Source organism: Brachypodium distachyon, chromosome 3 (genome assembly GCF_000005505.3).
Source record: "Brachypodium distachyon strain Bd21 chromosome 3, Brachypodium_distachyon_v3.0, whole genome shotgun sequence".
Lineage (NCBI taxonomy): Eukaryota > Viridiplantae > Streptophyta > Magnoliopsida > Poales > Poaceae > Brachypodium > Brachypodium distachyon.
Window position 1 is genome coordinate 37,510,564 of NC_016133.3, and position 128,885 is coordinate 37,639,448.

Consider the following 128,885-nt stretch of genomic DNA (forward strand, 5'->3'; position numbering starts at 1 on the left):
CTTTGCTTTGTAGTTTGTACACTATTGTCACTTGTCAGTTAAAAGTTTGAGTTGGACACTATTTCGATGTAGCACCGTATTCAAACTGGATTGATGGTGCCTCACCTTTTTTTTAGTGGTGGTTCATAGTTCCCATACATACGAATACCAGGATTGGCTCATTGTGTCAAACAAATATTTATTTGGACTGAACTATAGCGGGCACGTGCCCATGGTAGCTTTACCGTGCGGCTCTGCGCAACGCAGCCAATTTACGCTAATATAGAACCAAGATATTTCATGTATTTTAATAATTTATAATCTTTTAACTCCTCAATCGTGAACACGATTGAAATCCGTTTTCACCGTATTCAGTCGTGGCGGGATCTACAAAATTAGATCCCGTATTGATATGTTTGGATGAAATTTGTTTTTCATCACAATTACAAGATTATGGCCACTTATTTACTAGATTATGTCGACGTGGTTACCATGTTAAAACTTGATTATCAGGTTATAGTCACTTGTTTACCAGGTTAATATCGGTTGTTACCAGTTTACCGATCAAGAATGTGCATCTATGTAAAGACTTAGATCATTATATTTTTATGATGTGATGGCACTTACTTGTTGAAACAGTTTAGCTAGTACTCCCTCTCTAAGCTTGCATAGCATTGCGATGTCTAAATAACTACTCCATTTCTTTACTTAATTGGTAATAACGAAGTGATTATTAATGTGGTAACCATTCACAACTAACATGATAGCCATGATAATTTAATCTGGTAACCGGTATCGTCGAAAAATATTGTCAAAACATACTAAAATGTGGTCTTGTTTTGAAGGCCGCATCTAGACTCAACCGTGAAAACGGTTGTTCAATCGGATTAGCAGTTTTAGAAGATAAATCATTTTGAAATTTCCAAATCTAACAATTAAGCTAGTGCATGCATGCATCCCTCCCTCTATAGACCCATTAGAAAAGGTATACAGTTCAAGGGGATGGTACTCCATCACTGATTGGCGTATTTATAATACTAGCACAATACCCTACGGACTAAAAATATACTACATATTTAAAGGGAATGCTGTACTATCATCTTATCTTAAATCATAATCCATATTTGTTCTCGTTGATTTGTGTCAAATCAACAAGTGATGCAGTATGAAGGTGTGACGGACCACCGCCACCAATTGAGTCTTTTATAGGAGCAAAGAGTAGTAAAAGATGAAAATAAAGAAGTACTACGCAACATGTCACCCTCACCTACCACTCCTTGTCAACCGTTTTGTTAATCACCGTTCCCATATTTATACACAGAGTAGCTCTTTGCCCTTGCCGAACATTTCACCATGCTACCTATTCAGGAGCTTCTTCTGTGTTCCTTTTGTTGCACTGCAGTATTGTGGCTGTTTCTCTAAGAATGAGGGGCATCCGGAAAGGATTAGTGACCAGCGTTGTGAATGTAACGATGAACAAAACAGCTTAGATGGTCTAACACTAGTTAGCACGAAGCAAGAGATTACACTCTCGCAAAAACGGCAGAATGTTAACTCGGCACAAAGGTTACCTGAGTGGCCTGCGAGATCTCTCTAGATGGCGAGGGGACCGTACTGTCACCTGATTTTTCACCGACATATATTCGTGTGACGTCGTCGTTAAGCAAGCAGAACCAGCGTAAATTTCAGTCTGTCGGTCGGTCGGACTGTTTGCCGTTAATAATCCATGCAGGCTGATAGCAATGTTTTAGTTCGTCTGCATGTGCGGCTTTGCTTTGTACACTATTCGTCAGTTAAAAATCTGGCTCGGACACTATTTGTTTGTAGCACTGTATACGTACAACAATCTTGTATAGGGCTGTATATGTACTGCAGAATACGTAGAGAAATTTGGCTCGGACGCTCTTTCTATATAGCACCGTATTCAAACAAATTGGTGCCTCACCATCTGACCATCATGCCGAAGTGGTGGTTCATCCACCAGGTGATGCATACGAATTCCAGGATAGATAGTTCATTCTGTCAAACAAGATACAGTTAATATTTATCTTTTAGGGATAAATATCTATTTATCTTTTTTAGTTACACGAACAACCCATTCAATTTAAGCACATGTATCCGTCAGCGTTAGCTGCATTTCTTTTACTTTTTCAGCAGTCCAGAAATTATTAGCCCCAACTACACCTCCCAGCTGGTGTTGCCACGTCTCCTTTCCTAGTTTTACTATTCTAACTTACATAACCTCTCTGCCCGTTGCACTACACCCATCTATTTTCGTAGCATCTCTTGTATCCAGGGTGTACATGTATATATATGTCCTAAATCATATGGAAAGAGAACTATACAAAAAATGAGTTGGAAGGATGAGCTGATTGGTTTCACTATATAAGTCTCGTTCTCCGGTTCTCCCCTCCTCATTCTCCTCAGGAGTCAGAACCGGAAAACTTTGTTTTCCATCATGTATGATAGTGGAACTTGACTTTATTGGTTGGAATTTGGAAATGGGTGGCACCAGGAAACCAGAAAACGAAGAACAGAAACGACCGAGCAGGGATGGATGATATGTAACACTGGGACGAGAAACCGCCTCTGGATGATCTGCCGCCGGACGATCCATTTATTCAATTCACTTCGCATGACAAAAGCTTTTTGTCACCAGAGAATTCTTTGGGCTGTTGCAGTGGATGTTTACAAGTAGCTAGAGCTACGCATCTGGAACATACCGTCAGTTTGTAACAGCTAGTATTTTGCTTGAAAGGAGAGGTGCCAACACAACTCTAGTAAAAAGAGTGAAACAAGCACAGGAAAGTCCATGCTCAGACCGATGTAGAAAACTCCTCCCCAACAAACGCAAGAAGCATCTGGATGAGGTGATCGCAAGAATTCATCCGATGCTGGGGACTTGGGCAAGACAATCAGTTAGTGTTGGGGTAGCCTAATCTAGAACTCGTTTAGCTGCTCTTTGCTGTTCCTCAGGGAATGTTGTATACCTGTTCCCTACTTTTAATCTTTTGCTTCGGTTTGTGGTGGATGTTTACATGTATTGCTGGTAACCCCAGCTGAACCTCTGTGGCTTTCAATAAAGCTGGGCCAAAAAGCCTTTCCTCCAAAAAAACGACCGACGCAGAAAATTAAAGTGGTAGCACTGATGCGTATCAACCGTACGATCAGATTATCGTTTCGCATATACCATGTGTTCAAAAATATCATACAGAAGTGCATGGCTTGTGGGTATCAATCGCTCCCGGTGTGGTACAATAGGCAAATATAAAGGCACACACTAATTGTCACAGACTGGTCGCTAGTAAAAATGAAGCACTTGATTCTATTTATTTATTTTTGACTGGAAACTGGAAGGGAAAACCCCTCCGGCAGATTTCTTAAAAAAGGACAAACAACTGTACAAAGCAAAGCAAGAAAACTCTACCTAGCTTACCTACAGAAAAATACAAGTTATCTATGAATGTACAACAAGGAGTCGAGCCAAGCAATAAGCAACTGGACCACACCGGGCTTAACTCTATGCACCAAGAGAGACATGTCATGGAAGAAAGAAGCCCTCCAAGCAGTTTGCGGCATTCCGTCAAACGGATTTTGGATGGGACGAGTGTCGACGTATCCGTATGTGCATAGGAAGCGGCATCCGGGAATACGCGCATGAGGAGGAGACGCCGCGAGAGGAGGAGGAGCCAGGGCATGTCGGAGGCCAAGAAGAAGTGGAGGAATGCTGGCCAAGGAGATCGAGCACGGTGGCGCCTCACCGGCCATAGGAAGAGGACCACCAAATCATCATCCTGTTCGCAGAAGCAAAGCACATCTAACGGCGTTCTCTATCACCTCCTTAGCGCCAGCACGTCGCTCCTCACGTTCCGCCTCATCCAAAGCGGTTTGTTCGTCCCCAACCCTCCCCAATTACATCCGCGGCCATGGGATGCGGTTCCTCGTCATCACGGCCAACTTGTCCTCTGAGTTGTGAGACCTTACACGTGAGCTTGGCCACATTGGTTTGAGCCTCACCACCGAAGAATCTTGCCGGCTGTGCCATGAATCGACCATTCAGTCACCGTCTTCCCCGAGTCCGTTGAGGCATGGTTGTGATGTTTGATCTCCTTGGCCGACGAACCTTCCTCCACTCGTATTGGCCTTACAGCTCGTTGGCAGCTGACATGGCAAGTGGGTCATTATTTCTTGACACGTATGCACTAAAAAGGTGAGTAAGAATGGCGGTGGAATGCACGAAACTAAAAGAACTTGGTTTTTGTAAGAACTTAACCAAAAGATATATGTTTTGAAGATAAAATAACTCAAGTGTGGTTCTGTGAAACCTTATATCCAATAAGTGCAGTTTTGTGATATTTGCTCGAAGAAAATTGTTGATTCATCGATGCCTATCTTATCGTGTATGAACTGATTGCAATCGGTGATCTGTTATGCAGTGACCAGAGGGCACGTATGAAAGCGGTGGATGTCAAGTTGGATGTGTACTAATATCTCCGTAACTTGAACTTTGTGATAAACGGTGGTTGTGCGCATCGTCGCTTGCAAAACTTTTTGTTATATTACACATAAAGAATACAAACTACCCATTCAAGCAGGTGGATGATTTAAGTGTCGCCGCAGAGTTGGCAGCCTCTTTTACTTGGAGCAATTCAGAAATATTTACCCCAACTACACATATCTGGTTCATATCTCCTTTTTAAATCACTATTTTCAGCACACTCCATTGACTCAGATATACCCTACCTCACATGCAAAAGATACGAAGAATGAATTCAAGGACTCGGAGATGAGCGGTATCACTATAAAGTGTAGTTCTTGTTCTAATTCTCTTGTGAAAATGAAACTAGAAGGCTGCTTGTTTCCACGTCCACGGAGGTCGAGCAGCAGTTCACAGTCTGGAAATGAGTGGCACCAGAAAAAGAGAAAATTGATCCAAGCAGCGAGGAAGTACATTATACTGTCAAACACGGCGTGTCAAGCATGGTGATGGACCCAGAGAAAGCATCAGGAGGGAATATGTCTTCCACTGTGTTGTGGTGTTCCACGTTGTAACCTTGCTGTCGTGAGTCAGCTGTGGCCGTTGCGTGTGTCAGTGCTTTATAATCAAAGGGGTGAGTTGTATTGAAGGATAAGAAAGAAGAGGAAAAGAAGAACAGAACGAAACCCAATTCCCCATGCAGTCCCCTTCGTCTCTTCCCAGTCTCTAAACCTCTGCCTGGTTCGTTGTTCTCTGGTTTGGTGATCCTCGATCGTACACCGCACACAACATAGAAGTCGGGCATTACCTATATGCCATTAGCTTAGTGTAGACAATTTTAGCAGCATGCTGGTAGATTGCAACAGTACCAAATACTGAGAACGGGGCGAAGCTAGCAGCTTCGCATGCACAGAAGAGTTGACAGATACAGGCAAGGTGGTAACATCAAATGCAAATAAACCTTTCATCATAACAAGTTTTCTCTAACTTCATGTAGAGACTGTCTTATGGGCATCCATTGCATCGAGTCTGGTAAAGCAAATACTCCCTCCGTCCAACAAAGGATGTCTCAAGTTTGACCAAATTTAAATGCATCTATACACTAAGTCATATCTAAATACATCCAAATTTTAACAAACTTGAGACATCTTTTGTTGGACGGAGGGAGTATTAAAAACACAATATCTACTTATTACAGACTAGGTACTAGTAAGAATGAAGTAACAAATGACTTCAGTACATTATCAAACTATCACCACAACAGCTTACGTAAGAACAGGTTATGTCATCATTCTCAGCATCATATAACAGTTATAGTTTCAATCAGGCCAATTAAATAACCCATGCATACACAGTCATTGACACTTTCCGCAGATAGAAAATATACGGAAAGGAAAGGCGATGGTGCTAAGCACCGGGTGATGGAAAACTAAAGTTGGAGCACAGTATTTACGAAGTTTTCTCCATAAGCTGGATCGGTGCCAATATGTTCTGTTTACTTGTCTCCACGATGCAACCGTTCATCACCATCTCTTCAAGCATGAAGTGCACTTTTTCCAGGTGGAACATGATGTCGAGCTCACACTGGCATGAAGAGAGCAGCATTAGATCCAGTTATGTGACTATCGCAATGATAAATCCTTAGGATTATGTAGGCTTACCACGTTGCCAAAGTGGCGGTCCATAGTTTCCACAAGAAGATGTATGAATTCAAGGATAGCTAACTCATTCTGTCAAAAGACAAATCAGCAGGCTCAAGCTAACATATACTGAGATAAATTGGCAAGGTTGTCCTAGTGCAGTAGTACTATCAAGAGCAACATAAATTATCACAAATAATGATACTTCCTCTAGATGTTATTTGTTCATTTCAGTCCACATTAAACGAAAGTCTACCAAACTGCGCCTTCAAAGGGTAATTCAATAGCAATACCATGATCTCCGCACCAACATGAAAATCTCACCACTGACAGGTCTACATTGATTTGCAGTTAAATGATAACAAGGGTAAGGATGTCTAGCTGTTCAGGACTAACAGAGAGGAGAGTTCATAGTAAAATCTTTATGATACTTTGCAGTTTGCACACACAGCGTACCATTTTGATGCAGCAGTATTAGCTAGACAATACTTAGGAACACGAGAAAAGATCAGAGGACGCCAAGCTAGTTGGTTAACCAATATTGCAATGGTCCATAAATTCAATTGCGTCGTGAATCAGATCTGAGACGGGAAATGTATTAATATGAAAGAATATACAACTTACGATATATTTAGTTCCGTTACCTTTGTTACATTTCAGCATCCACTAGTTTTTGTCTAAAGGCAGCAAGGCCACAGTTTTCATTTTACTTTTTTTTTTATGTTGCAATCGGGTCTGGTCATGTTTCCCTTTTTGTCCTGTTGGTTTTGGGTTCTAGCGGCACATTAAGATCCAATTAAGTTCTACAGGAGCCTATGCATACATGCCATGAGTTCAGTTGTAAGGTATCGAATTTTGATTTAATATTAGCTACTTTTTCTCTAGGTAATTCAGAAATCCTAGACTGAATCTTCAACTTTGGTGATCGTTTCAGTTTTTATCTCGTCCTGGTGACTTGGTTTCCACAATTCTTCGGCACCTAACCCACAGCATCACATTTCCTCGTAGATTTATCATTTATGCACAAAGTAATACTACCCTTTAAGATTTAAAATGTTGTAGGTTTGGTGCTGAAGAAGGATAAATTAAAGAGAAAGATATTCTGGAAAAGAGATGATGGCAAGGTCCAACTAAGTGTCAAATTTGTAGTAGAGATGAGTCTATTCTATTAATCCTACTTCTTTTGTCGCCCTGGGCTTCTGGGCTCTGGCCAAATGCATCTGATCATCTGGAGTGTGTTATCACCTGCTTTTGGATTGCATATGATCCCAGTAGATGTCCACTAATAACATTGCATTCGATAGATTTCCAATACCAGGAAGCCAGAAAGCTCCTGTTTTCACAATGGGAAAAACTAAATGGCTGAAATGTGCTATCAGTGATCTACAAACATGATATTGGTTTGGCTTATCAAGTTATCATCGCAAGCTCTCGCAGAAAAAAGGTGTGCAAACTGTGCTGCGGGAGCAACTCCAGCAGGTTGCAATAACGAGCACAGCCACGGGCACCGTTCTGAAAGGCACCGACTAGGATCATAATCTTCAGGACCACCGGTTTTCTTAACTTTATCTTTAGCCCATTTCTTTGCTTTTTTGTAGCCATCAGCCTTTTTCATCAATTTATTGTACCTAGTGGTAGCCCACCTGACTTCACATGAATTAGGCCCAGTACATATCCCCTGACTACACAGTTTCATTTGCATTAGCAAAGATTGCTGAGCCAATAGAACCTATCAAACTAATCTGAAATTCTGAACAGAACGTAAGAATATGAGTAAATAAAGGTCGAACTACGGAATGTACAGTTCAAATGCGGCGCAGTGCTATCAAAGCATAAGTAAAGTAAGGCCAACGCTTTGAAAGCTCTGCACAGTTTAGACCACACAATGAGCAAATCCACCCCTACTAGACCCGATCCTCTGCACATTACTTGTCCCTAAGCAAAGCCAGATGATTACAGCCCACTGCACAGCCTAACAGAGTGTATTCCCATGAATCGACTGCATCTAGATACTAGGACCTTCCACTTTGCGTGACGATGTTATAAATTCATGAAAACAGGGGACAGGAGCAGGCGGAAAATTGCACACCTCATCATTGTCGACGCCGACGAGGAAGAACAGGGAGGCGTAGCGCCGGTACACGACCTTGTAGTTCCGATGCTCCACGAAAGAACACTGCGTTCGCACACGGTTCCATCATAAACACATGAAATCCGAGGTTAATAAATCATCTTGATCCAGATCCAAAACAGAGCCTTTTCGATTCTGGGACAAGACTAGGGTTCTTGGATCCAGGAAAAGGAGGAGGAAGCGAAGTGATATAGGGGTTGAATTGGCGGGGGTGGGGAGACGAGAGGGGGAGAGCAGCACCTGCTGGTCGGTGCGGGCGAGGCACTTGCGGACGATCTCGCCCTCGAGGGCGCGGCGCTCGTCGAGGGAGAGGTGCTCGTAGTACTGCGCCAGCCGCGTCTGCCCCTGCTTGTTCACCAACAGCACGAACCGGATCCCCATCTTGCTCTCTCTCTCCCTCTCCCTCGCTCGCTCTCTCTTCCCAGGATTCTTCTAGCTCTTCGCCTGTTGTTTCCTGTTCGGGTTTCCTTTCTGTTCTTCTACCGGGCCGACACCGGTTTGGATACTGACCCTGTCTTCTGTATTACGTTTTGACCATTGATCGGTGATTAATCCCTCCGTTTTGGGTATAGTTTAAATTTGTATTAAAAACACGACAAGAATTTAGAAATAGAGGGAGTACCAATATACCATGAAGATGGAGTCAATTTGACATACACGCGAGGCTAGAGCAATTCAGGAATACACTGACATGGTGTTAACTTCATCCTCTAATTCGCATAACCATAAAATTACTGAAAGAACATCAATACTTCCGTGTTAGGCCAGTCTCTCGCAGGGCCTTGCTCGACCTGCTTAAGACTTCGGATTACTCGGAGAGCATTCGATTTGGTTGTGCCTTGTGCATGTCATTAGGCAACCTTTTTTTTAATTTAGTTTGATGTTTTTGTTACATGCATAAAATTCTGTAAAAGATCATCAGCATAAGGACAAAGGTAGATTAAAATTTTCTGACTTCATTAGATTGTGACCGATCTTGAATCTAAATTCACACGGTTCAGCAATGAACTACACTTTTTTGTGTTAGATTATTATATTCTTTGAAAAAACTGGAATAAATAAAAAATCAAAATAATTTCATAAAAGAAAACCCGGCACAAAGACTATTAAAATGTTTTGAAATTTGAAATGAATAAATCATCAATCTAAATTCAACTGGCACGTATTTTGACAGGAGGCGTTGAGGCATCCAGTATTTATTTTTTTGAGACAAAACCTATTAAAAGCGTTCAGAAAATTAAAAATAAATAAATCGTCAAACTAAATTCGTAAAAACAATCTGGCAAAAAGTTGGTTGGCTGCGGTGAGCGTGGATCGAACACGCGACCTTCAGATCTTCAGTCTGACGCTCTCCCAACTGAGCTATCCCCGCTTTGCGTAATTTCCGAAGAAGAATATATTTATTCGTTAAGGCTTCGTTACATTTTCGGAATATTTTTTTCCGTTTTCTCTCGCTCGCATTCTTGGCGCCCGACCAGAATTTCGAGGCAGCACCATGCGCCAATCAGTGACAGGCAAAAAAAAGTCCTATACGACCCAAAGCTGGACCCGTGCGTTGATGATTGCATACTTGGATCGCGTGATCTCCTCCCGATGCGCGGCGAGCAGCAGCATGCCAAGCCGCCTTTGCATCGTGAACTCGTAATGGTTATCTTCCATCTCCCTCTAGCAGCGCTGGTGCTACGCTGTACGCCTGTACAACGTAGTCGACAACTTGGATGGTCAGTATTCAGTAACTCAACATGTAGCCCCATCACGCATCTCTTCGTGCACAGTTTTCATGCATAGTCTTCGACCGGGGCGGTGGTCTGCATGCGTCTCAGCTACTTCTCCGTTTCATAAAAAATGACATAACTTTGAATCGTTTTAGTTCAAAATTATGTGTTTTTAAACAGAGAGAGTAATAATCTCTACAGAGTAGAAATCTGATTAACAGATACCTAGATTGTGTACTTTCTTCAACACATCATTTATCATTTGCAAAGACAGGGAGATGATGACAAAGAGCAGGACAGATCGATCGATTTGGACTGTGAATAATGTGGACATCTACGAGTTGCATGGCTTGTAACACCAGTAACAACAGACCAAATCTATATAACGTATAAAATTGATCCCACTAGCTGCAATGAATGTTTGCAAGCTTGACATGCAAGGTGTCCACATCATGCACATCATGAGCATTCAAGACTCCACATCATGTGTTGTTGTACACTAGAAATCCATTTTGGTGGTTCATTCAAATTTAATATTTTGATGCTTAAAATTCTTCATCGTATGTAAATATTTCACCAAACACATATTTTCATGATATTTATGTCAATTTTTCTAAAATCTGCAAATATTCAGGTTGACGAAGCTTCACTTTTCGTTTTTTTTCAAAATTGTTAATGTTCATGCACATCAAAATTACATATATTGTTTTGTTGCATAGGTGTTATGAATGATAAAATTGTTTATCCTACAATATTCATATTTATTTTACATTAAATCATATTATTATCATTTGTTTCTAAAATCATATTCAGACTGCATATAGAATTTTCCGCGGGGAATCACCTGGTAGGAGTAGCTCTTCATCGCCAGTGGAGTAGAATCCTGACCCAGGGTCAGCAAACAATATCCCAACTGCTAGCAATCGCTAACTGAAAACAGTATATATATAGACGTCAAATTCAAACTATTTCTGTCCAACGGAGACGGGATATGATGAAAGCTCACACGACCCGCGCGGCGCGGCGCTAATTAGCAGGCTCGGTATTGCGCAGAAAGTTCTCACGTGCTTCTAGCGACAGATGTGCGCGCGGGAGCCGGGAACAAATCGTCGCATTGCAGGTCAAGGTCTCCGTGGATATACATACATGATACATACGGCCGACCACGGTTAGTAATCAAGGCGCAAAAATGAGCTCCTGGCTACTTGGTCGTCGTCGATCACAAGTAACACACGCAACAGATCGACGACCCGCATATGTCTACCTTCGTCGCGCAAGACCAGAACAAATTAAGGTTTCCTCCCTTCGCTTGTGCAAACGTTGCACGCCACACCAGTTAATCACCCCATGCATAGCAGCACACTTCTGTCTGTTACAGTCAAGAGCTAAGTCATCCCGCGCTTACTTGTCCAAGAGAGTGACAGCCAGCTCCGTTAACTAGCGCAACTTAGGCCCTAAGTACTTCGGCGAAAGTACGGTGGACGGTGGGTTATAGCAGTATATACGTGCTCATCCCACGGCGAAACAGAAGAGCTCTAGTTACGCGGTGCGTGAACACCGACCAGGCCCGCCCCAGCCTCGATATGGCACAGTTTGATTTCAACGACTACCGTGTTGCCGAAATTCACCGGAAATTTACTTCAAAAACGGAGCTACTCTTTCCGTTTCTTAAAAATTGGCATATTAGGTTTCATTAAAACAAGACTTTCGCAGAGAAAGATGTTGGACAGCAGATAGACTGGAGCGAAGGGGCCTGGATCATCCTGAGCATTGTCCTTTCTGCGATCAAGAACCGGAGACAATCTCGCATATTCTGCTCGGATGTGTTCTAGCGAGGCAAGTCTGGTGGCAAATTCTTAATGAAAGTTAACATACCAATCTTTAAGGAACGGAGGGAATATGTACACTTCTCAAATTATACTGTGCTTAGCCAGATACATGCATGTCATAACTGCGTAGACCAACTGAAGTCTATTGTATCTTTCCCTCGAAGGAACATACGCTGGCGTGTTTAATTAGCGCGTACAATATGCCTATAAATACACCAGCACTAGCTAGGCCCTTAATTGGCAATCAGTTGACAGTTCCTCAAAAGTTGTTGCTTGGTTTCTTCTTGTAAAGAATCGAGATTCGAGAGGCAGAGAGCAGGTCAACCATGACAAGGCTGTTCGAGGATCCACCGGCGGCGATCTCCCACCCCGCCCACCCGGAGCACGACCTGAACCTGGTGACTACCAGTACCGGGGCCGGCGCGGGGCCTTTCCGGTGCGACGGGTGCATGCAGCCGGGCGAGGGGCCGAGCTGGTACAGGTGCGAGCCATGCAACTACGACCTCCACACCTGCTGCGCGCTCCCGTCGCCCACCCTGGAGCACGCCATGTTCAAGGGCCGCACCTTCGTCTTCCACCACGAGCACCCGTCCCCGGCGTGCGGCCGGTTCTGCGACGCGTGCGGCGACGACGTCGTGGCCGGCGGTTTCGCGTACCACTGCCGCGACCGCGACCTGGACCTGCACCCGTGCTGCGCGCTCCTGGAGCCCAGCTTCGTCCATGACGGCCGCGCCTTCGAGCTCCGCAGGGATGCGTCCGGCCGGTGCGGCATGTGCAGCAGGGCCGACGGACGCCGCCGCCGCAAGTTCTGGTCCTACGTCGTGTACGAGGACGGCAAGGCTGTGTACCTGCACGTGGCGTGCCTCAAGGACGCACACGCCCGCCGCGGCAGGAGCATAGGCGGCGGGAGGCAGATCCTCGTGGAGGCTAATAACTCGCCGATAACGGAGGGCGTGCTGCAGAGCTTGCCCCGGAGCACGCGGAGGAGCGGCGGGTTCGACAAGTTCCGCAGGATCGTCGGCGTCGTCGTGAGTGTCATCATCGCGGTCATCTTTGGGAACCCCTTGGCCCTCGTGTCCGCGGTTGCAGGCCCCGGTGGACTTCTCCGGGGGTAGCTAGTACAAATACTTGGGACGAGTAATTGTTTTGTTTTCTCTTGTTTGTTCATCTATAAGTTCCTTTCCTTGGGCCACCTTTTTCCAAGATGCTCTCGGGCAACCATAAAACTGTACTCGTACCTTTTTCATGTTTCGATGTTGATTGCTGATCACTCGGTTCTTAAATGATACTAACTCCGTTCCGTAATTCTTGTCTCAAATTTGCGCAAAAATAAATGTATCCATTTTTAAAAGGCGTCTAGATAAATGTAACAAGAATTATGGAACGGAGAGTATTTTTTTTATAGCTTTGTGCTATAAACTCTAAATTTTCATTGCACGGTCTTGTATGTCTAAGTTGTCTGATTTTTCATTAGGGATAAATTGATTGGTCGACCATTGGATTCAGTGTGTGCTCTAAGATACAAAACAAACGATAGAGAGGAGAGAGTAGGCATTACGTATAGATACTAATCCGACGTACATAGAGTCGACCGAGATTTCAATCTTTTGCTTAAACATCAGGAGCACTTGAGAAATAGCCACACTTTACTAATCCGACGGTATGTACTTGTTGCATATTCGGTTTTTTTTAGATAACAGGCTTTACGCCCCGTTCCATTTCATCAGAAACGAAACAACATTGTCAGTTAAGCTCCGAATAGAAGCACAAAAGTGCTGAATTTAAAGCAAGCTCTAAAGAGCAGGGTCCAAAGATATCCCAGGGTACCAACAGATTACCCAGGGCGAACTGCAGCGATCTTTCCATCGAGCATTTTTCGCACGCAGAGGCTTGAGTTTGCTGCTTCAGGGCAATCTTGGGTTCCAGCAGAATAGGCGTCCCAGGGCCAGCGACAGACGTTCGGCGTTTCTTGATCAGGGCAGACGGGGAGCCTCCATTGCTTTGTGCTCCAGCAGGAGCAGGCAACTGTGTTGCATATTTGTTTCCATAGTGACGTCTGGTATATTGGACCCAACATTTGTTAGCCCAAATAGAAATGCGTCCTTCACTACTGCTGGCAACGAATAAACAGCCCGTCCGTTTACACACACAAAAAGCAACCCATTCTTTACACACACAAAAAACAGCCCATCACGAGGCCCACGATCCTTGTAACAAGTCGGAAGCAAATCACTATTTTTTTTTCTGTTTTGGAGCTAGGGACTGCTGCAGCACAAGACAAAAATTGTCATATCTCTGTCTTCTAGGTATTTTTCGTCCCATATTCGCATGAACACAAGATATAAATGCCGTCCTTCCTTTTCCGACATCCATCCAACGATCCTCCGTTCCTGTCCTGATGCCCTCCTTCCCCATGTCCGTCTATCTTTCGAAATCTTGTCGAAATCTTGTACGCACAACGGACCACCAGTTCTGCAAACATCATTACCTCGCCGCTCTCACTTGGTCAACTACAAACAAAACGACTAGAATAAAGAAGGAGAGAGAGAGCAAGCAAACGACCAGAATCTGGTCCTTGATTTGGCGGCATGTCAGGTTTCTGGATTGTACTCCTTCCGATCTTAAATTGTTGTCGAAATATTACATGTATCTAGACGTTTTTTAAATATACATACATCCATATTTGAGCAAATTTGAATCAACAATTTAGAATCAGAGAAAGTACAGATTATGCTGCTGGTGCTGCCTGGCTGCCACGAACTTGTAACGGGCCAATAGAAATAGAAACGTCGCGTTCCCCTGAATCACGTACCCATGCTCTCACGTTCCGCGTGGTTAGCTACTCTTTCAAACAAAAAGATGTAACTCCGTACTAAAATAAACAGCGACCTACCCCAGCATGTAGGAGCTCAGGGAGGCGCAGCCGTCTGCAGTACTGAATTTTAAAACCCGCGAGGTCTGCCCGAGCTGTGTGACAAGTGCGCGCGCTCGCAAATTGCCATTCCATTTTGCTCGGAGCCAGCTGAGGTTGCAGAATGCGCGTAGTGCCTAGATTAACGAGACCGACTTGGTTAACCGGGGTCAGAATGACGAGAGAGAGAGAGGGGCACGCCAACGCCCAGTTACCTGGATCCGTCCATCGGTCGATCTACCGAGGAATGTACTGAGATATTAATTGCCTGCCCCGAACGAGCCTCGATCAGGTTGATGCATGAGAGCAGATGTAATTATGGTGCTGTCTAGCTAGACGGCCTGCACGGCCAGTTGCTGCAAGCCAGCTGCAACACCTTGGCCGATCAAACAGGGGATCCGTGGAGTTGTCATCCTAATAACATATTCGATCTCAGGTGTCACGTGTGCTCCATCCGATTCTTGTTGAAATATTACATGTATTTAAACGTTTTTTAGTCATAAATACTTGTCGAAATATTACATGTATTTAAACGTTTTTTAGTCATAAATACAGTTATATTTAGGCAATTTTGAGACAATTAATATGGATCGGATCGATTACGTGTTATTAGCGGGTGCACTGGCTGTTTCCAAATCTAAAAATATCAGTCGATCAGACAGGCTGATCGCGATTGGAGCTTTTCCTTGTTGGCCTCTGCGCATGTGTCATGCACGCAGGCGATTCATGCAGCTGGCGCACACGTTGTGCCGGGGTCAGTCCAGGGAGTGGTGCGAGTGCCGCTGAAAAGTAAAAGGGTCGAATCGATCGGCGTGCACCATATCGAGTCCCCCCCGGCCGGCCGGCCGGGGCCAGAGCTGCATGCAGCATGCCCGGCGCACGCGCACACCCCGAGGTTGGCTGCCCGACTGATCCGTACAGATGCGTGCATGCATGCATGGGACGACTAGTTAGCAGTAGTGGTTGCATGCACAACTGCGCCTACACGCATCGTGGGGGGTCCACGTCACCATGCATGCACGCGCGCAAACTCCCCGCTAGCTAGCTCGATCAAAAAGTGCATACGACAAATGGAAAACGAGAAAGGAACCTATGTTCATATTGGATAACACGAGCAAAAGTATACTAAAAGGGACGTGGTAACGGTAGTTGGGTACACGCAAAACCAACATCGTTACTCTTTGTTTTAGGTCTGGATGATGACTATATAGATATCGGTCAGAAGAAAGCACACTGTCGACCATATCCTGCGCTATGTTACACGCATGCATGCAACAAAGGGGTCTGGTCCTGATGGGTACTGACATTTCTTAGTCTTCCACACGAGGTTGTCTGGGAACAAAAACTCAATAAACAAAAGGAGGTACAACCCTGCAAGAAGCTCTCCGTACCACTCGAAAAAATGGAGAAAAACTAAAAACAAAATTTAAAAAATCGAGAAAATGTTTTCACTCTGAAGCTGTAGCAAGTACTACAGCCACGTACGTACTACATCCCGATCGGCTGGGCAATATTTTAATAAGCACACTTTTGTTGGATCTTTGGATCCCATGACTTTTGAGCTGTCTTTCTCTTTACATCAGTCTTTTTAGAGGCTTTTTGTAGTACTCGATGGCTCCTTGATTTAAAGCGGTAACCTTTTCAGGCCACTTTGAGAATGGATACTCGTCTCATTATAAAAACAAGAGATGCCCGTTTTTGTCAGTATAAAACAAAACAATGAAGTTTTTTTGTCCTATTTATATTTATACTCTTGTGAAACTTAACCACTTCAGTGAAAACACATCGAGAATTCGATGTTCAAATTAAGTTTCAAAATGATAACTACAAAGCACTCGCGGGCGACATCTACTTGGCATGGCAGGTAGAATTTAATTAGAAAGGTCCCCAGACATGCATGCATATAAGAATCTTGAACGTGTACGTAATAGTCGCGTTTCAACTTCAAATCAGGTGAGAGATCAATCGATATGCCGGGCCATGTAATCATTCAGACCTTTTCTATGCCAGCTGGGGACCTTTGCATACACATGCGCGCATGTGTCCAAAGTGAACCTATTATATTCAGAAGAACACATGAACTTGCTAAAAAGGCAAAAACAAGGAACCAGATCTAGCCTGAAATGTGTAGGCAGCTAGCACAACTAGTACTACGATGAGACAACAAAAAGTCTTATCTCCGGCCCGGCGGCCCGTCCCGCCTATTGGTAACTGAACAACTTGCTGTTTGAGTTCTTAAGCATATCGTTTTTCATTATTGTCGGTACTCTATCTTCCGAGTGGACAGAAGCTATCAATTAACGAAAGAGGCAAGCTTTTTTTTTTTGAGAAAGAGGCAAAGCTAGCTCCAAGGCCTGACGAATCTGCTCGATCGGCCCAAAGGGCGGCTTCCGCTTTAATGATGTTAACCACTTCTGATCAGGGTATGGTTTGTGTTGGAAAATACTTTTCTTTCGTTCCTTCCAGTAGACTAACGATTCATATTTTGTTGATCATATGATAACTCTGATTATGCGTGCGTAACTTATGGAACAAAAAGGAGGAAATATAGTAAACCAAGTTTCTAAAGAGTATACTTTGTGTAGCATACAATGCATATTCTGTTGATAATATCGATAACTCTAATTATGCGTGCGTGACTTATAGAACGAAAAGGAGGTAATATATATGTTCCCGAACTACTTGACGGTAGCTCCCTCCGATCCATAATAAGCTTCGAGGATTTAGTACAAATTTGTACTAAACTAATTTTGCACTAAATCCCAACACTCATTGTGGACCGGAGGAATACATGGAAGACAGTCGTCCCATCACCACCTCATATCATCCATCTCTACGACGCTTCGTCGATCGTCTCTCCTTAAACCCTAGATCAAACCAGTTAGGCCCTGTTTGATACTAAAGTTTTTGGGGTGTTTTCTAGGATATAAACCACTCCAAATTAAAAAAACACTACAAACGTCAAATGGTTGTTTGGTAGGAAGTGTTTAGAGGGAATTATCCCTAATTTCCCCAACAAAACACTCCAGTTTTTTACCAAATTAAAACACTTCTCAAATTAGTGTTTTTAAGAAAAAACACTAGTGTTTTGGGTTTTTGAGTGTTTGAGATGAACACCCAAAACCCTCATGTACCAAAACACTATTGACTAAAAAAATACACTAACATCAAACAAGGCCTTAGTAGGTCTCAACTCTCAAGCTAGGTAGCTAGAGCTAGATCGTGGTCACACTCACAGTGCTCAAGATCTACGACGTACGTACGACTGTGGATCGAGAGTACTCCGTACTGCAGCCGGCCGGCCTGGGGCCAGTTAAAGAAATCTAGCCAAACAGTTTGCGAGTTAATGCGTTGCCGAGGACGAACGAAAACGAGCTCGATCGCGCCATCAGTTCTCGTGGGCCGCCGGCCGTCAACCTCCATGCATGAGCTAGATCGATACACCGTGCATGCATGCAGATGCAGTGCAGACGCAGCACAGAGTGTGAGACTGTGAGGTGACTGATAGGCATATCGATGGCGTCGTCATACACGCATTACCACATATGCATGGCAATTGGCGAGCGGGTCGTACGTACTCCTACGTAGGAGCAGCAATCTCCTTGCCTGCCTGCCTGCATGCATGCACATGCACGTATTAACGTATCCACACAGGCACACCCGGCCGGCCATCCTTTTCAACTGTGCATACGTGCTCTCTCGATCCTATGGGGCTATATGGCTGGCTAGCTTGTTGCATGCACCGAACTTTAACCGAAACGCATTGAATCGACGCGCTACCGCTATAGCTGCTGGCCGCGGGCCGGGATTGAATGCTGCTGCTGTTGCTCCCTGCAGCTGATCCTTCCTTCTCTTTCTGGCCCTGTGGTGTGGTGTCTCCATCATCCCTCAACTAGCTAGCTCTCGTCGTTGAAACATGCATTGCAATTCAAGTTTTTGCAATTTGCAAAGCAGATTGGCCATGCATGCATGCAGCAGGCTGGCTGAGTGGCTGGCCATGGCTATACTCTCTCCGGTCTTAAATTTTTGTCTCAAATTTATCCAAATATGAATGTATTTACTTTTAAAATACGTTTAGATACATGTAATATTTTCACGACAATTTAGGATTGGAGGAAGTACTTATTACGTACGTCCCGTCGGGCGTCCGCGGTAAGATTTACACGGCTGTGAACGGCAACTTTGACGTCGCCGGCAGCTACGTACACGGTGCAGAGTCACAGAGAACGTCCTTCTAATACGCAGTACGCGCGGGTGGCTTCGTACATGCATGCATGCATGCATGAGACGTCGTGGTCAAGGTACTTTGCATGCATGCAGGGCATTGCGCAGTTTTATTTCGGCCCTTTACTACTCCACTACTCCGGCCCGCCGTATTTTACCACCCCACTTCGGTCTTCTTTTTCTTTTTCGAAAAGGAGGACAACCACCACTTCGGTCTGTGTTATAGATTTTGAATGGTTAACTAGTGTTGACGGCAAGGCCTTGCACACATCTCTTGTGAGAACATCCGTAATTTATTTAATGGTAGTAATGAAAACATGCGTAATTTTTAACTGTCCAATTTCTGTTCACGAAAGACAATAAGATAAAAGCAAAGGCCCTTTTACGATTATAAATTGTATACGCACCCCACCTGTCGGCTACCTAACTCTTGCGGTTGATCAACACATAATTTATCTTAAATTTTGTACCTCCCCCGTCCAACAAAAGATGTCTCAAATTGTCAAAATTTGGATGTATCTAGACATGACTTAGTGTATAAATACATTCAAATTTGGTCAAAATTGAGACATCCTTTGTTGGATGAAGGAAGTATTTGTATTTCCAACTGTATCCTCCGTGCGTCCGATCAGCGCAAATGAAAGCATGGAGACAAATAAAATCTTCACTTAAATAAGAAAATCTCCAGCGAAATCCAGGTCCATGAAAATAACTTCGAACATCCACATATAAAATGGAGCAAAATCATAGAGAAAACAAGAGTTAAACTTGGCCACACACATAGATCAGTCAGCATTCCCTTGTCGACCATTTCATGTCTCTGTATATATCTTAAGAAAATAAAGTGAAACTGGTTTTTTTAGCATGGTTAAATAGTTTTAACAACATTGCATGTAACGCTCTTGTGAAAACCTTCTTTTATATTTTTTCCTTCGATAGGCGCAATCTGCCATCTTTAACTGCCCAATTTCCGCTTAAAAAGAGTATTATAGTTTTTTATTTTGAATTTTGCACATTCAATCTATCCGCTACACAAATCTCTTACGCTTGACACGTCACTTTCTAGATCAAAATGAGTTTCCGTATATCAAAAACACAAAGAAAACCTCAGTTAACCTTATATGTCCTCATATGTCAAAATTCGCATGTCGACCATACATGTGAGTGTATATCTTTTAAAATAGTACAACGACCCAAAGGTTTTTTATGATTAAGTAGTTTTAGCAATAAGACCTGACCGCTCTTGTGAGAGCATGCATTTTTTTTTCCTTTGACATGCACAATCTTTCGTCACTAACTGTCCAAAATGTGCTGACGGAAGAGATTAAGATATCTTTTCAAGTATAACTTGTACACATTCAATGTGTCTGTTACACGGATCTTGCGCTTGACTGACGTCACGTAACTTTCTAGATCTAGATGTGTATCCTTATCTGCAAACGTATTTGGGTCGTCTTCATTAATTTAAGGTCGAAATCTCGAACCCCAAATCCATGAAAAGGAAAATTTGAACACCCTCATAAAAAACAAAGCGAAAACGTAGAGGGAACCGCAATTAACCTTTTCTTTGCTCGTAGGTGATTATCCGATGTCAACCATACATGTGAGTGTATATATTTTAACAAAAAAAGGGGTAAACTTGAAAGGTATTTGCATGGTTAAATAGTTTTAACAATAAAACCTTGTCTTTTTTCCTTCGACACACAATCTTCCATCATTGAATGCACAATTTCCGTTGACGAAAGATAGTAGTAAGATAACTTTTCAATAATAAATTCTGCATATTCAATCCGTCATCTATGAAGATTTTGCGCTTGATAGGCACATAACTTTCTACATTTAAACGCGTATCCGTAGAGATTACGCGTGGCTGGGCACAAATAAAAGCAGGGAGAGCAATAAAAATCTTCAACTAAAACAGAAATCTTGGACCGTATCCAAATTAATGTAAGGGAAATTTGAACATACCAGAAAGAAAAAACAGAGCAAAAAACAGAGGAACCTTGCCTACGCACACAGGTCAATATTATCTGTGTACTGCAAGAAAAAAAGTAAAACGGACAAGGTTTCCAAGCGGGTGACGTCGGAGACGTGCCCGGCGGAGCCAAGACCCCGCACCACATCTTGTCGCTGTTTGCCCGCCGCAGCGCGCACCAGAGCGAGACCGGAGCCCAGTCCGTGCGTGGTCAGGCAGGCATGGCATGGCCAGCACCAGCAGCATATGGGAGGAGGAGGCCATAACCATAGCAATAATTCCCATCTTGTCTCCACCAGCATCACTCACAGCACTACTACTCGTACACAGCAGTCAAAACAGAGGCGCTGCTACTAGAAAAGTTAGAGAGATAGGCATGCCGGTAGAGAAACCATACAAAACCCACCCCCATTAATTCCACCGTGATTCCATCTACTTTGTCCTCGTTCTCCTCTCCTCCCACCGCTTCGGCTTCCCTTCTTTCCTTCCTTCCCTATTAAAGCTCCGAGGGAGACCCTCTCCTCTTCTCCCAGAACTCCTTTATTCCCAGCCCCGTGCATAGCATTGCATTGCATTGCTGCTACGGTGTCGGGCGCGAGGAAGGGCCATGAGGACGGGGGGGATGCTTTGCCGGTCGCAGGCGGCCACGGCGGTGTGCGTGCCGGGGGACGCGAGGTCCATGGTCGTGGGCCGCCGCGCCGACCGCACCATCGCCGAGGACGCGCGCCTCGTCCAGGACGTCCGGTACGCGCGCCTCGGCGGCGCCAGCGGCTGCGACGGGGCCGAGGCCACGCGCGTGCTCTCGAGGCGGCGTGCCGCGCCGGCGCCGGCGCCCGTGCCGAGGAGGCGCGGGGCGCCCGTGGCCGTGACGCTGCCCATGGTGACCAAGAGCCCCAAGGAGACTCCGGCAAGGGACATGGCCGCGGCCAAGCGGACATCCGCCGCCGCCGTGGCGCCCGGCGACCAAGTCCTCCAGGTACGTTTGTTTACGAAAAATCGGTCGATACGAGAAGATACTACTCTTATCTAACCACTGCTTGATCTTACCAACCATGTATCATCGTCGTCGTCATCATCATGCGAAAACATTAGGTGAACAAATTCTTTTGTGCTAGTACTCGTGCCGGTTGCGGGCCTCGAGCATATCTTTTTCTCTTACTTCAGCACATCCATAAGATTTTTTTTTTGCGGGTAGCATATCCATAACATTAATTAGGGGCGTTAATTATCCGTTTTAAAACGCATTCCAATTGAAAATTGTATTTGTAAGTTGTAACGGATGTTGGCCATCACGTTCTACTACTCTAAATTGAGTAGCACTACCGTGTGTGGGATGTGCCGGACTCCCGGCCCCGGGATAACGCATTTACTCGGCAATAGTGGCGGTAGTATAGTTACTTTTGCCCGGCTTTACGGCCGGCTCGCCGAGTCAAAACTGAAGATGTGTGAGATACAGTAACACCATTTACTCCAAATAAAGAAACAAAAAGGACTACGCTAGGTGAACAGTAGGATGGTCACAAGCGGTCCAGATTGCGGCACAGTAGACATGTCCCCTTTTACAGATGGATACAGTGAAAGAGAGATTATAATACAGTACTTTCTTTGGTATTTACATGTACAGAGGGAGATTAATTACTATTAGTATAATTAATTAGCTAGTGGACCATTTTTACACATGCCATGCTAGATCGAGCAGTACTTTGTCTGTTTTTGCATTAGCGAAATTGAATACCGGTCAGAGTTATCGTTAGCTGCAGATCGATCATACTCCGTATATGCAGTTGTTGCTTGTGTTGTTTACTCATGTTTCACCTTAATTTAATTTGCTCGCAATATGTTGTAAACCAATGCAGGTGGTGGTGATGAAGGTGGCTATACACTGCCAGGGGTGTGCAGGGAAAGTGAGGAAGCACATCTCCAAAATGGAAGGTATGTTTGTGCCGCAGCACCACATTTACCAATTAACTAGCCACCAAAGGTTGTTACCGCCTTTCCTTGCGGATTTTGGGAATTGCATGACATATATGCATGCCTGATGCTATATATTCCTTTTCCATTTTAGCATGTCTGTGTTATTTTGCACACAAGTCTCCGACATCTCCTCAATTTGCACTTTACTTCCCTGGCAATACCGTCATCACGTACGGTACATATGTACCTGAAACTGTCAAGTCTCATTAGACTTCCGTGCAAAAAACTCACAGGCCGGTACACGGGATCATGTTCCTATTTGTCAGTTCCGTGCAAAAAACATTGGTTGAGAGTACGTATGTGCGCCGAGTAGCTAGGATATACCGCCTCATGCATGACTGCACAATGTTTTTGAATGTTCACTGCAATTTTCTATGCTAGTTAAGAGTTTGGTATTACTCCATCTGATCCTGAATTCTTGATTCAAATTTGTCTAAATATGGATGTATCTATTCTTAAAAGACGTCTAGATACATGTAATATTTCGACAATAATTTAGGATCGGAGGAAGTACTTCATATTCTTTTGTAATTTGTAGGGACTCAGGAAACTAAATTTTGTTTCTTCGTATTTTTCGAAATTTAGAATAATTTTTAGGTGTCCAGTTAAAATTCATCGCTTGAGCAGAAAATGTCAATCTATTTGAAACACACTATAGATTGACCCTGGCTATATTTTCCAGTAAAATTGCTAGCTATATTTTTTTTGCGGGGAAATGGCTAGCTATATTTTGTAGTACAATATATGCAAGCTCATGTTTTTTTCTTTTTGCGCACACAAGCTCATGTCAATGGCTAGCAATTTGTTCCCGTGAATTCAGAAATGGAAACAGGTATACCCCTGAATCTGAAGTGATCCTGTGTAGATAGAGGAGGAAACTACCCTAAAGCACCAACATATCCATGTGGCTGCACAGCTGATGTGGTCGAAGAGATCTTAAACTACAGCTGCAGGTTGCAGTCGCACACTGCAGAGGCCCTGCAAAGGCTCTCTGCAAAGTGCAAAACGTTTGGGACTAGCTGAACACCCCCAGCCTTTGAAAATTCATCCGTTTCAGAGGCCTCACATGCATGGGATCCCATCCCCTGAATAATTGTCTCTAAACAGTGACGTGTATGCCTACGTAGGACGATACAGTGACTAAGCATAGTTGCTACATGTAACAACACTGAGCTACTCGTTTGGCATGGTTCTGTGCACAGTAAGATAGGCAGTGACCGTCGGAGTGAAGAGAAACTACTGTAGTGAATATGTGTACATGCATGACTAATTGACTTTTCCTGGATTGAGTAGAAGAAATTCTGTTGTTTCTTTTGTGCGCTCGTGGATACATCGATGGGTTGTTTTTCATGACTGACAGCGTGGAAGCAATGCAATGCAATGCAGGTGTGACATCGTTCAGCATCGATCTGGAGAGCAAGAAGGTGACGGTGATGGGTCACGTGTCCCCAGAGGGCGTCCTGGAGAGCATCTCCAAGGTCAAGAAGGCCGAGCTCATCGTCTGAATCTTATCATACCCATGCATGCCAGGCCATGAATGCTGCAGGAAGTAGTAGTACTCAGAGAGGAAGAAGAACCTCGGTTGGGTTAAAGAGAAAGAGAGAGAGGGACAGGAGAGAGGAGAGAAAGTGTAAGTTGTACTCCTACCTGGGTCCGGGGAAGGAGACATGCATGGGCCAGGGCTGGGCTTGATAGTTCCTTCGATCCATCAGTGAAAGCTTTAGACAGGCATGGTGAACTGATAGCTAAGCAAGTGTCGTCGTCGTCGTCGTCGTGTGTGCATGCTTACTTTATTATATTATTACTTACAGTTCAGCTCTTTTCCTTCTTCTTTGAAATCGATCTATGGATGGTCGGATGGATGGGTTGGAAGAGTATACTTGTATGCCAGATCGCCAGTCCGTCGGTGCATATCCTGGTGTCGCCATTGGCTTGGCTGCTTCCGTTGGGCCGCACTGTACGTGCTCCCTTGACTGCATATATATGTGGATTTCTTGTATTATAAAATCAGGAGCATGGTACGTACGCAGAGTGCAGTTCGCATAGGATTGTTTCTACAGTGATCTTGGTTAAGTGATCCCTACAGATCTCTGCTTCTCCTAGGGATCGAGCTGCACGTGAAAGGGGTCGATTTCTTGGATTCTTATACCAGGATTGAACTGATTTGCCGTGACACACATCCTTGCAAAGTCCATGTGCAGGAATTCCTACGCTACAGCATTTGCGGAATTGGTGTGCTAGCTTAGCTAGGCTAGGGAATCGGATCACACAGATCACGGAGCATGCTTGCACGCATGCAATGTACTGTGGGAATAAAAGGCAGAAGTGTGTGCAAGCATCTCACGACCAAATTTCAGGGCTGCATGTATTAGAAGTAGTATATGTATGTAGCAGGGTAGCTCTAGCTGCTAGCTAGTCACGGCCCGTGACAGGCATCTCGTGCACGCATGTCGTCTCACGCGGACAGCCCGTTAATTATTGGAAGTACGCTCGAAACTGCGATTAGATCAAGTGCACGGTTCTAGGCAATAAGATAGTGACTGATCGCGATCGGTCTATGTTTTTTTTGTCCTGAAGGAGATTGCTCGATTTCGTTTTTGCTTCCTTTAATCGCATCTGCGGTCCTTGAATTTACCATTTATGTAAACAACTGCTAGTAGGATGGAACAAGACCAAAAACATGCATATTAAAGGATCGAGGTCCATTAGGAGGCTTGATCAACTTCTGTATGATAGCTCAGCATAGTTTGTTTCCCCAAACAATTCGTCTGGTTGGACTGTGATTTACTAACAGAAACATCATTTTGGGGGTGTGCATTTTGTGGGTTTCGAATGCACAAAGCATATCCTTAAATTCAGGAAATGAACCACAATAGACACAGTTCAGTGACCAACTTAGAAAAAATGGTCACCTGGCTGAAAATGAGCCTTGAGTGATAGCAGAGTTTTGCACAGTAAGTGAACAGATTGTACAAGGGACACACCAACTTATTAAGGCTGCATTTAATATTATAGCCCGATTCTTATACTAATCCCTTTTGTCCCACACCCGTTCTTGTTTCTTCTATACTCCGTAGCTAATTATTTGGCTAACCATTTTTTTCTGCTTTTCCTACATGTTTTTACCCAACAGATTAGCATAAAAATAAACTCAGCGCAGTGACGGCCGGTCATCGCTACGTACCTCCCATGTAGGCCCCAACTACTGCTACCGCTAGCAGCTAGCCTACATGCAAAGCTTCCAAGCGATCGACAAGGCGTGCCAAGTTGCGCATAAAGTACACCCACGTAAATGTACACACATGCATCATGATATGATATGACCATGGGCTGGGGAACAGAACGATCGTATCATAGCAATCGCCCGTTGCATGCGACCATACAAACGACATATGCTACAGGAGCGACGTTGCAACAAACACAAGATGCTAAAGTGCATTTTATTCTATTCTCTGCTCAGTAGCTGCTGCAGGCTGCTCCATATTACTTGTCACAAATTTATTAAAATATGAATGTATTTATGTTTAAAAAGTGTTTAAATACATGTAATATTTCGACAAATAATTTCGGCCGGAGAGAGCAGCTGTTTGTTCTCGCAGCTTGCTCATTCGTGTCTGCAGGTATTGTGCCGTACTAATGCTTAAGAGGACTATAAAACGTACTGTATTCCGTAGGTTGGAGGACGAGGATTCCTTCCTTGAGTTACAGTACGCTTTGGAGTTGGTTTCCTGAAGACTTAAACTTGGTTTTAGTTTGTCGCACCTACTCTTATTTAAAGGCGGTTTCACCTAAAATTTTCGGCTCTAATTAATATATATATGCAGTTTGTTCACAACAATTTTGTCTCTACATGTTGAAATTAACAAGAGTTGGTAGTTATATCCAAGGTATACATACATCAATTCCTGGATTGATCCGGTATCCTGGTCGACGTAGAACGGGGAACCACCACATCAATCACCATTAATTAATTGAGAAGGCATCATTTAAAGTTATTTGAACTGAAGAGCATCATCTATTGCGATACAAATTTATAGGGAACTCGCATATGTAAAGTTTCAATCAACATATTTTGCGATGCCGTAGGTCTCCTTTTAGAATCATTTGAAATGATATATAGGAGCCGGGCGGGTGCTGCCAAGATTAGCCCCATTGATTCCATTGCCGGAGCTTTGGATTCATCAGGCTGGGAGCTGGACCATGTAGGTCGTCGTTTGTCAGTTTTCCCGGACAAATTGGATTTATGAGCCGTACCGATGTGTTTAGCTACTAGCGAGTCACATCACATGCAATGATTGCGTACCCAAAATTCCTGTAGCCAGCTACACTGTACGTACTTGGTGTTCCTGCTAGGCGCACATAATACGCTTTTCCTTTTTGTAGCGAACGAGTTCAGCACACTGAGAAAAAGTTAAATCAAAACTACAATCCGAGGTGTTACTAAAACAAAAAAGAGAGGAAATTGAACACTGAAGATCAAGCTGCCGCCCGGTGTTGTGGTCTTATCCAGTTGTCCACGAGGAGAGAGCAGCCCTGGCCTGGTCGTCTGGTTTAGTACAATAATTAGCCTAATTATTTTTCTTCTGTTCCCCCATCCTCTGGGCCAGCAAGCGTAGGAGCACCCTGAAAGATCTCTGCGCCCAGCATTGAGAGCAATGCCATGAATTCCATGGCAGAGGCTGCCGCGGCGTTGGACGACAAGTCGACAGATTCAGCAAACTTGGGGATCCAAGCCAAGCCAGATGGTCCACCTGCTGAACACGATGGAAGCGCCGAGCCGCAAGGGGAAGGGGGAAGGGACCAGCCAAGGAAACGAGAGATGCATTTTGTTTTTTCCCGTCTCTCGCGGCCCAAGACAAGACTGGGAGATGCAGGCTTATTTACTCCTGGGCCTGGAGCAGACCCAGCGTCATTGCAGCATCAGGCGGTGGTAAATGCACAGCGGGGGCAGGACTGGGAGACGGCGCAGGGCCTCGGAACTGTGCATAGGTCCAATTTTGGCACCGTTCTTCGAGGCCTCCTCCTGCCAAGCGAGCGCCATTTATTTCCTTGTTGGGTTGGACTTGAGCTGGACCTGGACCACGTCGATTTTCTGTTTACTTGACGTGTTTTACCATGACAAAGGCCGGCAAATTTGAATTTTCCACTTAGCGGATTAGGGCAACTCCAGCCGGCCAATCCAAACGGACCGCATTCTCTGTCCGGTTTGGCCCGTTTGGGTCACGGGCCGGACAGAAAAAAGACAGGCTGTCCGTCTACGTCACGGGGTGCACCCAGCGGAAAGGACGCAATTACAGGAAGAAAGAGAGAGAAGATGGTTGCATTAATAGTAGATATTTCATACATGCAAATTTTAAAGTACTATACAAAATATTAAAAGTAGGACTACTACTATACTACTGGATCCTACCGATCCTACTTCGAGTCATGAGTTGATGGGCCGAGCCGCTGTGCGCTCTAACAATTGGAGACGAGGTCGATGACGGGCGGCAGCGATGAAGTCCAGCACTCCACCGGTTGAGACTGGTCCGCCATCTCCTCGTCCTTCGGCGGCAACAGGAACTGCCCCTGCTGACATGGCAACCACGGCTTGTCTTCCAAGACGAAGCCGTCGTCGTCGCCCTCCTCTTCCTCCTTGACCGGCTGCGGGAGGCGTGGCTTCGTCGGCGCTCACTTTGAGCGCCATGCCGAGGTCTGGCCACATGGCCAGCTTGCATGGCGAGGTCCGACTCCTCCTTCGCCGCGCGGAGCATCTCCGCCTCCTCCTCCGCTGTCCGCGGCAGCTGCGCCACCTCCTCTGCCTTGGAGGCAGCGACAGCGGCCTAGAGCTCGCCATTGTCCTCTTCCTCCTCCTTGATGGCAGCGGGCTCGTCCACGCCGACTTCGACGCCCTCACGCCGGAGCAGGGCCTCAGACTGGAACCACTTGTCCCAGAACGAGGACTCTGGCTAGTACATATCCAGCCGGCGCTCCTCCGGCGTGAGGGCCTGTCGACGCCGCATGATCTCGGCCAGGCGCGCCTGGCCGGTTAGCGGCGCTGGGGGCACCGGCACCCGCTCCGAGCTGAGACGCCACCCGTGAGGGAGGTGGACGTCAGGCCAGGGGACCGGGATGCCCTACTCCTAGAAGCTCCGGGCCAGGGCGACGCCAATGTTGCGCCGCCCTGCCCGGGAGCGCAACAGCGGCGGCGCGATGGTGAAGGGCGCCGGCGGCACCCCGCGGGTAGCAGGCGGGAGTGAGCCCGCGCGCCTCGCCGGTGGTGCACTCCTCACACGCTACCACGGCCAGAAGGGCGTCATCGAGCTTGGGACCGATGGTGAAGGCTAGGGTTTTGGGGAGTGGGGACGAGTGGCCAGTGAAGTGGGGAATGGGGAAGACGCGGTCCCCATGTAATATGACCGCGACAGGGAGCGTTGGGCCACTAGCAGGTGGGGACAGGGAAGGCGAAGGGGTTGGAACGCACGGACGAACCGAACAGCGTGGCGCTCCGTTTCGCATCCGTGGAGACGCAATCCCGCCCCAGATTTGAGGCCGGAAATGGTCGACGCGGACCAGAATCCGAACCGCTGCGCAAATGGGTCGCCCTGCTGGGCTACGCGTTTTGACCGTTAGGGCAAACCGGATCGTGCAGGCCTATTTGTGTCGCCCCGCTGGAGTTGCCTTTAGATCCTCGTTCGACCAGTGAGACATACTCCTTACGATGCTTATTTCTCTACAATGTCTTGTATGGAATGAGTTGACAATACCTCTATTTTGTAAAGAATCCAAGTACAGTGAATTTCCTCGTAGGCTTTTTCTGGAGGTGTTTTTTCGTTAAACTCGGTGCCTCTGTACAGATAATCTCTCCTTTTTACAGAAATTTTTTCTCTCCTCCTAAAAAAAAATACGTAGTACTAATGGTTTTCATTATTGAGCTAGAGAAGAAGCCAGTCGGAACTCGGAAGCAACATGCAACCGATGTGTACACCGAAAGGCCACTTAGGCGTATAATGGGTGATTAAAGCCTTCTCTTAGCGATACCACATATGATAAAATCTGACATGGAATATAGAAAAGCGAAGAAAAAACACAAACCTTCTCTTAATTAAGAGATGATTTCTTCACAAGAATGATAAGGCAATTTTCCGATTGTACTAGATTTCACTTTTTCTTAGCATTTATTTAGTTAATTTTATTCATCTAAGCATTAATTTTAAGATATAACACAAAGAAATAACCATTGTACAACATGTTTTGTTGTCTTTTCTAAATGACATGGAACAACTAAGATAAAACAATCTTATCCCTTAGCTGCAGACCGTGCACGGGCTATGTGGGCCGGACCATGAATTTGCAGAACTCATGTAGGCTAGTTAAAAGTTAGCCCATGTAAACGTGCAATACGGAACCCACATCCACAGTTCCTCCCATGTGGCCGGCACAATAAATTTCTTTCTGTTGTGCCCTATTAATAAAGAACTACTCCGATATGAATTCAGCAGCCGTTTTCGGGAGGAGCAGATGGCGATGGCCTAGGAGGCCAGATCTCATCTGATGTCGCTCCTTCAACCTAGCCCGGAACAATGAAATGCTTGACAACATTTTTGTTCCTGTCCCAGTCCTGCTAAGACAGTGGTATGTAAACGCTAAAGTTGTGGGCAATCAAGCTGAAAAGCCTCTGAAAAAAAACAAGTTGTCCACTGCTGGATGGAGCAATAGCCAGACTAATTCCTCCTACTAGTGTTTCTTGCTGGCGTTGTTTTCTGCATGCCGTGGGATATTTTTATTCCTGGTCCAAAAGTGTCCATATTGACAATTAAATTGAGACAAGATGCGTTTCTGATTGCACGCATATCTTGATGTTTGATGTCCAAAGGGATTTCTGTACCTATTCATTAGGCCATGTTTGTTCCTTGTTTGACTCTGTTTGTGTTTGGCAGGACAAAGACTGAACCACCTATTTATTACATGCTGGTTAAACCAATAATTGATGATCCAGCTATTGTTGAGCTTCAAGGAGAAGGTATTTTCTTCCCTTATAAGTTACTCTAAAAACTTCATAATCTGCACATGTTTCAAGGATAATTTATATTTCAGTTCTCTATCTCTGTTCATCGTACTTGGAAGTAAAAACAATTTAGATATGTGCAAAATGAAAATGCCAGTTATATGTGCAAAATTGTCTTTTGCTGGTTGTGTGTGTCTTCCCAAATTAGGTTGTCTTGCCAATCAACAACCACTAGGGTGCCTTTCTGGTGCATCACACAGTGGATACTAGCCAGATGGATACGTGAGTTGTGAAATACCCCACATCATGAAATATTTGTGACGAGAGAGAAGTATGACCACCTTCTTGGATTAGTGAGAGTTTCATTGAAAAAACCTGGCTGAGTCCTAGGAATTATGATAACTACCTTATTACTGATCTTCACATAATATTGTTTAGTTTTCTGCTCCTTCCGTCCCATATTAAATGACTTTCTATTACATGTATCTAGACGCTTTTTAAGCATAGATACATGCACATTTGGGCAAATTGAAGTCACTTAATATGGGACAGAGAGAGTACTAAATTTTATTAATTATGTTAATTGCATTGTTAAATACGAGTGTTGACTATGTAAACTACTACTTTAATTAGAATAGTGTTGCGGCTGCGGTTTTTGGCCATGAATCCCAAATTCCATCGGAGTTGTTCATGATATTCGACAAACCGGCCTAGTATCACTTCCTTGATCTTTCTCGGTTTGAGTTGTGTGAGGAATTTGATATGCTGCTTCTTTGTGGAGGTGAAAATGAATGCAGCCCCATCTTCGCATGTTTGAATGCTGAAACCTATGGTTCTTACCGAGGAACATGCCTCGCTTCGTGCTTTTAACATTGATGTTTGGGTCGAACGGGGCTCCCCAAGTCACGAAGTTAGTTTCTCGTCAGGGCATCTCGTGTTCAGGCTGAACGGGGCTTCCCGAGCATCGATGTTAGGATACCTTCACACGATCCCAAACCGTTCCCTTGTCTAGATTGGAACTAAGCTCAAAGGATCTCTAAACCCTCTTCTTTTGAGTTTATTCAAATGAGAGTGAATGATATATGTCATCTCTTGAGGGGTTCATACATCTCCTTTTGAGTTTATTCTAAGGAGAGTGAATGATACATGGCACCCCTTGGGGGTTTATACAGTGTAGGTGTCCATGACAAAATTCCATGACTACCTTTGGTGGGCGAGGGAAATTAGTTGCAAACAGGAAAAAAAATTAAATCTTAGCTCTTAACTTTATGGTGCACAAAGTGGAAGAAATTGGATGGTACACGGACCGTAGGTCTTATTCCTTCATGTTTTCCCTTTTTGCTTTTGCCCCCCTTCTACCTTTTCATTCCATTTGAATCATTCGAGTTGTTTGACCATGGCTAGGGGCTTGACTTCTTTGACTAGATTTGATTTTTTTTACTGAAAGCCTCGTAAATAAGCTAGACGGTGCTAGTTAGACATCTTGACCTGTGTTAAATAATGTTAACTTAGTCATCGCCACATAACATGCAAAAGATTTATTTTCCGACAACACATCTAGCCATCGGTTTAATTAGTTGTGGGGCTGAATTATAACGGTCCAAATTTAAGAAAAGCCGATGTTATCTGACCCGCAACGAACATCCTCTCCTCTTCCCCGTGGAAATTTGGCCTCGCTTCGCCTTTGCCGAGCAAGAAGCCAAGAGGAAATTAAGAATACAACGCTAAATGAAAATATCTTCTCTGCAATTTAATTCAGTTTTCGTCAATATGTATTGGCCACAAGCTATTCTACAATTTCAAGTCAATATTTTCTTTAATGTAATAAGATGAATAAAAGAAAAGTACCAAGGAAAGCATCAATACAAAATATGTTCACACAATATAAATTAAGTCTAGCCAATGCTAGCTGGAGTAGTATATTGAAAAATAAGGGGTTTGTTTTAGTGATCTCTGAAATACGGAAAGTTACAGGTACCAAATTACAAATGCCACATGCATTACCGTCTCCCCGCTGTCCCGCAACGGCTAGTCTCGCCTTTTTCCCATAGCAAGCAATTTGTCCTCCGGCCCCTCGCCTGTCCTTCCCCGGCAAGAAGCCAAGACGAAAAACTCCCTCCTCCCCTCCTGCTCCTGCAAAGCCATGGCGTCCGAGAGCGAGACGTGGGCGAACCTCAACCAAGACGTCCTCGGACGCATCTTCCGCTACCTCCCAACCCTCACCGACCGCGTCCACGCCTCCGCCGTCTGTAGGCACTGGCGATTCGTCGCGGTGGAGAGGGAGAACCAGCCCGCCGAGCTCCCCTGGCTCCTCATGCCGTCCACCGCGAGCACCTCCCACTTCCGGGTCTTTGGAGGCACCACCCACCAGGAGTACTCCCGACACGTCCCGGTCGGCGCGCGCTTCTGCGGCTCCTTCCCGGGCGGCTGGTTCGTCGTCCAGCTCCATGCTCCGCGCGGGCGATATGCGCTGCTCAACCTCCTCTCCGGCAAACAAATTGCCCTACCTGACAACATGGAAGCGCCCGTGAGGAGCAATTCGGGAATCCAGCACAACAATCTGTACCCCGTGCTGGCCATCCACGCCGCCGTCCTGTCCGCCGCGCCGACCCCCGACGGCGCCTACATCGTCGCCGCCATCACGTCTGGCAAGACCAACATCGCGTTCTGGCGCCCGGGGATGGCACACTGGTCGCCGCCGCTTCATACAGAGGTAGGCCGTCGCGCTTCATGGGCTGACGAGATGATCCCCGCGGACGAGGATCGGTTCGGATCCATGGAGGACTTGGTGCACTACAGGCGCGGCGACTTCGGGTGCTTCTGCGTCCTCACGACCACCGAGATTGTCTATAACTACGAGCTGGTGATCGCCGATGATGGCGTGCTGACGATGCGACGCACTGGCACTGCCCCCACCCGCATGTTCGGTGCTGTCGGAGGGGCCGAGGAGCCCATCGCCCGCTACCTCGTGGTGTCCGGCGAGGATCTGCTCATCGTCAGGAGGTTCGAATCCTTGCCGGTCGCCCCGGACGTGATAGGATTCCATGTCGTCAGGTTGCAGGATCGTCGGGGTGCACGTTACACGCTCAACTGCTGGGACATACCAGGGCAGTTGCTCTTCCTCGGGCGCGGCTGCTCCAGGGCCTACACGACGGCGGTCCGCACGAACCCCGGCGGGTACATCTACTTCCTGCACGCCGACAGATTCCCAGGTTCGACGACCATCGGCTACCGCTGCAGCGACACCGGCCGGTGCGACTACCGACGCTTCCTGCTGGAAATCCAGCGGGTCTTGCCGCGAGGGCCCGTGTCCGACTGCTCGCCATGGATTTGGTTCTTCCATTGAGCCATGGGCCTTGGCACCACGAGGCAGATAGCCTGATACAAGCGAAGAGGTACTACTTGTGCAATCTTGTCTGTCTGCTGGAATGAATCACGGACCAATTTTGGGGATTCCTGTTGAGATTTTGCTTTTCAGTTCATAGTGGGAATGTGGAATCTGAGACATGAAAATGGTTACTGAGACATGAACAAGTCGATTCCTAGTGTTTCGAGTACTACGGGGATCTCTCATAGTGCAGTTCAGAGTTTTTCCTGACCGACGCATTGCCTCAGGCTCTCTTCTTGATCTTTGCCTTTGTTAATTGTGAGATTTTGCTACATGTTCACTGTTTTGTTCAATAAGAATTCATTCTTGGCATATGGTAAGGTTTTAGCTTCAGCAATTGATTCTGTGGTTTGTGCACCATCAGAATCAGATACATGGAAACTTTGGGTTGCAGTTAATGTTGGCGCGCGTGCACGAGAATAACTTGTTTTTCTGGTACGGAATCTGTGTTCTATGTTAATATTGTATTTCACAGTTTTCCTGATGCATCAATTGTGTTCTGAATCTGTGATTCTGGGGTTATGTTCTGGAGCGTCTCTTGTGAGTTGTGAAGCTAAACCATACTGAACTCGTGCATGTAGAAGCTGCAATCCCTGTAATTAGTGACTGAGAAGCTACAAAATGTTTTGTGCTAACAATTACAAACATGCTTCTAATTCTTCAGTTTTCTTTCTTTTTTGACTGCCTTTCTCTACTTCTTCCAATTGTTCCTATCAATTATTCAATGTGAGCTGATCTGGAGCAGTGCTCGAGTAGAAAAGTTTATTTCAGTAGTGTGGAGCTGTGTGCTCAAGTAGAAAAGTATGTTTCAGTAGTGTGGAACTGCTGATTGTCATTGCACAACAGCAGATGTGTTTCCCATATTTTCCAGGACTGCACATAATAATGGTTGTTATGCTGCACATAACAACAGCATGGTTGCCTTGCCGATAACATTCTCGTAGCGTTATATCTCCACCATTCTTCTTCCTTCCGTCCGGCCGAACTCTTGGAATTTTTTCAGGCCGCCCGCAGCAGCAATACGCTGGGCTCGGACCTCTTATTTTTTTAAAGACACTTCACCGATACAACTTTTTTTACGAACATATTCAAATTCAGAGTTTTAGTATTTTTTTTTCTTCAACCGTGTTTATACAACTGCAACCAGCTGCTAGTGCTATGAGGTCATGTTTGTCTGGTCTTTTGCTTCATCTTTTGCTGCTTCTAGCTCTTTAAAAAACACTTCTCTTATTTACACATGAAGTTGAGAAGCACGTCCAGAGTTGCTTCCTGCAGCTTCTAGAGGGAAGCACCTCTAGGCGTGCTTCTTAACTTCATGTGTAAACGGAAGAAGTGTTTTTTAGAGAGCTAGAAGCACCAAAAGTTAAAACAGAAGACCAAACAAACAGGTGTAATTATCGCTGAAAATGTGTTCTATTTATCAACAAATTCTCTATTGTCAAATTGTCTCGCACTTCCTTCTATGCCATCATGCACTAAAATTTCTGCATAATTTCTTCTATCTTCGGTAGCATGGTAGCATGTATATTTATTACTCCTTCCGAGGCTCCGATCGTAAATTCTTGTCCGAGTCTCCCCTCGATCCTGACTTTGCTAAAAGAAGGTCCACACCGGATCCGCTGCTTCCGTGAGAAATATGACCAAAATACTCCTGCCGACCGGGAGTGCATGCGTACGACAGTGGCCCGAATCCCTCCCTCCATTGATTTGCTCCAAGATCCTGTCATAAAAGTCTACACCTGCTCGCCGAATCGTCCGCCCGATCCAGCTACTTCTGACTCAAGAACCGACAGCAAATTCCAACTCTGGTAGCATATGCAGTTCTGTGATGCTGTCATCCTGATATCTCATCAGTTATAATCTCAATGATTAGGCAGAGCGGTGTTATGCAAATGTAACGACAGCAGAATAAAGACCCAGTTCGTACATGCTACACATAAGTGTCCAATTAACGAGCAATCCACATCGGCCAGGACTTCGCCGGCATCGCTAGCTACAAGGACCGTCTCTTTCGGCTGCTGCAGAGCACAGAGACTGCCCGTAAGAATGCCGGTCGATCGAACCCAAGTTTCAGAAGACTAAACGCCAACTTCTGTGTAGAGTCATCCTGTGTAGAACGAATATTTCTAAGCGTTGATTTTTGTGAAACATCAAGTTAATGGGTTGATTTCGGGCGAACATAAATACTCCCTCCGTCCCATATTAAATGATTTAAATTTGTCTAAATATAGATGTATTTATGTCTAAAAAAATCTAGATACATGTTAATAGAAAGTCACTTAATACGAGATGAAGAATGAAGCAGCAGGTTTGTATGTTTTGCAGCGACGCAGTACTTCAGCAGGCTGCGAATTTCTCGCCGCGTAGGGAAAATTGACTACTCCAACTCCAAGAGCATTCAGACAAGTGTCATATATATACTCATATTACTGGATATGATTATATATCGACATGATAGTACTATACGATACCAACGCTGAGTTCAGACCGTGACATCTGGCAAAACAATATCGACTAGTCTAGCCCATACTGGCCAGGGTGTGACTATAATTAGCATGTAAAATGTGTTTTTCTTAATCACGGCAGAGTCTGCCAGTGTAACCAGCCATCAGTTTTGTAAGAGAATTGACAGTATTGACCGTTACGTTTTGTAATTAAAAAATTTGTAACTAGTCGGCGTCAGATACATGAACTTAACATATCCCCTTACGTACTTCTAAACAAAGATCCATCCAAATCACACTGCACCACGTTTCAAGTTAGGAGGCACTCTGAAAAGCTCCTAAAGGAGAAGAAATGCCTTCAAAAGTCTTTGGAGGCTTTATGAAAAATGACAAGGAAGTTGGGGAAGGGAAATGTCACTTAAGGCAATTTGAAAAAAAGCCTCCGAAAACAACAATCTGGGCATTCTTAAAAAAGCCTTCAATTGTTATTTGTGGCAATTTTCAAAACGACTTGAATTGTCAAGTGGGCTTTAAAATATTATTACCCAATTCAATTCATTTCTGCACTTCCAAACCTCAATTAGGATCTCAGTATGCTTCTTATTATCTCTTTTTTTAACACAGATGATTATTAATGATTTTCAATTAGCACCATTGTTAAGGAAAATTTATGGTCATGTCTTTCTGTTTTTTTTCTCTTGCCTTCCTTTCTTCTTCTGGACATATAAAGCGGTTCAATTTTCTATCAATCGGCGATGTGGGACTAAACACGCGGTACTCCAGGGCACAACAAGCAGCCGCCGGCAGAGAGCAGAGGAGCGGCGGCGGCTCCATGGCGTGGACGAGGAGGAGGGAGTGGGTGGCAGAGGCACGCGGGCAGGCGGCAGAGTGGGCCACGCCGTCGATCGCCATTGCACTCCTGATCGATCCAATTGCGCTCTGGGAGGCGGTTCAGGGCACGATGGAAAATGCCCGAGGCGGCGGAGCGGTTGATCGGCCGGATCGCGGGCGGCTGGGCCTTGCGCGTGCACGACATCGAGGAGGAGGTCGACGAGGAGCTAGTGCCCTGTCGTAGGAGGATGAAGGTCGCCGACGCTTGCGACATATCGAGGATGCGATCCAGAGCTCGAGGTCGCCGACGCCCGCGATGTTGTCGAGGATGCGATCCATAGGAGCTCGAAGTCGCCAACGCTGGAGATGGGCAACGGGGCAGCGACTATAGATGCCGAGGCTGCAGAGGGCATGGGCGCCGGCACACCAGTAGGAGTAGACGACGGAGGGACGGGATTGTTGGCAGATCGGGGCGAATTGGGATTTGGGCTAGCCATGGGTGGTCGGCCAGTTTTTCCTCAATCTAGATCGAGGGAGATCGAGGAGAGAGAGAGGGAGTGAAGGAAGACGAGAGACTGCGTCAGACTAAAGGGACGGCCGCCGGCGCCTTGTTGGTCCTGCCATGGGTGGTGCGTGTGCGTAGTTTCCTCCCTAGAAGGGACAGAGGAAGAAGAATACATTGAACTAGAAGGACTCATTTGCATATGTGATAGTTTTCGAGGAAATTTCTTGGAAAAGCCTCCCATCTTGATAATTTGGAGGCAATTTCTCAATAAAGCCTCCGATGTTGTTACCTTTTGAGGCTTTTTTTACAAAAATGCCTTTGATATTAAAAGCTTTTAAGGCAACTTCTTAAAATTGCCTTCATAGCTTTGTTTTTTGGAGGCTTTCCATATATTGCCTACTGTAACTAATATTTGAGGCTATTCTAAAAAATGCCTCTCCCAAAATGCCAGCAAAGCTGTTACGTGGTACAGTGTCACAAATGAGAAAGAGAACTACCATGGCTTGAGGTGTCCTTGCTCACAAGTCACGGCGGCGTGACCTTAAGGTAGCAAAAGAAATCCACAGAAACATTCTGACTAATGTGCCCTCAGATTTTTTAATCTCAAATTCGAAAGCAAACACACAAGAATTCAACGATGCATGGAGGCTTTTCCTTGGAATTTCTACCATGAATCTCCATTCGGTTGTTTCAACTTTGATGCGTCCGACGGGCGACGGCTAATCTCTCCCCATCCGGCCCGTCCCCGGCGGATGCCCCACCACTCCACCAGTGTACGAGTTCCCGTCCTTCCGGGCAAAAAAGCTACATGTCGTTCACTTCTCGGCACACCGCTAGCTCTGCCCTTCCACGGTCAAACAAACCTCTTCCCTGGCGACCGGTGCACCCGTACCGTAGACTGGACTAGTCAAGCCGTCAAGGTCTGCCCCTGTGAACCACTATTAAAAGTGGGCCCCACCGGGACCACCACACCCAGGCATTTTTGTCGTCGCCTGGCCCGCTGGCCTGGCCGTCCTTAACTCCCCGTCAGCTGTCTCGTCTGAATGCCCCGTGCTCTCAGATGCCTATAAACTTCCGAGACTGATAGCTTCCTGAGTTCCTTCCGTTGCTGCGCTGCGCCTTTCTTTTCTCGCCTCAGTTTCGTCCTAACTCCGCCCGTCCTTCCTTCCTTCTCCGGGTGAACGGAGATCCTCCGAAGGACGTCAGGCAGCGCCTCCATCGTGCGATCCGCCCGCCGGCTCTCGCCGTACGTCTCAGGAGGGCCCTTCACTATCTAATCAGGTATAATTCCCTTCCTTGATCCGGCCGGCCATCGCTTCAACTTCTCTACTACCCCCGTACCCCGCATGCACGGGCATGTTTCGTTCTCCCCTGCAGTCCGTAGATTGCAATTAACTCTCGCTTTGGGGTTCGTTTTTATTCCGGTTAAAATCCTGTTGGGATTCCTTTTCTTTTTAAATCCGGGGAGTTCATACTGCATTAAGTTTGTTCCGGGCTGTGGGGTTGTATTTTGGGGTTTCTCGGACTGAATTGTCTAGTTTTTTGTAGCCATCAGCTTCTTCCTTTGGGATAACCCAAGCAGTAGTTTATTTATCCCTCGTTTTCTATGGACGCGGAACCGGCAACTCTCTCATACATCTTGTCTTTTTGTATGCCTCATAATTGGTTGAATATCTCCCTGAATTTTCAGTCGGTTCGTCATTTGCATCCTCCATGCTGTGACGAAAAGTGTTACTCAATCTATCCTCAATCTATCCCCAACCTAAACTGACAGCAGATCTCTGCTTTGTAGCGACTCCAGGAACTATCCTACAAAACGGAATACTGTAGTACTTAGATTGTCTGAAAAATACCGTGAACAGTGCCTAACCATTATGGGATCAACTGTGATTCAATCGATGCTTATATGATAACTAGACTAAGCTTAACTTAATCTGTACCTTGTAGATGATAGTTCAATTCCTTCACTTGCTAACAACTGCTTATCTGTCTGCTTTGAATCTTTGGTTATGGAGTCAAGACTCATGACTAGTGGAATATCTACTGTGTTGGACTATTCAGCCTAGGCGAAAAGGTTGACTCATTTGTTGATATATTAGCCTTGGAACAGGATCCTAGAAGAAATATTGGAATTCTGAACCAATTATTGCTGATTGAATAAACCTGGTTGACCTTTTAGACACTATGTCGGAAACTCTTGTGCAGTTCACCCTTATTATCCATTGTTCACACAGTCACTCTGAACTGAACAATACAATCTACATTTTCTTTTTTCCTTTTATACTTCTCCACGCGATGTTTATAGAATGGATAGTAGAATAACTACAGGTTGACAAATGACAATTCAAAGAAACACCTGGTTGCATCAAAATAAAACCACGCTCTAATTCTTCTTTTCTGTGTTTTCTGTGTTTCTATGGCTATACAGGATTTATCATCAAATAAATTAATGAAAATATCATTTTTGATTAAAAAGTTTCATACTCTTTATACTTATTTGGTGTCTAACTAGAATTTATTGCATGATTGCACCATATATGTTTCTTCCTCTATTCATCTTAAAGTGGAAAAACTGTGACGTTAGTTGACATTGTAAAACTTTTCTTTTTGTACATAGCTCAATGAATAAATAGTGGACATAAATAAAAATAATAATTTTGAATCGTATACGGGGGCGAGGGAACCAATTTAGCATGTCATTCAAGGTTCAGTTGGGACATTTCTGTTTGATTGACCAACATTGTGTATATAGCGAAGCTTCACTGCTTCTCCATTGCTTTTTTCGTAGTAGTAGCCTTGTTCATTTTACAGTTTACTGTTTTCTCGCATTTAATTTTGAAAGGATGTTTTCATTGATGGGGTTTATTGTGATTATCATTGGTGCAATATTGAAGTAATCTGACATCTAGCCTCCATACCCGCTTCTTTTACTAAAATTAATTCAACAATTTCCCCAGGATAACTAAAAGTTGTTCCAATACCTGAGATGGTTCATCATATATCCGATGAGGCAGCAGCAAATGAACCTAGCGTCACCACACAGGCACCCGCCTATGACCCATCTCAAGCACCTTTGGTGTACAAGGTGGGCTATCCCCCTCAGAAGAATTTGGCCAGCGAGTTTACAGAGACATTGAGAGAGACTTTCTTCCATGACAACCCACTACGCCAGTACAAGGACCAATCTTTATGTAGAAAGTTCATGATTGGCTTGGAGTTCTTGTTTCCAGTTTTTGAGTGGGGTAGGGATTACAACTTCAGCAAGTTCAAAGGCGATCTGATTGCCGGATTGACAATTGCAAGTCTCTGCATTCCTCAGGTATGAAGGGTTACTACTCCACATGTGATTTGACTACCTAAACTGTGTCTGACATTGAATATGGACTCTACTAGGATATCGGCTATTCGAAGCTTGCTAATTTGGATCCCCAATATGGGCTATGTAAGTTTCTCCTATAGCATCAGTTGTGGATCTTAGATGTAAAAGTATTTTTGCTTCATCTGGCATTATGATTTACATTTTTCTGTTGGTTTTCAGACTCCAGCTTCATTCCCCCATTGATATATGCTGCCATGGGAAGCTCAAGGGATATAGCAATTGGCCCAGTTGCTGTGGTTTCTCTTTTAATAGGTTCGCTTCTACAAAATGAGGTTGACCATGTCAAAAACAAGGAGGAATACATGCGCCTTGCTTTCACAGCAACCTTCTTTGCTGGTATCACTCAAGCAGCTCTTGGATTTCTAAGGTATATACAAATATCTACCAGAAATTTGCCGATAATGTAGATGCATTCAACTAAGCGTTGGAATTTTTCAGGTTAGGATTCCTCATCGAGTTCTTGTCACATGCAGCGATTGTCGGGTTCATGGGGGGAGCAGCCATTACTATTGCCCTGCAGCAGCTGAAATATGTGTTGGGTATCTCACAATTTACAAGGAAAACCGACATTATTTCTGTTATGGAATCTGTATGGGGTTCAGTTCATCATGGGGTACTTATCTCGTACTTAACTGTAACATATCATTTTTTTTTATTTTGGTCACAACATTTCTCTGAATTTCCTGGGTTTACATATTCTACTCCCTCCGTCCCATACGAAGTGTTACTGATTTAGTACAAATTTAATATGTTATGAAGTGTCGCTGATTTAGTACAACTTTTTACTAAATCAGTAATATGGGACGTTGTACTAAATCAGCCACACTTAATATGGGAGGGGGGAAGTACCTTTTAGAATTGAATATTTTTTATTAACAGAAAGACAATCCTGATATGGAGATAATTATTTGGAAAAAAAAAATCTGTGAATCGCAATCACTAAATTTATTAATAAAAAAATGCCTCTCCCTACTCTCTACCGTTAACATATGCTGCAACAGGCATCTTAAATCTGTTCCCCTCTTTTCGTGGTTCTTCCTGCCCCAGACATTAGCATAGGATGAATATTGTCAATGTCTGGCTGAGTAGTATTGACTAGGTGTTTTCTGTATATGCAGTGGAACTGGCAGACAATTGTTATCGGCATCTCTTTCCTGGCTTTCCTTCTGTTTGCCAAGTACATCGTGAGCATCTCTTATTTTCATGAACTTCACAACACTTCAACAATACAGAAAGTTATACTATCAGATACTCATGATATTTGATGTACACAGGGGAAAAAGAATAAGAAACTTTTCTGGGTGCCGGCTATTGCTCCTATAATTTCAGTTATTCTGGCAACCTTTTTTGTATACATTACTCGAGCTGACAAGCAAGGTGTTCAGATAGTAAGTAATCAAGTTTTAGTATTACTAAGGCTCAGTTTTACAGACCATGTATTTTTAGTCATGGATGGAATGTTGTTGGCACTTGGCCATGACAGGTCAGGAAGATCGAAAAGGGCATTAACCCATCATCAGTACACAAGATCTATTTCACCGGTCCATTTCTTGCGAAAGGTTTCAAGATCGGTCTTGTTTGCGGCATTGTTGGTTTGACAGTGCGTATGCTGATACGAGCACATATTGTTTTTCTCCTATCTCGTGCATTTCCAGATTTCTCATCAATCTGTGGTTACCAACCTTACCAGGAAGCTGTGGCAATTGGAAGGACGTTTGCTGCTATGAAGGATTATCAATTAGATGGAAACAAGGAGATGGTAGCACTTGGAACAATGAACATAGTAGGCTCAATGACATCTTGCTATGTCGCCACAGGTAACTCGACATATTATTGCTGAACAGAGCCGACAGTGTACTCTCTCAAATATGCAGTGCCTGAACCCATCCGCTGCATTTCAGGTTCTTTCTCACGTTCTGCTGTTAACTTCATGGCTGGCTGCAAAACACCAGTATCCAATGTGGTTATGTCGATAGTTGTGCTTCTCACCTTGTTAGTCATCACACCACTATTCAAGTATACACCAAATGCGATCCTGGGATCGATCATCATTTCTGCTGTTATTGGCCTGGTGGACTATGAAGCAGCAATTCTCATCTGGAAAGTTGACAAATTGGACTTCATAGCTTGCATGGGAGCATTTTTTGGTGTTGTTTTTGCATCCGTTGAGATTGGTCTCTTGATTGCTGTAAGAAGCGACCTAGCTTAGATGAAGAAATCATAATTTGCTTTAGCCTTTTCGTAGAGAGATAAGTAGTAGAACTTACCTTCTGTTTTGGATACCGACAGGTATCCATCTCGTTTGCTAAAATACTTCTTCAAGTAACAAGGCCAAGGACAGCACTGCTTGGAAACCTTCCAGGTACCACAATATACAGGAACACCAGTCAGTATCCAGAAGCAAGACTTATTCCTGGGGTCGTGATAGTGAGGGTTGATTCTGCTATTTATTTTTCCAACTCCAATTACGTCCGAGAGAGGTAAATATTGTAAATTTACCACACAGTTATTAGAATTTGAGTAAGGGTGGAATCCACATGAATTCAGCAATTTCAGCCACATAGGCCTGATACCTCGTGCTCCATTGCAGAATTCTTAGGTGGTTGACAGACGGAGAAGATAAAACCAAGGCAGAGGGATTGCCTAAAATCAATTTCTTGATTGTTGAAATGTCACGTAAGTAGAATGACTCAGTGATCTAAGAACATTCAATTTATTTTTACAATCATCATACGCAGTCTGATTAAAATTGCTGGTGCAGCGGTTATCGATATCGATACAAGTGGCATACATGCTCTTGAAGATCTATACAAGAATCTTCAGAAGAGAGACATTCAGGTAAATTCATTGAAACTAATTTTTTTAAAGGCTAAAAAGTAGAATGCAAAAGTTTTACTAGCTCAATGATTAATATGATGCGCTGTGTATTTTGGCAGCTCATATTGTCAAATCCTGGCTCCATTGTCATTGAAAAGCTGCATGCATCCAAGCTCACCGAGCACATAGGAAGCAGCAATATTTTCCTTGCTGTTTCTGACGCCGTGCGGTTCTGCACTACTAAATCGATGCAAGAACCATGAGGCGAAATGCTTATGGCAGTAATATGTAGTATCTATGTAAACGTGTCATATACTCCCTCCATTTCATAATTCTTGTTGCGACGACAAGAATTATGGAACGGAGGGAGTACTGATGATACAAACTGTAGCTAGGTGCAGAGGCAAAGCAGCTGCTTCAGCATAAGGTGGTTAATTACAAATTATATCTGTGTCCAATGTACAGACTGGTGAAAACATAGAATAAGTTGTTTCAAGGGAAACATATACTATAATAAAGTGCAATCGCCGAATCCCTCCCGTTCTCTTAAATAAGAAATATTTATAGAAATGTTGTAAACTAGAGTTTTGATAATTTTCCTTTTGTCGTACATAGGTTCTATCTGGCATTGCAATGGATTATGGTAATCCCATTTTGCTGAACCATATTTTGCTAATTTACCATTTGGGTAACCTATTATTTCTTGTTTTCATGGCTATATTTTTTACATGAAACTATAAAATAAGTTCATGTTGGAAAATTAAGCAATTTCGAGAATAACAATTCAATGAATAATTCCAGAATGTAGATCATGACGACAGTAGCAACTAGCAGATGCATCTCGAAAATACTAAAAGTATTAAACAACCCAACGAACAACAATATGAACTCGCAGATCATAACTAAACAACAGATCGAATCACGATGTTCGTACTGTTGCGGTGAAGAGGAAGCCGTGGCTGTTGCGTTCGCTTGATGAAGTTGTTGACGAAGAAGACGGCGGCGCGTCGCGCACCCGCCGGATCAAGAAGGTAGACGACCCGTGGTTGCAGGGAAGCGAGCAGTCGCGCGGAGCGCTTCCCAAAAACCTTATTCGCCCTCTTCCGTACAGGATCGCAAAGGCGAAAGGTTTCGGTGACCTGCTCTCTAGATCACTAGTGCACGCTGGCGCTCAGGATGGAGTAGACTACGACGACGGCGCAAAAGCGAGAGACAGGCGAAACCTTAGCTCGGTTGTGTTGCGTGCCGATGGGGCGGCTCTATATATAGTCACGCACGTAACAGATTCCAAAAATATTTCGCGCGCGTGACAAAAAGATAAGAAGCCACGGCTCGAACTCGAACTCGAACTCGAACTCGATCCACGAAACGCGGCGCGCGTGTCGTGGCGAGCGGAGGAGGAGGAGGAGCGCGCGTGGGGATTTCCCTTGCTCACTTGCTCAATAGGTGAGAAACAACATCCCTTATATGTTGGTCTCACTCACTCTAAACTAGCAAGGTGGGACTATTCTCTTCCCACTCCCCTCATCCCACTTCATGAATGGGCCTTTGAGATTTTCAGAATTTATTAAAATTGGGTTTGGGCTGATTAGGTCCACAACACCAAATTCTAACAATCCCCCACCAGATCTCAAATACCCATTTAGATTTACTTGTTCTCGCTACTTATTTATATACTAGTGTTTTAGCAGAGACTGTTAAGTTGAATTTCTGCCTAGAACTTTAAGTTACATCCATCCACACTCACAATGGACTAAGTCTTGAATTGCAAGCTGGCGTGAAATAGATTTCACTCAAAGTTAACCAGTACTGGGCTATCAGTAGTCTACCCCGCGGGTGGAGCATATGCGTCATACTCCGTGGTCTCTTCATGAGTTACTAGAGATTATCCAAATCTCATAGATTGCGACGTTAGACAGTCGGACTCATATAGGTGTGTTCTTTCAAGAATACTCTGTAGGACAACATCTTTGGCTACGCATAGCCGCAATGAACACATTAAGGCATGTCGCCAACCTGCCTTACAGCAATTTGAGAGTCGCACATCTTCACATAGAGAGGGTTATAACATATTCTCCTCTGTTATACCGATAGCTCCGTTCTTCCCAGATCCTACTTCACGGGATCTCCGATCACATAGATCGGGTTACCACTATGGCACAACATTCATGGGTCTCAACCCCATCTCCCTCGATGCACTCTCTATCACATTATGTGATAGCCCCTTAGTAAAGGGATCTGCCAGGTTTTTCTCTGTTTGAATATATGTGACAGTTATCACTCCGGAATTTTTCAATTTCCTGACAGACTGCACACGTCTCCTCATGTGTTTTGATGACTTGGCGTTATCCTTCGAACTGTTCACTTTAGTAATAAACTTTTGATTATCACATTTCATCAGAATAGCCGGCACTGGTTTTTCAACCACCGGCAAGTCCATCAAAAGATATCTCATCCACTCTGCCTCAAAGGTGGATGTATCTAAAGCAGCAAGCTCTGCTTCCAAAGTTGATCTCGTCAATATGGTATGTTTGCAAGATCTCCATGATACTACACCACCACCAAGTATGAAGGCATACCCGGTTGTGGCGTAGAGATCATCTGCTTCAGAGATCCAGTTCGAATCACAATATCGCACAAGCACAGCTGGATGCCCTGAATAATGTATTCCATAACTCACCGTACCTTTTAGATAGCGCCATATCCTTTCCAGTGCACGTCAATGATCTATACCCGGGTTTGACGTGAACCTACTCAATTTGCTCACGGCAAAAGAGATATCAGGCCTCGTAGCGCTAGCTAAGTACATAAGGGAACCGATTATTTGAGAGTATCTCCATTGATCTTTCCCTTCTCCATTGTTCTTTCTGAGTATCACGCTGGGGTCATACGGTGTTGGTGAAGGTTTGCTGTCAGTAAAACCGAAGCGACTCAAGACCTTCTCAACATAGTGGGATTGCAACAAAGTAATTCCACTCTCATCTTTAACCAGCTTAATGTTAAGAATAACATCAGCCTCTCCCAGATCTTTCATATCAAAGCAACTTGATAGAAACGACTTGACCTCATTTATCATTTTTATGTTTGTACCAAAAATCAGAATATCATCCACGTACAAACACAAAATAACACCTTCGCCCCCACCATGGCGATAGTACACACATCTATCAGCCTCATTAATGACAAAGCCTGCAGAAGTTAAAGTTCTGTCAAACTTCTTGTGCCACTGCTTAGGTGCTTGTTTTAATCCATACAAAGATTTTAGTAACTTGCACATCTTTCTCTCTTCACCCTTTACCATAAATCCATCTGGCCGATCCATGTAAATTTCCTCTTCCAACTCTCAATTAAGGAAAGCTGTCTTTACATCTATTTGATGAACGACAAGACTATAGGAGGCAGCCATGGATAGTAGTACTCGAATGGGAGTAAGTCTAGCAACGGGTGAATAGGTGTCGAAGTAATCTTTGCCTTCTTTCTGAGTGTAGCCTTTCGCCACAAGCCGTGCCTTATACTTTTCAATAGTACCGTCAGGCCTTAGCTTCTTCTTGAACACCCACTTGCAGCCTACTGGCTTACAACTGTGGGGTCGTTCAGATAGCTCCCAAGTCCCATTAGAAAGAATGGAGTCCATCACACTCTGGACAGCTTCTTTCCAGTCATCTGCATCCGGAGATGCATATGCCTCTGCAATGGTTTTGGGAGTATCCTCCACAAGGTACACAATGAAGTCATCACCGAAGGATTTTGCAATCCTTCGTCTCTTACTCTTGGAAAGAGCTTCATTGTCATCCTTCTCAACATCATCCTCTGGATGTTCAGATTCATTATCAAATGTATTAGATACAGTTATGCGAGACTCAGGTAATATTTCAGAAGAAATTCTAGCAATGCTATGCATATCTTTCATAGGAAAAATATTCTCAAAAAATGTTGCATCACGAGATTCCATATAGTATCAACATGCATATCAGGTACCTCGGATTTAACTACTAAGAATCTATAGCCCATGCTCCGCTGAGCATAGCCTAGAAAGATACAATCCACTGTCTTCGGTCCGAACTTGCGTTTCTTGGGAATTGGAACGTTGACCTTCGCCAAACATCCCAAGTGCGCAAGTAAGAAAGTGATGGCTTTCTTCCAATCCATTCCTCGTAGGGAGTCTTCTCTTTATTTTTGTATGGAACTTTATTCAGGACATGACATGAAGTCAGTAGCGCCTCCCCCCACCATGCCTTAGATAAACCGGCAGTGGCTAACATGGAATTCACCAAGTCAGTCAGCGTGCGGTTTTTCCTCTCGGCGACCCCGTTTGATTGGGGAGAATAGGGAGGCGTCCTCTCATGAATAATACCATGTTCCGCACAAAACTCATCAAATACATTGGAGAAATACTCGTCACCACGATCCGACCTAAAACGTTTGATCTTTCTCTCCAATTGATTTTCAACTTCAGCCTTATAGATTTTAAAGTAGTCTAAAGCCTCATCTTTAGTTCGCAACAAATAAACATAGCAGAATCTAGTAGTATCATCAATTAACGTCATGAAATATCTCTTTTCACCTTTTGTCAACACATCATTCATCTCACAAAGATCAGAATGTATGAGTTCTAGAGGTGCCAGATTTCTCTCCTCGGCCGCCGTGTGGGGCTTTCGAGATTGCTTTGATTGCACACAACTATGGCACTTAGAATCTTTGGCAATGGTGAAAGTAGGAATTAAACTCATAGTGGATAGCCGAGACATTAAACCAAAATTAATGTGACATAAACGAGAGTGCTAAACACTTGCATTATGATTAACACTGCCACAAATATGATTTACTGGCATATCACTAAAATCAGAAAGGGAAAAGCGGAACAAGCCTCCGCACTCATAGCCTTTACCAATAAGTTGTCCATGTTTGGACACAACTATTTTATTAGACTCTAAAACTACCTTAAAACCATCTCTGCATAAAAGGGAACCGCTAACGAGATTCTTGTTCATCGAGGGGACATGCATCACGTTCCTTAGCCGCACGATCTTCCCCGAAGTAAACTTCAGATCGACCGTACCAACACCACGAACAGCTACATGCGACCCGTTCCCCATCAAGACGGTTGAATCCCTTCCATGCTGGTAAGAAGTAAACAAAGAGATGTCAGAACATACATGAACATTAGCACCCGTATCAATCCACCAACATGGAGATTGAAATACTGAAAGGACAATAGGTAAAATACCGTACGTGTCAGTGTTGCTAGCGGTCACGACGTTGACAGTCTTCTGCCCCTTTTTCCCTCTCCGATCTGCACGATCAGGACAGTCTCTGGAAAAGTGGCCGAGCTCTCCACAGGTGAAACAATTCATCTCGCCTTTGTTTACTTTCTTCTTCTTCTTGAAGGTAGTAGTCTGCGCAGGCTTGTTGTTGTTAACAACAGCGGACTTCTTCCCTTTGTTCTTTCCGTTGCCGCGAAAGTTCCTCTGTACCATATTGGCAATAGACGGAAAATCAGCAGCCTTCTCAGTGCTGTCCTTAGCCCGAGTTTTCTCTTCAACGTCAAGGAACGCTATCAGTTGTTCAACTGATATCTCTTGTCTCTTGTGTTTTAGAGACGTGGCGAAGTTCCTCCACGCGGGAGGTAACTTTGCAATAATGCACCCAGCCACGTACTTGTCGAGTAAACCACACTTGAGAAGCTTGAGCTCTCTCACAATGATCTGTATCTCATGCGCCTGTTCAACTACAGAACACTTATCCACCATCTTGTAGTCGTTCAGCGACTCCATGGTATACAATTCACTGCCTGCATCGGTTGCACCGATTTTAGCATCCAGTGCATCCCGCAATTCCTTCCCGTCTTCTATGTGCATATACACATCACAAAGACGGTCAGAAAGAACACTTAAAATGCATCCTCTAAAGGCAACACTGGCATCCTGAAAAATATTCTGAGCTTCCTCAGATAAATCTCCCTCTGGTTTGCCGTCTGTCACACAGAATACTTTCAGAGTCTACAACCAGAGCATGGCCTTTAATTGCCATCTCTTGAAGTACATCCCGGAAAATTTATCCGGCTTCAATGCATCGGCTAAACCCATAGTTAAATCAGGAAATTGCCTACAATAAGGTTTTTGGAATGTTGAAAAATTAAGCAATTTCTAGAATAACAATTCAATGAATAATTCTAGAATAGAGATCATGACGACAGTAGCAACTAGCAGATACATCTCGAAAATACTAGAAGTATTAAACAACCCAACGAACAGCAATATGAACTCACAGATCATAACTAAACAACAGATCGAATCACGATGTACATACTGTTGCGGTGGAGAGGAAGCAATTGCTATTGTGTTTGCTTGACGAAGCTGTTAGACGAAGAAGACGGCGGCGCGTCGCGCACCTGCCGGATCGAGAAGGTAGACGACCCGTGGTTTCAGGGAAGCGAGCAGTCGCGCGGAGCGCTTCCCAAAAACCTTATTCACCCTCTCCCGTACAGGATCGCAAAGGCGAAAGGTTCTGGAGACCTGCTCTCCCGATCGCTGGTGCATGCCGGCGCTCGGGATGGAGTAGACTACGACGACGGCGCAAAAGCGAGAGACAGGCGAAACCCTAGCTCGGTTGTGTTGTGTGCCGATCGGAGGGACGGGGCGGCTCTATATATAGTCACGCAGGTATAGGTCGGTTCGGTTTAGGAAACCTGAACCGACTCCACAAAATCTGCACGCATCCGTAACAGATTTCAAAAATACCTCGCGCGCGTGACAAAAAGATAAGAAGCACCGCACCGGCCCGGGCCCGGGCCGGCACGACTTGAAATCGATCCACGAAACGCGGCGCGAGGAGGGTGCGTGGGGATTTCCCTTGCTCACTTGCTCAATAGGTGAGAAACAACTTTCCTATATGTTGGTCTCACTCACTCTAAACTAGCAAGGTGGGACTATTCCCTTCCCACTCACCTCATCCCACTTCATGAATGGGCGTTTGAGATTTTCAGAATTTATTAAAATTGGGGTTGGGCTGATCAGGCCCACAACACCAAACAGTTCAGTGACCCACTACCTCAGGGTTCAAGGAAGATGCAAACTTCGGGATGTGCATTAGAAAACTGACTGAAATTTGCATGTTCAAACTTCAAAAGGACACAACTAACTGAAATTTTAACTGAAATTCAGTGAACCTCTCTCCTTGTATAGTTGGCTAGTTGCCTTCACATTTTTCCTCAGCAGTGCTGATTTCATTAATTAAGCAGGAGTGAAAAAAGTAATTGTACAAGAGCAAGAACGAAGGGAAAAAAAGAAAAACAGAATAGGCTAAACAAAAGATGGTGGCCTAGACCGTAGAAAAAACTAGGAGAAATCAAGGTGGATCAACCCATCTTGTGGCCTTGAGACCCCCCAAGTCCCAATAGTTAAGCTCTTCCGACAAAATTCCAAACAGGTCTGAGCTGATCGGGCAGTAGCTTGGAAAATTCGGTTGTTTCTTTCCTTCCAGATGATCCAAGAATGAAGAATTTGCAAGATGGACCATTACGAGCCGCCCAGGGGAGGGCCTCCATATTTTCCTTTCCTGATCCTGTTGCCCTTTGGCAATACCTTCGGATTTGGGAGCGGTTGCGTATGGTCCAACTTTCAGATGCGGCTGATACCCTGTGCTGGAGATGGACGGGTGACGGACAGTATTCTTCCAAGTCATGCTACCGCAGTCTTTTCCATGGGGGTGTTCTTTCTGACACTTGGAGGCTGAACTGAAAGTCTTGGGCACCGCCACATGTCAAGTGTATCATTTGGCTCGCCTGCCAGGACCGATGCTGGACGGCAGAGAGAAGGGCACGTCACGGGTTGTCTCGTGCCCCGCGGTGCTTGTTGTGCGACCAATCGATGGAAACCATGAATCACCTCATGGTCGACTGTCCCTTCTCCCACTCCCCGTGGCATGAGGTGTTTTCTTGGATCCGATCCACCGCTGCCCCTCCTACTGTAGGTGTCCTCTTTGCGGATTGGTGGCACGTGACGGTCAACACCGCTCCTTCTTCGGCTCGGAAGGGCACTACTTCAATCATCATACTCATGGCCTGATGGATTTGGAAGCATCGCAACGCGGCGGTCTTCGACAACATGACTCCTAGCATCACCTCATTGACCGGATCCATCAAGGCGGACGCCAGGCTGTGGGCTCGGGCTGGGGCGACTGGGCTTGGAGCGCTACTCCCGTCAGTCACTGGTTCCTAGAGGTCTTGCGTTGTATTTTTTTTTGTGGGTGTTGCCCTCTTGGGCTTGTAAATAATTCTTTCTCTCTTAATATATGCATTGAGACGCAAAACTTTTGCGTTTTCTCAGGAAAAAAATATTTTCCTTTCCTTTTCTTTGAGCCCTTTTGAGTCTCTTTTTTGTTGCGTTTGTTTGTACTCGCGCTTTCTTCTTAATGGAAATGACACGTCAGCTCAGCGTGTTCGAGAAAAGAAAACTTCAAAACCAGTTGAACACCTGAATTAATTGAGATTAAACTACTCCCTCAGTCCCATTCATGTCACTTATTTTGGGACGGAGGGAGTAGAAAACCATATAAATATAAACTTTATGAACGCTCTTCTTTTGAAAGGACACAACAAAGTAAACTGAACTCGCAAGACATAGAATAGAAACAGCAAGCTAGTGACCGATAACGTCGGGAGAAGTAGAAACAGAGAAAGAACGACAAATGTATATATGGCTACTGAGCAACAAAATTAAACTCCACCAGCCTGGACATATTGCTAATTTGGTTTGGATGGTGGCGGTATTATTAACTGGAGTTGGTATCCCAGCATACATATTGCTTTCTTATAAAGCCAGGCGAAAGCCATTTCTCTAAAATAGAACAAAAATTGAACTCCACCGGCCTGGATAATTGATCAGCATTAGTGTTGCAGCCAGAAGTTCAGATCGATGGGTTCATCTTGTGCTGAGAGCTACAACAACCATTAGATTGAGAATGGATGGAACATCTAAGAGGGGCTAATTAAGTCATACCCTGACTTGGCTTCTTCAAGCTAGAGAATCTGCGCCCTCAAGTCTCTCCAGGACATCGGCAAGAACAGAGGGACAATTCTCCCTGAGCTCCTTGTAACCCTCGGTTGCCAGCACAGCCTTCAACACGCCAGGAGAGGTGATGTAGTCTACGCAGAAAGCCTTAAGCTGTGGGCAATGGTGCTTGTCCGCCAGCTGCAACGTGGCAGCCGCATTCTCCGAGTCGATGGTCTCGCTCAGCAAGCTCTCGCACATCAGCGTCATCCTCTCCAGGTCATACCGATCTGCCGCCACAAGCCAATCGCAGATCGTTTCCCTATGGCTTTCCTTGGTGGAGCAACCAGCAGATTTTTGTCCAGTTTTTGCTCGTTTCGCAGAACCTTCCCTGACGAGTTCGTCGTCTTCAGCCACAGGTGGCAACTTGTCCGTGTAGATGAAGTGGAGCATGGCCTTGAAGGTCGCAGGTTTCATGTCAGGGACCGTCACGACGCTTCTGCCCACAGCGGTGTTGTTGTTGTTGGCCCAGTGGCCCGAAGAACTGAGCTCTGAACACCGGCGACCGCATCGCGACCACCAGCTTGTGCGCGTCGTAGGCATTCTCCCCGATCTGGAAAGTCACGTCCGATCCTTGCTTGCTCTCAAAGAGCCCTGCAAGATCCTGGGCAATGCACGAGGGTGGCACCGTGACCGAGTGGCGGTTTCTCGTCGCCACGGCCGTCGACTGCTTCTGAACTTCCACGGCGCAACTTATCGTAAGGCGGTCATCCTTCAAGTACGTCGACTCCACTGATTCTAGCGTCATGAACTTCCCGTGGCCCCATGTTATTTCATCAGGGGTGAAGTCGTGCCACGAGACTGAACTTGTCGATTTTCTTCCCGCGGGGCCAATGATCTGGAAGCTGAACTTGGCAGTAGCCTTCTTTGTTGCGGTGCTCAACAGCTCGAGGAACAGGGATAGGTAACCTTCCTTTGCTTTGCCTCGCCGGCCGGGTAGCATCTGATTGCCCAATTGTAGCTTCCAACCTCGAAGGAGCCAGATCTGATGATCTTCCCGACGGCGCCGGTCCTCTTTTGTAGACTGTACCCGGCGATGCTGAACTGGTGGGTGCCCCTGACGAGCTCCGTAGAGTGCGGGGACATGGTGTTGCGTGAAGGGGCGACGACGGGAGACGGAGCGGCAGGTGCGTTGGCGGCCATGGTGAGAGACTTGTGTTAAACCCAAGACAAATCACATACACGACGATCGCCAAATATTGCCCAAGTCACAACCCGTGTCTTTGCTTTTATTTCTTCTACACCCTACAAAATCTCACGTTCTTACAAAGCTGTTTACCTCTACACACACGCAAATAGCAATCCTGATCGGATTTCCATGACTAAACCTACAAGGACTCAGCTAAGTACACCGACGTGTACCCACCAAATTAAACTTTGGCGAAACTAACTCGTACTCCAATATGCGCTAATTCATACGTGTGCTCTACCTTAAGCACAAGTCTAATACTCCTACTATTTAGGACAGTATAAAACTGGGCACAATCCACAAATCTAATTAGGCAGGGCTAATCCACGGACGACCACCAAAATAAAAGTAGCGGATGAATTCAGATCGCCAACAAATGAGCGGAATGGTTTTTATTTTTATTTTTTAACATGCCTTTTGTTTTTAATATTCGGACTTTTAATTTTTTTCTCAACTTCAAATTTAACCTTTGATTAAAGATTTTTATTTAATCAACTTTATTTTTTTAGCTTTTGATTTTTCAACTATTAATTTTTATTTTTTGATTTGAAACTTTTTCTTCTCTCAGTTTTGAACCATCATTTTTGAACTTTTACTTGTTTAAAGAAATTTGAAATAAGCAAACTCACCGGCGGGCGCTGGAGGAAGGAGACGTGGATCGGGGACCTCCTGGACGGTGCTAAGCATCACCAGCGGCGACCTCTCTGATGGTGGATCTGCATGTGGGGACCTATCCCTGGCGAAGGATGCACGCGGGGCGACCGATCCATGCGAGATGTCCTCCCATTGGAGCGGATCTGGACCGATCCAGGCCATAGGGAATCCCCGGCAGCACGTGAAAAAAACGGCGAGGAGAGCTTGGGACGGCGGCGGTGGTCAGGAGAAGGAGAGGGAGGAGCGTGGTGCGTCGGGGGAGGAAAAGCGAGGGAGAGGGCTGCATCGGGAGAAGGGGGGGGGGATGACATGTTTTCATTCGTGTGACACAGACGAGGACGAGACAATGATTTTGAATAGATTGGCGATAGCAAACACGGTGTGAATCTCTTTATGCTCCTAACACACTTGGGATGGGTTTGAAGTGATTTAGCCGTAGAGTGATAATAGTTGACGGTGTTCTTGTCCTAGTATTCTTTCAAGTATTACGCGCTTCCCTTATTCTTCCGACAATCTCTTTTAAATTCATATTCTCGAAGAAATGATTTAAAAGCACACACCCCTTTAATTTTTTTTGACGAAACAATCATCAGCGGATTATTTATTGTCAATAGACGCAGCCGAAAGAATCCGACGGCGGGAAAGGTGATCCAGTTTATGAGGAAAACAGGACCCAAAAACCATACAGAGCTCGGTTAATTGAGGGGAAACCGGGCGAAGACCAAGAGCACGACTTATTAAGGAAAGGCGTACAAAAACCCTAATACCGAGCAAGAGCGTAACAAAGCCCTACAAACGAAGTGCAACCACCAAGACAAGCATCCACCCGCTCCAACAACGACGAATAGGCAGCAGACTCTAAAGCCAGAGAGGTAGGCAGAGCTGGTCTTTTCCAACGACCGGAGCAAGGAAGAGGCCACCCCGAAGACACAACTTGTGCAAGGGAGCTCACGCTGGTCAATATCGACAACCCTGGCCAGGCCCAAATCGGACTTGCCGCTACAAGCGTCCTCCGCCGCCAGTCGAGATCTCCAAGGCAATGCCTCAAAGGAGGGCACGACGTTCGAAAATGCCGCCATTGCCCGACCCAGATGAACTGAATCTTAAGCTTTCGCTCCGAGGCACCTCGACTGCAAAGGGTGGGTGCAAAGGGACTGCACGGCGACGCCTTCAAGAAGGAAGCGACGTCCACAGACGCCGCCATCACCGGCACCGACCAAGTCGATGCATGGTTTTCACCCGCAGTCACAAACGACCCACCGCGGACAAAAGAGGACATCCATTCAGCGAGACAAGGGTTAGAGCCTCACCAACACCGCTCCAGGACGCCGACTAAGACCACCGAACGCCACGGAGCCCGACCACCTCACGCACCAGATCTAACCACTGAAGGGCCAGATCGAGCCGACGCCGCACGGATCCAGGCGCACCGGCCCAGATCCGGCCAACAGGCAGCAGCCCACGCCCCGGGGCAACCGCCCCGCACCTCCACCACACCACGACGTCGCAATCGCGACCCACGCAGACCTGCACCGTGGCCGCGGCCCGCCCAGCCCAAGCCGGACCAAGCCCGGCCCGCCCACCGCCCCCGCCACCGCGCCTGCGCAACCACCACGCACAGGCCGCGGCACAGCCCGCCTGCACGCCGCCGCCGCGCGCCCCATCGCCTCGCACCGCCTCCCCGCGCCCCAGGAGAGCAAAACAAAGCCCCGTCGCCACCATCTTTGGGCGCACACGGCTTCGCCGGCGCCCCCTCCGGCGGCGGCGGTGCAGAGGAGGGAGGGAGGTGGCCTTAGGTTGGGGAAGAGGAAACCAATGAGGGGAAAGAAGAAGCTGCAGGCAGTAGAGGGGACACACACACCCCTTTAATGACCATCGCTTCTCTCTAATTTTTTCAGACCAAGCAAGCCGTGAATGTCTTTCCAACTTACCCCTTACCTCTTGAAATGTTTCGTGTGGATGTCCCTTGTTAAGAGGATGATTTGATTTTCTTTATTTAGATCGAAAGATTAGCAGAATTCTAGACGTCATAATGTTGCTGTCAGATGGGTTTAACCTCCGATTTTTCTTTTTGAAATAGCTACAAATCGAGACAAATCATCCCAAGAGATGAGAAAATATGAAGTTTTCAATCAAAGTTATTTTTTTTAAGAAGTCCTCGCCCAAGCTGCCATGGTAACCAATTTCTCGTCCCAACGGCTGTCTATCCCAATCCAATGGCTCGCGCACTCTGTCGCCTGCTCCCCTGCTTCGTATGGCGCCTTCCCCCACCTCTCCTCCGTCGCCGCCTCCTACACCCTAGCCCCAAAACCCTAACCACGCGCCCGGGAGCTCTACGCTCCATCCAATCCCTTGTCCTTCCCGGCGACGAGCGTTTGCCTCCGTCCTCTCCCTCTCGCCGCGCGGCCCAGCCGCCACTGGACTACGGAGGCGGCGGATCTCCGGGGACAATCGCCGCCATCGTCACCTCCCTCGGCGGAGGCCCTGCAGCTGTCGGCGTTGTCCGTCTCTCCGGCGCCGACGCCGTCGCCGTCGCCGGTCGCGTATTCCGGCCGGCCAGAAAGGAGCCGGAGGCCTGGAAGCCTCGCAGCCACTTCGTTGAATACGGGTTCGCACTGGACGGAGATGGCAGCGTCATCGATGAGGTACCGCCGCTTCGTACTACTCACTGTTGGTTATTGTTGTCTTTGCGAACTAGTGTTGTGATTTCCCATTTTGTTTGCCAATTTTGAAGGTATTGGTGGTGCCTATGTTGGCTCCAAGGTCCTACACCCGGGAGGATGTAGTTGAACTCCAGTGCCATGGTAATGACCTTTGCTTGCGCCGTGTGCTGGGGGCCTGCTTGGAAGCTGGTGCCAGGCTCGCCGACCCTGGTTAGTTGCTAACTCACTCGCTGCCTACTGCTCAGTTATTGGATTGGTGTCATACACTACAGTTTACATTTACCACTATAATTATAGTTACAGAGAAACAGTTATGTTAGCTATGTATGTTAGGCTCCTTTTGTTTTAATAATGTTCAAGATATCTGATGCATTCATATCTCTTGAGCAGACCTGTAGCTTAGTACAAATGTCCTTATTACAGGTGAGTTCACCCTTCGTGCGTTTCTAAATGGAAGATTGGACTTGGCACAAGCAGAGAACGTGTCAAGGCTCATTTCAGCTAAGTCCACAGCTGCGGCAGACTCAGCATTGGCTGGCATCCAGGCATGTCACAAAGTTATACTGTCAAGATATTGTATCTGTATTTTTTTTTTGTGTTAGCCTGTTAGGTAGACCGTGATAAAGCATTGTATAAGTGAGACCATGTTAGAAACAATTTGCATTTATGTTTTAGATAGCAGAAGCTAGTCTTTCCAATGAGTGAGTAGCTGAAACAGCTTTTCTGTAGGGTTAAAACCAAACAATGTACATAAAGAGAGTTAGACCATGGAATTGATTAGTGAAATGTGAAAGGAAAATTGGATTTTCTTTTTCTTGTGAAGAAATTGTATCTATTGTACAAGAATGTTTTTTTCCTTGTATTGTGCATCCCCATTGAAAAAACTAGATGATGCCCCGCATGTAGTTGTGGGAATTTTTAGTTAACATACATGAGTGATATTGAGTAGCAACGAAGGAGTATCCAAAATTGTACTCCCTCTGATCCATAATAAGTGTCTCAGACTTTGTACAACTTTGTACTAACTTTGTACTAAATCTGAGACACTTATTATGGATCGGAGGGATTAAACATATAATGAAATTGTATGACAGATTCTTTACTTTCGAGACATCAACAAAGTTAAAGCAATATCTAAGAATGATACCAAGTGTTTACCGTTTCACTTGATAAGGGAATTGCTACGCTCAGCCATAACCCGAAGCAATCTTGGAAAACACAAACAAACAACAATCTTACTGTGCAACTAAATAAAAAATACATATAATGATTTCCTTTCTATCTTATGTAATTAACCATGTGTGATGCCTTGATTGATGGCTATGATATTACCTAGGAACAGTATGGTCAGGGAAACACATTGATGGCAAGTTGCATGCATGCATGTGCAAAAAATACACTTAGTGATGAGATCCCCACTAAGTAGGTGTGAACAAATAGATGATGTGAATATGTGATGATGTGGCATGGTTGCATGTGTAGAAAAATACGTAGTGGGGATGGCTTGATGGCAAGTTACATGCATGCATATGCAAAAATAAAAATAAAAATGATGAGATCCCCACTAAGTAGTTGTGAACAAATTGATGATGTGATGATGTGGCATGGTTGCATGTGTAGGAAAAATACTTAGTGGGAATGGCTTGTATAGGTATATAGGATATATGATTTTGGCTCTGCCACTACTTGTAACCCTTTTAAATTCTGAAGTTTAACTTTGTCTGCTTCAGCTACTTTGTGAAGCCAATTTAGTGGCTTTGTGAAGAAGATAAGTGTCCAAAACAAGGTCTCCAATATGAGCTATACATGTACTCTAATGCAGGGAGGGTTTTCTACTCTAGTAAAGTCGTTGAGATCAAGGTGCATAGAGTTTCTCACTGAAATTGAGGCTCGGCTAGATTTTGAAGACGAGATGCCTCCCTTGGACCCTATGATGCTGGTCAGCCAAATTACCAGCATGAGGCAAGAGGTTCAGGATGCTCTAGACACTGCAAATTATGATAGGCTTTTACAATCTGGTCTACAGGTACTTTATTCTTTGCAATTTATTGAAGCATTAAAGAAGACATAGCGAAGAATGAAATAAACATTTATAAATTTCTGCAGATAGCAATAATTGGCCGCCCAAATGTTGGAAAGTCAAGCCTCCTGAATGCTTGGAGTAAGGTATGCTTCTGGATATTACATATCAGGCCAGCATAACTTTTCAGCTCTTCTGTTTTGATGTTAGCACTTGTTAATCGTTTTCTTCCATAATGTGAGGTGATGTGAAGTATATCTTTGTTATGGATGCAAGGCTAGTTAGGCCCGTCAGCTCTCTTAAAAATAGATCGTTTTTCTTATAATGCACCTTAGGAACTCCCTTCCCTATTGAGAATTCTTGAAAAACTATAATTATTTAGGATTGCTTTCCTAAGACATAAAATTAATTACCATTAGATAAGTGTGTTTTCCTTCCACATATATTTGGGCTTTAGGGCCTCTATTAATCTGATGAAGGAGGCATAAACGATCGAGATTAATTATCTCGATGGTTTATCATTTAGCCTTGCACCTTAGTAAGTGCACCACTTTCTCCCCTCAAACCAGTCCATAAATTTGTATGTTACCTATCTTCTGTGAATTTGAATGAACAATACTGAAACTGTAGGTGGATGTCTAATGACATTAGATTTGCATGGGAATGTTGAATGATCTTTCTTCAGCATACGGTGTCCTCAACAATTTTGTTTCTTCCTAACAATGCTGGCTAGGATTACAGATTGCAGTCTATAATTTCATTTACGACATTTGTATCATACTATATGCATTTGCGTACCTTGTTTTTTTCCGTGTTGCAGCCATAATAGTTGATGCTAGAACTTAAATGTTTAGCCTGCAGAGTGAAAGAGCTATCGTTACTGAAATAGCTGGAACTACAAGGGATGTAGTAGAAGCAAATGTCTCAATTCATGGAATCCCTGTTACCCTTCTAGACACTGCTGGTATACGGGAAACTGATGACATTGTTGAAAAAATAGGTGAATATTTTTCTCGCGAATATATATTTAGTATTGCACAAGTAATGATGGTACTGGCGTTGCTAGTATTGACATATGTTTTCTACTCTGCTCTTAACCAGGTGTGGAAAGATCGGAGGCTGCTGCACTAGGAGCTGATATGGTTATTATGACAATAAGTGCAGTTGATGGGTGGACCGAAGATGACACTAAACTTATCGAACATGTTATGAATGATAAGGTACTTTCTTTTCACTTTCACATCAATTTTGCTGATGATGCCTGGTTAATTGTTTTCCTGCTGTGTTTGTAAGTGCGTACTGTTATGAATAATTTATTTGATATGCTTTGCATCCCTTCAGAAATTAATAAATTACACAGTGACTATTCTATTATTTTTCCATTTTGGTGACCAGAAATTATCAGGTTCTGCAGTGCCAATGGTTCTTGTAATCAACAAGGTAGATTGCAAACCATTTGTTTCAGGAGAACAGTTTGAAAAATTTAGTGGCATTTTCAGAAAACATGTACACACATGTGCGGTCACTGGTAAAGGCATTTCTGAGTTAGAGAGGGCAGTAATAGAAGTCAGAGGCCTTGAACCCATACCTCCGGGTGGACGACGGTGGACTGTAAACCAGGTAATATATCAACTGAACCATGGTAGTTCTACTCTGAGAATTATTGTTGCTCCAAATGCAACATGAAAGGTTGTTGACTGCTTTCCAATTCCATTATATTATCCAGAGGCAATTGGAACAGCTCCTGAGGACACAAGAAGCATTTAAAAGACTAGAATCCTCAATCAATGAGCAATTGCCAATGGACTTTTGGACTATCGACTTGAGAGAAGCTGCATTGGCTCTAGCAACAATCAATGGGGAGGACATATCTGAAGAAGTTCTGAGTAGCATATTTAGCAAGTTCTGCATTGGAAAATGATACCGTCTCCTGTAGATTCTTGTACTAATCTGCACATGGCATGCGGCTTACCTCTTCCATGGGATGGTCTGTACTATCGAAACCACTTATCTAAAGTGCCAGACCCAGAACACGGCAGTGAAACCATCTTCAGTATGATGGATGGACTAAAAAGATTTTGATGTTACTAGTTTTTCTTTTCCACTGTTCTCCATGGAGCTATGTTGTATCTGTGAAATCTTCTGGATTTGTACACTTCGCAGTATTTAGGATCTGCTTCACTCGATAGTAGAAAAGTGATTGTACTGCTTTGAGCATTTGATCGTGCGCAAAATTGTAGCAAATGTTTGTACGTGCCTTGTGGACCTGTGGTGATCAAGCCTAGCTACCAGTGTGCTTCGGTTGCCAATGTGCAGGCCACAATTCCATTACAATTGGTTGAGGCACGTTTGGATTTCACTAATTAATGGCTCAAGACCAGATGGCGATGGATTTATTTGGACAACACGGTATTTATGCTGAGTTATCGAAACTCAGTGACCCAAAACTCCAGTATGAGTAGACCTGTTTCATTACCATAGAAGCATAATCACATTGTCGACACGTCGTGTGTGTGCAAATGATTAGCAGTCCAAGCGTCAAAGCAAGAAAATGTGTTGATATATATGCTGATGACGATCACAACCACAGACCGACCTTAGCTCAGTTGGTAGAGCGGAGGACTGTAGTCGTTGCAGATAAATCCTTAGGTCACTGGTTCGAATCCGGTAGGTCGGATTTTACTTTTTGAATGTTAATTTTTTTTTCACGTGGTAAGCCAATCTATGCAGCTAGAATCAACGAGTCCACTGGCGTAATCAGCCTCAGAGTTCATTCCAAACAACTAATGGTGACTCAATCGCTAATTCATCTACTAATGATCCATTAAATTCCATCATTTGTTGATATGGACGGATTTTATTTTTTTAGAATAAATCCAGAAAAACGCAAGCATCCACGTCAAGTCAGAAAATTGAACCTTGTGAGCTGTTTCCACTCGCTAATATGGGCAGATTTATACAACATACATTCAGGCCATGCGGCTACAAACTAAAAATTACAATGACAAACACACTGGCATAAGCGGATCACTAGCACAGTACATAGACGATCTAGCCACTCTAGCTAATCATCAACTCAACTCAAAAATCATCTTCTGGCGGCAAATCCTCAAGCTGTTTGTGTCGTCCATGAGGAGAGCTCCATCTCGCCTCCCGCCGGCATGTGCGCCGTGCCGTAGTCGTAGAAGTCGGACGGCAAGAGGTTGTCTTGCGGTAACCCCTCGAGCAGTAGTTCTTCTGTCCATGTGGTCTGGAAGAGCACTATGTCGTCAAACTCTGACGGCAAGAAGAAGCAGTCTTGCTCTTGTGTGGATGGCGGCAACTCTGATGGCAAAAAGCTGTCTTGCGTGGATGGCGGCACTTCTGACAGCAAGAAACTTTCTTGCGTCGTCGTCCGCTTCCTCCTCTTGCCGCGGCTGCCGCGCGAAGCCTTCTGGGTGCTCGACGATCGCCTTCTTCTAGCTAGCTTGTTGCCGGATGACGGATGTTGTTGATGCCTTTGAAGAACCCGTGCCATAGTGCGAGCGGTACATTTTGCAGAGGACGAGGTCGCCGCCTCCGTTCTCGGGCGAGATGCGGTACAGCCCGTACTCCTTCATGATCCAGCCGAGCCTCTCGCGCTCCCGCCCCGTCGTGGTGTAGGAGAAGGTCTTCACGTCTCCGCCGATGGCGCTGCCCTTGATCAGTGTGCTCTTCTCCCCCGTGCACTTCTATGTGGTTGAATCGTTTTGCTAAGTTCTGTTGACCGTATGTCCCGCTTGATTAAATCGTTTGTGTGTTTCCGATGGTTTGGATCTGAAATTCATTAGGTGTGAAGCAATTATTTTACTGAATGCTTAAAATCACTAGCGAGGGTCTGAAACACCAACCATCTCACGACCGCGAGTCTGAAAAACCAATCATCTAGGGTACATTACCATCTTGACACGTGACAATCAACGGACCCCAACAAACACCCACTACTACAAACCGGTCTATATGCAACGGCACATCAGTAACGGGTCCGGCACGACCGTTACTGATGAACAACATCAGTGTCGGTCGCAACCGCGACCGTTACTAATGAATAGAGTAGGGTCTGCCCGTCCCTGCCCAGCCATACATCAGTGGTGGTCGGTTAAGAGGCGACCGCCACTGATGAACCACGCATCAGTAACGGTCGCCCTAACGCGACCGTTACTGATGTACCCACTATTATCAGTAACGGTCGCCCAATTCCCGACCGTCACTGATGATTGTCGCGGTTTAAATACGAAGAGCAGAACCGCAGCTGGTCGCGCTGCACGTCGTAACGGACCAGCTGCGGCCCCTTCTTCTCCGGCGACGGCAAAGCGCTGCCCGACGGCGCCATGGCCGACGGCGAGCCCCCCAGGTAGCCCCTCCTCCCTCCCCATTCCTCCTCCTCCCCCCCCCCCCCCCCCCCCGCGTCGGCGGCCGCCGTTTCCATGGCCGGCGGGGCAGCCATGGCCGTCGAGCTCCGATTCTCGACCCCAAAGCTTCCCTCTCCCTCCCGATCTATCTCGCCGGCCTCCAATTTCTCTTTGAAGTTCCCCAATTTAAAAATTTTGAGCTCCGTCCGCCGGCCAAAATGCGGCCTCCTCGTCGTCGCCCGGAGCTTCCCTCCCAATTTCTCTCCGAATGTCTCTAATTTCAAATTTTTAGTTAGCTCCGGTTAATTAACAACTTAATCCCCTTGTCAACGATTAGGCTAACTATTTTGCTTTGTTTGTTTTCTTGTGTATTGTGTTGTAGATCGAAGGACCGTTCTTGGATGTACACCAAGGAAATAATCAATGCTCGATGGATAACCGAATGGACAGTCTTTTTTGGAGTCGCGAAAGGTGATATGGAACGAAAAGGACTTGTGATGATGCGTTGTCCATGTCGCAAATGTGGAAACACATGCATGATGAAGCCTGAAGATGTTCAAATGCACGTGCTGGCATCGGGTTTTGTGTAAGCTTATTCTCGCTGGACTTGTCACGGGGAGGATGCGGTTGATGTCGGTAGCAGTAGCGAAGATGATGATGTCCTGCGGTATGATCTGCCGAATGATTCCGAGAAAGAAACAAGGGTCGATGAGGAGGCTAATGTGGAAGGTGAAGGAGCTCCACGTGGCAGGATTGCCGAAATGCTAGATGACCCGTACCTACGGGACCAGCTGGAGTACCCTGAAGATGAGGCAGAGTCTGCTCAGTTCAAAAAATTGTTGGAGGACGCAAACACACCCTTGTATGATGGAGCTGGCGAAGAAAACAACGTGCTCGAAGTGCGTTTGAACTTTTGAGGCTGAAGGCAGCATCATGCTGGTCAGACAAGGGCTTCACGAACTTGTTGAGTTACCTTGCTTCCGTTTTTCCACAGCCAAACAAGTTGCCCAAGAGCACATACGAGGCGAAGAAGATTACATGCCTGCTTGGATTAGATTGCGTGAAACATCATTCATGTCCAAACGACTGCATGGTATACATTGGAGAGTACGAGAACCATGAGAGCTGCCACATATGTGGTGCATCGAGATACAAGAAGAAAAACGTTAGAGTTGGCGAAAACGATGGGGAAGAAGTGATGAAGGGCAGGCCGGCAAAAACTGTCTGGTATCTTACGGCAGGTGGCCGAGTTGAGCGTTGGATGCAGAATGTTAAGGACGCGAGGTATCTCGTCCATCACGATCCGGCGCAGGCTGCATTCGATCCTGACGGGCACTACCGTGTGGAGGAAGCTTGGGTCCTAAGACACACTGCCGATGGGACTCAGTGGAGGAACTTCGACACGACATTTCTTGATTTCGGGGCAGAGCACAGAAACCTGAGACTCGGTCTCAGCACTGGCGGGATAAATCCTTTTGGAAACATGAACAACAAGCACAGCACATGGACAGTGATCTTGTTTGTCTACAACCTTCCTCCATGGTTAATCATGAAGGGAAAGTACATCCACATGTGCATTCTCATACAGGGTCCAAAGCAGCCGGGAGCTGACCTAAATGTGTATCTGCAGCTAGTGAAGGATGAGCTGAAGCAGCTTTGGAACCCTGGCAGAGTGGTTTGGGAAGCAAACAGGAGGGAGTACTTCACGATGAGAGCAGCGCTTCTGACCTGCGTGCATGACTACCCCGCGAATGGAAATACTTCATGCCAGGTGACACATAGCTACAAGGCCTGTACAAAGTGCGGGGAAGATACGACATCGGAGAAGTTGTCCGCTTCATCCAAAATTGTTTACATGGGCCACCGAAAATGGTTGGATGCTAAAGACCCTTGGAGGGATGACAAGGAAATGTTCAATGGGAAGACGGAGCACGGGACAATGCCGAAGGAGAAGTCTGGTATGCAAATCCTCGAAATTGTGAACGATCTTGAAGTTGTCCCCAGAAAGATTGCTGCGAAGAAATATAAGGAACCTGAAGGCGTCGTGTGAAAAAGGAGATCCGTATTCTGGGACTTGGAGTACTTGGCACATTTAGAATGCCGCCACAGCATAGATGTCATGCACGTGGAGACAAAATGTATGCGACAGCGTGCTGGGGTTGCTGAGGAACATTCCAAAGAAGACGAAAGATGGACCCAATGCACGGAAGGACCTGGAACTCATGTCTATCAGAAAAGAGTTGTGGGGCAAAGATCAAGTGTCAGCAGCTGACAAGAATGGTTTCGTGACGGTGACCACGCGGTGTCGTCTTGCATGTTACAACCTGTACAAAGACGAGTTGCATAGCATGTGCCAGTGCCTGCAGTGCATTAAAGTCCCATCGAACTACTCGTCGAGCATCAAGCATCTAGTATGACAACCATGTCATACTCACTCAGTTACTTCCAGTCGCAATCAGAGGTATCATGGAACCGCACGTAAGGGAGACAATCATGAAGCTTTCTGACTTCTTTGACAGCACCTCGCAGAAGTCAATCACCGTTAGATGATGCCAGATACTGAAGGATAGTATGATACAGATTCTGTGCGAACTCGAGATGTTCTTCCCTCCATCATTCTTCGATATCATGGTTCATCTAATGATCCACATATGCGATGAGATTTTGTCCATAGGGCCCTCGTTCCTGCATAACATGTATGGCCCTGAACGATACAACGGGAAACTGAAGCGCTACGTTCGTAATAGATTGCGTCCGGAAGGTAGCATCGTGGAAGGCTTTAGAGCAGAAGAGTGCATCGAGTTCTGCACGGATTGGTTGGCCGATCAGAAATCAATAGGTGTTTCCGAATCACGGCACAAGGGCAAGCTCGATGGCGAAGGTGGCCTTGGACATACATACCTTAATGTCTATGGAAGAAGAAGGGAAGCTAACTTTGAAAGAGCACATTTGGTTATGTTGCAAACTGTCGATTGCTGCCGGCCTTATCAAGAAATGCACATGGAACAACTGCGAAATGAAAACCCTAAAAGAGGAGAAGTCTGGATCCACTGGGAGCACAATAAAACATTCGCAGCGTGGTTGAAGAATTATTGGTACAGCAGGGAGACGACCAATGTATCAGAAGAGACGGTTGCATGTTTCTCACGGGAACCTGCTTACCACGTCTCTACTTGGCAATCATATGCGATCAACGGTTATAACTTCTACACTGCGTCTCAGGACCGTAAAAACACGTATCAAAATAGTGGTGTAGTCATGACTTCTAAGACCACGACCGACGACAACAACAAACCAAAGCGTTCTTCGGCATTATCGAGGAGATCTGGGAATTGGAGTACTCGATCACAAAGATCCCAATGTTCCGTGTAAGATGGACCAAAGGTGACAAAGAAAGTCACAGGTTCACGACGATGGTGCTACCTCCTGAGATCCCTTGTGAACAAGTTGACGTGAGAAAAATCCCGGCAAAAGAGTAACCATGGGTCTTTGCTAAACAATGCAAGCAGGTATTCTACATAGATGACCCGGCAAATAAAGGCTGCGTCGTAGTAAGAAGAGGAAAAAGAAGCATTGTTGGAGTGGACGGAGTTACTTCACAAGAAGACTACGAAAGTTTCCATGATCCGACGACCGCTGAAGATGACGAAGAAGCGGAACGCACGATATTAACAAGGAAAAGGAGAGGGAAAAGAAGAAGTGACGAGAGTGAGGGCGAGAAAATACCACAAAACCCTACCTCAGAAGCAGTTCTGCGAGAAGTCAAGTTATGACTTACCGAAGGAAGGAGAAGCACTAGTAGTCACATTGTAAAATGTACCTGTACTGAATCTTAATGCATACTTTGTACTAAGTGAAATTATGTGTGATCGATGTACTTTTGTGTATGCATGTTAGTACATGGCTTTGTCACTCTCAAAAAAAACTTGACAAAATGCATGAATTTATTCATCAAACTTCAACCTTTTGATTTCATCTATCTCAACAAGTATGGGAACACATCAGTAACGGTCGCCTGGTTACCCGCCCATTACTGATGAGTATATGAACACATCAGTAACGGTCGGGTAACAAGGCGACCGTTACTGATGTTCTGTTGAGCATTGCTCACTTGAGCACATCAGTGGCGGGCGTTTTGTTCCGCGCCCGTTACTGATGATTGAAGGAACATCAGTAACGGTCACGTTCCTTACCCGCCCGTTACTGATGTATATAGGGTATATAAGGGAACACGCCGAAACACTTAGTCTCATTCTCGCCTGTGCGTCCTCCCCTAACCCGAGAGACCAGCAGTGGGCGCTTCCCTACCCTAGCGAAGCGCTGCCGGATTTTCGCGCCGCCGCCGCCGTCGACACCGCGCTGCCCCGAGCCCGCCGACGGCCTCCTCGTCCTCGCCTCCGCGCCGTCTTCCTCCTCCGCCCCGAGCCCGCGCCTCCCCGTCCTTGCCCGGAGCCCGCCACCGACGGCCTCGTCGTCCTCGTCCCCGAGCCCGAGCACCGCCACCCCGCTGTCATCCTCGCCCGAGCACCGCCACCCCGCGTTGTCCTCCTCCCCGACCCCGCGTCCTCCTCCCCGAGCCCGAGCGCCGCCACCCGCGTCGTCCTCGCCCGAGCGCCGCCACCCCGCGTCGCCGTCTCCCTCCTCACCGAGCCCGCGCCGTCTCCTTCCTCCCCGAGCCACAGGTGCGTGCCTCTGCCTCCTTCTCCTCTGCCTCCCTCCCTCTCCTTTGATTTAGCTTGATTTAGGGTTAGGGTTAGGATTTGTTGCTGTTAATTTAGGGTTAGGATTTAGGATTTGTTGCTGTTAATTTAGGATTATCATTGTAGTTTGTAGTAGTAGATAATTTATATCAAATTAGATGTACATTTCCCACCACACACCAGGGCATGTATACATTGTGAATTTGATATAGTATTGAGTTAGATGGGCACACATATTGTAATAGCTAATTTGTAACATGGATACATTTTATTTACCATTGTGAATTTGATATAGTATTGAGTTACAGAGCATTGTAGTGAGCACATTTTACATGATGTTTTATGCATTGTAATATATAGCACACATGAGTATATGCATTGTAGTTTTTTATATGCTATATACATGATGTTTTATATGCTATATACATGTAGTTTTATATATGCTATACATGTAGTTTTTTATATAGCGGTTTTATATGCTATTTTGGAGAATCGAGTAATGAATTGTGGGCCCAATCATCGTGTCGGGTCATTGGAGAAGGGGCCAGCCATCGTGCCGAGGGGGTACATATGCGGGTGGGTTTTTATGCAGGTTTCGAGCTCCTAGTAGAGAAAATTTGCTAGTTTTTTTAGCATAGGTCATGCCGAAATTCTCACTCCTACCTTCTCTCTCTTGGGTGCCGCTGAGTCCATGGGTGGCCGCAAGATCGATGACAATTACAAGGCAGAGGAGCAGAAGGCATGGGACAATAAGAGAAGGCATAAAAAGAGGGGGCACGGCGGCAAGACCATCGAGGAGTCCTCCAATGTCACTCAAGATGAGATGCACTATGTGCCTGACAAACTGGAGTCTGGGAGAACAATAGGCCTGACATTCTCATAAAGAACCCCCGTCAAGACCAGAGATTCGAAGACAGATCATATTTCGTGGCTAGGGAGTTTGACCGGGTGCTTATTTACTATCCTGAAAGACCGATGGTCACCGAAGATTCCCTGTGTGCCGTGTCCAGAGATATGCAAGAGCTTCATCAGTTCTACATGCAAGCATCAGTTGGTTCTCAACAGCATGCCCAACAGATCAATTTTCAAATCCCAAAAGACTATGGCTTCTTTGACCAAGAAACCGGGAACATTCAGGAACGTCCTATCACCTTTGGTGTGGAGTTCAACGTACTGTTCCACCTCTTCAACCGCCAAAAGCTTGATATCAATCTCTTAAGGCTGTGGTCTGCCTACCAAATAAGAGAACTGCAGCGAATGGAGGTCAAAAAAGTAGCCATTCTAGACCCCGCGATGTTCAACTACGGTGACATTGGTCTTGAGCCAGAAAAGGATGCCTCAAGAACTCTTGCATCTAAATACTTGGTGGCATGTCTCGAGAAATACACGGACCACGACTTTATCCTCTTCTTTCTTAATTTGGAGTAAGTTCAATTTTATATATGGAACCGTTTGTTTTTTTTAATTCAGTCTTTCTTATACACCCTTAGATACTAAAGTTTGTTTCTTTTGAAAACAGAGACCACTGGGTCACACTACTCATTTGTTTGTCTTGGTCCGTTGTGTATTGCTTGGATTCACTACTTCCGAAGAAGGGTGTTCGAGGTAGGTTCTGCAAACCCATCAAATCACTCATTAACACTGCCTGGAAAGTGGCGACCAAGGGAAAACTAGCTGGTAAAAGCTATAAAAGCGAGCCTCACCACAACCACAGGTTCCCTTGCCAGCAACAGCCGCCCGGCAGTGTGTTCTGTGGCTACTACTGCTGTCACATCCTTATGGAGAATACCAGCATGTTCAAGCCTAAGTGGAAGGAGTCAGTCGCGGCAATGGAAGAGTACTGGCGGCCCCGAATGACAATGGGACACCGACCTAAATGGGTCGTGTATAACATTCAAGGGGATTTTGTCCATCTCATCAACAATGAGGTCATCAAGCATAGTGTGAACTTCTATGAACGTGTGGAACAAGTGGTGTCTAGGGTTCACCCACAACATTAGGACCTAGCTTGAAATGAGATACATTTGTATTCTTTATATGCTTCTATGAAATTTTGACACTTTGTAATTATGCTTCTATGAAATTTTGACACTTAGTAATCAATGTCGTGAAGTGAGATACTTTTGTATTCTTTATATGTTTTAAATGATGCGGCTTTATATACATTTGTATGGTTTAAATGATGTGATGTGATGTGATGTACTGTGCTGTGATGTGATGCGGCTTTATATGTATTTTTATGTGCTGTGTTGTATATACAATCTGTGTTGTGCTGTATATACAATTCTTTGTATTTCCTGTGTATTTTCTGTAGTTTTAATTATTATTTTAAATACCGAAAATGTGTCAGTGTCGGTCGCTCAACGCGACTGTTACTGATGTATATATACATCAGTGACGATCATCAGTAACTGTCACTGCGACCGTTACTGATGATGATACATCAGTTACTGATGTTGTTTTTCGACCGTTACTGATAAAGCTTTATGTAGTAGTGACCTTTTCCTCCATAGAACCTGCTTGTTTGCTGGAACTTATTTATGGATCCAAAACATCTACTACATGTGTGACTCCAAAGGAAATTTAGGACAGCCTAGGAGCCCTCTCACGTCCCGAGCACTTCTAGCCGTCCGATCGTTAGATCTGAAATTTTCTAGCTGTCAGATCTCACCTTCGCTCCGAACTGGGTCGCCTTACGGTCGCTGCTCCCGAAGAAAAGTCCCTGATGTGTGGTTGAATGAGTTTCTGATTGTGCCCAGCTACCGGGGTCTACCGGCCGGGAAGGGCTGGACCCGGTGGCATATCGGCTCGGATCCCTCGCAAATTCGAACACATCTAGTGGATTTGCCATATGCATCTCCGGCTGCGTGTATAACTTGGGCATCGCCCGATATATAACTAGTCCGCGATCCCGGCCCGCTTCAATTCCTAACGCCCGGCCGGGAGATAACTAGCGCGCGGCGAGATGGATCGCGAAAGCGCTACTAAAACGATGTCCAAGCGGCGCAGCAGATCCGACGACGATGATGGCGAACCAAGATCCAGGCGCCATCTTCACTTGGTGGTGGACGACTGGGCCAAGGGGTTCAGTATATACGAGGTGGACGTATCGGGCTTCCACAGCACCGTCCCCGACGCCGACTTGGACTCGCAGGCCCCGTCGCTCCCTGTCCCTGGCCCCCCGGAGACCTCCCACAAACACTACCCTTGCCCGTTTTTCGCCGCCGTGGGCAGCAGAATCGTTGCCGTGCGCTACACCAGCGACGAGGAGCCCGGCCCCGCGCTGCTCTACGACACGGCGACTGGAGGCCTCGCCACCGGCCCTTGCTTCCGTGCCAAGGCAGGGTACGTCTACGACTTTGTGCCCGCCTACGACAGGCTGTACGCGTTGGGTCCACGCGCCTGCCGCTGCCGGTGAAGATGAAGGCAGCCAAGGAGCACGGCCGCCGCCGGTGTGGAAGCTCGCCAAGGAGGAGCTGGTGTGCGAGGACACGGACAGGACCAGGTCCGCCGCGCTCGCGCGCATCGTCGAGCATCGGTCGCGGAAAGGCGTGGCAGCGGATGTCAAGGACTCGCACTACCTGTTTTACATGACGACGTTTAGGCTCTGCTACGACAAGGATGGGGGACTGCGAGCCAAGACGCTCCGGGCTTGCTCTTACATGATGCCCTGGGAATCGAATTCTTTCAATTGGCGTGTGTTTGGGATATGATATGCTCGCCTTGAAGCTTCTCTACGTGAAATGGTGATATTCATCCTACAAGCTAGCTTGCTTTGTGCGGTTCTGGTCACGTGAGGAGGACTCGATTGTTGCTTGTGCCCATCATCAAATGCTGGTTGTCTCGCATCATTTCACGGGGGGTACCGAGAAGTTGACCAAACAAAGGGACAGAGGCCATGGCATCCTCATGTCTCTTGGTGTAGGCCAACAACTTACCCTGATCCCGTGGATTGGCTGTCCACAGAAACCACCGAATTCGGAGAAGCGACATTTATTAAAAAAACAATTACACAAAAAAATGCATACGAAAGAGCCCCGACGCTGTGCGCGCCGTTGACACCTCTCTGAGCCCGCCGTCGCCGGCATGGACGAGGCGCGCTCCTCCGCCGCCTCCTCGTCGTCGTCGCCGGAAGCCGCGCGTGGTTCTTCCTACCTGGCCATCTTCCACAACTTCCCGCTCGTCGCCGCCCTGCTTGGCTTCGCCATCACGCAGACCATCAAGTTCTTCTTCACGCGGTAATCAAAACTCCTCTTCCTTTGACCTTTGCTTCCTCCTCTTCCCATTGGCCATGGCGTCCCTTCTTCGTGTTTGGTGGGATGTTTACCCGTGGAATTGGGGCCCGGGCTCCTGGGATCTGGACCCGAGAGAAGCTGCGATTGCGCGGGTCAATATTGCAGCATGGGTTGCTCGTTTTGCTTCGTGCGGGGATTTTCTGAGGTGTTGGAGATCCGGTGTTCCGATTCTCCTTTTTGTTTTTTGCTCGCTGCGATGCTAGGTAGGGGAAGCCTCTTAAATAAATTTAGTTCTAATTCAGTAGGGTTTGGATGGTTTGTAATTGCTGTGCTGTTATTGTTGTATATGCTCTAATAAATTAGATTTTGTGAGTTCCTTATTTCACTTTATGTCTTCTGTTCAGGACGATTCAGTTCAGCAGATGGTGCTTGATCATGGTTCAGTATCATTTGGTAGATTTGCTGCAGGTCAAAAAGAGCAGCAGCAGGTCTTACCACTGCAGGCAATGGGTTGCAGAATAAAAGGTCTTCAACTTTGTTCGATTTCATTTTTGTTCATCATGTACAGTGAAAATCTTGAATAATATTAGTGAAATTAGTGTACTTGTTTGTGCTGTTGTTCAGGAAGCAGCTTAGCACATGGCGGCATCAGACAAAAATAACCAGAATTGAGGATTCATGCGCATATCTGCACCCACAAGTGCAAGGTCTATATCTATCTATTTCAAAATTCTAGAATGAGTTGGTGAGAAATATGTAGTCCTCTAAAAATTGTTCTGTTCTTTCGTGCAGAAGTAGCTATTTTTTTCTAGAATACACCGAAGCGGGTGTATCATCCATTAAACAAGTGCATAAGTAGCTATGAAACATTCGTCCTTAGAAAGTCGCTAAGGCACCAAGGATTTCAAATGGGAAGAACACAATGAAGGTAAAAACAGTACTCATGGATGGTTCATATTTACTTTTACTTATTTGTTGAGTGACATTGTCAGTTTGAACTTTCTTTTTCTTTCTCGAGAAGTTTATACTTCTGCTAATTGCCATTTTCTATTGTGTTTTCATTGTAGGCTGAGCTTGTCTGCTGCCGTGACGTCGCCATCTTCTCTCCTCCGTGCCGCTTGTCCTCTGCCTCTGGTCAGTGCTGCTCTTCTCTCCTCCCTAACCTGGATGCATTCCAACGATGCGGTTTCCTGCCATTTCTTATATGTTTTCCTGATTAATTCACTGCGTCGCAGTGTTACTAGCGTCATTTTAGATGGATGCTTTCTATTTGGGTTGATTTCGTGGGAAAAATCGTGTCATTGCCCTGTTTGACAGAGTTCAGTAACACTTGTTTCGGTTAGCATTTATTTGATACCAGTCCAGATGTGCTATTTCGCATCAGATTGCATACTAGATTGAGCTATTCTAAGATAATATACTTCAAATCTGCTCCTCGAAAAAAAATCTCTCAATTCTGTGGCAGGACATGTATTAATTTAGCACAATATTTGGGACACAGCTCCAGCTCAAATGGTCCATACCCTCCTAGAGAAAATAAGAGGGGAGGAATGGATGTGCTTCTACACACCTGCATCTCCATAAGTGAGATAAAAAGCAGATACTAAATGATCCTAAGATATCTGCACATTCAATAATCAATTCACTTATGACTGAGAATGAAACGTATGCATTTGGGAGAACGACTGTGGGTCACTATCAGAATTTATATATATCCTGCTCATAAGTATGTGCATATATCTTAGTATCTATTTAGTATCTGCTCTTAGTGTGAATTGAATAATCATGATACAGGATATGTCCTAATTAAATCATCTGATAGAAATTTTATGCTTTTATCCGTTATTGTCTACTCATTACTTTCCATTCTAAATTAAAATCTAAGCTCTGAGAAGAAAATTATTTTGTTTTGAACATGAGTTTGTACTCTTTGATGGCAAAGCCACTGTTATCTGAAGAGAAAAGAATCCACTTAGGAGAGGCTCGTTGGGGCTAAATTACCAGACCTGTCTGTACAAGTAGTTGGCTGAGATCTGAGATTATGTGCCTCGATGATCTTCTGAAATATTTCTTACTGGAGCTTCAGTACAAGACAAATTATCTGTCTTCGGTTTCTATAATTATGTGAAATATTTTTACTAGAACTCCAGTAGAAGAAACTTATCTATCTTGAGTTATTATCTACTACTATTATGTGTGATTTGTTCAATGTTAGTTAATGTGCACAGGATTGCAGGTTCTTTTGCCATTTTATTGAATAAAATATGTATTTTTATATACTTTTCCCTTTTCTGGTTGACAATTATATGGCTCAGACTTAATTTAACTGGCCAGTACCAACCTTACTGATGTCATCTTTGTTGCTACTAAGCATTAATCAACTGTTCTGAATTGCAGGTCTTCTGGGGATCGGATAAGAAGCTGGCACAAAGGATCGGGCCACAGATTCATGGCGCTCTCATGATTCGCTGTTATATGGTTTATTTATCCGTATTTTGGTGAATCTGTGAAGGGCGGATTTATTCGGATTTCGACGACAGTAAGAAGCAGCGTTGTTTTCCAGGCAATCATAAATTATTTTGAAGGGAGGTAGTCCTAACTAATCTTAATGTAAAGAGATAGATGTTGCCACATGCTCTTGAACCTTGACCTAAACCACATATTTCTGTGTTACTTTCTTCAAATTGACCAAATATTCTACTTTGGGCCAGACACATGCTCTTTAAACTGACTATATTAGTTTTGTTTGTTGGCGTCACCATCCCTTGCAGGTAGTATTCACTTATCACATCATTGTGAATTTGAAGCTTGTCATGTTTTTTATGATTATCGATGGACTTTTATAGTTGACATGAATGTTACTATTTGGCAGTTATTGGAGAAGACAACTGGCGATTGCGGAAGTGGCTCGACGAGTAGATATTCTCTGCCATCATATCTATTGGAGTTATCGGCTATTAGAGGGATCAAGCCATTTTAAAGAATTGCATGACATTATTGAAGATGCAAAAGGGAAACTGGAAAGTGAGGTCGGTCCACTTGATGGAATGTCGGCAAAGATGGCTCATGGTATGGTAAGCAGGTTATGTGGTGGTAGTGATGTGCAGAAACTTTGCACTTTAGCGATTCAGAAAGCTGATGAGTGGTTAAGTTATCCAGCCTTGCATCTTCGAGGTAATGATCTTCCATGAATAAATATGTGGTTCTATACTGCCATTGTACCTATTATGGTAAATCTGCAATACACTTACACTCTTCTTTATTTGTCAGATTCCTTGCCTGCTGAGTGCAGATTCAGATTCGTAGACATTACTACATCTTCTTCTCTTGTTATCATCTTAAAAGAAACTACATTAGCATTGTCTGACACCATCAAAGAAACTCCTTGGCATCATGTGCATAATGTCAGGATTTCCATTACTTATACCTCAAGAGCTTGAGCCTCAGGCATTGCCCGACGGAGATTTAGTGGTGACTGGCTTAGACATTATCCGAGAGAGAGAGAAAGAGAGAAGGTGCTTTAAGGCCATCATCGTCATACCTCTTTTACCGGGTTTTCAGGTAATTTCCTACTACACAAATCAGGATTATTTTTATGCTTTGTTTCTTAAATAATCTCATGGCGAGCCGTATCTGTGAGAGGAATTATGCACGGGCAGTACCAGATTATTTGTAGAGGCCCTAATTCAGTTCTTCAAAATCTGTATGATGTGATTGGTCCTAAAGCGCATGACTATATCTCCTTTCATGGTCTTAGAGCACATAGCAGACTATCTGATGGAAAACGAATTTGCGGTCTAACACTCAATTAGTTTATATATTTGGCTTTCCAAATGTGGACTATTAATTCCTTCAAGCAGAAACGAAGGTAGATAGAGACCAGCTCGCATCCCTTTCAAGTGAAAAGTAAACCATGTATCTAATGGGGGTGTGATTAGAGTTTCATGTTCTATGTTGACATTCTTGACCTGTTTTCTGCTCCATTGCTTGTTTAGACTGCGGCGAAGTAGGAGAAGAGGATGAGGAATTTCGTCAAAAGATATTGACATCGTCATTGCTGATGTGGTATACTTATTTGTATATAACAGTTACAACTCGGTGACTACATACATATCTGTGCCATATATTGTGTTTATCCAAAATTCAAACCATTCGGATATATATTGTTCGAGTGTCAACCAACGTTTAACTCGATGAATAATCAAATTTGGAAGCAGACATCAAAATATCCCAATTATGTTGACAACATCGGTCACGATGGAACCATCTTGTTGAAAAACAGGTTTTATTAGTTCTCACATTTTTATATTGTTGACGAAATGAAAGTATATAAATCTTCGGTGTTCTGCAATATCAGCCACGTCGTGTGATTAAATACTTCAAAGGCAAATATATACTATCAGTATAAGTCACTCTTTGATGTTAAGTGGTCAGAATAGATCAGATGAGTTGAAAATATTTGTTCAAGGGCAAATAGATATAATCAGAATAAGTCACTCTCTTATATTAGAGATTTTTCTGCTTAATAAGTATACTTTCATTTCATCGGTTATAAAATCTAATTTAGCTTCTTGTGATACTAGCCAGGTCATGGCAATAGCTACGAATTTCATGCTCGTCTATCTTCCTGCACCAACTGTATCTCTGCAGCCACCACTTGCAAAAAATGCTGGACTCATTGCTAATGTTTTTTCTTTTGCCTTCTGTGTTCAAACACTTTTAGGGAAACTCTTATCAGATTGCATTGGCTGGAAGATCTTACTCACTTCCCCAGAGGCTAGGAGCTATTCTGGTAAAGTACCTTCAGTGCTGATACTATTAACTTATTATAGTACTCCCGGTGTCCTCAATTTTATAGGATATTGATCAACTTTTTTTTTGTAAGAAGAGAGATTTTATTCATTAACAACACACTACATTCTTGAGCCTGTAAGGAACAGGGCTCTGAGGATTACAAAGTTGCCTCAAGGGGCAGCCAGCAGTCCTATGATTGCTATTAGTGCAAGACTGGACTGTGATTTTGGCCTTTCTTAGCTTTCCTGGCTAAATGGTGTGCGAGAGTGTTATTGTCCCTGGTAGTATACACCATTTTAGCATCAAGAGTAGAGTGAATCTCAATAATCTGAAGAAGATAAGATCTGATAGACCAGTCCCCCGGGCAGTTTTCAATATCGTTGCTTTGACAGGCCATTACAAGACCTTGGTTGTCAGAAATCTGTTTTGCCTCCTGCTGTTGTAGATGGGAGAGAATGTTAGCAGCAAGAAGAGCTCCCAAAGCTTCAGCCTGAATCGCCGAGGAGACTGGAGAAGAAATAGCTTGAATCTGTGCGATCCACCTGATGTGAGGGCCCCGAGATTCAATGAAGATGACTGTAGTGTTTTCTCTGCCGAGAAACGGTGCCCCCAGGTAACCGGCCATCTGGAGTTCTCCGCCGTTCACCATCAATTCTACTGCTTTTGCTCCCATTGTCAGCCGCCAGGTGCTAAGCCTTGACACACGCTGCTCCGGCCTGTGGGACCTGCGCCGCCCCGACTCCCCATTGGAACGTCCTGAGGACGCTGCGCCACCCTGATCGACTCCCCTCCTCCAGTTCTGGTACCGACCAACTTCCACTCCCATTTCTCTAAACTCAAATCTATTGCTTTGTGAGAGCCTACCATTGCTTGATACCACCCCACGCAGTGTTGTGGAATACATGGACGTACACCTCTTAGTCTACCTCTGGACTTTCACAATATTTATTACCTATCGAGGTGCAAAAAAGTATAGTCCAGGCAATCACCATAATAAACAAGCTTGCTATCACTCACTCCACGCAATGAAGCTACACCTCAAGTCATGTTTTAATTCAAGACGACCATGTGCTAAACTCTACTGTTCTTTGCCTCCTGGTAGTGAAGAATGGCCACATATATTATTTTCTGTAACTCTATCGGACTACATAAGCTCTACACACATACAAGAGATACCTGCTCTTCTTTTCCCTGTCACCTAAAATGATTCCCTGGATTAACTTCTGCTCTTAATTTCTCTATGTGCAATGCAGAGTCTAACAACTTCTAAAATGTCCAGATTCTCTCCCTTTATCTTGACAAAACAATGCAGAGTTGGATATGTTTTTCTACATATTAGTATTTTCCTCGGAGGATGTTCATCATATTCGAAGATAATATTCTGCATTAATATTTGTTCCGCAATAAAGGAGAGATCTTCACTTTTGTGTTCATGGTCCGTCAGGACAAGCTGCGCCTCACAGCTAACCACCTCCAACTACATAGAAGAACAAGCAGAAGTTCCTCAGTAAGAAAGTAAGTATTGCCCACTCAGATCCAACCAAGAGTAAGAAGAACCGTGAGGCAGGCACTTCCTCGAAAGGCTAGGGTACGTTCTTTGTCTATTCCTCACGTGCGGCCCCTGCGAAGGAGATACAAGAAAATAAGAATTCGAAGACTTGGATAGCAGCTAATCTTGCAAACATCTTATCTGTCTCCCCAACCACTGAAGTGCCGCCTCAGTCTGCTGACCCCTTTGGTCACAATGTGGTATCAGTGCAATTTTAAGGCTCCCCTGTTCCGGCATCACAGCTTGAGAGTCTGTCCGGTATCAGTGTAATATACAGGATCCTCTGTTCTGTAATATTAGACTTGACTGTAAAATATGTTATCTATTTCTAATGAACCAACACATCTATGTAACTCATTTTGTGTTCGCACTCGTCCAACCTTTCTTCGCACATGCTGCACATCTCGCGCGGCAGCTAACAATGGCAGCAACCAACGCCGTTCTTCGGTCCATTCTGGTCATACCAGGCCAATAACAGACGTCAACTGTTTACCCACCACAGCACAACCTCCACGCCCGTCCCAGGGAGGCGCACGACCCGGATAGCACCAGGTCAACCCCACAACTGGTCACATCAACGTGACGACCCTCCAGTCGTCGTCGTCCGAGTCCGTTTCGTCATGGATCGGCGGTACTGGTGCTGGTCGCGGTGCGGCAGCAGGGTCAACTTCCTTACCGACTGCGCCGCCACAGCACCACAGTCGACGGCAGCCCAACCGAGACTCCGGCTTCTCAGTCGGGACCCGGTCCTGGTGACGTTCAACGCCGTCGTGAGGCATGCTGATGCCGGCTTAGAAAATGTCTGGCGCTATATATACGAATCGCGAGTAATCAGGGATGGACGGATCGAGATGAGCATGCATATAGCAAAACAATCGAATAACAACGAATCGAAGTGATATGGACGTGACAGCCAGGATACGATCTTTGGCACCCTCAATTCTAGAGTATTCGATAAAATTTATAATCAGGTGAAATCAAATACTATTTGTTTTCAATGTCATATGCATGAATAGCCAGAGCTACTATCTTGTATCATTTTATTACGTAGGTATTTGGTCGAGATTTTCAAATCCAAGATCAAGATGAGATACAATGGAGGCCAGCGGGAGATGCAACAAGAATCAAACATCCGTGCAGGTGAGAGAGAAGGATCTTTCCAACAAATCAAACGGCACATGATTCGGAGCTTGCTAGAGAAAGATGTCACGAATTAAAGTTGAATCCGATTCGGGTCCGAGCTGTCAGAAGACCCGAATTTGTTTTAATCATCCAGACCTCATCCCGAGTCCAAATCAAACAAACAAGTACTTGTTGGAAATGTGATTACAAGAACTTTCCAACGGATCCGGCTCCACAAGGAGATTCGACGTTTGCTGACCGTGGCCGACAAAACAAGCTGACGGATCAGTTTTTCTGTTTCGTAAAGAGTTGTAGTTTGTTAGAAAAGTTAGAGATAGAGTTGGATTTCGGCCTCCTTACTCAAGGTGGACGGAAATCTCTTTCCCTCCTCCTTTATATACCCCACGAGCCCCCCTATGGAGATTTGGGTTTTGTTTAGTTAAAAGTTAACCATACCTACTACTTCGTGTAATCGCGTGTATCGGTTAGACCACCTGTTTTACTGCTTTCGGAATCTCAACTTATCGTCTTGTTGAGATATCGATTTAATGCAACATATTCGCAATTTTAAATTGTATTTGCTATTTATCTTGTTCTCACTTGTTCTTCGATTGCCTGCAGGAACAAAGACCTTCGTGGTCAGGTTGATCGTGCCCCCGCGTGATCAATAACCCTTTGGAATTGGTGTATCAATTGCTAAGGCACTGCCTCCTAGGCCGTAGTCGGATCGTCAACGTCACCTTCTGCCCAAATCGAGAGTTAGCAATTTCATCGAAAGATCGGGCCACCCCGGAGCCACATCACGAAACCTTGCCGTGAAGGTTGTGGTGGGGAGGCAAACACGGAGGTAGTGGCGGCTTGGGCAATCTTCGGGAGGCCGCATGACCACAACCTACAAAAGAATATATTAAAAAAAATCAAACATGCATTCGATCGATCCATCCATCCCAAATATATTTCGAATAGCAAACTAATTTATTAATGAACCGATCAAGGAGTGATAATATATATAGTACTGTAGCTAGTATAATCCTTACGTTGAACATCGTGGTGGGTATTGGCCGGCCATGCATGCCATATATATATACTACGTTAATAATTATAGTTTCATATATATAGGAGTAATGATTGATAACGACCGTACGTATACGTCGTACCGAATGGACTACTAGTGTATACCTGGCGGGACGACGACCGCAGGTGCCGCCATAGAGATGGAGGGGGAGGAGGGTCGATGGCGTGGCGACTCTTTCTCTAGTGGTGGTGGGCCGTTGATCGGCCACCATGAGGATGGAGATGGAGGAGGAGCGTCGACGGCGTGAGTCGCCATGATGCGTTGTTGTTCATAGGAGGAGACCGCCGAGAGTGATGACGGCTGTGGCTGAAGAGGAGAACCGGCGACCTGGAGTGGCAGAGGCGACCTGGAGAGGAGAGTCAGAGGCGACCTGGAGGATTTGAATTTTGAATGTAGTAATATGAGGCTGTAATTTTTATATTTCTGAGGATGTTTTTTCGTAAAATTGCTCTCCTGTGACAAGAATATCAAAACGGAGAAAGTACTTACCAGACATGTCGTCTTTGGATACAGTACAAGAATATCAGTGAGGGTCATAGGCTCCTTCCACGCAAAATCCACCGGTTGGGCCGTGTGCCAGGGGCGCAACCAGGCTGCTAGTGGGAGCAGCTAGCTAGGAAAGTTTGACCCACACATTTAACGGTACATGGAACGGAACAAAGAAACAAAGATCGGCTACATATATTCTCCAACACAAGCCGAGAAACAGAGGATCGTCGAGCGGGGAGAAAAGAATCCATCGGTGTTTTTTTCGTGGAATTTTACAGGTACCGATGGAGAGAGCGACGAATAGGAGAGGCTCCAAGTGTTTGTGGGGGGGACGAAAGGAGGATGCTCTCTCGCTAGTAGGAAAAGCGATTTGGACGCCTGACGCCCAAGGACCACCGGTGACAAGACCCAGATGCCTGCCTACGGTTGGGTGTGCGTGTACTGTATCGAGCCAGTGCTTCGCAACGAAGAGCCATCAGTGGCACTCCATCCAAAGAAATGAAAATATGCTGCTTCTTTTTGTTGCAAAAGCGTATACCTACATGTTGATGTCGTGGTTTGCATGGCTGTCGTGACGTTGAGACCGAAAGGGACCCGGCAGATCTGAACGTACGTAAGGTGTGCCTATACGAGTGGTACAATTTATGTACAAACCTTGTTAGCTTGTGTGTACCCATAGGGTATACTACAAGATACGTTTTCCCTCCTCCTAATCAATCAAGTCGTGAATTCGTGATTGAGAAAGTTGCAAGTTCAGATTTTGTATAAAGAAAAGCTTTATTGCCACTCAAGTTTGCCACCGAAAATATCAAGTTTGTCTCATTTCGCGAGTATTTAGTGCTAGGCTACCAGCTTTAGCGACAGCGGTGCCCATGTGATCAGCGATCCTCTGTTAACGCCACTATTCCATTATTGCCAGGATTATTAGACAAACAAAATGATTCCTCCGGTTGGTGCTAAGTTGCTGCTTCAATGTAATGCATGATTTTCGTGCACAAGAAAACTGATGCTCAAGCAACCGCAAATACATAACGGAGTCAACTATTCCAGAATATAAACAACCATAATAATTTCGAGGAAACCTGGCGAGGTGATATAACATGGCCATTGCAGGACAGCGGTGGCAATCATCCAGGCCGGTAACAAACTGTGTGAAGCAAATTAAGTATGTTGGCGCGCACAATAATAGATATGCATCGCGATAAAAACTCATCCAATTTCACATGTCGATGTAGGTAGTAACTGCAAGAATCTCTCGGTTGATCCATGGACAGCGCACATGAAGGCGGCGTGAAATTAAGAAGCTACTTACAACGTATGACTTCATAAACCATAAGGCCGTTATGATCTCAGAACCATGGTCGAGCCACGCGCGCCAGATAATACAGAGGCGTACGCACAGCTTAGGAGGGCAAAGGTATCGTCATGACATATTCATATCGATGGACATAGCTATATACTTGCGGCAGCCTCATGCCGCGGCGAGCGTGCCTCCGGCGTTGGGCTGGTCGACGGAGCTGGCGGTCGCCGGCGCCACCGTGTCCGCCATGACCACCACGGCCGGCGCCGCGAGCGCGCACTTGTCCTTCCACTCCTCGTGCGCTATGTGCTGCTGCCTGCACTCCAGGCTGCAGAACGCCGCGTCCCCTCTGCACGCAAAAAGAACAAATCAACACTTCCGTATGTATTATGTCATCAGATCCTAAATTCTTGTCGTGGTAACGGAGGGAGTACGAGGGAAGAAAAAAACAATGGTACTGTATTTTTCTAGGGAAGTCAGCAACGTACCTGTACATGAAGGTGTCGCGGCCGGGGCCGAGGCGGCGGTTGCAGAGGCCGCAGGCGTGGAGGAACGCGGCGGTCTCGACGGCGGCGGAGAAGTCCGCCGAGTTCCGCCGGTGCGGCCGCGCCCTGTACCCGCGGCCGATCCACCCGTGGGCTATCTCCTCCTCCTTCTCCTCGTGCACCTGCAGCCGATCCGTCGTCTCCTCGGCGGCCATGGCCTCCTCCTGCTCCTCGGCCACGCCCGCCAGCACGTCCGGCGGGGCGAACTCCGTCATGCTCGTCGTCCGCCGCATCGGCCCCGCGCTCTTCGTCCCCATCATCATATCGATCTTAAAATTTCTCTCTGTATACTCTGTATTTACGGCTATGTGCTGCTTTCTCTGTATACTCTGAATTTACGGCTATCTGCTGGCTACTTACAGTGGCCGGATAGAGGGGGAACTAGCTTCGCAAGCTAGCAAGCAGGAGTTGCCCCTGGGTGTATGAGGGTAGAGCTGGGATGAGATGAGGGAGAGGAGGAGGTCGCCATGGCCATGGTTGTGGAGAAGCTGGAAGGGGATCTGGTTGGTGGGAGGAGGGAGGGGAGAGGAGTGGAGGGAGATAAATGGAGGGGGAGGGATCAGAGCGGTTGAAAGAGATCTCCGGGAGCATCGCTTCCACCTCAGCTACCACTGATTGTTATTCCCTGAGGCTTTTACGGAATCCAGTTAATTGTAGGGTCTTTTGTGCAAAATCCCCCTCTTCGTTTTGACACATTCTGTTGGGCGCCCGCGCACTGGGCGGGCTGGGCTGTTTGAGTGTTTGGTGGGCCGGTCTGCGTTCAATACTTTTTTTGTCCAGTTTGGGAATTTCAGAACGGAAAATGTTTTTTAGAAAATAGAAAAATACTACATACACAGTGAAAGCGTATCGGTACATAGGTATCTGAACAAAGCTGCAAAAATTTATTTAGATCGGAGGGAATAGTATTTTTTTCTTGAAAAAAAAATAATGCTACTTTGGATTACTTCTTCTTCTAATTGTCATCCCGGAAGCACACGCTCAGCGATACTCCCTTTTAACTACGAAAATTTGAACTTTAGCACTCGTACCTTTTCTTGAAAAAAATGCTATGTACTTTGAATTACTTTTACCTTCTAATTCTGATACCGGAAGCATACACTCAGCGATATTCCCATACTCCGAGAATTCAAACTTCAGTACTAAGTAAGTTGCGCATTGCGGAAAATAAAGGAATTTTTTGGTAGCCTATACTGATTTGGTGTCTCACTTGGTTGGTTGCTATTTCGTGAAATCTTGCTATGAGTAAGTAATTTTTTTGCCAATATAAACCAATTAATTCTTAACAAAAAAAACTATTCCCTCTGTTCCGAAAAGGATGTCTGAAATTTGTTTAAATTTGAATGTACCTAGACACTAAAACATGTCTAGATATATTTTGAAAAATTTGAGACATCATTTTTAGGACGGAAGGAATAGAAGTCTTTGACAATTGTTTTTTTTTACTCGAAAGACATATCTTTTTCACTGATCAAAAGAGACGACGATCATCCCTTCACATTTCACACATTGTTAGGGGCGAGCAGATTCATCAGCTACTGCATTATATACTCTCTAGGACAAAATCAAAGCTAATCACAACAAAAAATCATAAAGCAAGGGTAGCACATTCCCCAAATATTATTGCTACAGCACGTGTTAGCTCTTACTAACAAATTTGTTGACTCAATATGGTGGGCAAAAATTAGCGACAAAAACCAAACACACTCTAAAAAACTAAACTTGCCGCGCCCGTTGACAGGCGTCGGATCTGATACGGTCGCTCCACCGCACGGGCGAAGACCGAAGAGCAACCGACGGTCGGTCGGCTTCGGTGCTGATCCAGTTTTAAGTTAAGTCGCCGCCACCCGATCCGACCCAGACGCCGCACCTGATCCGCCCGCCCCGGATCCCTTATCCCGTACGGCACCGCCTGCTACGCGGCCCATGCCATCCTCCCACCGACCCACTGACCCGGAGGCCCCACCATCCCGCGGCTCGGTCGGCGTCTCCATCGCCCCCCCCATCGATAAAACCGTCACGCGCTCCGGCTGTCGGGGTTCCCTTCCCTCCCCCTTCCCCTGTTCCGCCTCCGCGTCGCGTCGCCTCGCCGCCTTCCATTCCCGTTTAGAGCGCCCCCCTTTTTGGCCCGCGCCCCTCCCCCAAAGGGGAAGGAAAACAAATCCCCAATTCTTCCCCCACGGTTCTCCGCGCCCCGCCGCTGCCCCGAGTTAGCCTCTGAATCGGATTAATCGTGGTGAGTTCTGGGACGGATTGGTGGCCTAGATTCGGGGGATTTTTTATTTTTTTTTGCGTGGTCTCGCCCCCATGTTCCCGAGTTCGGGGCCTGATTCTGAATTCGCTTTTGTGGATTCTCGGGGTGTTTTTAATTGGTGATGTTTTTTTCCCCTGTTTTGCAGTGTGATTTTGTTTTTTTGGTTGGATCGAGGCGTCGGTGAGGATGGACGAGTTCGAGCTGGAGGATAACCTAGAGTTCATCCTCCAGAGCATCCAGGAGCTCATAGAGGACCAGGGCGACAACAACCCCTTCGGCGAGGTCAACCAGAACGAGCTCCTCGCCAACCTCGTCAACTATGACCAGGTACGCCGAGGTTGATTCTGTCCACGGTTCGAGTTCGACAGCCGCCCCGCGTTGGAAAATTTATAGCCTTTTTCTCTCTTGTTTTGCAGGATAACATGATGCCAGACGTGTCCGCAGAGGACGTAGTGAACGGGAAGGACGTGCAGGGGATCCCGTGGGAGAAGATGATGTTCCCGAGGGATAAGTACCGTGACATGAAGATGAAGAGCTACAAGAATTATCAGAACCTCAGTTATGCCCGGGAGGATGCTTTGCAGGTATGGAGCTCTTGCGCAGTTTCTCTGTTACCTTTGTTTTATGTTCTCGCTCACTCCCTAGGCAAGCAACACTGAGTACCCTACCTAATTAGCCATTAGGTCTTCAGAATTTCCTCTTCACAATCTCTGTTATCATCGGAAAATTCACGGTTATATGGAAGGTTGCATCCGCGTGGACACATGAATAATCAGATAATGGCACAAAAAAAATCATTCTACTGAAATGGACATGCTGTTTTTGTGGAGTTTGCTATGTGTGAACAAATGTTTATTATGTTGAAGGTAAGCTGGGGTGCCTGACTTAGCTGCAAACCCAACAAGATAGATGAAAGTATGGCCGTATATGTCATATGAGAGCTCGATGCTCATGGGAATGGGCTTGGACTGTCCATGGGCAATTCACAGCTTGAACATATCGGATTTTAGACATCTAATTTTATCAAGATCAATCCAATACTTCACATGGATAGTTGGATAATTTGAACGAAAACAACAACGAGAATTTAGGATCGGAGGGAGTAATAGCTTGACTAGATTTAATTAGTCTCTGAACATAAGAGAGTTCATTGCATATATATCACTGCTGAGATCATGCATTAGTTCAATAATTTGGTCAAGTCATTACCTAAAACATGTGTAGTTTTCCCTGTAAGGTGCATATCGGCCTGATATATCATTTTATTTGGCCATAATGGGCTCCGGCCGACACATGTCTTCTGACAATGTTACAACAATACACGAGTTGGTGGCAACCAATATTACGAGAAGTTTGGTTGCAAGTGCTCCTTCCAGCCTTCCAGTTTTCTTATTTTAATAACAATTTATGAAATATGAACTCAGGTGTGTTCGCTAATTTTTTGGGCTGGCTGGGCGGGTCATTTTTAGGATTCCTCCCCACCATTACTTGCAAGCTACAAGTTTTGTGTCTGTTACCTGTAAGAGTGATAACTTTACCATGGAAAACCCCCCTTGCATAGTATTTACCTGGGATCTCCGCCACCCACGCCCAACTATTTCTGTAGAATTCTAACTGGAACCCGAGTTGGTTTCCAACACCACTGTTTATGTCTCAGTAAAATTTTGCATATTCAAAATATTCCTGCTGAATCAGATCGAACCGTCTGAACTGGGAACTCATTGGATACTTAAACCACAATGCTTAGTCTTGGATTCATGGCCATGCCATTAACATGCACGGACATAATTACACGTTAACAAATGAGGCTACCATATTTTTCAATACCGTCAACTCAAGTTGATAACTAAGCTGCACATTAAAAAGAACCTGTGTGAACTGGACCAACAAAATATGAACAACAATTTTAGGAACATGCGTGGAGTATTTCGTAAGAATTGCATTTTTCCACTAATGATTTCCTTAAATACGTTCTTTCGGTTGGATGGTGTACAGTCACTTCATGTGGAAAGATCTCTTGACTGTGTCACTGATACATTTCTAGAAAATAAGCCCGTTGTGCGAAAACTTATCAACATTAATTATTATGGCACAGTCTTGTCTTTATAATTAGAAGTTCATTGTACAAACAAACTTCTGAAAAAGTTTATATTGTTGGCTTGTTTGCTGACCAGCTTAAATCTTTTTTTTCTTTATATTTGATCATCCAGGACTGCAAACAAGTGCAAAAGGATAGCCCTTACTATGATTTCCAGTACAACACAAGACGTGCTCGGCCATCAATCGTGCATTTTCAGGTTTAAATCTACTCCGTTGTCATTCCAAACTGCCAGTGCAATACATGGGGCTTAATAACAGCTAAAGATGATCTTTCTGAACTGATCAGATCATGTTGTCCTTCAGAACTTATTCATGTTTCTCAAAATATGATTTGCCTCTTGTTATTGGTTCTCTGATACTGAAATTGAATTTGCATGTTACTGTGCTGTCTATCATCCAAGTATTATTTATATTGTGATGGTGTGAAACCAAGGGAGTGGATCACATTACCTCATCTAGAATTGAACTGATAGGTAGTAGCGTTGAGAGAGTTAAAAGCATTTTAGTTATTTCCTTCCCATGTTCCCTGATCGTTATTTAAAAAAAAAACATCAATAAGGTTGTTTCCCATTTTTTGGAGTCAATTTTCTTGATGCTGAACTCGTCAAATTCTGTAACTCAGATGTAACTAAGTAACTTGTTTCTCCATGTTTGGCGGTTACATCAGAACAACTATATGCACATATGGCCTAGTATCTCCTCTTGGTGTGCTGATGATCGTATGAAGTACAAATTATGCCTTAGTAGCACTGATGTCAAAATATAAGAGGGATGTAATTCTGAGTTCTGACGTTCAAGTTTGCAGTTGAGGAATCTCGTCTGGGCAACAACCAAACATGATGTTTATACAGTACACGATCAATCAGTGACACACTGGTCGTCACTGGACCAGATAAGCACTGAGCTAATCAATGGTGATGATTGCATTGTACCGAAACAGGTTTGTACTTCATCCACAGGTCCTTAGCTCTATTGTTGTTGATTCATCTTCTCTTTAGACTAAGACATGCAACACATTTTTCTTGTTGCTTGAAAGAGAGGACATGGTTCGCAATCTGTTGCAATGGTCCAGTTCACAACTATGGCGGTAGATGATAATTTATTGATACTTGGTGGTTTTCAAGGGGAGCTTATATGCAAGGTACTTTGGTGATATACCCTTATGCTTTGCAGTATAGTCTAAATAACTCATGACCTGATAAATTAATTTGATATTTGTTAGCGCCTGGAGGATGATGGGATTGTTTTCAGCACAAGAGTTACAGATGATGAGAATGCTATTACCAACTCTTTGGAGATCTACCAGGATCCCAGGTAAGATTTGGTGCTTTTAGAGTCTGCATATGTTATTTCCAGTTTCTTGTTAACAATGTTATAAGAAACTGTATAATTTCAGTGGATCAAGACGGTTGGTGGCTGCTAATAATGACTGCTCTGTCAGAATTTTTGATACCGAGTACTTTGATCTCCTTAAGCACTACGTCTTCCCGTGGTCTGTAAATGTAAGTAGCTGAGATCTGTTTATTCCATATAGTTGTGTCCATGTTTATTTACTAATATTTTGTTTTGAAACAGAGTGTTTCGGTGAGTCCCAACGGGAAACTCTTTGCTGTCCTTGGTGATCATGAGGATGGATTGGTAGTGGATCCCAACTGTGGCAAGGTAAGTGTGGGGATGTTTTTCTCAAGGTGATCTGTGCTTTCTGGTTAATCCTAATGGAGTATCCTTTCCTCCTTTGCTTTAGGCGATTGGTAAGCTTAGTGGGCATTTGGATTACTCATTCTCATCTGCCTGGCATCCGGATGGCAACATCTTGGCTACTGGGAGTCAAGACACAACATGTCGGCTGTGGGACATAAGAAACCTATCAGAATCCTTAGGGGTGCTTGGCGGAAGGGTCGGCTCAATACGTTGTATCAAATTCTCTCCAGATGGGCGCTTTCTGGCAACAGCAGAGCCTATAGATTTCGTCCATATCTACGACTCTTGGGCAGATTATGGCAAATCTCATGAAATTGACTTCTTCGGTGAAATTGCTGGTTTGTCATTTAGCCCAGACACCGAGGCCTTCTATATTGGTGTAGCGGACCAAACATATGGAGGTCTAATGGAGTTCAAGAGGAGGCATCAACATCATTACGTGAACTGCATGTGGTGATGTCTTTTGTTTAGCATGATTTGCTTTTCTAGTACATTCCTTCAGATGCGATTGATTGATCGTTTAACTGCTGCAAAAACTGCATGGTTCTAGTGAAGGCAACCAACAAAGAAGCTCATTGAAGCAGTTGCTGCCGTTAGTGACTCGCTGCAACGTCGGAAGCTTCTCCAGATGAATGATCTGGAGCTGTATAAATTTCTGAGTTTACCTTTGGATCTAGATGTCTGGGTTAACTTTTGCTCTCTAGCAACTCATGGATATAGTTATATGTATATACTTCCATTCCATTTCGCCAGATCAGTGTACATAGTCGGTGCTTTATCTGGACGATCACTTCCCCGTTCTCTATGCCTTGCGAATTGACAACAATATGCCATGCGGCGGGGGATGTCATTGTATGGTCTTAAGTTATCATACCTTGTCATCGTCAAGTCAATTCGTTCAAAAAAAAAGTTACAACCTTTTGGGGCTACCGGCTTGGAAACAATACAACCTCGTTCTTTCAAGTACTCTCTCCGTCCCACATCAAGTGACTTAAATTTGTTTAACTATGAATGTTTCTATGGTTAAAATGCGTCTAGATACATGGGATGAAGGGAGTAGCACTGAACCTTCCTCAGCAAGACAGAAGATAGCCTCGAGTAAGGAAAACAATCTCGAACGTCCAATGTGAACCTGACTGAACACGAATAGGAAAATAGAGAATCTCGAATATCGCCTCGGTGCGGGATGCATGAACCCAACTGATACATGTAACTAGACGTTTTTTAAAATAGATAGATCCATATTTGAGCAAATTTGAGACAAAAATTATGAAACGGATAGTGTATATTCCAATACTGGCCTGGTGTAGTAATGGTTTGTCCAGGCTCTCTTTCAGGATTAAAAAAGAAACCCATAATTTTGGATATCACTAGAGGTGCAACACAGGTATCCTAAAGGTATTTTTTGACTCTATTTAGCTCGGCCAAACGAATTAAAATTTTAAAATCATATCATTTTTTTTAAAAAAAAACTTGTTCATTTGTTAACTAAAGAGTATTGGAGGGTGTCAGGGTGCCCTAGTGGTAACCTTTTTGCATCTCTAGATATCATAGTTTGTGAAATTCTATGGAGAACAGAGGCACATAAATATGGGAGACTGATTTATTTGGATGCCTCGCAGAAATTTTGTAGGAAGATGAAAAGAGAAAATAGTCACACAAGAAATAAAGGCATTCTTCTGGAAGGTCCCAACTCATCTTATACTTTCAATAAAATTTCTATGAATTGGGCAGCCCACTGGAGAAAAAGAAATATCTTATAGATGCAACCACACCTTATTCTAAAAGAAAAATAAAATATACCCCATGGGAAATCCTTTTATGTGGTATGACTGGGAGGTATGCTCGCTATTCGGAAGACAAGAAATGATGTTTGTTGTAAGAGAGAAATTGTTCACCAAACTGAATCTGTTTGTGTTCCTACTGTGCTCGCTTTCTTCAGTTCTGGGCGATTCTTCACAAGCAAGGGTGGCAACAGGAGCTGACGGATGGATTTGCTGGTGTAACAGAGAATGTATTTCTGCTTCATTGAAATGAAAAATGGGGCTGGTCCGATTCGAAAAATGCAAAAGGTCCAACTTTTTTTAACTGTTGCAAAAAAAAGGTCCGACACAGTTTCAAATTTTCATTTTCAAGGGCGTCCGCCCCATGCATGTTAGTGAGACAACAGAAAGGATGTTTTCAAACGGGCAGAGGGAAGTTTTATCTGCTGCGCCTCTCTATAGCACCAGCAATCCAGCATGCCCAGTCTTAACGGTGGAAAAAAAAACGTTAACGGTAAGGGGGTTCATGCATGCACCTAGAGATGTGCGAATCCAGCTCTTAAATTTTTGTAGGTCCAACCACAAGCTGCGCCAGATGCGGCGTCGAACGCCGTGGAGTTTTTACGGAACGCGACATGGAGCATGTGCGTCTCCGAGTCCCAGAGTTGTTCACATGGCCATGGCGTGAACTCCTCGCAAAGATTCCACGATGCATGTCTCAAGCTCAACCACAACTGACTGAACCAGCCATCAGCTGGGGAAGAAAGAATTAATAGGAGCGGCTCGTTTGGCACGCCAAGAAACGCTCTGGGGAAACATCAGACGCAAGCAGCAAACTGTGGCGTACGTACTTTGCCATTTGGACAGCTAAAAGCTCACCCTGAGAATCAGAGCCATCTGTGGCTCGGCTAATCCGTTGGCACTTGGCAGGAGTTCACCGTGCGAGCAGTTTGGTGATCAGGTGCCTTGTGGCATAGGGTGCGTTTGGTTGTCCGGATAGGTGTGGATGGGACACAGATATCCATTTTCTGGCTGGATGGGGTGGTTGACGGCATCCAACAAAAGAGAATATTCCTCAAACATCCTGGCCAGCCATGTCCCGAAAAATCGGCCGGATGGGCTCATCCACCCTCTCCTCCCGAACCGTTTTCTCTATTCTATTTCTTCCTCCGCTCGCCGTCTGCATCTCCGGCTCCCGAGGCTCGCCGCCCGACAGCTGTAGCACGCCCGAGCCCCGCCGCCGACTGGTCTCGCGCCCCTTCGCCGGCTCCTCCGCGTCTCCTCCCTCTGTAGCCCGCCTGAGCGCCGCCATCGACTGGTCCCGCCCCCTCCGCCGGCTCCTCCCTCTGCGGCCCGCCGTCTGCAGCTTCCCTTTTGCCGGCGCAGCGCCGCTGCCACTGCTCTCCCCTTCTGCCGGCTGCTCCAGCGCCTGCCGTCCCGTCCGGCCCAGACCGCCACAGCCGACCGCCACCCTCCGGTTCCTCTCCTGCCGCAGGACCAGCGCGCGCCCCGTGCCTCCTCCTCCTCTGCTCCAGCGCCTGGCGTCCGGCCCCGCCCGCCATGCCTGCCCTCCGGTTTCCGTCAGGCTCTTGTCCGGCCACGCGCGTCTGCGCGGCGACGAGGAGCGCGAGAAGCTGTAGAGAAGAACACCGGGAGCTCGTCAGCGTCCAGCTAGCTCCTCGTTCGAGCGCGCGCGTCTGGCGCCCAGCTCTCTCTCGATCTCTCTTCTGGTCCAGTGGTCCTCTCTCGATCTTTCTTCTTGTTTAGAGAGTAGTCCTTTGCCGGTGATTACCATGATGATAGATGTTAAAAAAACCACAATGATTGCTATGCTGGTTGATCTCACCGTCTGATCTCAAATTGAGGCAGCTGCTGCAATTACCATGCCATATCCACCTATTTCTTGTCCATCCTACCAAATAGAAACCTGGCTCATCCAGCTTAAGCAACCAAACGCGAAAAATGGATATCTCTATCCATGCCATTCATGGTACCACGCAGTAGCTTGTGGTTGCCAACTTGCCGAGCCGTTTTACTCTTTACAAAAAAAAAAGCCGTTTTACCCCCCAGAAAAGGAAGAAGGTTGGTCCTGGCCTCCTGGGTTCCTGAACTGTACCGTCTCCTGAATCACTTGGGAACTGTAAATACTAGGTGTAAGATTTTTTTCCTTCTACAGAATATTTGCCGTGAACTGTACTAGTACTAGTACTTTTTTCTTCTTCAAAACATTACTACTATCTCAGTGTTTTGGCGTTCCGCCCGAATATTCCCAACGGTATCCTGGATGCTTAGTGATCAAGCTTTTCCGGATTAGCGTAGGCGTAGCTGTCAGCCCGGGCTCGGGACTTTTACAAATGTGGCAACAAGCAGGAACAAACAAACAAAACAAATCCACGCTGCCTTTCACGTCACCGGTGCACTGCACATTTGCGTGCACCTAGGACGAAACACGCGCGCGGCGCCTCTGCGGGAGATCCGTGGCAACATCCGCCGAACAGCAAACACCAACATCCCACGCTCCTATCTCCGCCACGTCTACAAGACCGACACCCGCCGGTCGCCTCTCAGGACACCTGCCGGTATTCCCCTACACGTGGCGCGGTACCAATGGCCCCGCGTCCCTGTTTGGTGTCACGTCTAGAGAATGCAGGGGAGCAGAGGAAGAAAAAACCGTGTGGACCCGTGGCCCGCCTGTCAGTGAGGAGGAGGAAGCTTCGTGGTGGACTAATTTGGATACAAGAGGAGATTAGCCAGGTGATTGGTCGTAGGCTGATGGGATAAGATTAAGAAATTTGGAAGCGCCGTTTGGTGCTTATAAAAGAGCTCCCTGGGTCTCCCTTTTATTCCCAAGCCAAGACTGAGACCTCCACACACACACCAAGAACACTTTCTTTCCCCACCGCAAAAGCCCAACCACCAAACCAACCCAAGCAAAATCCCCAATCCCCCACACACCATCTCCCGTGAGTTTTGAGCGAGGTAGACTTAGATCTGAGCGAGTTCTTGCGTCTTCAAGGTACGGTTCTCTTCACAGATCTTCCACACCCCTCCCTCTCCGCTCATCTTAGGGTCAGATCTGTTCTCTAGTTTTTTCTAGGTTTCCAGAACAGAGTTCCAGAGCCTTTTAGTTCCTGGATTTCTGATCTTTTTTTCTCTTCTGCTAGATTAACTGGATAGCCAATAGGGGGTTATTTTTGTACACCTCCTTGTGCCACCAATCCTATTTTTTCTGCCTGCTCTTTGATTTTAGTAAAGACCAGGCTGTTTATTTATTTTCTCTTTATTTAAAAAAATCCAAAAAAGAATCTGCAAGTCGATTCCATGGCGGCAGCTATAGATCGTCCCGCTGATCTGAAGATCCGCGATGCTCCGGCTCCTCAGATGCAGATGCTCCAGCCGCCGCCTTTTCACCCTTCCTTGCCGCCGCCTTTCCCCACCGGAGGAGCGCACGGGTACCACTACATGGGCTCCGCGCAGGGCCAGCTGAGCCCGGCCCAGATGCAGTACATCCAGGCCCGCCTGCGTCTCCCCCCTCAGACCGGGCTGGCCTCTCGGGCCCAGCCCATGAAGACCGCGGCGGCACGAAAGCCGGCGCCGGCGCAGCAGAAGCTGTACCGCGGCGTGCGGCAGCGCCACTGGGGCAAGTGGGTGGCGGAGATCCGCCTCCCGCGCAACCGCACCAGGCTCTGGCTCGGCACCTTCGACACCGCCGAGGAGGCCGCCGTCGTCTACGACCAGGCCGCCTACCGCCTCCGCGGGGACGCCGCGCGGCTCAACTTCCCCGACAACGCCGCCTCCCGCGGCCCGCTGGACGCCGCCGTCGACGCCAAGCTCCAGGCCATCTCCCACACCATCGCCGCCAAGAACGCGTCCTCCAAGAACGCCTCCAAGGGCGGCAAGGCCACGCCCATCAACGCGCCTGCAGCAGTGGCGGCGGTTGTGTCGTCCGGCAACTGCTCCTCCGGGAACTCTGGTGGCTCGGCCATGGATGACGGCTCCGAGACGACGTCTTCGGGGTCCGCGTCGGCGTCTCCGCTGGCCCAGCTCAACTTCGGCGAGGTGCCGTGGGACGAGTCGGAGAGCTTCATGCTCACCAAGTACCCGTCCTACGAGATCGACTGGGACTCGCTGCTCTCCTCCAACTAGGGTGATCAGTGTGATGTTAATCTAGGTGGCCCTTCGCAGATGAGGTTTTAGGCATTCTGCGCGGCCAAGTTGATCATTATGTTCGTTGCTTGTGTAGAAATTTCTCTTGTCGTAGTTGTCTGGGTTCCCCGGAGTCTGCCCGCCGGCGTCGTTTTTGTGACCGGCGTCTCCGGATGTAACTATGTCTAGCTAGCATTTAGCCAGCAGTGACTGCTTAGATGGAGTACAAAATTGGTGATGGTCCTGATCTTTCTAGGTCGTTGATGTTACTGTGAATTATCGTATTCAGACTATGCTTCTGTAAATGTTATGCGTTGATAGAATCTCCCTTTTTGTTTTCAACTAGTCACACTTGTTTATGCCTGTGCCTACTGAACTGCTTGTCCGTTGCTGACGGGGAGAGATGGCACATCTTCTTGAAAATGGTTCTTGGAGAATTAGAAAGCACAAAGTTCAGATGCAAGTTACCAGCAGCGATCAGATAAACTGAACTTTGAGAGCACCTCTAAGGATGGGCATTCAAGGCCACTAGAAATGGTTTGTCCCATACGGGTCTCTTGATTGCGCCAATCCTTCCCCTCCCACCTCAGAGGAAAAGACTCTACATGGCCACCTGGGCCATCATCGCTGCTGGCCTGCTGCCACAGCTGAGGACGAAACGAGAACTTCCAAATTTTGGCCTAAAAATATATGAAGCTTTCAACCTTTTTCTTACACTTTGACTAAAGTCGGGAAGCTTTCAACTGTGTTCAAAGAGCTCACTCCAATTTTTAAGAGATTTCAACTGAATTTCATACAGCTTTCAACTCAACAAGAATGAAATTCGAGATAAACTTCCATTAAACTGCACCAGGGTTTTCCAACGAAATTTTAATGCAAACCAAAATTAAACAATTAGAGACTTGAATCCTCAACAATCAAGGGTTCAAGAAGGAAGTGCAAGTTTCCTCTTAATATAAGAGTCTTTCAAGAACAAAGTGCACGTTTCGTCGGAATATAAGAAAGTTTTGGTGTTGAAAAAGTACTTCCGCCGTTCTTTTCTAACTTTTGTCCTAAGTCAAACACTCAAACGTCTTGAAGTGTGACCAAGTTTATAAAAAAAATCTAACATAAGATAAACCTAGAACATTTATATCTAGGAACATAAGTATTCCCTCCATTTCATAATTCTTGTTATGATTTTAGTTCACATTTCAACTAAAACTACGACAAGAATTACGGACGGAGGAAATTACTTTTGGCTTGAAGATCAAATTCGATTTTCTCCAAAGGCCCATGTTTTCTAGATCCTTGGGCCTTGGCCCTTTGGTTTATTGGTTGGATCAACGAAGACCGTAAACCTGCCTGTGCAACCTTAGGAGCTATTTGCGCATGTTCTTTTTCTTCAATTGAACTGTGAGTTGGCATGCAAATCATGCAAATCAAGTTCAATCGAATGGCAGGATGGTCCTTGTTCATCAAATTTCTTAGTCAAGCTATTCAAGGGCATGAAGCTAACTTATATCAACCAAAACATCCAGCACCGTATCCGTAATTCCGTATGTTTATATTTCCCAAAGCTCAAGATAAAGAACGACACGTACTGTATGTAATTTGGTGAGTAAATGGACCGATGACATAGAATCGCCTGGACCGCTTGTTGAGATCACGGGAGTGGGAAATGGATCATCGGCCTTGGGGAAGGCTCTAATAAGTTTTCGCAAAAGAAAGACAGGCTCTAATAAGGCACACCCCCTAAATTTCCTTGTGTTGGGCCGATATATAAGTGGGCTGGGTGTCGTTCGTCCCCTCGCACAAAGAAGAAGTACGGGTACATTTGGATCATTAGCTAACTTGTTTAGTCCCACCTGGGGTGTTCGAGCGTGCGCCATCCAGCTCTTAAGTAGGTAATCTCTTACCTTAGCGTGCCGAAATGAAGGCACACGCAGCGCTCGAGGACTGCGAGGTTACTCGTGTCGTGGTGGCGCAATGTGCGGTATGCACATGTAGCATTCAAAATCAAGGATTAATGATTAGAGCCACCATTTAGTTCAACGAGCATATGCTTGGCAAATTATTATTTTTCTCATTTTCAGGCAGCAAGCATAGGAGCCAAATTATTATTTTGCTGATTTTTTTTCATGTACTACTGGAGACGTACGCACTTTACAAGGCCGGCAAACGACGGCCACGCGCATTGGGCAATCAAATTAACAAGAAAAAAAGAATCGGCGTTAATCCCAGCGATGGTGCTCTTGGTCTTACGTACACGAGTACGTACGCACAGGCACAGAGTGTATATATAGGTGCCACTTAGCAACGGCATTACCATAAGCACGTACAGCGGTCGCTACTAGCTCTTTCATCATCATCATCTCCTTTAATTTCCTCTCAGGTGTGCATATATATATATATTCTCGATCTACCTGTCATCTCTGTGGATATATATACTGTCTGCAGCCATGCATTTCTCAATGTATACATAATTTGTCGATTGATTAATTCCCACAGTTGCAAGAGGATGGGCAGAGGCATGGCAGCCATGGGTGGCGACGACCAGAAGACGTCCTGGCCGGAGGTTGTGGGCTGGGACGTTATTGCTGCGGGGGAGAAGGTCGTCGCCGACAGGCCGGACGTTCATCTGGAGGTCCACCGTGTCGGCTACACCGCGCCGCCGGGGTACGACGACGAGCGCGTCCGTCTCATCATCGTCGCCGACCCCGGAACCACCATCGCCCAGACGCCCGTCGTCGGCTAGCTTGATCAAGCTAGCCTGGCCCTGCATGAATAATGCGCGCATCAAGTTTCATGCGTAATACGATAAATAAATGAAAAATAATTGGGGGCTTGTAATATTGCCGTTCGAGCAATACGGATGGACAATATGCTGCTAGTTGCGTGAACCTGTGATGTGCCTCGTGGGGTGAAATTCAGTTCTTTACTTTGAAATAATGGATTAATATTGTGTCTTTAATAGCTGTGGTCTAATCTTACATGAGTATATTACTTGTCAAGAAAATAGAGTAAAATATATCACTAGTATATAAATTCGAAACAAAGGAACATGTTAGTAAAGAACTCAGAAAACAAACATGTAAGTTCGTAAACTTGAGTCGGTGATACATATTAATACAAAAACGATTTAGGAAGGCTAAAAAGACACATGGCATGGTCCTAAACTGCGTCTTGTAACTAGGTTCATTCCACGTGTTCACTTTTAGCTTGCCGAGCCTGTTTTGGACTAACGTGTTTTACTGACACTAGTTCGTAGACTTGTGCGTGCATTTTCTGAGTTCGTGGATTTAATTGTTCATGTTCTTAAAATTTTATGGACTAACGGTGTATTTTACTTAAAAAAAATACATAGGTGGTTTCTGGACCTTTTTAATACCTATCACTTTTTAATTGTTGAACCCGATAGGCTTGATCCCTTACCAAATCTAAAGTGGTAGTAATTCGCTGACTGGCATGTTTTTGGTCGTGACCGTGGGGCTCACTTGTCAAACTCCTGTCTCCCGGAATTTCTTATTCCTGCTCTGGCAAGTACTTTGTGTTCGAGCGTGCGCCCAATAGGCAAACAATTCTAAGGACGGTATTTGCTCTAGGCTGTCAAACAGCTAATAGACCGAGAATAAGAGGGTAGGATAACGGAAGGTTACCGGGCCGGCCCACAACGGCTGACCAGCCCAGTTAATACGACGAGTTCGGAATCACATCCCACCACTCGTGATTATTGTCCTCTAAAAAAACCACTCGTGATTATCCCCCCTAAAAAAAACTCGTGATTATTGCTCTTCGTTAAAATTGCAAACGATGCTTCGAGCGAAACTGCCCAATATCCCCTGTGATTTGTTCCGTCGAAAGCTTTGCTGTGAGATATATATACCTAAAGTTCAGTTTTCAGTTTAATTGATCTCCTTTTACCCGCAAAAGAAGATCGGATCACCAGCCGGTTCCGATTCGACCAGACGATTGAAGAGAAAGAACAAAAGTGTCGCCAATTAATCACGTGCTCGGAATCAATTAGCTCGCGTTCACACACGGGTTTGGGTGACAATATATATGCTCGTAAACAAACCCTTGCACCGACCGGCGCCTGATCTGCCAAGAATCACTCAAGAATCCAAGAATCTAAGTGAAGGGCCAACAGATATAGATTACCGAAGCGATTCCCTCGCATGGCCGAGATCGTGCGTCCGTAGCCGCCAAGGGCCGAAAGCCCATGCGGCCGGCTGACTCCCTGACCGTGGTGTTGATCTCCACACATGGGCCTTATTCCGCCGCTCGTCACACATGGGCCTTATATACCCCAACGTTTTTTTTTACGGATCGTTAATTCGTTATGCCCCAACGTTGTGCGCGCTATGGGATCAGAAAAGCAGCTGATCTGCTGATGCGGTGTGGAGGGTGGAATCACATCGCGGCAGGTGTGCGTGAGACTAGCCACATTGTGCCAGGTGTGGTAATTAAAGTGTCAACTAAGCAATTTTGATGACGTGTCATGTTATTAATGAGGAAAGAGAGTGTTGGGGTAACTTAGATATGTTATCATCACATCACACTTTTCAAAATACAATGAGTCTATAAAACTAATAAATGAAGATTTCATGTTATCACAGATAATATGTTAAAGCAGTAACATAAACTAATAAACTATAAACTAGTGACATTATGTTACTCCCTAATATACTGATACCGCTGCGTTCCCGGTTGCTAGCATCGTGTGTGGAAGCTACCAACTTCCAAGGTGTGGCCACTGGCCAGGGGGCAACTGGACGGGGATAGCCCAGTTGAGCCGCCGGCGGCGCATCTGCCGCCGACGAGCGGAGGATCGGATCCATGCACGCATAGTCGCGATTTTGGCTTGGTTATGATTCTGCAGCAAAAAAATATGCGCTGCCGTTCCTTGCCGCTAAACTACACATCTCCCTGGCCGCCATGTCGGTCTGAGGCCAAACAAGACACACACTCTACAAGGCTAGCATACGGGGGTATTATAATTAATTAAACCGATTAGCGTTCGTTAATCCCTGCAATGCTGTTCTTAGCCTTACGTATACAAGTACGTTCGCACGAGTGTATATATACGTACGCAGTACCACTTATCAACGCCACGCGCCCATAAGCTCCACACGTACCGGGCCGCTCTTTCATTGTATCCGTATCTCCTTAATTCTCCTCAGGTATATGGATACATGTCGTCGGTCTCTGTAGATAGATATTGTCTGCGCTCAAATATTTCTCAATTGTTATACCCTCTCCGTCTCATATTAAGTACCGAAATATTACATGTATCTAGACGTATTTTGATACTTTTTCCGATCCTAATTTTTTTTCGTGACCACCACGAGAATTTAGGATCGGAGGGAGTATATAGATACCTCATGTTTAGACAAATTCAAGTCATTTAATATGGATGGAGAGAGTACATGTTGCTAATACATACTTTGTTGATCGGTTCCCAGCTGGTATATATTCGCGTACATGCTGTGTTGGAATGAAGGGGATGGGCAGAGGCGTGGCAGCCATGGGTGGCGACGACGACGACCAGAAGACGTCGTGGCCGGAGGTCGTGGGCTGGAATGTTATTGCTGCGGGGAAGAAGGTCGTCGCCGATAGGCTGGACGTCCACCTGGAGGTCCACCTTGTCGGCGACAACGCACCGCCTGGGTATGATGGCGAGCGCGTCCGTCTCATCATCATCGCTGACCCCGGAACCACCATCGCCCAGACGCCCGTCATCGGCTAGTTAGCTAGCTAGCCTGGTCCTGCATGCGCGTGTCAAATTTCATCCGTAATATATACTCCATGCACACAATAAATATAATAAATAAAAATAATAATAGGGTGCTTGTGATTGTCATACCCGAATGGCCACTTCAGTCGCCACGTGCCCATTTGTCGGCCTAAACCGTGATTTGGATTTATATTGCACCGTCTTGCCAAGTTTAGGAAAGAGGGATAAGAATTGTGACTTTGTGGACTAAATTGTTCCCCTCTCAAGTTTATGGACCATCTGAGCAATTTCCTCAGATATAAAAGTATATTTTTCAAATTTAATTTTTTACCCATATAATTTCAGCAGAGTTTACCCATATGAATGAACGATTGAAACGACTTTATTTAGTTTATTCTTTGTGGTGTGTTATGTGTCACAAGATTGGCCACCCTCTGAGCCGTTCGATCTGATCTAAGTCACAATTATAGGGCATCTGATCTTTACAGCAAGAAAACCAACATGCAACAATTTCTCCTAGTGTTTCATCCATCATCACGACCCTATCAAAATTCATCCGAAGTTATTCCAACATTTGTAACATGCCCTTGCAACAAAAAAGCTGAAAGATAGCATGCGACTTCACGTGATGCGAGAAACCAATGCATGCAACATGCGCATATAAGATATACAACATATATATATCTAAGAATCACATTTGCAGCATATATGCCACCCTTCGCAGCAGAGGGATTGTACTGTTTCGAATTTTCTATCGGTCGTCCCTCTTGCAAATACTTCACACGCTTGCAGCATATCAAAACAGTCTACGCAACATCAGAGATCCCAAATTCACTAACTTATACGGAGTACTTGAGGTCCCAACCATCACCGTCCGTCTCGACTCACCGAAGCCCTGCTGACATCATCGACAAAGAAAAACGCTGAACCAGTCAGCAGATACCGGTCGGAGCCTCGGAGGGAGTACCTTTTTTCCCTCCAATTTTTGAATGGGCAATCAATTCTAAGCACGGCATTTCTCTGGGCTGTCAAACAGCTAATGGGCCGAGAGAAACAGGGTAGGATAACGGAATACCAGGCCCGCTCACAACGGTTCACCAGGCCAGTAGTTGTTCTAAAAAAAAAAAGGCCAGTAGTTCGGAATCACATCCCACCACTTGTGATTTGTTCTAAAAAAACACTTGTGATCATTGCGCTGTAATGTCTCTAAGTACTCCTTTATTTTCTGCAAAAAATCCACAGATCTCTGAACACTTTTGTAGTGGTCTGTTTTGAAATCGGAAGGTATGCTCCTTAATTTATTCGGAAAACAAAAAGATCGCATCACCAGCCGGCCGGTTCCGATTCCATCATCAGAAGCCTAAAAGACCAAGAACAAAAGCGTCGATAATTAATCACGTGACGGAAAACAGAGACAGATGGAAGAATCAATTAGATTGCGTTCACACACGGAGTCGAGTCATAATATATGCTCCGTAAACTAACCTTTGCACCGACCGACCAGCACCTGATCTGCCAAGAATCGGGTCATCGAATTAGTTGATCAACAGCCAACGGATAGATTATTACCGAAAAAATTCCCTCGCAAAGTCGCAACTAGAAACGCCTTGGATACGAAGGCCTGGCATGCAAAAGATCGATGGAGGTCGTGCGTGTCCGAAAGGAATCCGCGGGGCGCGCATGCATGCACGTGCGCAAATTAAAGACCATCGTCAATCGTCGAGGTCTCTCTCCGAACGGCGGCATCTCTGACTCGCGCGATTCACGACCGTGGAAACATCAAACATGAACGGGGATCTCCTCGTCGATCGGATGGCTGCACACATGGGCCTTGTAATCTGCTGTTCGTTGTGCGCGCCGTGGAATAAAAGGAGCTGACATATGTGGTGTGGATGGTGGAATCCAAGATTTTAAATCTAACGCTTTGCGGCACTATCAAGGTTTAGGCGAGCTCCCGGGACGCGATGGTGAATTTTTCCGCGACACCCGCAATTCCAAGATACCAACGCTATGTTGTGTGAAATCGCGCGAAAGTGCATCCGCAATCTTGTCCGCTATGGACATCCACTGGACCGGAATCAAAGACCGGATAAATTAGGAATATTTTTCAGCCAAAATATGAACCGTTGGTCAAAATAGGTGTTACTAGGAATAAAACGTACGAAACCGCAATGAACTTGTTAATTGTTATGCTGCTCATGCACTGTAGGCTGAATGGTTAATATTCATGCGAACGTCTTACATGTCTTGGTCTTCAACTTATTATGGCTTATATAGTTATATGATACTTCCTCCCACTGGCGGAGCCACCGCCCGGCCAGCTAGGGCAATTGCCCAGGCCCCATCCCGTGACATACGCTAGAAATTAGTGTTGATTAAGTGATTTAAGGCTGATTTTGTAGGGCAAAATTCTATGAGGACGGCTGCATCCAGTATTTGCCCAGGCTCGCTCTTCCATTTCATAATTCTCGTCTCAAATTTGTTTAAAAATGTATTTATTTCTAAAAAATGTCTACATACTTGTAATATTTCGACAAGAATTATGAAACGGAGGGAGTATTATTCTTTGATGGTCTGTGTCAAAACTATTTGAATTTCACTACTGAACGAGACGTACATGTCATTTCATAGACGCGAAATGTCCACAATCTAGCGCTTTACATGAATCACGTAGTACGTCGCGGCGGTGCCGCGTGCGGTGCGCGTGAGCCTGCCGCTAGCTGCTGCGTGCGTGCGTGCCCGGTTGGTAGCGTAGCGGCGTACCCGCGAGTGCTAGCTAAGCTGATGCACCGTGTGGAAGCTTCCAAGGCGCGTGGGAGGCCAGGGGGCAACTGGACGGGGATTAGCCCGGGCAGTGGAGTGGGCGCATCTGGAACTTCCCGGCGCATCGATCTGCCGACGACGATCGACCGCGACATCGGAGGATATCGGATCCACAGTCACACACGGCGCATCTCGCACGTATGTAACGTACGTGGGCTTGACTTGTGGAGTTTAGTTTATGCCCTCGATCGGCCTTGAGAGCGAGAGAGAGAGAGAGGCAGGCAGGATCTGCACTACTTCGCCGGCTAAATTAAAGCCAGCTTCTTTTTCATTCGGCGCCGCGGGTTCCACTGCCGGTCTTATTTGGTCACGTTTCGGTTCTGTACGCAGGACCCGCCGCCCACAACAATTCTGGTTAACTTGAGATCTGCAGCACAAACAAATTACGCGCTAGCAGCCGTTTCTAGCCGCTACACTATACACAGATCCCCGTGGCTGGCATGTGCCGATCGACCCCTGCTGAGTCGATCCGACGCCAAAAGGCAAACCGTATCATCTCGAGCCTCCCAAAACACTTGTGTGCACGAGCGTCAGGATTCAGGCTTTCACAGGTGTGCAGGGCTTAGTGCAATGCTGACACTCGCCGTTCATCAGAGATCATCAGCCAAGTATGGATGGATGGATAGATAGATAGGATCGATCGGCCCAATGGACGTACGCCTGCCTCCGCACATACAGTCGCCCGGTCAGCTAGCTGGTCGACACTAATCTCGATCGATCGCAACCTTATCTATCCGCCTATCTCTAGACCCGGATAAAAAGACGAATGGCTAAAGATTTGGCCTACACCTTTTTCCCCTGCTTGTCACGTGGCTCTAGTGCTTGCGCCTCTAGTGCCTTGTGCTGTGCTGCCTGGTCGATCGATCCATGATCAAGTACGGCGGCTCTAGGACTTGCCTGCTTTTGGTTCTTGATTACCGAATGGCCGATATATAAACAGGGGTCGAGAAGATAAAAAGTACTACTACCTGGAGCCGTTCTGTTCTGCTCATGTGCATCTAATTATCCATCACTTTTCTTGTCAAAAAAAAAAACTATCCATCACTTTCTGATGCTTATGACCAGAGCAGATATAAAGTTAGCAACCATAGAAATATAAGAAGCAGCTTTGACGACGCTACCGACACAGTGTTTGCACAATTACGCACTGTGCCGCGCGTGTGGTTTATAGCTGCTGGGTCATGCCATTCTTGTAGATAGTCGTCCGTTCAGGTTCAGCTGCATGTATACAACGAATGAAATTTGTCTTCCCTGACTGTATGTACCTTGAAATCTTGAATAAACCGTATATGGCAAAAACGTACCTTTTACTTAATTTGGTGAAATAAACAATATCATCTCTTTTGTCGCACCAAATCTATCTTGTTATCTATCTGGTTTTTAAATGGTCGATGGTGGAATATAAAGTTTTGTTGCAGTGTGCTGGGACTAGGATCCTTGTAGATGCCAGATCTGTCTTAATTAGCTTTTTGTGCCGCGGGCGTCCACAGTCTATTTGTAAATTGCTTATGTTATCCCCTGCTTCTGCTTTTGCATGTTTTTATATGGTCCTCTTACTAAAAGGACATTTTACATATGTTTGGTTGGACATCAATGGGAGTACTGGGAGCGTCTACACTAGCTACTGGTACGCCGATTGAGAAATTTTGAAGATAGCTTACCAAAAAAACTGATTTCTTTGTCCAGCGAAAAACAATTCCTCAATCGGGCATAGCCACAACTCCCTTGCATTGGACATGAGAACGCCAGAAACATCTCCCTCGCACAAGACAAGGCGTGCTGCCCACCATGCATGGAATGCTCGGCAACGAGAAGATTCGTCGTCGTCATTCGCAAGTCAGTCAGTCAAGCCGCCAAGGACATCCGACAGGTGTCGCTGCGTCAGCACCCGATCCAGGCTGCACCTGAACTGGGAAGAAGACGCTCCGGACTCCGGAGGCCGCAAAACGCAGCACAAATAGGCACCGATCAGACTTACACGGAGTAGTCTGTTACTAACAGTTACAGAATCACAATGAAAATGATTTTGGACACGAATCTAACTATATTGATTTTGCGTCACATAGCCTACATATAATTATCGGTCCGGTCAAATCATGATCTTAAATAGTCCAGTTTATATCCTCAGCCGTAGGAGTACTTTTGGTGTGTCCAGACTCCAATCTACCAACTACTTACTCTGCCACCTAACGTTCAAATCGAGCTCACACAGAAAAATCGGTACTTTTCTGCGATTAACTTTTACAAATTCTGCTTCATAATCGTTGCAACTAACGCAACTTTCTGACTAACTGACTGTGCTGTTCAACTTTTGAATTGGTTGGTTATTTTGTATGCCTCCTTTATTCAGAAATTCCATAGTCATTTCGAGCTAGAGCCTACCTAGAGTGCCAGATACCGAACGCTAACCGTACTAAGGAACAAATGTAAGATCGGCGTAAAGAGATCAAGGTAATCTATGCTAAAGCTCCCTGCTTTTTTGCAGTTCTCAATCATATGTGCCGTCTGCAAGTGGCCAAAGGCGGTATTTCATATTCTTGAACCGTTAAGAAAATATTCTCCCTGTTTAGATCTATATGATTTGCATGGATACAAAAGTGGTTTGGAAGATTTGGCCATGATTAGTTAGCTGCATGCATGCCAATTGGCATATGACAGAGTGTCATGGAAGCCAAAATGACAGTTCTCTTGAAGTGCCTTTTGCCAATCTTTCCGATCTTGCAAAGCGGGTTGCAAATTAAGCCAAACCACTTCTAACCCCCCCTTTTTTTTTGCAGCGGGATGCTCACATGCAAGTCTTGTAAATCTCCTATATGTTACTTTCCGGTTCACAAATCTTCCCTATGTTAGATTGAGCCATGTGATGGCACGTTTGCTTGCCCACTTGCTTGGGAGAGGTATCAGATCAACCGTAAATCTTCCCTATCAGACGTATTTCGATGCTTCATTTTTGTTAATTGAACCTTCAAATTTTAAGGGTGTGCAGCACTGCGCATGCATAAGCCATAACACTACGTTCTTGATTTTTGTTTATCATGGTCGAACTTGGACTGGCGCTATTCATGCATGGAAATGATGTCGCAATTTCAACTCATATGTACTCTAGAACCTATTATGTTTATAAACTTAGTTTTTGATGAAAGCGAAATAACTAGCTCCAGCCTGATTGCTAGCTACTGCTACCCCCACTACTAGATGCAAAAGTAGTCTGGACTTTGAAATAAAAGAAGATGGATCGGTATCAAAAGAGAAATATATGGCCCAATGCATCTAGGCTAAGAACCACCGCCACAATGTGCATAAGCAATTGGGGTGCATGCAGCAGCTAGCTAGCTAGAGACGACACACTGAGACAGGAGAGGCAAAGATAAGGAATCTTGGCGTAAGTCGGAGAGGAATGAAGAAGGTGTGGCCGGCCCCGGGTTGCACACTTGCACGTCGACCGAGCTATAGAGTTCTCCTGCAGCGCACGTACGCACGCTTCTTGCATCGTTGAAAAGAGAGAAATGTTCTGCGTAGATTCTTGCTGCTAGTACCCCCTATATATCCCCAATAATTTGTACCGCATGGAGATCGACATGCATGGATCGATGGCCGGATCGATGACACATATACCAATCTACCACGTAAGCATCGTATTCGAACCAGTAGTTCCGTTCCGTTCGATCGACCTGTGCAAGTGCAACAACTCTAGCAAATCAGAATTAATGGCCTCTCCATGACTGCAGGGGGCATCTGTACATATAGCTAGCTCGAGATGCCGAGATGGGTATCTATGTTAGCTTAGCTTGATTGGCGGCGCATGCATTTATGCAAATGATCGGCACCCAACAACGACCACCCCCGTCACCTCGATCGAATAAACGTACACATCAGAGCCACTTACTTGTGCTCACCTCACCACCAATGCATACGCATGTGCATGCAGCTAACCATGCGGCCATCGTTCGGCTGAGACAAGCTGGACTGTCAAGCATATGTACATTGCTTAAAAGATAATCCAATTAAGGTGAGATCAAACGAAGATCAGTCCACATGCTGTTGGACGGACGGGACATATGTCCAGGGGCACCTGCAGGTTAATAATGTTGCATGCATGCATGCACACATGTATGCATCTCCACCAATCGAGCATGTAGACTCGTTGCGACCAATTATGCGCGGCAGCAAGATTCTCGGATCCAACAGGGCCTCGATCAACACGTACACACAACAAAAGACACCTAGAAAACGAGATCCCCAAGCACGAGCGATGATGCCGTTAGGACCAGTACGTGCATCTTTCTCCTGGTTAATCTTAATATTCTGCCAAGATAATCTTAATGTTGAGTGTACAGTAGTAATAATGTAGTATACTCTGATTAATCTGATGTACTTGCGAGGTGGCGACTCCACAGCCAATCTTTGTGTGCACGGTCTGGCCTGAAAAGTGAAAAGAGACCAATCGGGGAGTTCAATTAACTACTGGAGCAGCTGAATTGTTAGGTGAAAAGAAGGTATGGAATACTCGCTGAACCCATGTGGTTGCCGGGGGATGGCCACGATGCGGAAGATTTGCTTGGTGTTTCGTCGAATATTGTGCGCTGGGGTCTCCCTCTAACGATGATTCCAATCTCTCTCGTTCCCTGCTACCTCAACTGTACGTACAGAAGCAAAAGGGAAGGAGAGAACAAAAAGGTAACGTTGTTTATGCAGTAGCTAGCTAGTTTATTGTGGATACATATACATGCATGTCAGAGCAACCTAGCCACCGACCACAGTATATATGTGTGTAATCATCCGCGCACCGGCCTTGGTGGCTTGGTGTGCTTATCAGATAGTATTTTTTTTTGTAAGGAATCACACATCGGTGGTGGCGGCCTTTACTCTTGTTACTCTCATTTTCGTATAGGATGATGTAGGGCCATACATAAGAATTCGAGGCCCTGGAACGAAATGCAAAATGGGGCCTAAAATTGAAAAATGTTACCATCGAATCGGTATTAGCATTTGGGGTTTGATTTTCAAAAGTAAATTCAGATTCACTCAAAACAAATCTATCAAGAGCACCCTTTTAAGTTTGAGCCGCCGCTTCCAATCTTTTGTTTCTTCTTACGCTTTCCATAGCCAGGATCATACCTCCCATTTCCTAAACACATTTAGAAATAGATACACCCAAAATAACGGTTTTGTTGTGTGTACGTGTTGAGGAAAAAGAGAGAAAGGCAAGGGCTCTAATGAAAAAGACATGGCGCCTAACATGTGGGACCCACATGTAAGATATGTTGTCAAATGCGGTTAAACCGTTATGTTGGGTGAAGCGAGACAATTGGACACAATACGTGTGGTTTTGCGGACAAATTCAAAAGTGAGGGCTCGTTGAGAAGTCTGCCTAGTTCTATGAAATTTACTCAAGGAATGGAGAGAGTATGTATTTTAGTTAGAAATCAATCGACATGCGTCGCCGGATTTTGGTCCAACGATAGCACATAAGAGAAGGGAGAGTGACGATGAGGGTCAGATATTAATTCCAATGATTCTGATATGTCATCTGAGATTAAGGAATTTTTCTTAAATATCAGACAACTGAGAACTACACACACACAAGCTATATCTAAGCGCCGGATTTTTAATTAAAATGATTAAATTTCAGTCCATGCATGAGGACCCTTAAATATCATCATTCTGTTCTCTGCACACCGGTTGTTTTGCACGAAGGAGGAGAGAAGAATTTCCGTTTCAATGCGCAGCCGCCCACAACACAACCGACAAATGTACGTACATGCATAGTTCACCTAAGCTGCCCGTACGTACGTGTCAACTTTGACTCTAACCAGGCGTACGGTCGACGTCGACGTAGGCGTAGTGAAATAAAAGCGTTGTTTAACTCTGCCAACAGAGAAAAAAAAGGCAGCGAAAAGTTCACCGGCCGACAAAGTTAAGCAACAAACACAGTCGCCGCCTGACCACACCATGCCTCGCGTATATATACCGTCGACTAGCTCGTCGCTCTCCCCAGCCCCTGTACATGTCGCACTACTGTACGTGTGGTACCTTGCGCGTGTACACGTATATGCCTCGGCCGCGTGGAGATCGATGCCGGCGGGGGTCGATCGATCGACCGGTCGACAACTCAAGATCCGGCGATCAGTCGATCTGTCGCCACATGCTGCTTTTGATCCGCGTTCCCCGTTACATCGACGTCCTCACGTGCATATATAAAATGACGTATAAATACAAGAACAGGGCGTCGGTCGACACGACCAGCTAGCCCATTGGATCGATGCATGGATGGAGACGGCCGGACGACATGATACCAGTTACTGTAGTATAGTACTAGGTCGGCAGCTAACTAGCTGCCATGCCCTAAACTAGAGCAACAGAAGGGCTCGTCTTCCTCGGTGCACAGTACATTGAGGCTAGTGCGTCCCGAGTCATCCGCGAGACCGACCGCTAGCTCCGGCGTCGCTTCAGCCCCCGCGTGGCGTGGCGTGCCTACGTACTACGGTCCAACGTCAGTTTGTATCGTGCCGTCGTTGTTGTTGCTTCTAAACTTGTGTCTAGTCATATATCCACGGATCGATGACTAGATGTGGTTTTAGTTTACCACTGCCACGGGCTGGCTAGTACAGGCTATCTTGTCGTGCACCGATCGATCCATCATCCCCCGCGTACGTAAAATTGGCTTGATTATCAGCCTTTAGCGACGGAGCGAGCTCTGGCTCGACAGCTCGGAGACCTTGGCCGTGGATGCATCTGCCCGGGTCTCGGGACCACCTGTGCCGGCCGCCTGAGCACTGGCCACAACTACCATGGATCGGTCAGTCAGGGCTGTGGCTTTAGACGGTGCCCGCAAAGCGCATGGACATCAGACGGGGACAAACGGGCCGGGGAAGAAGACAAAGAGGCATGGGACGTACGTGTCAGCGCAGGCTAGATCAGCTAGCATGCCCGCGCGGGAGACCGCCCACAGAGGTGCCGCCACGACGGCCTCGCCGCGCCCCACGCGTCGGCTCCGTGTCGCCCGCCGGGTTCTGCTCTGTTCCGGCCGGGTTCGCTGTATCCATCCGTCGCTAGCGGCAGCTGCTGCCTGCCTTCCTCGACGGAGCCGGATCGAGCCACGCCCTTCCATCTCAGGGCCGATGAAGCGAAGCAACTGCCTTTTTTTCTATGATGAAAACTCGGTGTTGGCGGTTGCGATGCGATGCGCTTGACGGAAAAGGAACGAGTTAAAGCTAGCGCAGCGACGTCCTTGTGTTACCGACCAAACACATAGGTGGGCCGTACGTACAGGCACCAGACCTCAGCGCAGGAACGTCGTGGAGGTCGATCGACGCGTCAGGGGCAGCGGCGGCGAAGACCGAGGCGGACCGTGGAGCCCGGAGCCGAGAGCAGAGAGCTCCTCGGCGACCCAGAAGCCGGGGATGGCTGGTCAGTGGTGGGGGTGGGACCCACAGGATGGTGGGTCCCGCGGCGGGCCCCGTTGATTCGCGTCGCGCCCATGGCTTTCCCGCTCGATCTATAAATAACCGTCCCCGTCCTCGCCTCCTCAACACAACCCAAGCTCCCTCTCCTCCTTCTCTTCCCTCCAATCTTCCATCCTCGAAGAAGAGAGTAGTTCCTACAGCTCGAGGCTTCGATCGGATCATCGGCTCGGTGTTCAGCTTCCAGCAGCAGCAGCAAAGACAGTCAGACAGAGAGATGACGAAGCAGAGCGTGGTGGTGCCGGAGCTGGCCCTGGCGATGCCGCCCAACTCGGCGGCGCTGTACCCGTACCCGCCGCCGCGGGCCATGCCGGGGGTGGCCGTGCGCAAGAAGTACCTGCAGGCGCAGATGGAGCTCGGCTCCGGCCTCATCAACGGCTGGGTCGAGTCCATGCGCGCCTCCTCGCCCACCCACGCCAAGGCCGCCGCCGCGCTCGCCGCCGTCGACGACGATCACACCGCCTGGATGGTACGTCCGTCCTCAATGCGTAAATACCAGAACGCGATTGGCCTATTGCGTCGCGGTGCTTTGTCGTCGTTTGCTGCTCTGTTTTCCTTTTTCCATGTGTTGTCGTGCTGAGATGGAATGCGTCTCTGTTTTCCGGCGCCGTGTTTGATCGGTGCAGGTGAAGCACCCGTCGGCGCTCAGCAAGTTCGACCAGATCGTGGCCGCGTCCAAGGGCAAGCGCATCGTCATGTTCCTTGACTACGACGGCACGCTGTCCCCCATCGTTGACGACCCCGACGCCGCCTTCATGAGCGACACGGTAATTCACGGCTCTGCCGCTCCTCAAAAACACAATCCCTCTGTTTCATTACCCCTACGCCCAACTTAATTGCCATCTCTGAATCTGATCACGGTGGATGCTTTTCTCCGGTCAGATGCGGCTGGCGGTGCGGAGCGTCGCCAGGCAGTTCCCGACGGCGATCGTCAGCGGGCGGTGCCGCGACAAGGTACGCACGCGCATTAGTCAACCCGTCCCCTTATGCCAAGCCCAGCTAGATCATTCATTACTCGCCGATTGCCAATCAGCTTAATCTGGTTTCTCTCTGCCGCATACGCGTGCAGGTGTTCGATTTCGTGAAGCTGGCGGAGCTCTACTACGCCGGCAGCCATGGCATGGACATCAAGGGGCCCGCTAAAGCCTCCCGGCACACCAAGGCTAAGGTTTGCACGCGCCCCTTCTTGCCGGTGACTCGTGTCCCTCGACGGCCACCCAAAACGGGCAGATTCTTATCTCGCTCTGCTTTTCCCTTGTGTGGTGCACAGGCCAAAGGAGTTCTCTTTCAGCCGGCGAGCGAGTTCCTGCCCATGATAGAACAGGTACTGATAATAATTATGCCATCTTGTGCGCTCTGCTTGCTTCCTCTGCGAAGCATGTCAGTCATGGAGCTCGATCACTTTTTAGGGGTCTGCGGGCTCTTGGATTTGATGGGAACTAGTTTAGTGTTGCTGACGGACCGGTTGGTGTGTTTGGTTAGGTGCACGAATCTCTGATGGAAAAGACCAAGTGCATAGCTGGATCCAAGGTGGAGAACAACAAGTTCTGCGTGTCTGTCCACTTCAGATGCGTAGACGAAAAGGTGTGGCAAATGTTCCTTTCCAATTCCCCTTCTCTCCGTTCCTAATCGTAGCCATTTCGGTATCTGACGGGACCCGACCTTTTGGCACTGCAGGACTGGAGCCCGTTGGCGGACATCGTGAAGGCGGTGCTCAAGGACTACCCCAAACTGAAGCTCACACAAGGAAGGAAGGTGGGTGCGCGCGTCAGTTCTTCGCTTGCTTGCTCATTGGAGTACTAGTGGTTTGCCTTGACATGGTCGCTGAGTCGTTTTCTGATCATTGGATTCTGTCCCCTGTAGGTGCTCGAGATCCGGCCCACAATCAAGTGGGACAAGGGCAAGGCTCTGGAGTTCCTCTTGGAGTCGCTGGGTAAGTTTTTGGAGTCTGCTCTGTCAGCTCAGCCATGTCCTGTTCCTGAATCCTGAGCTTGATCTGCTTTCTTTTGCAGGGTTCGCCGACTGCAGCAACGTGCTGCCGGTGTACATCGGCGACGACCGCACGGACGAGGACGCCTTCAAGGTGCTGCGCAAGCGAGGCCAGGGCATCGGCATCCTCGTGTCCAAGCACGCCAAGGACACCAACGCCTCCTACTCGCTGCAGGAGCCCGCCGAGGCAAGTGCATTGCTTTCATCTTCTCCCCCCCCCCCCCCCCCCCCACACACACCCACCCCCCCGTAGCTCTCTTCTCTGCTGCTACAGTATTATCTCTAGTCCGCATCATGCGTGCGAGCGACGGCCGGTGTGTGTCGACGTCGGTGTCGCGGGCCGGCCCATTAAATTCTGCCGGCGTCTTCTTCTGCAGCCACTTGCTTCCTGTCCCCGCGCGCTCTGTGTGATATGAACGATGCTGACGCACGCGGCTCGTCTCTCTTTCTTGATCCTTGCAGGTGATGGAGTTCCTGCTGCGGCTCGTCGAGTGGGATCGCCTCTCCAAGTCTCGCCCCAGGTGGTGATGGACGGATGGATCCATGGACAACGAAGACGACGACTCATTAACCGATCGAGTTAATTAATTACTCCCCGGCGACCAACTAGGAGGAGATTATCGAGTGTTGATTAGCAGTATAGATGCATAACTACTATGGGTGATTAACTAGAGGGAGCGTATCATCTCTATTACTTAGCTCCTGTCCTGTCCTGTCCTGTGCTGTCCTTGTATCTTGCTGTGCGCTGTCAATGTGCACGCGTGCGTATCTGCGCGCCTCCCTTCTTTTTCTGGGAGGTGCCTTGCGGGTGGTTGCTAGCGATCTGGCGGCGCAGGAAGATGTAATTATGGCTTCCCAAGTTCTGGTTATGTCTGTACAAGGGTATGTTATATATGATGAAATGAAGAGCAAGGGAAGAGCAGAATTGCCCTCTTTTTCTTCAGTTTTTGTGAACACAAAATAGTCGACATGATATCTAAAGTTATATAGGCCACTGGCGTTTTTATAAGTATATTCGTTAAGGATTTTCTGTTAGATGTGTGCTTGGGATTAACTATTTCTAATGCAATAAAATTAAGAAATCAAATCTGCTTTTGTTGGGAGAGATTCAAAAGGAAACTTTGTTTTGAGTGTAATTAACTATTTCTCATATAATAAAATGAATAAATACGATTTGCTTTTGTTTCGAGAGATTCACAAGGGCATCTTGTCTCATGTATTCCCCATGCATGCAAGTCCTCATTACTTTCTTTGAGTATTTTTTGTTTAGTACCACAACATGGATGCATGCAAGATTGTCCTGCGGTCAATCATTCTTAAGAATTTTTACTTAAAGTTTTACTTAAGATTTGGAAGTTGATCTAGAAAAAAAACATATACTGTATGAGATCCAGCTTGCATCTATGAGCACATATATATATATGATAATTTTAATGCGCAACTTGCTCATTAAATTAAGACCACTTAATATGTGAATTCGGAAAGAGCCCCTGCGCAACCCGCATAGGTAACTTGAGGTCCCTTCTCCGCACCTCTTTTGCAAGTAGCCGTCCGGAGTTTGGTGTGGTCACTTGTCAGAGAGGTTGTTACTTGTCTAAGATTGTCCATTCTCTCTCCTCTTATTAACAAGCTTAGTACTCCCATTTGTTACATAATACACTTCATTTTTCTCTTGAAATCTGCGCCCGGCCAATAACTACTCACATCCATTTATTATTAACCCAATATGAGTGGTCAGTCACTGGAAACAAGAGTTGATTTGGTCTATAAGTACACAAATGTATACACGTTGTATTTTGAAATGGAGGGAGTAATTGATTGTCGGGATGCACTAACAAGTTACTCCGTAAGTAACAAGTCGGTTGTGCCTCCCTCCTCAGCTGCACAAGACTGTGCGCTAGTTCCCAAGAACATGACCTCTTGGCTGTCAACGACGCCCCTGCTGTCCCACGGCACTTGTGGTGCTACCATCTTGTTGCATGAGGTGCCAATCTCCATTGCAGACATGAACATGTCTTGTAGGGAGCTCTCAGTGGCCACCTCAACCACCATGGCATGGCCAGGGGTTCCTGTCCACTATGAAAGCGAGAATGTATCGATGGTGGCTTTCTACAGGGAGTGGGGCCGGGACCATGGCGATATTTATGGCATGTTTTACTAGTATCAAGGGAAGGGAGTACTAGGATGCAAGGTTTTTTTGGTTAGTGGGATCCAATAGCCAAAAAACCTCACTAGTTTCATCCCGTTGTTTTTCACATAAGGACATTTTATACTTTACAGATTATTGTGCCCTAGGAAAGGCACCAGAGTTCAAAAATAAAATTTATTGACTTGAATCAGGTTTCAGTTCGTCATTGCTGTCGTCCAGTTTTGTCATCTTTTTTTGGATTTGTCCAAATTGCTCCGTTGCGGCACGGTGCACGACCTCACCGCTCGTCGTCGACTTGCTCAGCGGCCGCACTGCCCTTGAGTCGTCCGACCGGCTTGTGCTCCTGGTCGAAGCCGTCGTGGCCGGGCCTGATGAGGTCCGCCTCCCGCCCTTGGAAGTCTGCAAGGAAGGGGTGGCACCAGAAGCGGTTTGCGGCGTGCACAAGGAAGGGGCAGGACAGAGGCGGCGGTAGAGGGAGCTCGGGAAGTGGTCTGCGGCGGCCGCAACCGGTCGTGCGACAGCTCGAGCACATCAACGGGGAGGGGGTTGAGATTTTGAGAAAACTGTCGGCAGATTTATTTTTTCTGATGTCGTTGGATTACGTTTTTTTCCAAGTCAGTTATTTTGGGACGGAGGGAGTATGATTTTGTCGGTGGAGGTCCTCGATCACCTTGCCATGCATGAATCACATATGTTAGGCCTTTTTTTGAATGATTTAGTTCTTCACAGTATTTGCGTATTTTGACCCTCTAAATACTGGAGTACTGCCTTTTCTTCTGCTACTTAGGATTTCGCGACTAGTATAGGTTGATATAGATCCTTGGATATGCCAAAATAGATCACTCACAACGATTTAGTTACCGTAAAAGTCGTCAGGACCATATATGAAATGCAGGTGTCGTTGGATGAAACCATCACAACCGACTGTGAATTCGGTGCCCTAGCATTTGCTACGAACCAGGCAGATGGGAAGAGCTTTTCTTCTCTAAAAGCTGGCCTTTGACAACTAGGATGATGGTCATGTTATCTTGGACCACCCAGTCACCCACCCGTTATACTAGGTAGTATGCATTGTATGTTATCAACTCTGGGCTTTCTAAAAAGGCAGATTCTTTGGTACCCAAAACTCCATAAGGAGAAAACGGAGTATTTGGAGAGGACATTTTTGACTTTTCATATTTTTCACATTATTAAAAAAATAAAAAAGATCAGAGTTCCCTCGTAGATTCCCTCGTCTCTACGTCTCTCCCCGTTCCCCGATTCCAGCCCGCCGCCGCCTACTTTGCCGCGTGCGCCGCTGCTGGTGACGCCCTCCTAGAGCGCCGGGGCTGCAGCCTTCCCCGCGCGTGCCGCCGCTTTCCGCCGCCACCGTAGTCCTCGCCTTTCCCTGCCAAATCAAAAATACAAATCTTCTCTTACATTCACAGCAGAAATTGGGAACAGAGTTACCGTAGCAGAAGAAAAATTCAGTCGTAGCTGTAATGTCAATAGAGATGGAAAGGAGCCAGCGGGAGAGCATGGCGTGTGGGTACCTGGAGACCCTGCTAGTTGAGGCGCTTGACGTGACGCTGCGACGGCGATGCGGTTCCCTTTCGGTCGTGCAGGCGGACGGAGCCCTTGTAGACGTCGCCGAATTTGCCCTCACCGAGCTTCTGTGCGCACCTGAAGTCGTTGGTCGCTGTCCGGATCTCGTCGTACTGCAACACCTGAAGTTGTTCGTGGCCACGTTCCTCGTACAGCTTGCTCCGTTGCGACACGGTGCACGACCTCACCGCTCGTCGTCGACTTGCTCAGCGGCCGCACTGCCCTCGAGTCGTCCGACCGGCTTGTGCTCCTGGTCAAAGCCGTCGTGGCCGGGCCTGATGAGGTCTGCCTCCCGCCCTTGGAAGTCTGCAAGGAAGGGGTGGCACCAGAAGCGGTTTGCGGCGTGCACAAGGAAGGGGCAGGACAGAGGCGGCGGTAGAGGGAGCTTGGGAGGTGGTCTGCGGCGGCGGCAACTGGTCGTGCGACAGCTCGAGCACATCAATGGGGAGGGGGTTGAGATTTTGAGAAACTGTCGGCAGATTTTTTTTTTCCGATGTCGTTGGATTACGTTTTTCCCTTGCTTCTGAATACTCCATCCTAATACTCCACACCTCTCAATTGGAGTATTAAGGAGTATCAACAAATCTGAACCCTTAGATATAAAAAACGGACAGCCCAAATTAATCCCGGAGTACTGTAGAAGAGCTGTTCTAAAAAGTGGCTTATTTCTTGTCAGCATCAGTTTTTATTATGCCCTGAGCATGATCTGTCCATTTGGCTAAGATATGGTTCCTAAAAAGGGTTTCCTAAAAAAAAGAAGGGAGTATTCTAGAAACTAGGTCAAGGTAGAGCGTTAGTCAAAGTAAGATATTGACAAGCTAGTGATGCAAGTACGAGCAGACTTCCTTCTGATAAGCTATTATATGTTACTTTGTTGCACCTATAGCTAGTAGCATTGCAGTTGTGTTGGCTTTGGAGTATGGGAGCCTCTGCTTGTTGCACATTGCAGGACAGAATGCTTTCATAAAAGTTGAATAGAGGTTACTGGTGACAAAATGTGTGATTGCTGTCTACGTACAAGCTGCTGCAAGGACCGTGCAAGACTTGGTTTCAATCTTGCAGTCATTCATGAGCCAATTCAGCAGCTGGACAGATGAAATTGACACCTTTTTTTTTAGAAAGGATGAAATTGACACTTGGAAAGGTTAAAGAAGGAAAATTGGACAATCGTCGCCTCATCAACAAGAAAGACAACTATATCCCTGTTATTTGTGACAAGTCAAACAAACCGTGCACTACATATCTTTAATTTGTCTACTGTGTAAATGTGATATTTCCATACAAGTAAAATAATTAAAGTTTTACTATTTTGTTCTAGGATATTTACAAAAAAACCATGATGTAATTACATATTATACATTAAAGTTATTGAAAAGAAATGAGTGTGGATTTTTGTCTCCTGAGACCCCGTGAGCTCTTTAATTAAAAATTTAGGAAAAAACGTAAAAACTATAAGATGTAAATACAAACCCTGTACGTATCCATATTTGATGTCCTCATTTTGTTCGCTCCATATTTGATTTATATTTGTGACCACTGTTATCCGCATTTGTATTCGTATCTGGTACTATCCGTGCCCAACTCTGGCTTGGGAAAAAAATATGGTTCAAGATGTGAAACGAGCATTACCTGTCAGTTTTCACCCTTTCACCCAACTAGCATCACAAAAGGTTGCCCGCAAAAAGAAGAAGAAGAGGTAAACCAAAGGTAGATTGGGAATGTTGTCCTGTTTTGCAAACTGGAGTGCAAGTTAATTTGCTACCCTCTCCCCATCTCTGCAGTCATACATACAGACAGCCAAATATGGAGTACTTATTAATCAATGTTACATCCTGGGTACGAATTGACCTGGGCACAAGCGTACTACGTACTACGAAGTACAGCAGCAACTGAAAAATTAAAAATTTCATTATGTCCAAGCTAGATAACGCACACAGCAAAGTAACTGCAAGTATTTACCGAGAAACAAGCACAATGTCCCAGCATTATATCCCGTCAGTGTTATTAAAATTTACAAGTCACTTGTAGATTCCTATCTGTTTAACTCTCTCTGAGAGTCAACATCCTTCGAAATTCTCGACAAATTTACTCCTGTCACAGAGAAAAGGAAAGGGTCTGAACCAGGGAAGAGCTGAAGCCACAAGCACAGCTTTCACTTCCACTGCACCTGTCTGTCTTTCGTGCAACCGGCCAAGGATTAATTACCACCTAACAATTCCCCTGGCCCTATGTTTCCATAGATTCATTAGTTAGTATGCCCTTCAATTCCATCGTTGTTACCGGGAAGCAAGCACCTGCTGACGATGATGAATGATCCCTCGACAAATAACCCCAGTTTTCTCAAGCCGTTCTTCTTTACCTGAAAGAGACGCCTGGTTTTCTATCCCCTACCGTTCTGCCTACCTAGCTTGCAGGATAAGGGTAGGATAAGAGTCCCCACCCAGGTCATTTTGCAATTGATCGATGGTGTATCCGTCGTTAACAGACAAGTTGCATTGTATACAAGCAAAGGCTTTTCGGCATCTGTTCTGTTCTGACGAAACGTTTCGGGTTCTCGGTCGGGGCAGCGCAGCCTTTTTTGTTGTTCCTGTCGCCGGTGTCACCTCAGCTGCAGCTGCTGCAATCAGGAGCCGAAAACAACCACTTCCTAGCTTGACGATGCAGTTGCAGTGTACCAGCCGTAGCTCAACAACTGTTGGCACTAGGCCATATCTGATTAGATCCTGGACAGATTGACGGAACTGTGCATAGTCGCACCCCCTGTTAAGGAATTTATTAATTGTGAGTGTTACCCATCCTTCAGTAAAATACTACTCGTATAAATAATTGTCAGTGTTACAGTCAGTCAGTTACAGAAAGGGGAACGCAGGCAGGCCTGTACTTGGCAAGGCAAAAGCTACTCCTCTCCTATGCCCACCTGCGGTACAGTGCTTTTGGGTATAATCCAAGCCATGCGTGCATTCTGCCTGTAGCATCGAAAGGGAAGTCCTACCACCCACCCACCCACAGATCATCAATGATTAACAAGAGAAACAGCTTAACTTTCTTGTACCTGATTTTGATCGAAAATCTTAAACTAAGTCATCGCGAACTGAAAGATATCCATCAGTCGCCCTCGGACACGCGTAAATGCAGCGATATATACTAGTCTAGTACTACTAGCTTAAATGCTTAATTGTCCCGCGATTTCGCATAGGATCGAAAAATCTGAGTCCAACGGTGAAGTGATCCGATTCGGCACCACCATTGGCCGCCTGGATCACAGTCAGCCCCACATCGAAAGGGGCCAAGTGGAATCTCAGATAATGCCAATAATTTGAAGCCCAGCCTCGATCGGGGGGATATCCTTTTCGAGCCAATTAGGCATGAGAGGGCGCCTCCACTAGCGGTGGACACACACACGATGCCCCTGTGTGCGTGTGCTGCCATGGGAGGCCAGGAGTTGGATTCCACTTTGGTTGTTGCCTATTGCTTGGTTGGATACATGGCGCTTTCAGGAACGAGAAGACAGGAGCATGCTTCCGATGGTTCACTTTTGGCATTGTGGAGAGAGCCGGCCGGGCGGGACGAATTGAAGGCCAGGCCGTGGCAAATCTAATACTGCAAATGATTGGTGGGCTAGATAGAAGAACCCATGTAAACTATGCTTGCATATATACTTGATGTGCACATTACTGGTTGATATGCGTAGATCTCCCTGTCTTTTGATGTGATCTAATCAAGGGTATCTTCCTGTGATTTGAGGAGCTAGCATAAATTAGCAAGAAAGGTCGACATTCCTATAAGACCGTACCGTACGTGCGCTAATGATTGTGAATACCTCCGCACGCGAGCGAATGTTAGGTTTGAATGAAAAAGACTCCTGATGTAACACGCTTAGTTTGATCCGAAGGTGGCAAGAGAAGCATACTTACACCATACAAATGTTGATGCATATTCATGCGTATACGTACTTGTGTACGTACGATTTGCACAGAGCGTCGCTAGCTAGCCTTGTAAAGTTTGTGTCTTTGTTTGATTTCGCCCAATGCATGACTGTTGTTTACATGTCTTGGCGTTTTCTTTGGTGCCGGCCGTGTTGAGATGTGTCTTCATACTTGACCATATACATGAATAAAAAACATATATGCTTTATACTCGATCATATACACTAAAAATGATACTACGTGGTAAAAATATTTGTACCTGTATACATAAACTAGCTTCGTTTCTTGTTTGATCGCCCAATATACGACGGTTGTTTTACATCTTTGTGTTGGCTTAGTGCCGGCCTTGTCGAGATGTGCTTTATAATCTGGTACTATGTGCCTTACGCCTGATTATATATATTTAAATTATGGTACTAGTAGTAAAATTAACACGTATATATTAAAAAAATAGTACTATGTGCCCAATGCATGACCGTTGTTTTACATGTCTTCGTGTTCATTTGGCATCGGCCATGTCGAGGTTTGCGCTTTATTCTCTTACTATGCGCTATACTGGACCGTATACATTAAAAAATGATACTATGTGATAAAAATAGTACTCCCTCCTTTACATAATTCTTGTCGAAATATTACATGTATCTAGACGCTTTTTATGAATAGATACATCCATTTTTTAGCAAATTTGAGACAAGAATTATGAAACGGAGGGAGTAGTTTACATTAAAAATAATAATACATTTGTTCCTATATTAAAAATGATACTATGTGATAAAAATAGTAGTATAGATTTATTCCAAGTCAAACTTCTTAAAGATTGAACGAGTTTATAAAAAAAGTAATATCTACGATATAAAATAAGTATAATAAAAAAATATGTCAAGATGAATTTAATGAAACCAATTTCAAGTAGTAAATGTTGATATATTTTTCTGCGAACGTGGTCAAAGTTTAATAAGACAAAGCCATACTTCTCATATGGTACAAATAATGGTACACAAAAAAATGTGATGATGAATTTAATAAAACCAATCTCTAGTAGTAAATGTTGGTATATTTTTCTACAAACATGGTTAAAGTTTAATAAGACAAAGCCATGACATGCTTTCACAACTAAAGCATGGTGGCTTTAACTATTTACCTTTGATTTTTCATGCCAGATGTACAGGACACACATTGTACCACCACAATGTACTATAATTCTGACGCATTATAAGTGCCTAATCCTAGCCATCGGCCCGACACGATTTGGCCCAGGCTGTGCCGTGCTTTTTTCACGTGCGTCAGGCCGGCCCAATAAAACTAGGCTCGATGGCCAGGATTATAAGTGCCCCTCCATTTGGGCACGCCGAGGAAGTAGAGCGGCCAATTAAGGGTCCGTTTGTTTTGGATTGTTGAAACCGCTCCAACAGCTTCTACTTCGTGGAATCCGGAGCCCAAACAAACGGAATATTTTTGTCCGGATTCTCAGAGTCGCTCCTATGGAGCGCTCCAAGCCAATACACAGCGAACTGGAAGCTGGGGAAGGGGTGCTTCCCGCAGCAGCTGCGGCTCCAAAATCATCCCTTGTGCCGAAATACCCTCCCACCAATTCACATATTACGTACCAAAGGCCAGAAAACGTTTCGCTTCCTTTTTCCTCTCACCCGGCCACATCCCGAGCAGAGCCCGTCCTCTCCTCGTGCCTCTCCATAACTAGGGTTTGGACCTCACCTGGGCGCCGCCTCCGGTGGATCTCCCCTCACCGGCGCCGCCGGTATACCTCCTCCTTCTGCCGGCCTTGACGACCCGGGCCCTCTCCTCCGGCCCAGAAGCCCGCACCCCCCGCCCCTGCTCCTCCAGATCCCGAGCCCCAGCTCCCGCCGGCCTCGACGCCCCCAGCCCCCGCCAGCCCCGACGCCTCCTGCCCCGACTCCTCCGCTGCCAAGGTAGGCACAGCCCCCTAGCCCCGTGACTTGCCTGCCTCTCTCCCCCCTATTTCCTCTTGTCTTGTGCAAATGCCAAAATTGTGAGATGTGCAAATGTAGATGTGTGGATGTGCAAGTGTTTGAGATCTGCAAAGGTGCAAATTTCAGATGTGTAGATGTGAATTTTTTTTGTACTAAATGCTCATTGTTTTTGATGTATATATGGGATGAAATATATACTTGTTTAGATGGAACCTGTGAAATATGAGCATAACAACTAACAGTGCGACTAACAGCAGCGGCACTAACACTTCAATTGAAAGTGGAAGTGAGGATGAATCTGCCATGAGGAGGAAAAAGTTGAAAGAGAAGATATATCAACAATACATGTATGTTGCTTTTGTTGCTCCAAGAGGTATAATTTTTTCAAAAATTTGCAGAACTCGAGCACACATTTATAGTCTGTTCTTTTGACTCAGACTTGCCTTTGTATAGGTAAATTTTATTATGTTGATTCTGGATACCCCAATCAACAAGTGGTAGGAAGGAAGTGCTAGGAAGGAAGTCTTCAACTATCTACATTCATCACTCAGAAATATCATAGAACGATGCTTTGCCGTCTTGAAGCATGGTGCATGTTGAAAGCTGTGCCTAGCTACCCACCGAGAAAGCAAGTAAGGATTATCATTGCTTGTATTGCGTTGCACAACTTCATACGAGATAGTAATTTGTATGATTACCACTTTGCTAGATGCGATGCTGACGAGGACTACATGCCTCCTGGCCATGTCGTCAACACAAGTGGTGGGAGCTATGTGGGAAGAAGCAATGCCACGATGGATGCAACTCGTGATAAAAATTATTATAATGCGTACATATTGTCTGATGGAGTAAAAAAATTATCATCCGCAGCAAAAACGATTAATTTACATGTAAAACGGTACAGTTAGCACTAATACCAAATTTACAGAACTACATGATCATTTTAGTACATTTCAGTTGCAGCCACCCAAATAAACAGACATTAGACAGTTTCAATCTTCCAACTGCAGCTGGCAGCCACAATTGATTCTGGAGCCTGCAGCTGTAGAATCTGCGGCTGTGGACATCCAGCCCAAATAAACACAAACTAAGAAATGGCCGGGGTACGCTCCAACACCCGAGGTGGGACTAAAACAAGAAAACGTGCGGCCGGAGGGTCTGCGTACCATATATTTACCTATTACAAATTTGAGTCCGTGTGGTCAGTTTGATGTCTCGGCCTATTAAGCTAGTCTGGGCTGTGATGTTCGTTTTTGGGCTGAGTTCGGCCATCACTTTATGGACGGGCCCGACATTTCTTAAGAACAGACTATCTCGAGGCGAGTTCTCCAGATGTACGAACCGGACAAAGTAGAACGTGAACGCTTGGTGAGCCGCCGGCACGGCCCAGACGGAAAATAGGTCTGTTCCCGTCTCCGTCTAGACCGGTACAGTCGACCCGTCCTATCGTGTTTCAAGCGATTAGAAAAGGTTACCGATTGTTCTGAAAAACGAGAGGAAATGTTACTAATACACACACGTGAAGACGTTATGGCTATGGATATACATTCAAGACCTGATAAAGAAACATGTGAAAGATATTTATGAAAAGATGTAAACATAGGTGGAGACAAGAGATCTGTAAGAAGCTCCATGCCGAGGAAAAACCAACAAATTAAAGTAAATAAAAAATAAAAAAATGCCGGGCATATTTGTCATATGCATGCCAACAAATTAAAGTAAATAAAAAATAAAAAAATGCCGGGCATATTTGTCATATGCATGATCAACTTAGTGGTGGCAACCCTGTAATCATTCAACCTTTGATTTGTATGCTACACGTGCAGGTCGCACCATAGGTGCCACCACGACACTACTAACATTTAAGTTTTCGTGTGTTGGGTGTGCTCCGGAGTCCGGGCACGTCTGCTTGGTAGAGGGTCTCCTTATAATATGGTTCGAGCGTGCTTAACTTTCCGAGGTGGGACTAAACAGCGTCACCTGCTTTACATCAGTAGGTACTTAGCTGAGACGTGCGGTTGGAGATATATCCCTGCATGTCAGCATGCACACTACAAAGCCGCACGCATAATCGTAGGCTCATTAAAACGTAATTATCGATCCGTGTACATATGCGTCAGCTAGATGATACTCCTCCGTAAATAAATTGTCGTCGAAATATTATATGTATCTAGACGCTTTTCAAGAATAGATATATCCATATTTGTACAAATTTGAGTCAAGAATTTAAAATGAGAGGGAGTACATATCCAAGCTCAAAGCTGCACACTCTTAATTCTTCAGCATAACACAAATTACAAACTAGAGAAACTCATCGCACTGAGAGATACCGCATTGGAGTAGATATCATAAGAGTGTCCAATATATAAGAACCTCAAAGCATTCCATTTCAGTGTCAAAATTCGACGCTGAGTTCATTGATTGTGATATCTCGGTCAATTTAGTACAGATGCCAGTTTGGGAGGAGCAGACACTGATGGATGGCTACCAGGTCTCTTCTCAAGCGAAACATTGAATCTTTCAATTTTGGAGCAGAAATTGATGGGTGGCTGCCTGTCTAGCTATCTAAGTAGCTAGCTAACAGGCAATCCCATAAAATTTTACCGGAGAGAGGCCATCTCAATATTTCGTAAAAAAAAAAGAGGCATCTCAATGCTGATGATCTCATATGCATCATTTATGGCTTGATACCATTTCTAGCATCCGGCTCTCACAACAGATAACTTCAGATCCCATCAATTGTGCCAGAAAAGGGGAGTTCTTGCCAAGAGCGAGGGTTAGAAGGTAGCTATCACCTTAACTTGCCTACAAACTTTAACGTAATGGCTCGCTCTCAGTGCCGACAATTTCGTGCTGTTGTGCACCCCTGAACAGGTAAATACTAGTGCAATGGGGGTCCAGGGCTAAGCTCTTAATCCATCGCTTTTGTAAGGACGATTGGTTGCACGGTCCCATCTAATAACTGGATGAGATGATGCAATTTGCAAGGGTTAGGGCCTTTCATTCTTTTCAAACTAGTAGCGAATGAGGCACATCAGCTGGATAGTTCCAAACTGACAGTTACACCAACAAATTTTAGGTCTGAGTGAATTCCACTTTTTGTTCCTTTAAAAAAGTTTGTGACACAATTTTACCCCATTTAAAATAATTAGCTGTCCTGACAAAGGTGCCTCACATGCAGTCCTACATGGTGTATTCGCATCCAATATCTCATGAGTATGTTTCCGATCAATGTTTAACATTTTGGCAACCCTGAAATTTCGAAGGTAATCAAAATTAGAGGAAATGATCATTTGCTGTATGTATTCTTTAGACCAAAGTTCATTTATAATTCAAGTGAATCTAGTCCAAAAACTTTAGGTAGAAGAATTTGTTACTTGCCAAAAAATTAGTGAATTTTTTTAAATTTTGTTCAAACTTTGTTGAAATTTTGAACCTTATTTCCGACTTGGCAGGGGTTGTTCGTGCCCTAGCTGACTAAGCCACACCAACTCATGGACAATTGCACTAACTAGCACCACATAGATTTGACACGTGAGACCACTCTGTCAGGATTTTTACAAAATAAAAATCCTAAAATTTAAGTTTGATTCAAATTCTTCGATATTTTTGGCGACCTTCAAAAAAATTTAGAGGGGTGCCGCCGGTACCGGCGAATAGAGGGTGAACGTGATACCCGGGCTGACACAAAAGGGGTAAACGTAATACCTGGCCTACAATCCTTTTTTTTACGAGTTCTGCAACTGTGTGTTGAAATTGAAACAACGGGATCGAGTGATTGATACCTTCTACTATTTCAGGTGTGGTCTTATTTTGCAATCCATCATTTAGCAAGAATTAGAGACTGGCAAGCTAGGGAGGCTAAGGTAGTATCACCACTTTGAGAAGCCTTCAATTTGATCCGTGCAATTATCACACGGGGACAAAGGATTTGGTAGAGAGCCACTCGCAGAGAGTTTGGTGAGGGGCACTTCTACAGTACTGCATGGTCCCGAGCATTGTCAACGCACAATTATGTGAAGCTTGCAGCATCCACGAGTTATACCATCCAAGAAGAAGAAGAACAATTTTGGTATTCGCAATTTGGAACTATCCCGCTGATCATGTGCCTCGCTCCGAGTGAATTGTGGGCATGGCCATGCGTATATATTAGCACCATATATAGTTTTGAGAGAAACAAAATATTAAAACCATTTTAATGCACAGGGTGGAAATATATAGTTTTCTTTGTACCCAAAAGAGAGGATCACAGGATGAATGCTCATTTTATGGGTGGATAACACGATTTTTCTAGATCGATGGCACATGGCGAGGATCCAGTATGCTTGGCCGTGATGCATCAAAGTACCAGAGATCATGCATAGTACACTGAATTATAAATATGCATACCCCGTCAATGTCTGCCGTCCAAAACACCATGGCAACAGAATGGCTGGCGCCAAAAGGGAGAAGAGTAAAGACTTTGGGGTCAGTACATGGGATTACCGGTGCGAGAAGACCATTAATTAGATGGACAATCGGAGCTAGTAGGATGCTCAATTCAGTGGATAAGCAAGGACGACGCGCGCAGCCGCCCAAATAACTGATTAGGCCGTGTTTAGGTAAGCGAATGAAACGTGCGACGTGCTTCACGCAGTCAGTCAATCAAGCAGCAGGTTTACGTCGGCGCGGCGAATAATCCTGCTACTTCAAAACGCTAATTTAAGCTCACCTACTGGCACGCTGGATATGGAATCGGATTTAAAACCTTGCTTGCACTGCTGAACGAACAGAGAAAAAGGAAGAGGAGATAGTACTAGTAATGGAACCGACGAGTCGGGCGAAACACTACGGCCGACAGGGATCGCGAACCTGTACTTTTAGCCAGACCACTTCAAACTTGCGCCAGGCCGCCCTCTTTTTGAGCAGATCGGCGCGCGGTCGAGATCGATTTTCTCACGGAGCCAGCAGGGTGGACGATCTGAATCTACGGCAGTGAAACGCCGGCGCAGGGCAGGAATACATGGCCAAAATGGGGCAAACGGTAGGAGTACATATCATGCATATGCGCCTGATGGTTCAGGTAGAACTGAGAACTGGAACCCGATACGGGCAACATAGAAACGGAACGTGCATGCTAAAACATGCTGCCGAAACATGAAACACAAGACCTGGGAACAGGGAACCGTGCTATCCGGTCGTATCAGTATCGGTTCGCTTGTTGCATCTACCCTGCCTGTCCGTGGCAATTATTTATTTTTCTGCTAGTTTTCCACTCTGGGCGTCAGAGGAGGTGTGTAGTGTAACAGCAAGAGGTACCAATCCAGCCCGTCTGGCCGTCCCTGTCCCCAGCTTACGCATAGCATTACGAAGTTTGAGGTC

The 128,885-nt window shown here is 45.7% G+C and overlaps 10 protein-coding genes, 1 long non-coding RNA gene, 2 other non-coding genes and 1 pseudogene across 21 annotated transcripts; 10 read left to right on the forward strand and 4 right to left on the reverse strand.

Annotated features, from left to right (window-relative positions):
- Positions 1-5,642: 5,642 nt before the first annotated feature.
- Positions 5,643-8,739, reverse strand: LOC100834030 (AP-4 complex subunit sigma). The gene is made up of 4 exons (XM_003574410.4): positions 8,468-8,739; positions 8,186-8,272; positions 6,118-6,186; positions 5,643-6,040 (listed from the first exon to the last, which is right to left on the reverse strand). The coding sequence occupies exons 1-4, from the start codon at positions 8,606-8,608 to the stop codon at positions 5,906-5,908; spliced, it is 432 nt and encodes a 143-aa protein (XP_003574458.1). The 5' UTR covers positions 8,609-8,739; the 3' UTR covers positions 5,643-5,905.
- Positions 8,740-9,526: 787 nt separating this feature from the next.
- On the reverse strand, positions 9,527-9,599 carry TRNAF-GAA. The gene has a single exon. It is a non-coding gene; the product is annotated as a tRNA-Phe (tRNA).
- Positions 9,600-11,936: 2,337 nt separating this feature from the next.
- LOC100843573 lies at positions 11,937-13,076 on the forward strand. Its single transcript, XM_014900702.2, has one exon. It carries the CDS (start codon positions 12,098-12,100, stop codon positions 12,884-12,886), a length of 789 nt encoding a protein of 262 aa, XP_014756188.1. The 5' UTR covers positions 11,937-12,097; the 3' UTR covers positions 12,887-13,076.
- Positions 13,077-21,192: 8,116 nt separating this feature from the next.
- LOC100834333 (protein SODIUM POTASSIUM ROOT DEFECTIVE 2) lies at positions 21,193-24,693 on the forward strand. Its single transcript, XM_010236808.3, has 3 exons — positions 21,193-21,857; positions 22,738-22,813; positions 24,242-24,693. The coding sequence occupies exons 1-3, from the start codon at positions 21,489-21,491 to the stop codon at positions 24,358-24,360; spliced, it is 564 nt and encodes a 187-aa protein (XP_010235110.1). The 5' UTR covers positions 21,193-21,488; the 3' UTR covers positions 24,361-24,693.
- Positions 24,694-32,898: 8,205 nt separating this feature from the next.
- LOC104584206 lies at positions 32,899-34,668 on the forward strand. Its single transcript, XM_010238386.3, has one exon. It carries the CDS (start codon positions 32,986-32,988, stop codon positions 34,186-34,188), a length of 1,203 nt encoding a protein of 400 aa, XP_010236688.1. The 5' UTR covers positions 32,899-32,985; the 3' UTR covers positions 34,189-34,668.
- A 4,403-nt stretch (positions 34,669-39,071) lies between these two features.
- Positions 39,072-44,816, forward strand: LOC100834634 (sulfate transporter 1.2). Its single transcript, XM_003574412.4, has 14 exons — positions 39,072-39,291; positions 40,968-41,329; positions 41,404-41,452; positions 41,549-41,756; positions 41,828-42,002; positions 42,508-42,573; positions 42,664-42,777; positions 42,873-42,989; positions 43,080-43,206; positions 43,291-43,577; positions 43,679-43,869; positions 43,980-44,065; positions 44,151-44,227; positions 44,326-44,816. Exons 2-14 carry the CDS (start codon positions 40,997-40,999, stop codon positions 44,467-44,469), a joined length of 1,974 nt encoding a protein of 657 aa, XP_003574460.1. The 5' UTR covers positions 39,072-39,291; positions 40,968-40,996; the 3' UTR covers positions 44,470-44,816.
- An 8,404-nt stretch (positions 44,817-53,220) lies between these two features.
- Positions 53,221-54,399, reverse strand: LOC100844476 (annotated as a pseudogene).
- A 2,872-nt stretch (positions 54,400-57,271) lies between these two features.
- On the forward strand, positions 57,272-62,036 carry LOC100834939 (tRNA modification GTPase MnmE). The gene is made up of 9 exons (XM_003574413.4): positions 57,272-57,744; positions 57,834-57,972; positions 58,186-58,307; positions 59,585-59,788; positions 59,869-59,928; positions 60,644-60,782; positions 60,884-61,002; positions 61,178-61,402; positions 61,509-62,036. Exons 1-9 carry the CDS (start codon positions 57,316-57,318, stop codon positions 61,701-61,703), a joined length of 1,632 nt encoding a protein of 543 aa, XP_003574461.1. The 5' UTR covers positions 57,272-57,315; the 3' UTR covers positions 61,704-62,036.
- A 337-nt stretch (positions 62,037-62,373) lies between these two features.
- Positions 62,374-62,459, forward strand: TRNAY-GUA. Its single transcript is given in 2 exon segments — positions 62,374-62,410; positions 62,424-62,459. It is a non-coding gene; the product is annotated as a tRNA-Tyr (tRNA).
- A 9,525-nt stretch (positions 62,460-71,984) lies between these two features.
- Positions 71,985-79,796, forward strand: LOC100835246. 8 transcript variants are annotated; one of them, XR_001407226.2, is made up of 12 exons: positions 72,271-73,090; positions 73,492-73,612; positions 73,712-73,794; positions 73,880-74,015; positions 74,155-74,221; positions 75,485-75,858; positions 75,960-76,261; positions 76,358-76,648; positions 77,083-77,152; positions 77,811-77,879; positions 78,327-78,683; positions 79,326-79,796. It is a non-coding gene; the product is annotated as an uncharacterized LOC100835246 (long non-coding RNA). The 8 variants fall into 8 exon arrangements; XR_001407224.2 differs by having other exon boundaries at positions 71,986-73,090; positions 75,485-76,261; positions 78,274-78,683; XR_001407227.2 differs by lacking the exon at positions 79,326-79,796 and adding an exon at positions 79,161-79,312 and having other exon boundaries at positions 71,986-73,090; positions 75,485-76,261.
- Positions 79,797-83,268: 3,472 nt separating this feature from the next.
- Positions 83,269-84,531, reverse strand: LOC100844787. The gene is made up of 2 exons (XM_003572132.4): positions 83,905-84,531; positions 83,269-83,765 (listed from the first exon to the last, which is right to left on the reverse strand). The coding sequence occupies exons 1-2, from the start codon at positions 84,222-84,224 to the stop codon at positions 83,588-83,590; spliced, it is 498 nt and encodes a 165-aa protein (XP_003572180.2). The 5' UTR covers positions 84,225-84,531; the 3' UTR covers positions 83,269-83,587.
- A 1,460-nt stretch (positions 84,532-85,991) lies between these two features.
- LOC100835439 (uncharacterized WD repeat-containing protein C2A9.03) lies at positions 85,992-90,821 on the forward strand. Of its 2 annotated transcripts, none has more exons than XM_024461269.1 (10): positions 85,992-86,197; positions 86,361-86,542; positions 86,632-86,799; positions 88,426-88,512; positions 89,114-89,255; positions 89,352-89,456; positions 89,538-89,629; positions 89,712-89,817; positions 89,891-89,977; positions 90,060-90,821. In XM_024461269.1, exons 3-10 carry the CDS (start codon positions 86,777-86,779, stop codon positions 90,471-90,473), a joined length of 1,056 nt encoding a protein of 351 aa, XP_024317037.1. In that variant the 5' UTR covers positions 85,992-86,197; positions 86,361-86,542; positions 86,632-86,776; the 3' UTR covers positions 90,474-90,821. The 2 variants fall into 2 exon arrangements, with proteins under 2 accessions (XP_024317037.1, XP_003574462.1); XM_003574414.4 differs by having other exon boundaries at positions 85,993-86,197; positions 89,121-89,255.
- Positions 90,822-94,595: 3,774 nt separating this feature from the next.
- On the forward strand, positions 94,596-96,270 carry LOC100836054 (ethylene-responsive transcription factor RAP2-13). Its single transcript, XM_003574416.4, has one exon. The coding sequence runs from the start codon at positions 95,101-95,103 to the stop codon at positions 95,923-95,925; it is 825 nt and encodes a 274-aa protein (XP_003574464.1). The 5' UTR covers positions 94,596-95,100; the 3' UTR covers positions 95,926-96,270.
- A 15,704-nt stretch (positions 96,271-111,974) lies between these two features.
- LOC100836365 (probable trehalose-phosphate phosphatase 6) lies at positions 111,975-114,859 on the forward strand. Its single transcript, XM_003574417.3, has 10 exons — positions 111,975-112,396; positions 112,554-112,694; positions 112,810-112,881; positions 112,997-113,095; positions 113,198-113,251; positions 113,410-113,511; positions 113,605-113,682; positions 113,791-113,860; positions 113,940-114,103; positions 114,379-114,859. Exons 1-10 carry the CDS (start codon positions 112,145-112,147, stop codon positions 114,442-114,444), a joined length of 1,098 nt encoding a protein of 365 aa, XP_003574465.1. The 5' UTR covers positions 111,975-112,144; the 3' UTR covers positions 114,445-114,859.
- Positions 114,860-128,885: the final 14,026 nt, after the last annotated feature.

Coding starts and splice junctions, on each gene's coding strand:
- LOC100834030 (XM_003574410.4), bottom strand. CDS start 8,608: ATGGGGATCCGGTTCGTGCTGTTGGTGAACAAGCAGGGGCAGACGCGG. Junction 8,273..8,467: donor TCGCCCGCACCGACCAGCAG/GTGCTGCTCTCC, acceptor GTGCGAACGCAG/TGTTCTTTCGTGGAGCATCG. Junction 6,187..8,185: donor TCGGCGTCGACAATGATGAG/GTGTGCAATTTT, acceptor GTCTTTTGACAG/AATGAGTTAGCTATCCTTGA.
- LOC100843573 (XM_014900702.2), top strand. CDS start 12,098: ATGACAAGGCTGTTCGAGGATCCACCGGCGGCGATCTCCCACCCCGCC.
- LOC100834333 (XM_010236808.3), top strand. CDS start 21,489: ATGAGGACGGGGGGGATGCTTTGCCGGTCGCAGGCGGCCACGGCGGTG. Junction 21,858..22,737: donor CCGGCGACCAAGTCCTCCAG/GTACGTTTGTTT, acceptor AAACCAATGCAG/GTGGTGGTGATGAAGGTGGC. Junction 22,814..24,241: donor GCACATCTCCAAAATGGAAG/GTATGTTTGTGC, acceptor AATGCAATGCAG/GTGTGACATCGTTCAGCATC.
- LOC104584206 (XM_010238386.3), top strand. CDS start 32,986: ATGGCGTCCGAGAGCGAGACGTGGGCGAACCTCAACCAAGACGTCCTC.
- LOC100834634 (XM_003574412.4), top strand. CDS start 40,997: ATGGTTCATCATATATCCGATGAGGCAGCAGCAAATGAACCTAGCGTC. Junction 43,207..43,290: donor ATCTTGCTATGTCGCCACAG/GTAACTCGACAT, acceptor GCTGCATTTCAG/GTTCTTTCTCACGTTCTGCT. Junction 43,870..43,979: donor TCCAATTACGTCCGAGAGAG/GTAAATATTGTA, acceptor GCTCCATTGCAG/AATTCTTAGGTGGTTGACAG.
- LOC100834939 (XM_003574413.4), top strand. CDS start 57,316: ATGGCTCGCGCACTCTGTCGCCTGCTCCCCTGCTTCGTATGGCGCCTT. Junction 57,745..57,833: donor ATGGCAGCGTCATCGATGAG/GTACCGCCGCTT, acceptor CCAATTTTGAAG/GTATTGGTGGTGCCTATGTT. Junction 61,403..61,508: donor GACGGTGGACTGTAAACCAG/GTAATATATCAA, acceptor TATATTATCCAG/AGGCAATTGGAACAGCTCCT.
- LOC100844787 (XM_003572132.4), bottom strand. CDS start 84,224: ATGATGATGGGGACGAAGAGCGCGGGGCCGATGCGGCGGACGACGAGC. Junction 83,766..83,904: donor CGCGACACCTTCATGTACAG/GTACGTTGCTGA, acceptor TTTTGCGTGCAG/AGGGGACGCGGCGTTCTGCA.
- LOC100835439 (XM_003574414.4), top strand. CDS start 86,402: ATGGACGAGTTCGAGCTGGAGGATAACCTAGAGTTCATCCTCCAGAGC. Junction 86,543..86,631: donor ACCTCGTCAACTATGACCAG/GTACGCCGAGGT, acceptor CTTGTTTTGCAG/GATAACATGATGCCAGACGT. Junction 89,978..90,059: donor TGGATCCCAACTGTGGCAAG/GTAAGTGTGGGG, acceptor CCTTTGCTTTAG/GCGATTGGTAAGCTTAGTGG.
- LOC100836054 (XM_003574416.4), top strand. CDS start 95,101: ATGGCGGCAGCTATAGATCGTCCCGCTGATCTGAAGATCCGCGATGCT.
- LOC100836365 (XM_003574417.3), top strand. CDS start 112,145: ATGACGAAGCAGAGCGTGGTGGTGCCGGAGCTGGCCCTGGCGATGCCG. Junction 113,512..113,604: donor TCAGATGCGTAGACGAAAAG/GTGTGGCAAATG, acceptor TTGGCACTGCAG/GACTGGAGCCCGTTGGCGGA. Junction 113,683..113,790: donor AGCTCACACAAGGAAGGAAG/GTGGGTGCGCGC, acceptor TGTCCCCTGTAG/GTGCTCGAGATCCGGCCCAC.